This window comes from Rhinoraja longicauda, chromosome 36 (assembly GCF_053455715.1).
Source record: "Rhinoraja longicauda isolate Sanriku21f chromosome 36, sRhiLon1.1, whole genome shotgun sequence".
Taxonomy (NCBI): domain Eukaryota; kingdom Metazoa; phylum Chordata; class Chondrichthyes; order Rajiformes; family Arhynchobatidae; genus Rhinoraja; species Rhinoraja longicauda.
The window spans coordinates 828,864-950,759 of NC_135988.1; the positions used below are offsets into that span (position 1 = coordinate 828,864).

General features: G+C 44.1%; 4 protein-coding genes and 1 pseudogene across 6 annotated transcripts; 2 read left to right on the forward strand and 3 right to left on the reverse strand.

The window, feature by feature from the left end:
* Positions 1–20,488: 20,488 nt before the first annotated feature.
* LOC144610246 (inositol 1,4,5-trisphosphate receptor-interacting protein-like) lies at positions 20,489–22,105 on the reverse strand. The gene has a single exon (XM_078428839.1). It carries the CDS (start codon positions 22,103–22,105, stop codon positions 20,489–20,491), a length of 1,617 nt encoding a protein of 538 aa, XP_078284965.1.
* A 12,757-nt stretch (positions 22,106–34,862) lies between these two features.
* LOC144610247 (inositol 1,4,5-trisphosphate receptor-interacting protein-like) lies at positions 34,863–48,765 on the reverse strand (annotated as a pseudogene).
* An 8,387-nt stretch (positions 48,766–57,152) lies between these two features.
* On the forward strand, positions 57,153–99,054 carry ncaph (non-SMC condensin I complex, subunit H). Of its 2 annotated transcripts, none has more exons than XM_078428763.1 (18): positions 57,153–57,240; positions 64,328–64,551; positions 65,066–65,153; positions 68,126–68,218; positions 73,357–73,477; positions 75,905–76,038; positions 76,489–76,675; positions 80,160–80,245; positions 80,992–81,209; positions 81,456–81,604; positions 82,024–82,127; positions 91,938–92,060; positions 93,139–93,243; positions 93,332–93,496; positions 95,009–95,122; positions 95,704–95,792; positions 97,094–97,169; positions 98,481–99,054. In XM_078428763.1, exons 2-18 carry the CDS (start codon positions 64,334–64,336, stop codon positions 98,538–98,540), a joined length of 2,130 nt encoding a protein of 709 aa, XP_078284889.1. In that variant the 5' UTR covers positions 57,153–57,240; positions 64,328–64,333; the 3' UTR covers positions 98,541–99,054. The 2 variants fall into 2 exon arrangements, with proteins under 2 accessions (XP_078284889.1, XP_078284888.1); XM_078428762.1 differs by lacking the exon at positions 57,153–57,240 and adding an exon at positions 57,245–57,495.
* A 4,999-nt stretch (positions 99,055–104,053) lies between these two features.
* Positions 104,054–109,462, reverse strand: tmem127 (transmembrane protein 127). The gene is made up of 3 exons (XM_078428979.1): positions 109,118–109,462; positions 105,230–105,394; positions 104,054–104,724 (listed from the first exon to the last, which is right to left on the reverse strand). The coding sequence occupies exons 1-3, from the start codon at positions 109,350–109,352 to the stop codon at positions 104,417–104,419; spliced, it is 708 nt and encodes a 235-aa protein (XP_078285105.1). The 5' UTR covers positions 109,353–109,462; the 3' UTR covers positions 104,054–104,416.
* A 184-nt stretch (positions 109,463–109,646) lies between these two features.
* ciao1 (cytosolic iron-sulfur assembly component 1) lies at positions 109,647–121,556 on the forward strand. Of its 2 annotated transcripts, none has more exons than XM_078428948.1 (7): positions 109,647–109,813; positions 110,019–110,167; positions 110,817–110,928; positions 117,057–117,145; positions 117,405–117,606; positions 118,156–118,243; positions 119,458–121,556. In XM_078428948.1, exons 1-7 carry the CDS (start codon positions 109,675–109,677, stop codon positions 119,690–119,692), a joined length of 1,014 nt encoding a protein of 337 aa, XP_078285074.1. In that variant the 5' UTR covers positions 109,647–109,674; the 3' UTR covers positions 119,693–121,556. The 2 variants fall into 2 exon arrangements, with proteins under 2 accessions (XP_078285074.1, XP_078285075.1); XM_078428949.1 differs by having other exon boundaries at positions 109,662–109,813; positions 118,147–118,243.
* The last annotated feature ends 340 nt before the right edge of the window (positions 121,557–121,896 follow it).

The window sequence follows — 121,896 nt, forward strand, 5'->3', positions numbered from 1 at the left end:
ATCACACATGTGGTGAACTCTGCCTCAGCTTGAAAGACGCCCAGCTACCTCTTAAAGTACCATTATTCCCCAAGGCAAAATATATCTATCTATCTATTCCTTCCACAGATGCTGTTTGACGTGCTGAGTTAGAATCATAGAAACATAGAAACATAGAAAATAGATGCAGGAGGAAGCCATTTGGCCCTTCGAGCCAGCACCGCCATTCATTGTGATCATGGCAGATCGTCCCCAATCAATAACCCGTGCCTGCCTTCTCCCCATATCCCTTGATTCCACTAGCCCCTAGAGCTCTATCTAACTCTCTCTTAAATCCATCCAGTGATTTGGCTTCTACTGCCCTCTGCGGCAGAGAATTCCACAAATTCACAACTCTCTGGGTGAAAAAGTACCTTCTCACCACAGTTTTAAATGGTATCCCCTTTATTCTAAGACTGTGGCCCCTGGTTCTGGACTCCCCCAACATTGGGAATAATCTTCCTGCATCTAGCTTGTCCAGTCCTTTTATAATTTTATATGTCTCTATAAGATCCCCTCTCATCCTTCTAAACTCCAGTGAATCCAAGCCTAGTCTTTTCAATCTTTCCTCATATGTCAGTCCCGCCATCCCAGGCATCAATCTCGTGAACCCTACGCTGCACTGCCTCAATTACAATGATGTCCTTCCTCAAATTAGGAGGCCAAAACTGAACACAATACTCCAGATGTGGTCTTACCAGGGCCCTATACAACAGCAGAAGAACCTCTTTACTCCTATCTGAAATCCTCTCGTTATGAAGGCCAACATGCCATTAGCTATCTTCACTGCATGCTGTACCTGCACGGTAACTTTCAGTGACTGGTGTATAAGGACACCCAGGTCTCGCTGCACCTCCCCCTTACCTAACCTAACTCCATTGAGATCATAATCTGCCTTCTTGTTTTTGCCGCCAAAGTGGATAACCTCACATTTATCTATATTATACTGCATCTGCCATGCATCTGCCCACTCGCTCAACCTGTCTAGGTTACCCTGCAAACTCCTAACATCCTCTTCACAGTTTACACTGCCACCCAGCTTTGTGTCATCTGCAAACTTGCTAGTGTTGCTTCTAATTCCCTCTTCCAAATCATTAATATATATGGTAAACAGTTGCAGCCCCAACACCGAGCCTTGCGGCACTCCACTCGCCATTGCGTGCCATTCTGAAAAGGACCCGTTTACACCTACTCTTTGCTTCCTGTCTGCCAACCAATTCTCTATCCATGTCAACATACTACCCCCAATACCATGTGCTCTAATTTTGTTCACCAATCTCCTGTGTGGGACCTTATCAAAGGCTTTCTGGAAGTCTAGAGACACTACATCCATTGGCTCCCCTTCATCCATTTTACTTGTCACATCCTCAAAAACTTCCAGAAGATTAGTCAAGCATGATTTCCCTTTCATAAATCCATGCTGACTTGGACTTATCCTTTTACTGCTATCCAAATGCACCGTTATTACCTCTTTAATAATTGACTCCAGCAGCTTCCCCACCACCAATATCAGGCTAACTGGTCTATAATTCCCCATTTTCCCTCTCGCTCCTTTCTTAAAAAGTGGGATAACATTGGCTACCCTCCAATCCACAGGAACTGATCCTAAATCTATTGAACATTGGGAAATGATCACCAATGTATGCACTATTTCTAGAGTCACCTCCCTGAGTACCCTAGGATGCAGACCATCAGGCCCTGGGGATTTATCAACTTTCAGTCCCCTATCAGTCTACCATTTCTTGCCTAATGTAAATTTCTTTTAGTTCCTCTATCCTCCAGTACATCTGGGAGATTGTTTGTGTCTTCCTTAGTGAAGACAGTTCCGAAATACTGTTCAACTCTTCTGTCATTTCCTTGTTACCCATAATAATTTCACCCGTGTCTGCCTTCAAGGGTTATTCCAGCATCTTGTGTTTTACTCAACTTTCCTGCATCTTCAGTTCCTTGTGTGTCCATTCTACTACACCAGTACATAACATGGTTCTGACCTTATAAAGTTAAAACTGTGACCCCTTTCTCTCCAACTTACCTAGTTGAAACTAATAAGGGCAGAAACATCATTTATTATCTCTAATAAGTAATCAGATCTCGCCTTAACTGAGATTTTAATAGGAAAAATTAGGAAAGACACAAATTAAATGACATATTAAATGTGTAGGAATGACTTCCGGTGGCGCTATGGAGGGCTAGAGGGTAACGCCAGCCAGCTCCTCGTAAAAAACGGAGAAAAACCGGGGTTAAATCGACCTACCTGCTGCCTGCTGTCGCTGCAGTGATTGCACCGATTGTTATAAGTGACGCTATCAGGCGCGCGACTTAAAATGTATACACAGCACAGCCCACCCACGGATAAAACGAAAAGTCGGGCTACCAGGCAGAATCCGCGAGAAGGCCTGACTGAAGCCTCGGCCTCAGGTAGGACGTTATCCCAAGAAGATGTGACGGGGAAAAAATTGACCAAAAAAGCAGAAGGTGAGGAACTCAAAAACTTTATTGCAAGTGAAATTGCTGGTTTGAGGGAAGAAATAAAGCAGATGAATGTTGCTGGAGAAATAAAAAAAATTAAGGAGGAAATGAAGGACTTAAAGCTTGAGACTAAGAATATTGCAGTGGATTTGAAGAATGATTTGTCGAAAGAAATCTCTGAAATAATATTTGGACTATCAAAGGAGATGAATGAGAAAATTAAAAATGGGAAAGTTGAATTTGATGAAAGGCTGAATCCTGTGGAAAAGGCATTGAATTACCAGACGGGTGTTATAAAAGACCTTGAAGACCTAGCCGAAACAAGCGCTCACACTACAGCAAAACTTGTTACAGAAAATCAACGTCTAACTGATATGATGGTCAAAATAAATGAGAAATGTATTGAATTGGAAGGTCGCCAGAGAAGACAGAATTTAAGAATTGCAGGTATCCCAGAAGGGGAAGAGAAAGATCAAGATATCCGAGAATTCACTGCAAATTTACTGCAAAAAGTTTTATCTCTGGACCAAAAGCCTCAATTAGCCCGAGCACATAGAGTGATGAGACGCCAGACAAGAGTAGGCGCACCCCCAAGACAAATGATAATAAAATTACAAAACGACTATGTTGTGGAGGAGATAATACAAAAAGCATCAAGAAACAGAAAGCTTGATTTTAAGGGTCACAGTATCAGCATTTACCGAGATTATCCAGCAGAGGTTGCAAGGAAACGAAAAGCATTCAACGAGACCAAAAGTATTCTGAGGGAAGTGGAGGATTTGAAATATGGTGTGAGTTATCCTGCTACCTTAAGAGTTACTTATGACAAGAAGGAATACTTTTTCTCCGACCCTGTGAAAGCATTGGACTTTGCCAAGAAGTTTATGTCATGAGAAGATGCCTGATCCCTCATCATGAATAAATGACTTTGCAGGACTGCATGGAATTGAATTGATGACTAAAGAAGCTGAGAAAGAAGTGGATCGGAAATTCTGCCATGGATACTAATAACTGCGCTACTAATATAATTAACTAATGAATACTAAAATGATACCGCGGTATTTTTAACAATTAGAATCAATAATTATTACTAATGACTAATACTTACTTATAAAGTTACTTATAATGGAATGATTAGAGGTAAATACAGAGCTGGATCTTATATGTTATGTTTGGAAATCTGCTCTCTTTCCTTTCCTGCTAGTAATTTTCATTATCATTTTTACTTTTATTGTTCCTTTAACTCTGGGTTTTATTATTTGTATCATAACTCTTCCGACTATTGGAACTTGATATACCCCCGGTAAAATATTGCTATGGAACACAAGTTCCAAGAAACAAAGGGGCTGGATAAGTTCGAAACATCAACTACGGAAGTCGGTAGATGGGTAGCCATGCTAGTATGGCTAGCACTAACTGCACTAATATTAGATGTAGTTTTTTCCTTCTTTGTGCACAATACTAATTTCTTAATCTACTCTCTTTTTTTTTCTATTACAAACTATCATTATTATTTTCAGTTTGAACGGAGTTATAAATTGGAGCAAAGGAGATATATATGTGAGAGGCATTTAGGAGTCTTAAAATTCATCTATTCAGTGTTCGGGTGCGGGGTCGGGTCTGTTGAACTGAACCATTGGCTCTATTATAGACCCCCATAGACAAAAAAATGCAAGATTTAAAAATGAATACGGGGAATGAAGGAATAACGTTTTGCAGTTGGAATGTTAAAGGTATTAATGAACCAATTAAGAGAGGTAAAGTATTAGCACATTTAAAAGCAATTAAAGCTGACGTGATTTTCATCCAAGAAACACATTTAAAAAAAGATGCTGAGCATAGGCTGAAAGCTAAATGGATAGATAAAACATATCATTCTTCTTTTACACATAAATCAAGAGGCGTAGCAATATTATTTCGGAAAGGTACTTTATTCAAACATACATCAACTATAACCGATAAGGATGGCAGATACATTATTGTAATAGGAGAATTAAATGCACAAAAAATGATTTTTGTTAATGTATATGGACCAAACTTTGATAGTCCACTGTTCTTTAAGAAAATATTTAACTGCATTCCGGAAATGGCACAACATAATTTAGTAATTGGAGGAGATTTAAATTGTACTTTAGATTCCTATTTAGACAGATCAACAAGACAAAGGAAAACCAAATCACATTCCAGTGACTTATTAAATGCATATATGGACACTAGTAATATTAAAGATGTTTGGAGAGTGGAAAACCCAACTGGACGAGAATACTCATTCTATTCACCTGTACATAAAACCTATTCAAGAATAGATTATTTTTTGGTCGACGCTAAACTTATCTCACTTACTTATAATTCAAAATACCATAATATTACAATCTCAGATCATGCACCTTTAACATTCATGATTAAATTAAATGGAATGTCCGAGAAACAAGCATATTGGAGATTTAACCCACAAATTGTGAACGAAAAGTCATGCCAGGAATATATTATTAAACAGATTCAAATATTTTTTGAGGTAAATGACAACCCTGACACACCTATTTCTCTTATGTGGGAAACGTTTAAAGCGTATGTTCGAGGTACATTAATTTCTGCTCAAGCTTTTTACAATAAAGAGAACAGGATTAAGCAACAAACATTGGAAAGTGAAATCAAACAACTAGATATAGAAAATGCGAGAATGCCATCTACTCTAAAATATAATAAAATTGCGGTATTGAAATATAAATTAAATAAAATGTATTCAGAACAAGTAATAAAACTCTATCAAAAAACAAAACAATTACATTTTGAATTTGGAGACAAACCACAAAAACTATTAGCACGTCAGTTACGAAAAATGGAAGGGGAAAAAATAATTCATAAAATTAGAACAGAGACAGGAGAATTATTAAAAATGCCCAAGGACATAAATGATAGATTTCTCCAATATTATCAGAGCCTTTATTCAACTAAAACCGTAGCACAATCAGAAGGAATAGCAGACTTTTTAAAAAAATGTAATTTAAAAGGTTTAGATTCAAACGATAGAGAAGTATTAGAAAGGGAGATTACGACAAAGGATATTGAGGAGTCTATTGGTTCTTTAAAAAATGGTAAAGCAGTAGGACCAGATGGTTTAGGTTCCGAATTTTATAAAAAATTTTATGATTTGCTTAGCCCACGTTTACATAGACTGTATGAGTATATATATACTCAACAGAAACTTCCAGACACTCTAAATGAATCTATAATAACACTCATTCCTAAAGCTGATAAAGATCCGGAAGATCCGGGATCATACAGAGCAATTGCACTTTTAAATACAGATCAAAAAATTTTAACTAAAATACTAGCGTATAGATTAAGTACAGTGATGAATAAATTAATACACCCTGACCAAACAGGCTTCATTCAGAAACGATACTCATACTATAATCTAAGAAGATTATTTAATATTATATATTCCAAGAGAATTATTAATGAAGATCTAGCAATAATCTCACTTGATGCTGAAAAAGCATTTGATCAGGTTGAATGGTCTTATTTATTTTCGGTGATGGAAAATATGCAGCTAGGGGAGAAATTCTGTACATGGATAAAACTGTTATATACAAATCCCACGGCCAGAATATTTACAAACCAAAGGTTGTCATCGAAATTTACCCTATCTAGAGGTTGTAGACAAGGATGCCCGTTATCCCCATTATTATTTGCGCTTGCTATTGAGCCACTGGCAGAAAGAGTTAGGGGGCATCCGGAAATACATGGATATAACACAAAGGACACAGTGAATAAAATTTCTCTATACGCAGATGACGTATTAATTTACATTACAAAACCAGAAATTAGTATTCCAAATTTATTAAAGCTAATAACCCAATTTGGTTCACTATCAGGATACAGAATAAATTGGAATAAAAGCGAAATTATGCCAATAAGGGAACATAATAAACAGATAATACAACAATTTCCATTTAAAATAGTAAATGAAAAATTTAAATATTTAGGTATCTATATAACTAAGATATATACATCATTATTTAAAGCAAATTTCCCCCCATTACTGAACAAACTACATAAGAATATTCAATATTGGAAAACACTCCCTATCTCAATGGTTGGTAAAATTAATGCCATAAAAATGATTTTTTTACCGCAAATATTATACCTTTTTCAGACAATTCCGATATATCTGACAAAAAACTTTTTTTAAAAATTGGACTCTATTGTTAATGATTTTATCTGGGATTATAAGAATCATAGGATAAACAAAAGACACTTGTGTAAATCAAAAATAAATGGAGGCCTGGCTTTACCCAATTTTTTGTTTTATTTCTGGGCAGTTAATATTAAAAATATGAATTTCTGGTTGGAAGAAATAGATCATCAACCAGACTGGTTAAAAATGGAAAAGGAAGATTGTTTACCTTTTGATATTGGTTCGATATTATTTGCTACGTCTAAATTAAACAAAAAAATTTATAGGGAAAACCCTATAATATTTAGTACTATACGAATTTGGAAACAATTAAAAAAGACATTAAAATTAGATAATTTATCACTTTCTCTTCCAATTGTGAATAATCCTTTGTTTAAGCCTTCATGGGTAGACGGGGGTTTTACACAATGGAAGGATTATGGAATTAAAAATATGGGACAACTTTATAAGGAAGGCACCTTTCTGACATTTCAGGAGTTGCAACAGACTTATGGTCTTCGTGGAAATGATTATTTCAGATATCTTCAACTTAGAGATTATGTAAAATCGAACACCCAAAATTTTCGAATTAGAAATTCAGAAATTCTTGATGAATGTTGGAACAAACATCCTAATACAGAAAAATTAATATCTTATATATATAATATCTTATTAGACAGTGACATTCCCTCCACGGACTTATACAGACAAAAATGGGAAAAAGAATTAAACCAAGTAATTACGAAAGATACTTGGGAAGAAAGTTTGAAACATATACATCAGTGTTCACTAAACGCCAGACATTCTCTAATACAATTTAAAGTAATACATAGGTTACACTATTCAAAAACAAAACTACATAAAATTTTCCAACATATCTCACCTAAATGTGATAAATGTCAACATTTAGAAGCTACATTATTTCATATGTTTGCAAACTGTATAAAAATTAAAAAATTCTGGGTAAATATTTTTAGCATAATATCTAAAGTAACCAGCACACAATTGGACCCAGATCCAAAATTAATTATACTCGGAATATTAGAATTAAATCAAACATTTAGAACAACACAAAGAAACTTTATGGATTATAGTTTAATAACAGGAAAAAAATTAATTCTAAAATTTTGGAAAGGACCTACGGCCCCCACAATCAAAATGTGGATTATAGAAATGACGGAGACCTTAAACGTGGAAAGAATCAGATTCTCCCTGTTGGACAAACAGGAATTATTCATAGGAACATGGTCTCCTTTTATTGATTACTTAAAGGGTCAGAACGGTTCAGCACAGGAACCTGACCAGCACTCGGACTAAAGAATGGATGAAATGCTATACTTTGAAATGTACAAATATATCTCGAATGAAGTTTTTGTTATTTTAATAAATTTCTCCATTCTTCTTTAACTAACTTTTTCTTTATCTTTATAATTTGTTTTTATTTTTGTTTTTATTTTTCTTCTCTCTCTTTTCTTTCTTTACTTCATCTATTTCTTTAGTTCTATCTAGTTTAAAAAAATTTTTTAAAAAGGAGCAAAAGGTATTGGAGACAATATAATAATAATTGACAATATTATCAATTTAAAAATGTATGACTGTAAAGAAGGTTATGTACCTATCTCCAATAAAAATTTATCAAAAAAAAAAAAAAATAAATAAATGTGTAGGAATATAGAGCCATGTGTTTATGTTGTTTTATAAAAGCTTAAGGAAATCGTGTTTTTATTAATGTAGGAGCTAAGAGGGTTGTCTTTAATTGGAATATAGCTCTCAGCATTGAACTTTCAGAGTTGTCAATGCTTTGGAAAATGATGCCTATGTTTTCAATGTACATTTCAGATTTTCCAAAATCCATTTATTTGCCCTGATACCCATTAAATTATCAACTTAAAGCGATAGAACATGGAAAAGTACAGCATTGCAGAGCAAAAGTACAGCACAGAAACAGGCCCTTCAGCCCACTGTGTCAGTGCTGGACATGAGGGATCTGTGTGTGATGCACACCTCTCCAACTTTGCATATCTAAAAGCCCCTGAAGTGCCTACGTCTGCGAAACATCTGCCTTCACCTCTACCCCGGGCGGAGCCCAGCACATCTCATTTAAACATTGCCCCTCTGATGTTAAATCTAAGCCCTCTTGCATTCCATAATTGTATATACTTCCAATCTATACACCTGTCATCGCCATGATTTTAACCCTAATCCTATAATTTCCAATTATGTCTTGCATTTTGTTTTCAATCTTCTTTCCTCTATGCTTGTAAAATGTTATGTGTAATTCGAGTACAATATTTTGTGTTTCTGTGCATTTATGAGCCTGTGACGCTGTCACAACCAAGATTTTCATTTCATTCCACCTGGGCATCACCATAGTTGTGACAAAAAACTCCACTTGACGTGTAATTAAAGGAGACCCTTCACAAATTGACCACCCTCGGCGAAGAAACAATACTAGAATGCTCAATGTAAAACAATTACGATTGTTTTTTCAATTGAAATCAGTAAACATTTGAGTGGAGTACAAAGTGCGAAAATATTTCGGGAAAGAAATTGATAAGAGATCGTTTTTTTGTACTGGAAGAGATGCAGCAAACGTTGAGTAGCGGAGAGACAACTAGCAATATATTTAATAAAACATTTTGGAGGGATGCTGACTGAGGAGGCAACAGAGTTTGAAACTGATGTGGAAGAGGCGCTAAACGAGGGAAGGAAGGTGACGGGCCATCTGTAACCTGGCCTCAATGCAGCGGCTTGATGCCGCGTCCAGGGGCGCTCTGAGCCCGTCGCCCACCGTGGCAGGAAGGCATCATCCGCCCACCGTCTCTTACCTGGTCGCTTGTGGCCCCAAAACTCCACTTGACACAGAGCTGGGGCGTCGTTACACAGGCGCGGTTCACACTGCTGTGTGTGGGAAGCGCCGCCTGCCTGCACTCATACCGCTGACCCGCGACAATGCCGCCCCCTGTGATGCCACTGGCCGTCAAACAGCTGGGGGATCCCGGGCAACTGCCTGCAGGAGCGCCTGTGTCCTCACCTCGACGCGTCAGCAACCCGGCTGTCATCGGCGGCTCCCCCACAGGCTGAAAGTCAATGAATCCGCGCCGCCGGTGCATCAGCTGCCCCCACATCTCGTCCAGCTTTCTGCCCCCCCGCACAATCTGTATGAAAGATCCTGACCTGAAACATCCCTCATCCATGTTCTGCAAAGATGCTGCCTGACCCGTTCACCTACTTCACTAATTTGTGTAATAGCAGCGCATTTGGAAAGCAGTGACAGGATTCGTCAAAGTCACCATGGATTTATGAAGCGGAAATCATGCTGGACTAATCTTCTAGAATTTTTTAAGGATGTATCAAGAGGAATGGATAAGGGCGGCCAGTGAATGTGGTGTATCTGGACTTTGAAAAAGCTTTTGATAAGGTCCCACACAAGCGATTCCTGTGCAAAATTAGAACACATGGTATTGGGGGGAGGGTATTGACATGGATAGTGAACTGGTGACAGACAGGAAGCAAGGGGTAGGAATTAACGGGATCTTTTCAGAATGGCAGGCAGTGACTAGTGGGGTGCCACAAGGCTCAGTGCTGGGACCCCAGTTATTTACAATATATATTAACGATTTAGACGAGGGAATTAAATGTAACATCTCCAAATCTCCAGGGTCTGATCATATATATCTGAGGACATTGTGGGAAACTAGAGAGGAAATTGCGGGAGCCCTGGTTGAAATTTACGAGTCGTCCTTATCCACAGGAGAGTGGTAAATCCTTAAATACAGGAGACTGGATTTTGTGCCTCTTTTCAAGAAGGGCTGCAGATAAAATGCTGGGAACTTTTGGCTGGTGAATTTAACATCTGTAGTTGGTAAGTTACTAGAGAGTATTCTGAGGGGTAGGTTGTACAGGCATTTGGATGGGCAATGGCTGATTAGGGATAGTCAGCATGGTTTTGTACGTGTCCTGTCTCACAAAGCTGATTAATTTTTTTGAAGATGTGACCAAAAAGGTTGATGAGGGCAGAGCAGTAGAGCCATGTTGCAGTTGTATAAGACGTTGGTGAGACCGCATTTAGAATATTGTGTTCAGTTCGAGGCACCATGTTACAGGAAAGATATTGTCAAGCTTGAAAGGGTTCAGAAAAGATTTACGAGGATGTTGCCAGGGCTAGACAGTGTGAGCTATGGGGAGAGGTTGAGTAGGCTGGTTCTCTATTCCATGGAGCGCAGGAGGATGAGGTGAGATCTTATAGAGGTATATAAAATCATGAGAGGAATAGATTGGGTAGGTGCACAGAGTCTTTTGCCCAGAGTAGGGGAATCAAGGACCAGAGGACATAGGTTCAAGGTGAAGGGCAAAAGATGTATTAGGAATCTGAGGGGTAACTTTTTCATAGAAAGGGTGGTGGGTGTATGAAACAAGCTGCCAGAGGAGGTAGTTGAGGCTGGGACTATCCCATCATTCAAGAAACAATTAGACAGGTACATGGATAGGACAGGTTTGGAGGGATATGGACCAAGTGCAAAATGGCGGCGCTGCCCTTGCAGCTGTGGCTTACCTGCGGTCCGTTTGTCTTTTGTGTTTTTTGTTGTTTTTTGTCTTAATTGTAGTGTTTAGATGTGATGTAGTGTTTTTTTGTGGTTGTGTACTATGTGTGGGAGGGGCGACTGTAAAATTGTCTCTTCCGAACGGAGACCCGACCTTTTTTCTGGATGGTGTCTCCGTTCCCGCTGTGGCCTACTTTCGGCCAAACACCTGGAGCTGGGACCACCTGGGCTCTGGTTCACAGAGCCCGCCGACCGGACTTACCATCTGCGGAGCTGGCTGCCTTCGGAAGCTGTGGTGGCGCTGCGGGAGCGGCTGTGACTCGCCTTCGGAGGCTCCGAAGGCTTCTTCGTTGCGGCCCATGGGCCGCGTGGACGTCGGAAGCTCGCAGCCCCCTGGGTGGGGGCCGACACCGGGAGCTCCGGCAGCGGCAGTGTCTTCGCCCGCCCCGAATCGCGGGGCTTGGGTTGGCCCGCTGCGGACCTTTCACCATCCGGCGTGGCCTGGAACGTGGCAACTTTAACAGCCTGACCGCGGGAGAAGATGGCAGTGGAAGAGAAAAGACATTCTGGCCTTCCATCATAGTGAGGAGGTGACTGGAGGGGACTCATTGTGATGGATGTTTCTTTTTTTTTGTTCTGAGTTGGTTTGCGATTGTGTGTGTAATTGCTTATTTTTGTTGCTCTTATTGTTGGACTGTGGATGACGAAATCTTGTCCAAAAGACTTGTTTTTTTGGATGACAATAAAGGTTATTCTGGTTATTCTGATTCTGGTTCTGAAGTGCAGGCAAGTGGGACCAGTGAAGCTGGAACATTGTTGGCTGGCGTGGTTGAGTTGGGCCGAGAGGCCTGTTTCCACAATGTATCACTCTATGACTCTATGGCTCTACGACTCTATGACTCTAAGTTTGCAAAGCTGGGTGGCAGTGGGAGCTGCGAGGAGGATGCTATGAGGCTGCCGGATGACTTGGATAGGTTGGGTGAGTGGACAAATGCATAGCACATGCAGTATAATGTGGATAAATGTGAGGTTATCCACTTTGGTGGCAAGAACAGGAAGGCAGATTTTATCTGAATGGTGTCAGATTAGGAAAATGGTAGGTGCAACGCGACCTGGGTGTGCTTGTACATCAGTCACTGAAAGTAAGCAAGCAGGCAGTGAAAAAAACTAATGGCATGTTGGCCTTCATTGCAAGAGGATTTGAGCAAGGAGGTCCTACTGCAGTTGTACGGAGCCCTGGTGAGACTGCACCTGGAGTATTGTTTGCAGTTTTGGTCACTTAATTTGAAGGACATTATTGCTATTGAGGGAGTGCAGCGTAGGTTCACCTGTTTAATTTCCGGGATGGCGGGACTGACATATGATGCAAGAATGGGTCGACTAGGCATGTATTCACTGGAATTTAGAAGGATGAGAGGGGATCTTGTGGAAACATTTAAAATTATTTTGTTCTTTTGTTGCTTTTAGCCTGTTGTTAAATGTATGTTTTAGTGTATCTTTAGTTTTGTATTATGTGGGCGGGGGACTTTTTAAATCTCTTCCCTCGATGGAGATGGGACTGTTTCCGTATCGTATCTCTGTCTGCGCTGCGACCTAACATCGTGGACCTGGCGGCCTCTTGATGGGGAACCACTTCGGTAACTCCAACCGCGGATGCCTGCGAATTTAACATCGTGGAGCTCGGTTAGGGATCGACGTCAGGAGGTCCAAGACGTAGGAGCTTCGACGGCCCTGACGCGGGACTTCGATCGCTGGCTGTTGGAGCTTCGATCGCCCCGACTTCGGATGGTTCAACTGCACCGACCGCGGGAGAAAAAGGAGGAAAGAAGATGAGATTTATTGCGGTTCATCACAGTGAGGAATGTGGGAAGCAGCTGTGGTGGATGTTTATGTTAAATTTTATGTAGTTGTGTGTCTTGTTGCTCTTTGGTATGGAAAATCAAATTCCTTGTATGTTTTTAAATACTTGGCTAAAAATCGAGGATGGTGTGCTGCCTCCCTGGTGCCAGGATCCAGGATGTCACGGACAGAGTGCAGAAAATCCTCAAGGGCGAAGGTGAACAGCCGGAAGTGGTAGTGCATGTTGGCACAAACGATGTCGGAAAGAAGGGGATGAATATTCTGCAGCGTGACTTTAGAGAGCTCGGAAAAATGCTGAAAAGTAGGACCTCCAGCGTGGTTATCTCTGGTTTGCTTCCAGTTCCTCGTGCTGGCGAGAGCAGGAACAGGGAGATACAGGACCTGAATGTGTGGCTGAGGAAATGGTGCAGGGGGCAGGGATCAGTTTTGGGGTAAGGGGGAATTGTACAAAAGGGACAGGTTGCACCTTAACAGGTTTCCAGCATTCTGGCAGGCAGGTTTGCCACTGCTACACGGCTGGTTTTAAACTAAATAAGGGGGGGCGGGGGGGGGGGGGTCAAATGGGATAGTCAAGGATTGAGTTAAAGGGCAAGAGAGTAAAGGGATAGTTAATGACCCCAGAATTAACGGGAAAGAAAGCTCACAAAGGGATAGGAAAGTATGGCCAAGTGTAATAGGGATCGATGTGAAGGGTGAGATGAGTAAGGAACTAAAAGTATTGTATATGAATGCGAGAAGTAAAGTAGATGAGCTTGAGGCTCAGTTAGAGGTTGGTAGATATGACATTGTGGGGATTACAGAGACGTGGCTGCAGGAGGATTGGGCCTGGGAACTTAATATTCAGGGTTATTCATCCTATAGAAAGAACAGGCAGGTGGGCAGAGGCGTGGGGTAGCTCTGCTGGTGAGGGATGAAATTCAGTCCATTACGAAGGAAGACATAGGGACTGACGAGGTAGAGTCACTGTGGATTAAGTTGAGGAATTGTAAAGGTAAGAGACACTAATTGGAGTTGTCTACAGACCCCCAAATAGTAGCCCGGATGTAGGGTATAAGTTGCAGCACGAGTTAAAACTGTCATGTAACAAAGGTAATGCCACTGTGGTGATGGGGGATTTCAATATGCAGGTAGACTGGGAAAATCAGGTTGGTTTGGACCCCAAGAAAGAGAGTTTGTAGAGTGCCTCCGAGATGTATTCTTAGAGCAGCTTGTAATGAAGCCTACCAGAGAAAAGGCAATTCTGGATTTAGTGTTGTCCAATGAACCAGACTTGATAAGAGAACTCGAGATAAAGGAACCGCTTGGATGTAGTGATCATAATATGATTAGTTTTAATCTGCAATTTGAGAAGGAGAAGGTTAAATCGGAAGTGTCAGTGATGCAGTTGAACAAAGGGGACTATAAAGGCCTGAGAGAGGAGCTGGTCAAAGTAGACTGGAAAGGGATCCTAGCAGGATTGATGGTGGAACAGCAATGGCAGGATTTTCTGGGCATAATCTGGAAGACACAGCATCATTTCATTCCAAAAAGGAAGAAAGATTCTTAGGGGAGTAGGAGGCAACCGTGGCTGACAAGGGAAGTTAGGGATGGAATAAAACTAAAAGAAAAGGTGTATAACACAGCAAAGAGTAGCCGGAAGCCAGAGGATTGGGAAACTTTCATAGAACAACAGAAGGTAACAAAACGGGTAATACAAGCTGAAAAGATGAAGTACGAGGGGAAGCTGGCCAAGATAGCGCAGCGGTAGAGTTGCTGCTTTACAGCGAATGCAGCGCCGGAGACTCAGGTTCGATCCTGACTACGGGTGCTGCACTGTAAGGAGTTTGTACGTTCTCCCCGTGACCTGCGTGGGTTTTCTCCGAGATCTTCGGTTTCCTCCCACACTCCAAAGACGTACAGGTATGTAGGTTAATTGGCTGGGTAAATGTAAAAATAATCAAAAATTGTCCCTAGTGGGTATAGGATAGTGTTAATGTACGGGGATCACTGGGCGGCACGGACTTGGAGGGCCGAAAAGGCCTGTTTCCGGCTGTATATATATGATATGATATGATTATAAAGAAGGACAGTAAAAGCTTCTTGAGATATGTTAAGAGAAAAAGAGTAGCAAAGTCAAATGTGGGTCCCTTGAAGGCAGACACGGGTGAAATTATTATGGGTAACAAGGAAATGGCAGAAGAGTTGAACAGATACTTCGGATCTGTCTTCAGTAAGGAAGACACAAACAATCTCCCCGATGTATTGGAGGACAGAGAATCTTGGGGGGTAGAGGAACTGAAAGAAATTTTCATTAGGCGAGAAATAGTATTAGGTAGACTAATGGGACTGAAGGACGATAAATCCCATGGGCATGATGGTCTGCATCCCAGGGTCCTCAGGGAGGTGGCTCTAGAAATAGTGGACGCATTGGTGATCATTTTCCAATATTCAATATATTCAGGATCAGGTACAGCAAGGTACAGCAGGCAGTGAAGAAAGCTAATGGAATGTTGGCCTTCATAACAAGAGGATGTCAGAATATGAGTAAACAGGTTCTACTGCAGGTGTATAGGGCCCTGGTAAGACCACATCTGGAGTATTGTGTACAGTTGTGGTCTCCTAATTTGAGAAAGGACATCCTTGTATTTCAGGCAGTGCAGCGTAGGTTCACGAGATTGATCCCTGGGATGGAGGGACTGATGTATGAGGAAAGATTGAAAAGACTAGGCTTGTATTCAATGGAGTTTAGAAGGATGAGAGGGGATCTTATAGAAACATGTAAAATTATAAAACATCTGGACAAGCTAGATGCAGGAAAGATGTTCCCAATGTTGGGCGAGTCCAGAACCAGGGGCCACAGTCTTAGAATAAAGGGGAGGCCATTTAAAACTGAGGTGAGAAAAAACTTTTTCACCCAGAGCGTTGTGAATTTGTGGAATTCTCTGCTACAGAGGGCAGTGGAAGCCAAATCACTGGATGGATTTAAGAGAGAGTTAAATAGAGCTCTAGGGGCTAGTGGAATCAAGGGATATGGGGAGAAGGCATGCATGGGTTATTTTTTAAAGATTTTTTAGATTTAGAGATACAGCGCAGAAACAGGCCCTCCGGCCCACCGGGTCCGCGCCGCCCAGCGATCCCCGCACACCAACACTATCCTACACCCACTAGGGACAATTTTTACATTTGCCCAGCCAATTAACCTATAAACCTGTACGTCTTTGGAGTGTGGGAGGAAACCGAAGATCTCGGAGAAAACCCACGCAGGTCACGGGGAGATCGTACAAACTCCGTACAGTACAGCACCCGTAGTCAGGATCGAACCTGAGTCTCCGGCGCTGCATTCGCTGTAAGGCAGCAACTCTACCGCTGCGCCACCGTGACCACCCTATTGATTAGGGACAATCAGCCATGATCACAATGAATGGCGGTGCTGGCAGGAAGGGCCGAAGGACCAAATAGCCTCCTCCTGCATCTATTTTCTATGTTTCTATGTTTCTAAATTAAGTACGCTTAAAATTACAATCACAATTTAGGACTGAGATAAGGAAAAACTTTTTCACCCAGAGAGTTGTGAATCTGTGGAATTCTCTGCCACAGAAGGCAGTGAAGGCCAATTCACTGAATGTTTTCAAGATGGAGTTAGATTTAGCTCTTAGGTCTACTGGAATCAAGGGATATGGGGAAAAAGCAGGAATGGGTTACTGATTTTAGATGAGCAGCTATGATCATTTGAATGGCGGTGCAGGCTCGAATGGCCTACTCCTGCACCTATTTTCTATGTTTCTATGGAAACTTAGAAACATAGAAAATAGGGGCAGGAGGAGGCCATTTGGCCCTTCAAGCCAGCACCGTCATTCATTGTGATCGTGGCTGATCATCTACAATCAGTAACCTGTGCCTGCCTTCTCCCCATATCCCTTGATTCCACTAGCCTCAAGAGCTCTATCTAACTCTCTTTTAAATTCATCCAGTGAATTGGCCTCCACTACCTTGTGTGCCAGGGAATTCCACAAATTCACAACTTTCGGGATGAAAAAGTTTCTTCTCACCTCAGTTTTAAATGGTCTCCCCTTTATTCCAAGACTGTGGCCCCTGGTTCTGGACTCCCCCAACATTGGGAACATTTTTCCTGCATCTAACTTGTCTAGTCCTTTTATAATTTTACACTTATCTATAAGATCCCCTCTCATCCTTCCAAACTCCAGTGAATACAAGCCTAGTCTTTCCAATCTTTCCTCATATGACAGTCCCTCTATCCCAGGGATTAACGTTGTGAACATTCCTCAAAATAGGAGACTAAAACTGTGCACAATACTCCAGATGTAGTCTCACCAGGGCCCTATACAACTGCAGAAGCCCTATACAACTGTAGAAGGACTTCTTTGCTCCTGCACTCAAATCCTCTTGTTATGAAGGCCAATATCCCATTAGCTTTCGTCACTGCCTGCTGTACCTGCACGCTTACTTTCAGTGACTGGTGTACAAGGACACCAAGGTCTCGTTGCTCTTCCCCTTTACCTAATCTGACACCAATAATATGCTTCCTTATTTTTGCCACCAAAGTGGATAACCTCACATTTACCTACATTATACTGCATCTGTCATGCATCTGCACACTCATTCAACCTGTCCAAGTCACCCTGTAACCTCCTAATATCCTCTGCACCCCAGCTTTGTGTCATCCGCAAACTTGCTAGTGTTACTTCTAACTCCATCATCCAAATCATTAATATATATTGTAAATAGTTGTGGCCCCAATACCGAACCTTGTGGCACACCACTCTCCAATGCCTGCTATGCTGAAAAGGACCCGTTTATTCCTACTCTTTGCTTCCTGTCTGCTAACCAATTCTCTATGTCAATACCCTACCTCCAATACCATGTGCTCTAATTTTGCTCACCAAACAAAGGCTTTCTGAAAGCCGAGATACACTACATCCATTGGCTCTCCTACATCCACTGGCAATCCTTCATCCATTTTATTTGTCACATCCTCAAAAAATTCCAGAAGATTAGTCAAGCATGATTTCCCCTTCATAAATCCATGCTGACTTGGACCAATCGTTTTACCACTCTCCAAATGTGCCATTATTACCTCTTTATTAATTGACTCCAGCATCTTCCCCACCACTGATGTCAGGCTAACTGGTCTATAATTCCATTTTCTATCTCGCTCCTTTCTTGGAAAGTGGGATAACATTAGCTACCCTCCAATCCACAGGAACTGATCCTGAATCTATCGAACATTGGAAAATGATCACCAATACGTCCACGATTTCTTGAGCCACGTCATTGTGTACCCTGGGATGCAAACTATCAGGCCCTGGGGATTTATAAGCCTACAGTCCCATCAGTCTACCCAATATAATTTCTCGCTTATTGCAAATTTCTTTCAGTTCCTGTTTCCCTTGATCCTCTGTCCACTAGTACATCTGGGAGATTGTTTGTGTCTTCTTTAGTCAAGACAGACCCGAAGTACCTGTTCAACTCTTCCGCCATTTCCTTGTTACCCATATTAATTTCACCCGTTTCTGCCTTCAAGGGACCCACATTTGTCTTTACTAATTTTTTCTCTTAACATACCTAAAGAAGCTTTTACTGTCCTTCTTTATATTATTGGCCAGCTTCGCTTCGTACCTCATCTTTTCATACCCGTATTGCGCTTTTTGCTATCTTCTGTTGTCCTTTGTAAGTTGCCCACTCCTCTAGTTTCCCGCTACTCTTTGCTATCTTATACATTGTTTCATTTAGTTTTATTCCATCTTTAACTTCCCTTGTCAGCCACAGTTGCCTCTTACTCCCCTTAGAATCTTTCTTCCTCTTTGGAATAAAATGATCCTGCATCTTCTGGATTATGCCCAGAAATTCCTGCCATTGCTGTTCCACCGTCATTCCTGCTAGCATCCTTTTCCATTCAACCTTGGCTAGCTCCTCCCCCATGCCTTCATAGTCCCATTTGTTCAACTGCAACACTGACATTCCTGGTTTAACCTTCTCCCTCTCAAATTGCATAGTAAAACTAATCATATTATGGTCGCTATCTCCTTTACCTTGAGTTCCCTTTATTAAATCTGGTTCATTGGACAACACTAAATCCAGAGTTGCCTTCTCTTTGGTAGGCTCTAGTACAAGAAGAATCCATCTCGGTGGCACTCTACAAACTCCCTTTCTTGGGGTCCAGAACTAACCTGATTTTCTCAGTCCACCTGTATATTGAAATCCCCCAGAACTACAGTGGCATTACCTTTGTTACATGACAATTCTAATTCTAGCTGCAACTTACACCCTATATCCAGGCTACTGTTTGGGGGATCTGTAGATAACTCCCATTAGTGTCTTTTTACCTTTACAATTCCTCAACTCTATGTACATCATCAGTCCCAATGTCACCCCTCGCAAGGGACTGAATTCCATCCCTCACCAACAGAGCTACCCCACCTCCTCTTCCCACCTTGCCTGTCCTATCTATAGCATGTATATCCATGAATATTCAGTTCCCAGTCCTGATCCTTCTGTAGCCACGTCTCTGTAATCCCCACAATGTCATACCTACCAATCTCTAACTGAGCCTCAACTCATCCACTTTACGTCTTATAATTTGCGCATTCATATTTAGTATTTTTAATCCTTTGCTCATCTCAGCTTCCACTTCGATTCCTATTACACTTGGCCATTCTCTCCTATTGCTTTGTGAGCTTTCTGTCCCGTTATTTCTGGGGTGTTTCTTAATTATTCCTATACTCTCTTTCCTTTTAACTCCATCCTTGTCTATCCCATTTGAAACACCACCCACACCCACAAATTATATGAGAACATATTATGACGATTGAAAAATCTATGTTGACTCAGGACATGAATTCTATTCACACTCTGGAGAACGGAAGAGAAAAATTAAGCTGACACATCCCTGCATCACTCAGAGGTGCTCAGTTGTGAATTTTTAAAAATGCAGCCACCATTGTGAGGAAAGTTGCAGAGCAGGTTCACCAGGATGTTTTCTGAATTGGAGAATTTCAGTTATAAGGAAGTCCTCTAGCTGCTGGACATTCTGCGGCAGAGTACGGTGGGGCCACCACACAAATAATGGGAAGGAATATCACCCTATGGGGCGACATGAGTGGCAAGGGTGTTCTATTTGAAAATAGTGTGAATACTCCTGACTATAGCAGCATTGAATGTAAAGGCACTGAGATTATATGAAGATTTTCGGAGCTTTTGTTTTGCATCCATTTTTATTAGGAATAATATTTACTTTAAGAAATATCTATGCATATTATTGTTTAGTTTAGAAATAAAATAACAATTAATATTTTGAACGGTAATGTAAATATTCGATAGCTTTAAGAGCTTTAATAGTTCTGCTCCCAACTTGGGAGCAGAGGCCCAAGATGCAAACATCTGCAGTCCCTTGTGTCTACTGGGAGCAGAGACAATGTTTTCACTCAGCTGCTGTATTATTTTTAATACACTCCATCATCAGCGGTCCCATGTCCCTTAATATTTTCTGATACTCCATGAGTGCCTGACAGTAAGAGTCATGTTCTGTTACAAATGATTGGAAGAGGTTTACAGGCGCTGTTTTGAGAAGCAATTCTGGAATTCCAATTTGCTTAGGTAAATTTTGATTTCCAATTATAAATTTGTGGATGCGTTTCTCATCCAAGCATTTCCCAAGATATTTTAACACATCTCTGAGCCGATGTTCCAGGTGACGTTCATGCCAGTTTGAATATGGCTGACTTAAAAGCAGATGCATCAGGACAGTCTTAAAGAGATAGGAACCAAGAACACATCGCTGGTCTGGAGAACTGCACATTTTTTCAGTGAGAACGACCAGTATTTGAAGACACTTGAGGTGACAGGAGCTTTTGGGGATATTTTTCATCATGATTTTGAGAAACCTGTACTCACAGACAGCACAGGATATGTGCCAGTAGGTAGTGGGCACTGGACTATTCTTGGGGTGATCCGAAAAATGAGATACCAGATGGACATCGGAACCCTTCAGCCTCACAGCAGGAAACACTTTGATGTGAATAGTTCGTCCTGACTGATATTGTACTTTTAAACCACAGCAGCCAGTAATATTGCGGAAGGTAATTTCAAAATCATGTTGATGACAAATTATGTTCCACGATTTGCATAATAAAATCCTGAACCATTTCACTATCTTCTTATAATCCAAATACCACTCGGAATACATGATGGAAGCAAGACCATTGGAATGAACATCAGGTTCAATTTTTTTGCTGTGAATAAGACACGGAATATCCCCTTCAGGTCCTGCGGCTTTACATTGGCAGGTCAGGTCAGCGGTGTGGGGTGTAACCATGAGAATCCTGCCATAGATCTGTTTTTCAGGTGGGTTGTCACAGGAACATATCTCTGGCTTAAAACAATATCCATCCTTGAGCAAAATTGGAACCAGGATATCATATACAGATGGGGTCTTGCAGCCCCAGTTTTCAAACTGACTCCCAATGCCCACACAGTCTTCAAGGGTCACCGCAGAGCTCCACGGACAAATATTGCGACCGGCTTCTAAAAGACTGTCCACAAAACATTCTGCAAATTCACAGGTCTCAACTGGCTCTTGGCTTCCATTTTGAATGCAGACGTTGTAGAACTGATCCAGCACACTTTGATCAGGGGTATTCAAAATGTTGTCGTAAGTTCTTTGAGGAACTTCATTTTGCTTTTCTTCCTCCTCTTCCTCAGTATTATTATTCTGGAGATTGAGTGACAAATTGTCACGTATCCAGAGTGCCAAGAAATGAATTGTGACCAGTAAGGGAACAATGCGGGTATTCCATTTCATTTTTGGTGATTCCTCTTTATGTGCAGGTAAATGGATCTTTATATTCCGCTGATTGTTCTGTTTTTCCTCCATTTCCCTCTGGAGCCGTTCCACCTGCTGTAGGTACTGGTACTCATGCTCCTTAATTCTGTTCTGGACCTCCTCTGTCTCCACCTCATCACTCAGGAGACGGGGATGGTACAAGCTCCCTGTGATCATCAGAGCGCACACGTTGAAAAGCTTTAACACAGTTGTCATCCTATAAACAGCAAGCAGATAACAGATATTCAGAATGTGTTTGTGGAATTGAAGTCAAAACTACATTAGTGAATTTTCAGAGACTTTGCTGTTTTGAGACCTTGCAATATTTCATCATATATGTTTCACCGAGTTGGCAGGTGGATAGCAATTAATGAGACCAGGATACAGACAATTATTTTATGAACATTAACTACCCATGCAGAGATCTATTAGAAATGGTTAGAAGTCATGGGAACATTCCCATCTATTAAAAATTAATGATTTAAAAATTAAGGTTGGCAACACAGATTCCTGATGTATTATGATTAGATAATGACGAGCTCTGTCCTTAAAAGTCTATTTTTACATGAGCATGAAAAGACTAAGGACACTAAGACCAGTGGACAGGCATTGGTACTTTGTCAATGATAATTAGTCAGAATAATATATAATAATGATAATAATAATATTCATTTATTGTCATTGCAACGAGTACAACGAAATTAAAAAATAGCCAATCCTGACGGTGCGTACAAACATATATGCAATAAATGCAAAAAACAAATAAATACAATTATATTAAGTACAATCAAGGTACAACAGCAATAAAATTAAAGGAATCCCTGAGACATCCCATTTTGAATGTTTCCACTGTATAGAGGTTTTTCACTTACCCAAGAACAGTGTTAGTCCATAAAATGTCAGGTAATAGAAGCAATTGAAGGTGCTGCAATATTCCTCTCTGGTCCCACCATAGGCTATCAAAGCACGTCATGGAAGCCACTCTGACTCTGATATATATTGCACATTCAACACACATGTGGTGAACTCTGCCTCAGCTTGAAATACGGCCAGCTACCTCAAGGAAAAAAATATATCTATCTATTCCTTCTACAGATGCTGTCTGACCTGTTGAGTTACTCCAGCATCTTGTGTTTTACTCAAGATTCCAGCATCTGCAGTTCCTTGTATCTCCATTCTACCACGCCAGTACACAACATGGTTCTGACCTTATAAAGTAAAAATTGTGACCACCAATGCAGGAGAGGTTTGGGCCCAACTTGGTCTATATTTAATAAAACATGTTGGAGGGATGCTGACTGAGGAGGCAACAGAGTTTGAAACTGATGTGGAAGAGGCGCTAAACGATGGAAGGAAGTTGACGGGCCACCTGTAACCTAGCCTTAATGCAGCGGCTTGATGCCGCGTCCAGGGGCGCTCTGAGCTCGTCGCCCACCGTGGCAGGAAGGCATCGTCCGCCCACCGTCTCTTACCTGGTCGCTTGTGGCCCCAAAACTCCACTTGACACAGAGCTGGGGCGTCGCTACACAGGCGCGGTTCACACAGCTGTGTGTGGGAAGCGCCGCCTGCCTGCACTCACACCGCTGCCCCGCGACAATGCCGCCCCCTGTGATGCCACTGGCCGTCAAACAGCTGGGGGATCCCGGGCAACTGCCTGCAGGAGCGCCTGTGCCCTCACCTCGACGCGTGAACAGCCCGGCTGTCATCGGCGGCTCCCCCACAGGCTGAAAGTCAATTAATCCAGCGCCGTCAATGAATGAAGCCAGCGCATCTTTTCCAGCTTTCTCACCACCACGTACAATTTGTATGACGGGTCCCGACCTGAAACATGCCCTTATCATTGATCTCAAAAGATGGAGTCTGACCCGCTAAACTCACTCCAGCAATTTGTGCCTTTTTCTATATAAACCACCCTTTGCAGTTCCTTATATCTCCCCTTGGATTTCCCTGGCAGCCCATTCCGAAACATTGGACGATCTGTACCATAACGACATATTAAAAATATATATCAAATGGTTTTCAGCAAATGCAGTAAGATTATTTAAAGGAAACCTTTAAATGACCAATGGCGTCATTTAATTTATGTGGGCAAATTAATCAAGTCTGCTGATTTGGAACGGAAACTGTAAAGAGGACAACAAAGACACATGACCCTCCAAGAGAAACATTTCTCCTTATCTCTGTTAGCAACCGTGTTTAATCAGTGACCCCCCCCCCCCCACTTCTCCATTCTCCAACGAGAATCACCCTCTCCTCAGCACCGCAATGGCCCTTCAAGATCAAGTCCATTCTGCATCTGCTGACCCAATGGGCCAAACCTGTACTCTACCCGAGCGAGATGGGATTGGACCAGAGAAGGTAATGGACAAAATACTGAATGCATGCATGATGGATATGCCCCCCCCCCCCCCACCCCCCAGATTGTGCTTCGTGAAAGGTTGAGAAATTGGAAACAATTGTTCCTCATAGACTTCTACATCATAGTCCAATAAGTGGGTGGGAAATAGAAGGCTTACCCATCATATCTGGAGTAAGGCAAGCTCTTCCGCGTGTGTATGTTGTATATTTGCTCAACCCATCAAGAAGGATACAGGTATAGAGAGACGGCGATGACAAGTTGCAGGGGCTCTCTGGTCGAAGCTTCCCTGTACATGAAAGACATCGCTAACTTCTGCTCAGACTCAACGTCACTGTATATTTATCAGCTTCTGTCCAGCTTTAACAAGCCTTGGGGGGCAGAGTCAACCACAGCAAGAATGAGGGCATATTCTTTGACACCTGGTCCAACCAATCCGTGGATTCCATCACCATTAATGGGGGTTCTGAATCTGCTTGGGAGGGCTGGCATGTGGCAAGAATTGACTGGAGCAGATACCCAAACTGCAACAAAGATTGGGAATTTGGGAGCAGCACTCCCTCTCGACGATGGATGATAACCAGGTGGTCAGGTGCAAGGTACTCTTAGTGTTGCTGTACATGGGACAAGAAGAATGAATGGGGTATAAGTAATACATAAATAAAGTAAATGTCAATCTGTTAACCCCAGAGAACATCAAGGAACTAAAGAGGGACTATGCAGGTTAGAGAAGCGCAACGTTCCACTTTGATTCCCTGATACATGATGCGAAGCATATTAGAAATCCATGAAGGTTTTTCATCTCCATGAGTGTTCAGAACGCAGGACAGTGTCACAGGGTGGCTACCTCCAGGTGGCGCCTGCAATGGCTGCCTCGCCAACAGTCCGTCTCGTCCTCTCCTTTGTTGTTTTATAGTATGTGTTAAATGTATGTTTTAGTGTTCTTTAGCTTATTTAAAGTGGGGAAGGGGGAGGGGGGCTTTGGGGAAACGTTTTTTAATCTCTTACCCCAACGAAGATGCAATTTTGTTCCACATCGTATCTCTGTCCACACTGCGGCCAAACATCGTAGAGTTGGTGGCCTCTTGCTGGAGATCGACTTCGGGAGCTCCAACTGCGGGACTTAACACCATGGAGCTGGCAGTCCCTGTCGGGATCGACCTTGGAGCCCCAACTGTGGGACCCTGCGGACTTTAACATCGTGGAGCTCACGGTCCCTGGTTAGAGACCGACTTCGGGAGCTTCAAGCTGCAGGAGCTTTGACCGCCTCGACGCGGGGGCTTCGATCGCCCCGACTGTGGATGGTTCGACTGCCCCGACCGCGGGAGAATAAAGATGAAGAAATTTATACATTATTGCCTTCCATCGCTAAGGATAGCGGAGTCAGGGGGTATGGGGAGAAGGCAGGAATGGGGTACTGATTGAGGAGGATCAGCCATGATCACATCGAATAGCGGTGCTGGCTCGAAGGGCCGAATGGCCTCCTCCTGCACCTATTGTCTATTGTCTATCACAGCGAGGAATGTGGGAAATCCGCTGTGGTAGATGTTTATGTTAACTTTTATGTAGTTGTGTGTCTTGTTGCTTTTTTTTTAGTACGGCTGTATGGAACAACGAATATCATTGTACCTTAATTGGTACACGTGACAACAAACAGACCTTTGAACCTTTGAGGTGCCTCAAAATCCTCCAAGATCTTCCCCATCAAGCAGGATGAGACGTGCTCGTGATCCTTCTTCCAAAAGAGCTCCGTGATCCACAGTCTTAAAGAGCTCGGTAACATCCTTGCAGACTGACATACTCAGGATCTGCGGATCCTTCCACGCCGGTCCGTATGACAGAAATACAGTATGACAGTGCAGCCTCTTCAATTTTCTATCCGCTATAATGAGGTCTTGGAGGACCGCAATCGGGAGTGTCCGTGTCCACTACTGACAGTGGAGGAGCTGACTGGCTCCATCCAATCATTTGCCTTGAATAAAACTCACAGAAGCAATGGCTTACTAGTGAGGTTGTACTTGGCTCTGTGGGATTGGGTGGACCTGGACCTGCTGGAACTGTAAAATGCGGTGCTGGCTCGAAGGGCCGAATGGCCTCCTGCACCTATTTTCCATGTTTCTATTCTGGCTGGCTCCATGTTTCTATTCTGGTCAGACTCCATGAGGAAGGGCATCATGACCCTTATCGACAAACAAAAGGGGAAGAAGGATGACCTCAGGAATTGGAGACCCATCTCACTGCTAAATATGAATAATGTTAGTAAGATCCTCTGAAAGGCCATTACCAACTGTGTCAATTCTGCTTTGGCACAGGTGATCCAAACCTGTGCTCTACCGAGCAGAAAAACCTCAGATGGCCTTATAGTGCTCAGGGATCCCATTGCTTCCGTGCGTGAGAGAGAGGGTGGACACCTGTCTGAACATATTGAATTAGGAGAAGGCCTTTGATAGTATATCGCACACGCACATCACGGACATGCTCTCCAAAATGGGTCTTGGCGGTGAATTTAGCATTGGATCCAATGTTTCAGGCAGAGTTGCCCACTCTCCCCCTTCTTCTTTGTGTGCTATGGAGAACTCTTTGCTGAATCAATCAGGGAAGGCAAGAGCATGACATTGCCAGGCAGCGGTGGGACTCACATTACAGCCTCCCCGTATTTGAGCAATATCACCAGTTGTGAGGTGCTGTCAGAGCTGGTGCAGTTGGCGCAGGTGTGTCCTGTCCCCAGCTTCTCTGCTTAATACCAGTGCCGTCTTCCCGATTATCTGTGGATTAAAGATGGGCTGGGACCGACCGGTCACATGTCCGCAGATAAAAGTTTACCAAGCATCACCGTCATCCTCTGTGTGTGACTGCACCAGGTTATATATAGCGCCAAAGCACATGGGCACCAAGCGTCATTACTTGTTGACATTCTCCCTATCCCCATCGTTGCATAGGCTGAGCCTGGCATTGCTGCCGTGTAATGTGCCATTCAGCTCAACATTGTTGTACAACTTGTCTTTTGTGATAAATTTCTTCCAGCATCTGTGACCACAGGTGCGTTGGGCACTGGTCAGCATGGAACATCCTCTGCTGGCACTGCAGGACATGACTAATTCAATCCTGTAATGTTGTTCCCTGAGCAGGCTGCCTAGTTTGTCTGGTGACATGTATCTTTGTCAAACTCACTAACAAGCACCAAGACATCACTTTGCTGGTGGCGAGAAGAGCCCGCCCAGCCAGATCCTATCTGCACCATCTGCGTCTTTCTAACAGTGCAGGTTGCTGTCGGACAGCTGCCAAGGGTGTGAGACGGTTGTCCACCTCTTCACCGAGTGTGGATTTGCCTGGAGATCAATGAAAGTGATGGTTCATCCCAGACAGCAGCAGAAGAGTGGACACTATTTGAGCGGCTGTTCTCCAGGAAACATTGATGTTTCCAGATGGACATCAAGTGTTGTTGGAAGACCATTGACTAGTTTAAAAAGCCTCTTTTGTCTGTCCAAAACTTGTTGGTCTCTCAGCACAGCGAGATGTTGCCATCTGGCCCTTTCCAGACTGCAGGAGTGAGAACTGAGGGACGCACTGAAGCTCAGTGCGGCTGATGCCAAGTGTCCGTGGGAGGGGGTCCACAGTCAAGACTCCTTCCACTGCCGGACATCGAGGGCAGTGTCCGGTGGAGACACACCTCAAACAAGAGAAGGGATATAATCCTAGCCAACCATATGAGTTGCCCGTGTGATTTGTTTAAGGATAGGTGCAAACACTACTGGATAGGTGCAAACACAAGTGCATGAATATACGCAAAGATTATATCTAGAATTTTGAGGTTTTTTGCATATACTTTATTAAGAACAAAGATTACTTATTAACTTAAATAATTCTGCTACCAACCTGCACCAAACATCCCTGAGCCAACATCTGCAGTTCCTTGTGTCCACTGGGACCAAAGGCAATGTTTTCACTCAGCTGCTGTATTATTTATTAATACACTCCATCATCAGCGGTCCCATGTCCGTTAAGATTTTCTGATAATGAGTGCCTGACAATAAGAGTCAAGTACTGTTACAAAAGACCAGAAGAGGTTTTTTAGGCTCTGCCTTTGGAAGCAATTCTGGAATTCCAATTTGTTGAGGAAAAGTTTGATTTCCAATCATAAATCTGTGAAGTCGTTTCTCATCCAAGCATTTCCCAAGATACTTTAACACATCTCTGAGCCGATGTTCCAGATGACGTTCATGCCAGTTTGAATATGGCTGACTTAAAAGCAGATGCATCAGGACAGTCTTAAAGAGATAGGAGCCAAGAACACATCGCTGGTCTGGAGAACTGCACATTTTTTCAGTCAGAGTGATCAGTAGTTGAAGACACTTGAGGTGACAGGAGCTTTTGGGGATATTTTTCATCATGGTTTTGAGAAATTGGTGTTATATTTTTTAAGTTATTTACATTTTAAAGTTTAAATCTATCTCCTAGGGAGGGAGGGAGGTGGGGTGGATGGGGAGAGGGAGAGAGGGACGGAGGGGCGAGAAGGGATGAGGGGGCCGGAATGTGGGGGAGGGGAGAGGGGAAGATGGGAGGGGAAAGGGGAGTGAGGGGGTGGTGGGAGGGAGGGGTTAGGGAGGGGGAAGGAGAGGGGCATAAGGGAGGTTGGGGGGATGGAGTGGGAGGGAGGTGGAGGAGGGAAGGGTAGAGGGGACGGGGTGGGAAGGGAGGCAGGGGGGAGAGGGGAGGGTGGGAGAGGGGGAGTGGGGTGGGGAGGGAGGGGGGAGTGGAGTGAGGGGGCGAGTGGAGGGAGGGGGAGATGGGTGTGGGGGGGGGAGATGGGTGTGGGGGGGGAGATGGGAGTGGAGGGGGGAGTGGGGTAGGAGAGGGTGCTGCACCAATGCAGGACAGGTTTAGGCTCAACGGGTCCACTTGGTCTATATTTAATAAAACATGTTGGAGGGATGCTGACTGAGGAGGCAACAGAGTTTGAAACTGATGTGGAAGAGTCGCTAAACGAGGGAAGGAAGGTGACGGGCCATCTGTAACCTGGCCTCAATGCAGCGGCTTGATGCCGCGTCCAGGGGCGCTCTGAGCCCAACGCCCACCGTGGCAGGAAGGCATCATCCGCCCACCGTCTCTTACCTGGTCGCTTGTGGCTCGAAAACGCCACTTGACACAGAGCTGGGGCGTCGCTACACAGGCGCGGTTCACACTGCTGTGTGTGGGAAGCGCCGCCTGCCTGCACTCACACCGCTGACCCGCGACAATGCCGCCCCCTGTGATGCCACTGGCCGTCAAACAGCTGGGGGATCCCGGGCAACTGCCTGCAGGAGCGCCTGTGCCCTCACCTCGACGCGTCAGCAGCCCGGCTGGCCCCCGTCTCTCTTTCAGCTCCCTTGTAGTGGCCTGGATGCGACCGGACTAAGGCAGGACACCAGGCTGATATTAAAGGCCGTTTAGATTTTTTAGATTTAGAGATACAGCGCAGAAACAGGCCCTTCGGCCCACCGGGTCCGCGCCGCCCAGCGATCCCCGCACACTAACACCATCCTAACACACCCCAGCCAATTAACCTACAAACCTGTACGTCTTTGGAGTGTGGGAGGAATCCGAAGATCTCGGAGAAAACCCACGCAGGTCACGGGGAGAAGGTACAAACTCCTTGGGCGTGGTGCAGACTCCCAGCAAAACCAACAGCAACGCGTCCACCCAGTCCGGGTCAGTGAGCCGAGCCTTGTGCTGGCGGTGGAACCGCTCCACCAGGCCGTTCGCCTGCGGATGATACGCCGTGGTGCGGTGCAGGTAAACCCCCAGGAGGCGAGCCATGGTCGACCACAGTTCAGATGTGAACTGAGGCCCCCGGTCGGATGTAATGTCCAGCGGCACCCCGAACCTGGCAATCCAGTGTGCTGCCAAGGCACGGGTACAGGTGACCGCAGAGGTGTCTGTCAGTGGAACTGCTTCCGGCCACCGCGTGAAGCGGTCCACCATGGTGAGGAGGTGAGTAATGCCCTGAGAAAGCGGCAGCGGTCCCACGATGTCCACGTGGATGTGGCCAAACCGCCGGCGAGGGACGCAGTACCGCTGTACTTCGGCAGCTTGGCACGGGATGCAGGTGCGCGCCCAATGTCCAACCTACTTGCGCAACCCGTGCCACATGAAATGGGAAGCTACGAGGGCTGCCGTCACCCGAATGGAAGGGTGGGCCAGCCCGTGGAGCACCTCGAACACCCTGCGCCGCTAGGCGACGGGGACGATGGGCCGCGGCTGCCCGGTGGATACGTCGCAGAGCAGCGTGGCACCCCTGGGGCCACACGGGACGTCCTCCAACCGCAGGCCGGAAACGGCATGACGATAGGCGGACATCTCATCATCCGCCAGCTGAGCAGCCGCCAGGGCTGAGTAGTCAATGCCATCGACCAGCTGGAGAATGGCGTGGACAGCGGGTCGAGACAAGGCATCGGCTACCCTGTTGTCTTTACCCTCGATGAAACAGATGGAGGTAGTGTACTCCGAGACAAAAGCCAACTGCCACTTCTGGCGAGCTCACCACGGGTCGGACACCCTGGCGAACGCAAAGGTGAGGGGCTTTTAGTCTGTGTAAGCGGTGAAAGTCCGTCCCACGAGGAAGTTGTGAAAATGGCGTACGGCGAGGTAAAGAGCAAGAAGCTCTCGGTCGAAGGCACTGTAGTGCCGCTGTGCGCCGCTGAGATGCCGGTTGAAGAAAGTGAGAGGCCGCCAACACCCGTCAATCAGCTGTTCCACCACCGCCCCGACTGCCACATCAGAAGCCTCCATCTTCAGGGCGGTTGGGGCACCCTCCCGTGGGTGGATGAGCAGCGTGGCCCTAGCCAGGGGCTCCAAGGCGTGCTCGAACCCCGCCACCGCTTTGTCAGACCATTCGACCTCCTTGAACTTGCCCATCATGAGTTAAAATAGCGGCACAGGATCCCGGCCGCGGACGGTACAAAACGGTGGTCGAAGGTGACCATGCCAAGGAACTCTTGCAGGCCCTTCACGGTGGTCGGGCGTGGAAACTGCCGGACAGCGTCATCCTTGGCCGGGAGGGGTACGGTACCCTGCGGAGTCACGTGGTGGGCCAGGAAATCGATGGACGTCACCTCAAAATGGCATTTAGACACTGATGGCCAGCCCATGGTTGCTGAGACGTTGGCATAGCTGGCGGAGAGGAGTAGAGTGTTCCTGCCGCGAGCGGCTTGCCACCAGGATGTTGTCTAGGTAAATGAAATCAAAGTCCAGGCCACTGCACACGCAGTGCACAAGCCGCTGAAAGGCCTGTGCGGCGTTCTTAAGTCCGAATGGCATCCGCATGGACTCGAAAAGGCCAAATGGTGTTATGATGGCCGTCTTGGGCACGTCGTCGGGATGGACGGAATCTGGTTGTAGCCCCGCACCAGGTCTACTTTGGAGAACACCGCAGCCCCAGCCAGGTGGGCATTGAAGTCCTGAATGTGGGGGACTGGGTATCTGTCAGCGATGGTGGCATCATTAAGCCGACGGTAGTCACCGTAAGGGCTCCAGCCACCGTCCGCCTTGGGGACCACATGGAGCTGGGACGCCCACGGGCTGTTAGAGCGACGCACAATGCCCAGCGACTCCGTAAGGCGGAACTCCTACCGAGCGAGACGGAGCTGGTCTGGTGGAAGACCCCGTGCACGGGCATGCAGGGGCGGGCCAGAAGTGGGAATGTGATGCTCCACCCTGTGCTTCGGGGTGAACGAGCGGAACTATGGGTCGAGGAAGATGGGGAAGTCGGCCAGTACGCAGGAGAACGTTGCGTCGACGGACGACAGGGGGCCATCAGGCATCGCGACCGGGTCGCCAGCGTGGAGGGAGATCGGCTCCAAAGTGACGGAGTGCACCAAACGCTGACACTTGACATTCAAGAGGAAGTCCGCGCCCAGCAACGGCTGAACCGTCTGCGATCACGAATGCCCAGGAAAAGCAGCCATCTCCAAAGTTGAGGGAGAGCGTGTCCCCATATGTCCAAATAGGGCTCCCGTTTGCCGCGGTGAGGAGGGGGCCATGTTTACCAGTGCGGATTTCGGCGTTGGAAGGGGGCAGAACGCTCACCTCTGCCCCGGTGCCCACGAGGGAACGACCCCCTAGTCCAGCGATCCCACGCAAACACACGATGAATATGGCCGGCCGTACCCGGTCCCCCACATTCTAAGACTGTGGCCCCTGGTTCTGGACTCCCCCAACATTGGGAACATTTTTCCTGCATCTAGCTTGTCCAGTCCTTTTATAATTTTATTTGTCTCTATAAGATCCCCTCTCATCCTTCTAAACTCCAGTGTATACTAACCTAGTCTTTTCAGTCTTTCCTCACATGACAGTCCCGCCATCCCAGGGATCAATCTCGTGAACCTACGCTGCACTGCCTCAATTACAAGGATGTCCTTCCTCAAATTAGGAGACTAAAACTGTACACAATACTCAAGATGTGGTCTTACTAGGGTCCTATACAACTGCAGAAGAACCTCTTTACTCCTATACTGAAAGCCTCTTGTTATGAAGGCCAAACATGTCATTAGCTTTCTTCACTGCCTGCAGTACCTGCACACCAACTTTCAGTGACTGGTGTTCTGGTGTCCACTGGCTATCCTTTGTCTATCCTGCTATTTACTTCCTCAAATAATTCCAACTGGTTCGTCAAAGAGGATCTAACAAAACCATGCCGTCTTTGGCCTATTTTATCATGAACATTTAAATACTCTTAAACCTCATCCTTTATAATGGACTCTTAAATCTTTCCAACCACTGAAGTCAGGTTAACCGGCATATGGTTTCCACTCTTCTCGTTCAATCCCTTCTTGAACAGCAGAGTAATATTTGCAATTTCCCATTCTTCTGGAACCACTCCTGACTCTAAAAGATCACTACTAATGCTTCCACAATGTATAAAGCCACCTCTTTCAGAACCTTGAGGTGATGTCCATCTGGCCGAGGTGACCTATCCACACTCAGACCTTTCATTGTCCCAAGCACTTTCTCCTTCGTAAAAGCCACTTCACTAACGTCCACTACATTTTTTTCTTGAATTTTAGGCATGTTGCTGGTGTCTTCCACTGTGCAGAATGTTGCAAAAAAAAAAAATCAATTCCGCTGCCATTTCTTGATTCCCCATTATCACTTCTACAGCATCATTTTTCAGCAGTCGAATGTCCACTCTTGCCTCTTTCTTACTTTTTATATATCTGAAGAAACCTTTGCTACCCTCTTTTACATTATTGGCTTGCTTCCTTTCATATATTTCATATTTTCTCCCAGTATCGCCTTTTCAGTTTCCTTCTGTTGTTTTTAAGTTTCCCTATACGCTAACTTCTCACTAATCTTTGCAATATTATGTGCCTTCTCTTTTAGTTTTATGCATCCTTTGAGTTGCCATGTCAGCCAGAGTCACCTCATTCTCCCCTAGAGATGACTTTTTGGAATGAAAAGATCCCAAGTCTTCCGAATTATTCCCAGATGTTCCTGCCATTGCCGTTCCATCATTCCTACTGAGGTCTATTTCAAATGAACTTTAGCAGCTCCTCCCTCATGCTTCTGTCGTTCCCTTTGCTTAGCTGTAATATCGACACATCCGATTTCATCTTCTACTTCTAAAATTGCAGGTTGAATTTTACCATATTATGGTCACTACCTCCTAGTGGTTTATTTAGCTTAACCTCCCAAATCAAACCCAGATCATTCGAATCCCGCATTGCCTTTTCCCTGGTAGGCTCAACTACAAGCTGCTCCAAGAAACCATCTCCTGGGCACTCAACAAATTCCCTCTTGGAGACTTTCTAATAATCTAGGTTGCCATCGGACCATTGTCTGAAGAAGGGTCTCAACCCGAAACGTCACCCATTCCTTCTCTCCCGAGATGCTGCCTGACCTGCTGAGTTACTCCAGCATTTTGTGAATAAATCGATTTGTACCAGCATCTGCAGTTATTTTCTTATAATATTTGGACCATTGTTATATACAGGAGACAGTGGCCCACTATTTTCCAAAGTGTAGATTTGCAAAGAAGGTTTGGAGAAGGATAAAGAGGTCATTGTAACGATTCATCCCAAACAGCTCCGTAACCGAGGACTCTCTGATTTACAGGCTGTTCCAAGGACGCATTGATGTTCCTGGATGGACGTTGTATTGTTGGAAGACCATCAACTTGATGAAAGATGCTCTTTGGTTTGCCCAAACTGGTTGACCCTCTGAAGCTTGACGCAGCTGATGCCAAGTCTCCGTGGGAGGGGGACCACAATCTAGGGTCCTTCGGCTGCCGAGCATTGATAGTGGGACCCCCATCAAACAAGGGAAGGGATATAATCCCAGGCAGCCACATGAGAAGCAACGGTGTTTTAATTAAGAATACAGTAGGTGCAAACACTATTGAAAATGACACAAGTGAATATGCAGACACTAAAAATATATGAAGAGTTTTGGGAGTTTTTTAATGGACATTTTTACTATGAACAAAGATTATTTTTGGAAAAATCTATTGATATTATTCTCAAAGATCAGTTAAAATTAAAAACCTATTCATTTTATTCTATTCATTCATTTTACATTAATGATAATGTAAATATTAGATAGGTTAAATAATTCTGCTCCAAATCTGGCATCATAAGCCAACAATTTCAGTTCCTCGAGTCTACTGGGAGCAGAGGCAATGTTTTCACTCAGCTGCTGTATTATTTTTAATACACTCCATCATCAGCGGTCCCATGTCCCTTAATATTTTCTGATATTCCATGAGTGCCTGACAGTGAGAGTCATTTTCTGTTACAAATGTATGGAAGAGATTTATAGGCTCTACTTTTAGAAGCAATTCTGGAATTCCAATTTGCTGAGGAAATGTTTGATTTCCAATCATAAATCTGTGGAGGCGTTTCTCATCCAAACATTTCCCAAGATACTTTAACACATCTCTGAGCTGATGTCCCAGGTGATATTCGTGCCAGTTTGAATATGGCTGACTGAAGAGCAAATGCATCAGGACAGTCGTAAAGAGAGAGGAGCCACGAACACATCGCTGGTCTGGTGAATGGCACAGTTTTTCAGTCAGAACGATCAGTATTTGAAGGCATTTCAGGTGACAGGAGCTTTTGGGGATATTCTTGGTCATGTTTTTGAGAAACCTGTACTCACAGACAGCACAGGAAACGTGCCAGTAGGTAGTGGGCACTGTACTATTCTTGGGGAAATTGGAAAAACGAGGTACAAGGTGGACATTGGAACCCTTCAGCCTCACAGCAGGAAAGACTTTGATGTGAATATTTCATCCTGACTGATATTGTACTTTTAAACCACAGCAACCAGTAATATTATGGAAGGTCAGTTCAAAATCATATTGATGATAAATTTTGTTCCATGATTTGGCTAATAAAACCCTGAACCATTTCACTACCTTCCAACAATCCAAATACCACTTGGAATCCCATTGGAATGAACATTTGCTGTGAATAAGACAAAGAATGTCCCCTTCAGGTTCTGTGGTTTCACATTTGCAGGCCAGGTCAGCGTTGTTTGCTGTAACCATGAGAATCCTACCCAAACTTTGTTTTGTCAGGTGGGATGTCATAGGAACACATCTCTGGTTTAAAACAATAACCATCCTGGAGAAAAATTGGAACCAAAATATCCTATCTTGCAGCCCCATTTTTCAAATTGACTCCCAATGCCCACAGTCTTCAAGGATCAGCTCTGAGCTCCACGGACAAAGATTCCGACTGGCTTCTAAAAGACTATCCACAAAACATTCTGCAAATTCACAGGTCTCAATTGGTTCTTGGCTCCCATTTTAATGCAGATGTTGTAGAACTGATCCAGCACATTTTGATCAGGGGTATTCAAAATGTTGTTGTCAGGTCTTTGAGGAACTTCATCTCGCATTACTTCCTGCTCTTCCTCATCATCATAGTCCTGGGGATTATGTGGCAAAATGTCACTTATCCAGAGTCCCAAGACCTGAATTATGCCCAGTATGAGCGTAATATAAGTGATCCAAATCATTTTTGGTGAATCTTCGCTATGTGCATATAAATGGATCTTTATATTCTGCTGATAGTTACATTTTCCATCCATTTCCCTCTGGACCCGTTCTATCTGCTGTTGGTACTGGTGTTCCTTAATTCTATTCTGGACCTCCTGTCTCCACTTCATCACTCAGGAGGCGGGGATGTACAAGCTCCCAGTGATCATCAGAACACACATGTTGAAAAGCTAGCCATCCTTTAAACAACAAGAAGATAACAGATATTCAGAAGGTGTGTGTGTAATTCAAATGGAAACTACATTCGGACATCTTCAGACACTGCTGTTTTGAAACATTGCAATATTTCATCATCCAATATTATCTCATAATTTTTGTGCAGGTGTCTTCCTGCTCTTCAATTGGCCTCAGATATGTTTAACTAAGTGGGCAGGCGGATGGCAATTAGTGAGGTCAGGACTCGCACAATCATATGAACATGAATTATCAGTGAGGAGACTCATTAGAAATACAGTTTGAAATCATGGAAACATTCTCATCCATTAAGGGTGGCATGGCGGTAGAGTAACTGCCTTACAGTGCCAGAGACCCGCGTTTGATCCTGACTACGTCTGGGCATAATCCGGAAGATGCAGGATCATTTCATTCCAAAGCGGAAGAAATATTCTAAGGGGAGTAGGAGGCAACCATGGCTGACAAGAGAAGTTAGGGATGGAATAAAACTAAAAGAAAAGATGTATAACACAGCAAAGAGTAGCCGGAAGCCAGAGGATTGGGAAAATTTCATAGGACAACAGAAGGTAACAAAACAGGCAATACGGGCTGAAAAGATGAGGTACGAGGGGAAGCTGGCCAAGAATATAAAGGACAATAAAAGCTTCTTTAGATATGTTAAGAGAAAAAGAGTAGCATGTGGGTCAAATGTGGGTCCCTTGAAGGCAGGCACGGGTGAAAATATTATGGGTAACAAGGAAATGGCAGAAGAGTTGAACAGGTATTTCGGAACTGTCTTCACTAAGGAAGACAATAGACAATAGACAATAGACAATAGGTGCAGGAGTAGGCCATTCAGCCCTTCGAGCCAGCACCGCCATTCAATGCGATCATGGCTGATCACTCTCAATCCGTACCCCGTTCCTGCCTTCTCCCCATACCCCCTCACTCCGCTATCCTTAAGAGCTCTATCCAGCTCTCTCTTGAAAGCATCCAACGAACTGGCCTCCACTGCCTTCTGAGGCAGAGAATTCCACACCTTCACCACTCTCTGACTGAAAAAGTTCTTCCTCATCTCCGTTCTAAATGGCCTACCCCTTATTCTTAAACTGTGGCCCCTTGTTCTGGACTCCCCCAACATTGGGAACATGTTTCCTGCCTCTAATGTGTCCAATCCCCTAATTATCTTATATGTTTCAATAAGATCCCCCCTCATCCTTCTAAATTCCAGTGTATACAAGCCCAATCGCTCCAGCCTTTCAACATACGACAGTCCCGCCATTCCGGGAATTAACCTAGTGAACCTACGCTGCACGCCCTCCATAGCAAGAATATCCTTCCTCAAATTTGGAGACCAAAACTGCACACAGTACTCCAGGTGCGGTCTCACCAGGGCCCGGTACAACTGTAGAAGGACCTCTTTGCTCCTATACTCAACTCCTCTTGTTACGAAGGCCAACATTCCATTGGCTTTCTTCACTGCCTGCTGTACCTGCATGCTTCCTTTCATTGACTGATGCACTAGGACACCCAGATCTCGTTGAACTCCCCCTCCTCCTAACTTGACACCATTCAGATAATAATCTGCCTTTCTATTCTTACTTCCAAAGTGAATAACCTCACACTTATCTACATTAAACTGCATCTGCCATGTATCCGCCCACTCACACAACCTGTCCAAGTCACCCTGCAGCCTTATTGCATCTTCCTCACAATTCACACTACCCCCCAGCTTAGTATCATCTGCAAATTTGCTAATGGTACTTTTAATCCCTTCGTCTAAGTCATTAATGTATATCGTAAATAGCTGGGGTCCCAGCACCGAACCTTGCGGTACCCCACTGGTCACTGCCTGCCATTCCGAAAGGGACCCATTTATCCCCACTCTTTGCTTTCTGTCTGTCAACCAATTTTCTATCCATGTCAGTACCCTACCCCCAATACCATGTGCTCTAATTTTGCCCACTAATCTCCTATGTGGGACCTTGTCGAAGGCTTTCTGAAAGTCGAAGTACACTACATCCACTGACTCTCCCCTGTCAATTTTCCTAGTTACATCCTCAAAAAATTCCCGAAGATTTGTCAAGCATGATTTCCCCTTCGTAAATCCATGCTGACTCGGAATGATCCCGTTACTGCTATCCAAATGCTCAGCAATTTCGTCTTTTATAATTGACTCCAGCATCTTCCCCACCACTGATGTCAGACTAACTGGTCTATAGTTACCCGTTTTCTCTCTCCCTCCTTTCTTAAAAAGTGGGATAACATTTGCTATCCTCCAATCCACAGGAACTGATCCTGAATCTATAGAACATTGAAAAATGATCTCCAATGCTTCCACTATTTCTAGAGCCACCTCCTTAAGTACCCTGGGATGCAGACCATCAGGCCCTGGGGATTTATCAGCCTTCAGTCCCATCAGTCTACCCAAAACCATTTCCTGCCTAATGTGGATTTCCTTCAGTTCGTCCATCACCCTAGGTTCTCCGGCCCCTAGAACATTTGGGAGATTGTGTGTATCTTCCTCAGTGAAGACAGATCCAAAGTAACGGTTTAACTCGACACAAAATAATCTCCCAGATGTACTGGAGGATAGAAGATCTAGGGGGGTAGAGGAACTAAAAGAAATTTTCATTAGGCGAGAAATAGTATTGGGTAGACTAATGGGACTGAAGGATGATAAATCCCCTGGGCCTGATGGTCTGCATCCCAGGGTCCTCAGGGAGGTGGCTCTAGAAATAGTGGACGCATTGGTGAATATTTTCCAATGTTCAATAGATTCAGGATCAGTTCCTATGGATTGGAGGATAGCTGATGTATCCCACTTTTCAAGAAAGGAGCGAGAGAGAAAACGGGGAACTACAGACCAGTTAGCCTGACTTCGATGGTGGGAAAGATGCTGGAGTCAATTATTAAAGAGGTAATAATGATTCATTTGGATTGCAGTAAAAGGATAAGTCCAAGTCAGCATGGATTTATGAAAGGGAAATCATGCTTGACTAATCTTCTGGAATTTTTTGAGGCTGTGACAAGTAAAATGGATGAAGGGGAGCCAGTGGATGTAGTGTATCTAGACTTTCAGAAAGCCTTTGATAAGGTCCCGCATGGGAGATTGGTGACTAAAATTAGAGCACATGGTATTGGGAGTAGGGTGTTGACATGGATAGAAAATTGGTTGGCAGACAGGAAGCAAAGAGTCGGAGTAAACGGGTCCTTTTCAGAATGGCAGGCAGTGGCGAGTGGAGTGCCGCAAGGCTCGGTGTTGGGGCCGCAACTGTTTACCATACATATTAATGATTTGGAAGAGGGAATTAGAAGCAACACTAGCAAGTTTGCGGATGACACAAAGTTGGGTGGCAGTGTAAACTGTGAAGAGGGTGTTAGGAGGTTGCAGGGTGACCTGGACAGGTTGAATGAGTGGGCAGATGCATGGCAGATGCAGTATAATATAGATAAATGTGAGATTATCCACTTTGGCGGCAAAAACAAGGAGGCAGATTATTATCTCAATGGTGTTAGGTTAGGTAAGGTCCTTGTACACCAGTCACTGAAAGTTGGCGTGCAGGTGCAGCAGGCAGTGAAGAAAGCTAATGGAATGTTGGCCTTCATAACAAGAGGATTTCAGTATAGGAGTAAAGAGGTTCTTCTGCAGTTGTATAGGGCCCTGGTAAGACCACATCCGGCGTATTGTGTACAGTTTGGGTCTTCTAATTTGAGGAAGGACATCATTGTAATTGAGGCAGTGCAGCGTAGGTTCACGAGATTGATGCCTGGGATGGCGGGACTGACATATGAGGAAAGATTGGAAAGACTAGGCTTGTATTCACTGGAGTTTAGAAGGATGAGAGGGGATCTTATAGAAACATATAAAATTATAAAAGGACTGGACAAGCTAGATGCAGGAAAAATGTTCCCAATGTTGGGCGAGTCCAGAACCAGGGGCCACAGTCTTAGAATAAAGGGGAGGCCATTTAAACCTGAGGTGAAAAGGAACTTTTTCACCCAGAGAGTTGTGAATTTGTGGAATTCTCTGCCACAGAGGGCAGTGGAAGCTAAATCACTGGATGGATTTGAGAGAGTTAGATAGAGCTCTAGGGGCTAGTGGAATCAAGGGATATGGGGAGAAGGCAGGCACGGGTTATTGATTGGGAACGATCAGCCATGATCACAATGAATGGCGGTGCTGGCTCCGAATGGCTTCCTCCTGCACCTATTTTCTATGTTTACTGGTGCTGTCTGTACGGAGTTTGTACATTCTCTCCGTGACCTTCGTGGGTTTTCTCCGAGATCTTCGGTTTCTTCCCATACTCCAAAGACCTACAGATTTGTAGGTTAATTGACTTGGTTTAGTTTCAAGATATAAATATGGTATAAATGAGAAATTGTCCCCAGTGTGCGTAAGGTTGTGTTAATGTGCGGGGTGCCGAATCGGTGGACGAAGGGCATGTTTCCGCGCTGTATCTCTCAACTAAAACTAAAATTAAAAGTAATTAGAAAATTCTCGATGATCATGGAAGTTTCTAATGCATTATGATTAGATAATGGTGAGCTCAGACTATTAAAATTTATATTTACATGAGCAAAAAATATTAGACACGAAGGCCAATGTGAAAGTATTGGTAGTTTGCAAATGATCATGTTAGAATAAAGTCATAGGAGCATTAAATGAAATGAGCTCCTGAGACATCCAATTTTGCATTTTTCCACAGCGTATAGATCTTTCAATCATCCAAGTGTTACGTAAATTGAAGAAGGGGAAAGGTCAGATAAAGAGAACAATTGGAGGTGAAGAAATGTGGAACATTCCTCTCTGATCTAACTACAGGCCATCAAAACAAGTCTAGGAAGCCACTCTGCCTGATAAACATGGTGAATTATAGACAATAGGTGCAGGAGTAGGCCATTCGGCCCTTCGAGCCCGCACCACCTTTCAATGTAATCATGGCTGATCATTCTCAATCAGTACCCGTTCCTACCTTCTCCCCATACCCCCTGACTCCACTATCCTTAAGAGCTCTATCTAGCTTTCTCTTAAAAGCTTTCAGAGAACTGGCCTCCACTGCCTTCTGAGGCAGAGAAAGTTTCTTTGACTGAAAATGTTTTTCCTCATCTCTGTTTTAAATGGCCTACCCCTTATTCTTAAACTGTGGCCCCCGGTTCTGGACTCCCCCAACATTGGGAACATGTTTCCTGCCTCTAACGTGTCCAACCCCTTAATAATCTTATATGTTTCAATAAGATCTCCTCTCATCCTTCTAAATTCCAGTGTATACAAGCCTAGTCGCTCCAGTCTTTCAACATACGACAGTCCCGCCATTCCGGGAATTAACCTAGTAAACCTACGCTGCACGCCCTCAATTCTATCCCAGCTCAGGAATAGCCACGACTAATTCTCGAAGAAGATTTATTTCCCTGGGAAAAAGATACCTCACCGTTACTTCCACAGATGCTGCCTGACCCACTGAGGTACTCCTGTACTTTGTGTTTTACTCAAAGTACCAGCATCTGCGGTGCTTTGTGTCTCCATTCTACTATCTCACCATCTAACATGGTTCTGATCTTATCAAGTTAAAAATGCGATGTTCTTCTCTCCAATTTATCTGGTTGAAACAAATAGTGGCAGAAACATTATCTCTAAATTCATAATAATCTCTCCTTAATACATAGACTTTGGAAGGAAGAATAAAGAGAGCACAAATAAATGACATTTGTGTAGTGATATAAACCCATGAATCTGTGTATAAATATTTGTTTCAAAAAAGCTTTGTTGAATCTGGGTTTTATTAACAGGGGATCAAAGTACAAAAAAAAAGTCATGCTAAGAGGTTGGCCCCAATTGCAATATCGTTCTCAGCATTGAACTTTGTGAAAAGTGTAAATTCTATGGAAAATGGTGCCAACAAGTTCCTTGTTTATTTCTGATTTTCCAGAATCCATTTTTTTTTTGCTCTGATACTCATTGGTTTACTTAAATTGTTAACTTAAATCTATCAAACATAGAAAGGTATGGCAGAGAAACAGGTCTTTCAGCCCACAATGTCCGTGCGGAACATGGCAGATCTATATGTGATCCACATCTCTCCATTCTTTGCATATCCATGTCCCTGTCTAAAAACCTATCGTATCCACCTCCAGCCCCACCCACAGCGCACGTATCAGGCACATTTTGCCCTGCACATCTCCTCTCAAATAGAAGGTAATCTTTCATAGAAAAAATGAATAATGGAGGGAATGGTTTTGAAGGTGAAAGGGGAAAAGCTTAAACAAGATGTGCACACAAATTTTCCAGGGGGTGGTGAGTGCCTGGAGCGTGCTGCCAGGGTTGGTTGTTGAGGTAGATACGACAGTGGCATGTAAGAGGTATTTGGATAGGTACAGGGATATGCAGGGAATGGTGCGATTTGGATTATGTGCTGGTCTTGGCATCATGTTTGCCACAAACATTGTGGGCCGAAGGATGTGTGCTTATGGGTTCTAGGTTTTTATCTATACTCTTTATTGTCACCATGATTTTTTTTCTTCAATATACTTTGCAGGCACGGTCTTCCATACTTTGAAAAACTTGCTACTCTCACATTCAATACCAGCTTCATTGCCACACTGATATTTTTAAAGATCTTGGCCAAGTGAGCAAGCAAGATCTCACAGATTAGGTATCCACAATGATTTAACAAACATTTAACACTATGGTACTAATAACATCTTTGATCAGCAGTACTCTCCCTTCTCATTTGAACGCAAAGCATTTTTTATAAAGAATTTAAATTATTTATCACATTAACTCAATAATTGAGTACGCTGATAAAAGTCAGATATCATGAAACAATCTGCATTTTTCATCCAACATATTCAACATTAAGGTCAAAGGCCTGTCATTGATTCTAATATTCCTTTATTTGTTTAATTCATCATATTTTTCATCAATTACCCTCAGCAACATTCTAATAAAGTTGCACACCTTCTCTTTTGCTCCTTCCCACCCACTACCCCACCATCTCACTTTCTCTGCACCGTAGAACCGGTTCTCTAACTTTTACACAACTCATATATTTCTTTACTCATACATGGGGCCAAATGTGCTAGTTTTGGCAGCAATTTTTCAATTTTAGATTTTTAGAGTATGTTTGAATTTGGTGCTTACATGCTTAGAAACATACATGCTTAGAAACATAGAAAATAATTGTAGGAGTAGGCCATTCAGCCGTTCGAGCTATCCCGCCATTCAATATGATCATGGCTGATCATCCAAAATCAGTACTCCGTTCCTACTTTTTCCTCATATCCCTTGATTCTGTTAGCCCTAAGAGCTAAATCTAACTCTCTCTTGAAAACATCCAGCGAATTGGCCTCCACTACCTTCTGTGGCAGAGAATTCCACAGATTCCCAACTCTCTGGGTGAAAAGGTTTTTCCTCATCTCAGTCCTAAATGGCCTACCTATTATTCTTAAACTGTGACCCCTGGTTCTGGACTCCCCCAACATCGGGACCATTTTTCCTGCATCGAGCGTGTCCAATCCCTTAAGAATGTACTTCCTCAAATTAGGAGACCAAAACTGCACACAATGCTCCAGGTGCGGTCTCACCAGGGCCCTGTACAACTGCAGTATAGGACGTCCTTGCTCCTAAACTCATATCCTCTCGCAATTAAAGTCAACATGCCATTAGCTTTCTTCACTGCCTGCTGTACCTGCAAGCTTACTTTCAGTGACTGATGCACAAGGTCTCGTTGCACCTCCCCTTTTCCTAATCTGACACTATTCAGATGTCTCCCATTCCCAATCTGACCTTTCTGTCATGGGCCTCCTCCAGTGCCATAGTGAGGCCCACCGGAACAGCACCTCATATTTCGCCTGGGCAGTTTGCAGCCCAGCGGTATGAACATCGACTTCTCCAACTTTAGATAGTTCCTCTGTCCCTCTCTTCCCCTCCTCCTTCCCAGATCTCCCTCTATCTTCCTGTCTCCACCTACATCCTTCCTTTGTCCCGCCCCCCCTGACATCAGTCTGAAGAAGGGTCTCGACTCGAAACGTCACCCATTCCTTCTTTCCCGAGATGCTGCCCGACCTGCTGAGTTACTCCAGCACTTTGTGAATAAATACCTTCGATTTGTACCAGCATCTGCAGTTATTTTCTTATACTATTCAGATAATAATCTGCCTTTCTGTTCTTGCCACCAAAGTGGATAACCTCACATTTATCTGCCATGCATCTGCCCACTCACCCAACCTATCCAAGTCACCCTCATAACATCCTCCTTGCAGCTCACACTGACACCCAGCTTTGTGTCATCCACAAACTTGGAGTTACCTAAAAAGTACATAGATGAAAAGATGGGTTTCAAAACATTTGGGACGAATAAGCTAAGGAATGGTACACTTAATTTATTTTGAAAAAAAGAACGTAGTAGAGACGCATGACACGAGTGGGAAGAGACTGAGGAAAAGTAATTATTTAAAAGGGAAAAATTTGTGTGTCTGTAAGTATGTAGATCACATTGCCAAGGATTGTGTGTTTTACCTTCGTTAAATAATAAATGTGGTTGGGTACATCCTGTAGTTTAGGTTTGCTGAGGCACTCTCACCTCCAAATCAGAAGAAAGTAGGTTCAGCTTCGACACCATTAATACATAAAGTACAGGCTGCTGATCCAGTGCATTACTGAAGGAATGCTGCACTGTCAGAGGTGCTGTGTTTCACATGAGCTATTAGACTGAGGCCTCACCTGCTCTCCCAGGTGGATGAAAAGGATCCCAAAGCACTATTTTGAAGAAGAGCAGAGAGTTGACCCCGATGTCCTCACCAATATTTATTCCTCAATCAACAATGTTAAAATTCTCGAGGTGGGTAAAAAGTGCACTATTGAGTCTGAGCTCCCGAACGAGTTCCTGGGAACACCTTGGTCCCTCGTTTGAGGTCGATCTGGTTCCTGCCAAGATCTTTTAGACAGACAACATAGGTAAGACAATTCTTCGTTATATAAGGTGAGATATCACATGTGTTAATGCGAGAGAGTGAAAATTTCTTGAAAATATTGGTTAGGTCGGATGTTATCCGTGAAAATATCTTAAAACGATTGGTCAGGTTGGATGTTATCCGTGAAAATTTCTTTTAAAAGATTGGTCAGGTCGGATGTTATCCGTGAAAATTTCTTAAAAAGATTGGTCAGGTCGGAAGTTATCTGAAAATTTCTCAAAAAGATTGGTCAGGTCGGATGTTATCCGTGGACAATTTCTTAAAAATGGAGCAGAGTTGGATTAAACTCTGTTGAGATGAGAGTTTCTCCACACAGTATTACTAAACTAACACCTGCCGAGATCATATATGGACGACCACTACGTACTCTTCGGGGTGCGTTTACAAGTACAGAAGTGAGTTTTGATCTACATGCCCATCGTGAGGAGTTAATTATGTACGCACAGCAATTGACCCGAATCTTGTCAGTCTTGCATTCACAGGTTTTGGAAACGCAGAGACCATAATGGCAAATTCATACAACCAGGAGACTACATACTAATAAGAAATTGGGATCAGAAGAAACTAGGAGAACGGTGGAATGGGCCCTGCTAAGTACTACTGACTACACCTACAGCAGTGAAAGTCGAAGATCACCCTCATTGGACACACCTAACTGATTACAAAAGAATTGGTAACTGGGAAAAAGGACAATGACATTAATAACCCTGAGAGTCAAGAGGAGTATCTCAGAAGCACAGAGGTTTTGGTTGATCGCTTTCCCCAGCTATGGGAGTTAAGGCAGCTAGGGAGTTGATCAATATGGCCACCAAGGAAACATTGACAAATACAACTGCCAGTGCTCTAGTAGATACAAACATGGCCATAACGTCTCTTTCAGCTGAAATGGTTGCCATCGCACTGTGGCTTTACAAAATCGTATCGCACTGTGGCTTTAGAGAATCGTATGGCCGAGGAAGGAGGGACCTGTGCCATAATAGGACGGGAATGTTGTACTTATGTTCCTGATGAGTCCTCTAATATTACATTGATCACATTGAATGGTGGTGCTGGCTCGAAGGGCCGAATGGCCTACTCCTGCACCTATTGTTTATTACCAACTTAGCTGCCCACATATTTCAGGAGGTCGGTGTGGATAGGAAAGAATGTGTGAACCATGGAATTGTGAAGGGAGCGGTTTCTGCGAAAAGAAGTGGGAATAGGAAGATAGTATGACTTTGAGAGAAATATCAGAGAATTATGTAATAAAAAACTGCAGATGCTGGTTTCTACCATATTCTGGAGTAGAATTCTGACACAAAATTCTGGAGTAACTCAGCGGGTCAGTCAGCATCTCTGGAGGCAGCGGCGTAGCAGTAGAGTTGCTGCCTACCGGCATTTGCAGCGCCGGTGACCCGTGCTCGATCCTGACTACGGGGTGTACAGAGTTTGTACACTCTCCCTTTGACTACGTGGGTTTTCTCCGAGTTCTTTGGTTTCCTCCCACACTCCAAAAACACGTACAGGTTTGTAGGTTAATTGGCTTGGTATAAGTATAAATTGTTCCTAGTGTGTGTTGGACGGTGTTAATGTGTGGGGATCACTGGTCGGTGCAGACTCGGTGGGCTGAAGGGCCAGTTTCCGCGCTGTATCTCTAAACTAAACTAAAATTATGATGTTTCAGGTCGGGACCCTTCTTCAGATTGATTACAGTGGGGAGAACAGCAAAAAACTGGAAACAAAAAAATTGACAAATTAGTAATAATGACCTCAGACAAGGAGGTTCCCTGATAGGCAGATTGTTGGACAGAGATGGGTGCTAGCCCAAGAGGAATATATATTTGCGAACTGTGAAGCAAGTTAGTGTGCTTTTAGTAGAGGAAGCGGGTGAAGGGGGGAAACGGGGGCTGAAAGATCAGCTAACTTTCAGGGGAAGGAAGTGGGGAATCAAAAGTAAGGAGGGGGAAGAAGTAGTGTTACATCTCCTGAGGTTGCAGGGGAAAGTATTTGGGGAGGGGGTGGATTGGGTGGGAAAGGATGAGTGAACCGAGGAGTTGCGGAGGGTGCGGTCTCTGCGGAAGGCAGAAAGGGGTGGAGATGGGTAGATGTGATTAGTGGTGGGATCACGTTATAGGTGACAGAAATGTCGGATGATGATGTGTTGGATGCGGAAGCTGGTGGGGTGAAAGGTGAGGACCAGGGGAAATCTAACCTTCTTGTATCTACTGGAGAGGGAGCAAGAGAAGAACTCCAGGATATAGAAGAGACGCAGGTAAGGGATCCATCAAAAACTGGGAAGAGATCCGTTCACCAAAGAATGAGGACATCTCAGATGTTGTTGTGAGAAAACCCTCATCTTGGGAGCAGATGCGGCAGGGAATTGAATAACATTTTTGCAAGAGGCAGGGTGGGAGGAAGAGTGGGCCAGATAACTGTGCGAGTCGGTACGCTTGTAGTACACATCAGCCAATAGTCTGTCTCCTGTGATGGAGACAGAAAGATCAAGGAAGGGAAAAAGGTTGTCAAAGAACCAAGTGAATTTGAGTGTGGTGACTTTTGCACGGAGGCAGAGAAGAAAACATCTACGTTATGGCTACCCCCTTGGAGGAGGGAATGTAGAGATACAAAGGGAAGGCCCCCATTAAGGACTGGCCGTTCTGTATCAGAGTCAGTTCAGGGGATGATGAAAAAATGACTGCAAGAGGATGATGGCTCAAAGAGGAGGGGGTGTAGGAGTGGAGAACAGGTGGGGGGTAGTGTGAATAGCATGGTTTAAAGAGGGAAAAGGGCAGCAGGGCCAAGAGCTACTATCATAGAGGTTCCCTGTTAGAAGTGGGAAATAGTAGGACTCATGAGAGTCAGGCCATGTGGTGTTGGAGTCAACAATGTGGAGTTTGGGCTGGAGCTGAGTCTGGAACTTAGGTGAGTCAAAGGCTCCGGCTTACTTGTGGGCAGGTGAGAGATGAGGATCAATGGAGAATGTCAGTGGTCGGTGAGGAGTTGGAGTGTAGACAAGGGTCGGTGTGAAGATGGTGTTGGTGGCTCCAACCTGGGAGGCGATGAAGATCGATGGTGGACATTGGTGTTGCTGATGGTGATGGCGCCCTGTGTTTCGGCTTTGTGATGGTCAGGCGGGCAGTCCGATCCAGAGTTGAAGCTCCGGGCCTGCAAGAGGTCGGATCGAGAGATGTTGGCACAAGGGCAGGTCTGGAGGCGGGAAAGCTTGTGATCCTCAGTGGAGTCTAGGTCGGTGAGGAAGCATTTATTGAAGGTGTGGACCCCGACTAGAATGAAGTAAAGTTTGGGCTCATTGAAGGTCTGGGTGAGGAAGGCCAGGAGTTGTGGGAGAGTCAGAATGAGGGCCTGCTGGTGCTGGCACATGGTGGCCTGTGTGGAACGTTTGGCACGGAAGGAGAAATGTTGTGACTGCCAGTACCTGAAATCCGGACTCAGTCTGAAATGCGAGGTCTGGAACTGGAGTGGAAAGCCAAGAGGTACAAGATGGAGGTGCAGGTAAGCGCCGAGGAAACACAGTTGGCTGTGGTAGCGAGTCCAGGTTAAAATATGGTCATAGAGCTGGAGTGCAGGCAGAATCATAGAGGGGGAGCAGCGAAAGAGGGTCTAGATGAACTTGTGTTGGAGAGAGGAGAACTTCTTCAAAGCACGAATACCTTGAGGAGATATTGCAGTGGAGCAAACAAAATGTAATAAAATGGAACCAAGGGCAGAAAACGCTTGTTGGAGTTTTGTATAGACCACCGAACAGCAGTACTGAGGTTGGGGATAGCAACAAGCAGGAAATTAGGGATGCGTGTAGCAAAGGTACAGCAGTTATCATGGGTGACTTTAATCCACATATAGATTGGACAAACCAAATTGGTAACAACACTGAAGATGAGGATTTCCTGGAGTGTAAACGGGATGGTTTTCTAAGCCAATATGTAGAGCAACCAACTAGAGGGCAGACCATCCTAGAAAGGGTATTGTGTAATGAGGAAGGATTAGTTAGCAATCTTGTTGTACAAAGCCCCTTGGGCAACAGTGACCATAATATGGTAGAATTTTGCATGAAGATGGAGAGTGACACTGTTAATTCAGAGACAAGGGTTTTGAACTTAAAGAAAGGTAACTTTGATGGTATGAGATGGGAATTGGCTAGGATAGACTGGCAATTGATACTTGAAGTGTTGATGGTGGAAATGCAATGGGAAAGATTTAAAGATCGCATGGATGAATTACAACAATGCCCTGTCTGGCATAAAAAGAAAACAGGGAAGGCGGCTCAACCGTGACTACGAGGGAAATTAGGGATAGTGTTAAATGCAAGGAAGAGGATAAATTGGTCAGAGGAAGCAGCAAACCGGAGGACTGGGAGAAATTTAGAATTCAACAGAGGAGGACAAAAGGGTTAATTAAGAGGGGGAAAATAGAGCATGAAAGAAAGCGTGCGGGGAATATAAAAACTGACTGTAAAAGCTTCTATAGATATGTGAAGAGGAAAAGATTAGTGAAGACAAATGTAGGTCCGTAGTCAGAAACAGGTGAATTTATAATGGAAAACAAGGAAATGGCAGATCAGTTAAACAAGTACTTTGGCTCTGTCTTCACTAAGGAAGACACAAACAATCTCCCAGAAATACTAGGGGACCGAGGATCTAGTGGGAGGGAGGAACTAAAGGGAATCCACATATGTCAGGAAATGGTGGGACTGTTGGGACTGAAGGCAAATAAATCCCCAGGGCCTGATGGTCTGCATCCAGGAGTACTCAAGGAGGTGGTCCTAGAAATTGTGGCTCCATTGGTGATAATTTTCCAATGTTCTCTAGACTCTGGATCAGTCCCCGAGGACTGGAGGGTAGCTGGTGTAACCACACTTTTTAAGAAAGGAGGGAGAGAGAAAACAGGGAATAAAAGACCAGTTAGCCTGACATTGGTAGTGAGGAAGGTGCTTGAGGCAATTATTAAAGATGTAATAGCAGCGCATTTGGAAAGCAGTGATAGGACGGGTCAAAGTCAGTATGGATTTATGAAGGGGAAATCATGCTTGACTAACCTTCTGGAATTTTTTAAGGTTGTAACAAGTAGAATGGATAAGGGAGAGTCAGTGGATGTGGTGTATCTGGACTTTCAAAAAGCGATGACAAGGTCCCACACAAGAGATTAGTGTGCAAAATTAGATCACAGTATGGGGGTAGGCTATTGACAAGGATAGAGAACTGGTTGGCAGACAGGAAGCAAAGAGTAGAAATTAACAAGTCCTTTTTGGAATGTCAGGCAATAACTAGTGGGGTGCTACAAGGCTCGGTGCTGGGACCCCAGTTGTTTACAATATACATTAACGATTTAGACGAGGGAATTAAATGTAACATCTCTAAGTTTGTGGATGACTCAAAGCTGGGTGGCAGTGTGAGCTGCGAGGAGGATGCTATGAGGCTGTAGGGTGACTTGGATAGGTTGGGTGAATGGGCAGATGAATGCCAGATGCAGTATAATGTGGACAAATGTGAGGTTATCCACTTGATTGGTAAGAACAAGAAGGCAGATTATTATCTGAATGGTGTCAGATTAGGAAAAGGGGAGGTGCAACAAGACCTGAGTGTGCTTGTCATAAAGTAAGCATGCAGGTACAGCAGGCAGTGAAGAAAGCTAATGGCATGTTGGCCTTCACAGCAAGAGGATTTGAGTATGGGAGTAAGGAGGTCCTGCAGTTGGTCAGGGCCCTGGTGAGACCACACCTGGAATATTGTGTGCAGTTTTGGTCTCCTATTTTGAGGAAGGACATTCTTGCTATTGAGGGAGTGCAGCGTAGGTTCACCAGGTTAATTCCCGGGATGACGGGTCTGACATATGATAAAAGAATGGATCGACTGGGCTTATATTCACTGGAATTTAGAAGGATGAGAGGGGATCTTATTGTAACATATAAAATTCTTAAGGGATTGGACTGGCTAGATGCTGGAAAAATGTTCCCGATGTTGGAGGAGTCCAGAACCAGGAGTCACAGTTTAATAAGGGGTAGGTCATTTAGGACTGTTGAGGAAAAACCTTTCACCCAGAAAGTTGTGAATCTGCGGAATTCTCTGCCGCTGAAAGCAGTGGAGGCCAATTCACTGGGTATTTTCAAGAGAGAGTTAGATATAGCTCTTTGGGCTAATGGAATCGAGGGATATGGGGAGAAAGCAGGAACGGGGTACTGATTCTGGATGATCAGCCATGATCATATTGAATGGGGGTGCTGGTTCAAAGGGCTAAATGGCCTACTGCTGCAGCTATTTTCTATGTCTCTATGTTGCCAAACTTGAGGGGCTGAGCTGTAGGGAGAGGTTGGGCATGCTAGAACTTTATTCGTTGGAGTGCGGGAGGAAGAGGGGTGATCATTTAGAGGTGTATTGGATCATGAGGGGAATAAGTCATGTGCATGCAGTCTTTTACCCAAAGTATGGGAATCCAGAACCAGAGGACATAGGTTTAAGGTGAAATGGGAAAGATTTAAATAGAACCCCAGGGGCATCATTTTCACACGGAGGGTGGTTGGTATATTGAACGAACTGCCAGAGGAGGTAGTCAAGGGGAGTTATGATAATAACATTGTAGATAGCACATCTTGGTCGGCATGGGCAATTTTGGCCGAGGGCTTGTTTCTGCACTGTATGACTCTGACTCAGATGCTAACATGTGCTTAAGGCATGTGTTGAAACAAACAGGCTGTTACCTGTCTTTTTTTTATGGTAAAGTACTGGAAAGATTAATGGTTTTGCTGAAGAACAAAAGTCAGTGAGGATTCTCAAAGGTCTGTTATTTGCAAAACATAACCAGCAAAATGTCAGCACGTCACTGTGCTATCATGTACAAGAACTAGAGTGACGTAACAGGCTGCAACATGGAAAAACACATTCTTTTAAAATAATTTTGCACCTGCTGGTTTAGAAAAGGTCATTTTAAAAAACCATGCTGTGACTGGAAAAATAAACAAGTGAAAATGAGCACAAAGATAGTCCCTCTACTTACATTTGCTGAACACAGTTTGATGCAGGTAATGATCAGATATCTGGTTATTTGACAACCTGGCTTCAAGGGATTGAGGAGTTCATCTGAAATAATCAATGTATGTCAGAATAAGTTTGTTTATTCTACAAAACTTGTTCATGCAGTACTCAGCATCTTGCGAAACGTGGGAACAAAAAGAAATGTAGCTAGCTGGTCAAAAACACTGCGACTTGCATAATAAGAAGGCAAAGGAGCTCTGCTCTTGAATGGAAAGAGCACGTGTGTACATTGTGACGACATGTCCTCCCTTCGAGCCACTCTGATCCCCATCACCAATACACAGGCCAGGGGAAGCCTAATAATTTTGTAAACGTTGTGATAGTCCCTGCCTCAACTACCTCCTCTGACAGCTCGATCCATACACCCACCACCCTTTGTGTGAAAAATATACCCTCAGATTCCTATTAAATCTTTCCCCCTTCACCTTAAATCTATATCCTCTGGTTCTCGATTCCCCCATTCTGGGCAAAAGGCTCTGTTTGTCTACACGATCAACCCCTCTCATGATTTTATACACCTTTTAAACGGCAAGGAAACAGGCCCTTTGGCACACAGAGTCCGCACTAACCAGTGTTGATCCCGTACAGCAACACTATCTTACGCAATAGGCACAACGTACAAGAACAGAACGCAATTAATCTACAAACCTGTACATCCTAGGAGTGTGGGTGGAAACCAGATCATCCGGAAAAAATGCAGTCAGATCCTCGCCTTGATCTGAATGTAATAAACACACGTCAAGGACACTGAACATAAACGCTTTGTTTTATTCGTTTGCCCCTTGACTCTGGGTCTAATTCCAACTGATGATAACCCCACTTTAGATCTAGCTTTGAAAATACTTTACTTGTAGATAGCTCTTGTAGGACCTCGTCGACAGTAGGCATGGGATGTCTCTCTCGTATTATTGCCTCGTTTACTTGTCTCATGTCCATGCAGTACCATTTGGCTTTGCAACTACCACAACTAAATTGACCCATAGCATCGATTCTTCAACAGGTTCAATTGTATACTGTTCAATGAGGTCTTGGATTTTCGCCTCAACCTATTGTATTCATGGTACCACACATCGGAACATGATGATTCAGGCAGACACTAATTCGGTTGAAGGCTGTTGGATTGACAGTGAACGTAGACAAATGTTTGCTTATTGTTTCAGAATTGGTGTTTATGGGCCACAAGCTGACCAGTAATGGCATCAATCCAGCTGAGGGCAAGATTTATTCCAAACCTAGCTAATGTAGCAGAGCCACTGAGAAGGTTGACAAGGAAAAATGTGCACTTAGTGTTTGATCCAGAACAAAGAACTGCATTTCAGATGTTAAAACAGAGTTTGATAAGTGCCCATATGTTGGGATACTATGATCCAAAGGCACCAACCCAAGTTATTGCAGATGCAAGTCCAGTGGAGCTGGGAGCAGTACTTGAACAGAAGCATGCGGGACAACAGAGAGTCATTGCGTATGCAAGCCGGTCATTGACAGAAGTAGAAAGAAGATATTCTCAGACAGAAAAACTAGGCTTTGGCTTTGGTGTGGGCATGTGAACAGTTTCATGATTACCCGAATGGCATCAAGTTTGAGTTGTGGACAGACCACAAACCGCTGGAGACAATTTACTCCCCTCAATCCAAACTGTGTGACTGGATTGAAAGATGGATGCTTAGACTCCAACAGTACAAATACAGATTGATCCACATTGCTGGAAAGAACAATATAGCTGATTCATTATCCAGACTGCTGAAGGTAGACAAGCCGTAGACAGAAGCAGAATCATTTGTGAGAATTGTCACAGTAAACTCCACACACAGAGCAATGAGAACAAGAGAAATAGAAGTGTCGGTCAAGGATCCAGAACTACAAGATGTTCAAGAGCGGATCCAAAGAGGTGACTGGGAGGAATATCCACACAGGACACATGCAGCTATCAGAGATGAACTATCCACAATTGGAAGGTGTGTGCTGAGAGGAAACAGGATCGTAGTGCCAAAAAAACTGAGATCAAGGATGATTGAGTTGGCTCACAAAGGACATTTAAGAATTGCGGCCCGAGAACCACTCACTACACACTGTGGGCAATTTTTTAAATTTTGATATACAGCGCGGAAACAGGCCCTTCGGCCCACCGAGTCCGCACCGCCCAGCGATTTACGTTGGCCATTTAATATACCAGCCATTGCTTCAAAATACCATTGGGATATGGAAGCAAACCGCATATTTCAGGAAACAACATCGTCATGGGGAGAATGTGCAAACACTAAGATTGCACTTCTGGTTGGGATTGACAACATCTACAGCACTTTAACCACCAACGCACCTGCTCCCCCTCAAACCACCTGCCCCCCCTTATCCTGTCAGCCCCTGCCTCAGTTCTCCCCAATCTCCACCACCGACCTCTCTGACCTCTTCACAGGAATAAAAACTGCCACCTGCTCTCTGGACCCCATCCCCTCCAGCTTTGTCAAGGCCTGCCTTCCTGCTCTCTCTCCACTTATCACTCCTCCCTGTCCACTGGCATCGTCCCGCCATCCCTCAAAATCGCTGCTGTCACCCCCATTCTGAAAAAACCTGGTCTAAACCCTGACACCCCAAACAACTTCAGACCAATCTCCAACCTACCCTTTCTGTCCAAAGTTTTGGAACGTGCTGTAGCTTCCCAACTCAAATACCACCTCTCTACCAATAACCTGTATGAAACTTTCCAATCCGGATTCCGCTCAAACCACTGTACTGAAACTGCGCTCCTCAAAATCACAAACGACATTCTCCTCTCCTCCGACGCTGGCAACCTCAACATCCTCATTCTACTTGACCTCAGCGCCGCCTTTGACACCATAAATCACTCCATTCTCCTCACCTGACTTGAAACCTCCCTTAACATCACCGGAAAAGCCCTATCCTGGTTCAAATCTTACCTCTCTGACAGACACCAGTTCATCTCCATTAACAACTGTAAATCCCCCACCGCTCCCCTCCCCCAAGGTGTCCCCCAAGGCTCAGTCCTTGGCCCCCTCCTCTTCATCCTCTACCTGTTCCCCCTTGGTCAATTAATCCGCCGTCATGGTCTCAACTTCCACTGCTTCGCCGATGATATCCAGCTCCTCATCTCCACCAAGTCAATCTCCCCCACCACACACTCTACACTGACAAACTGCATCACTGAAATAAAATCTTGGCTTCAATCAAACTTCCTCAAACTCAATTGCAACAAATCTGAAATCATCATCATTGGTCCAAAAACGCTCACCAAATCCACCCAAAACTTCATCCTCAACATTGATGGTCTCCCAGTATCCACCTCACCTCACATCCGGAATCTTGGAATCATCCTTGATCAAACCCTCTCCTTCGACAAACACATGAAACACATCACAAAGACAGCCTTCTTCCACCTCAAAAACATTGCCCGTCTCCGTCCATCCCTCTCCTCCACAGCTGCAGAAACCCTCATCCACGCCTTCATCACCTCCCGTCTGGACTACTGCAACAGCCTCCTTTATGGCGCACCCTCAAAAATCATCAATAAACTTCAATACATTCAAAACTCCGCTGCCCGTCTACTCACACACACCTCGATCCGTGACCATATCACCCCAGTACTTTATAAACTCCACTGGCTCCCCATCCCCCAGAGAATCCAGTACAAAATCCTCCTCATAACCTACAAAGCCCTCCATAACCTGGCCCCATCCTACCTGACCGACCTCCTCCACAGGCACACTCCCACCTGCACCCTCCGCTCTGCCGCTGCCAATCTCCTATCCCCCCACATCCGGACCAAACTCAGATCCTGGGGGACAGGGCTTTCTCCATCGCTGCTCCCACCCTATGGAACTCACTACCCCAAACCGTTAGAGACTCCTCCACACTCACCACATTCAAAACATCGCTGAAGTCTCACCTGTTCAGTACTGCCTTCAACCACTGAAGGTCACCTCACCTTCTGTCTCCTTTCTCTGTTCATTTATTTATTTACTTATTTATCTATTTATTCATTTCCCTATGTTCTCAAAATCTCTGTAAAGCGTCTTTGAGTATATGAAAAGCGCTATATAAATAAAATGCATTATTATTATTATTATTATTGAAACTGGGTCTCTGGTGCTGTGCCTCTGTTTTCGTCTGACAATTCTGTGTTGCTCCAAGTTCTGAGTCACCTGTGATTTTGGAACCCCAGTAGCCCTCATTAATGCATCTTGAGAAAAGCTTAATACCAATTTCTGGTGAAATCCATGAGACACATTCTTCTATTCTGTTAAAAAAAACCTTGTAATTCAGTTAATTCTCCACCCGTCTTATTGCAAGGTCTTCAATACTGAGGGGGAATGTCCACCAAGTGGCATTTTGTCAGATGACTTTTGGAAGTCCACATTTACCACATCTACTAGATCATAAATACATTTAAGATCGAAGTCTGGAAATGTTTCATCACAAAATAAGAAGTAGGGAATAAAATTCTGGATTTCTTGAAAATAAAACTGGAAGATGGGATGTCATCTTTCTCAAATCTCAATAGATTAATGAAGATCGGCCGCATATTTCTATCTTCTTCATCCACCGTTTCCTTGAATGAACAGCCCTGATTTTGAAGGACAAATGAATCTTTCAGTTGAATACATTTCTCGGATCTTCCAACGTCCGACGCTGAAGGCAGCCAACCCCACGTGACCCTACGCTGTGCACGTCACGCACGCGCAGTCCTGCGGCCACCAGCGCGTGCGCAGACAGCCGGCGGGAGATTTTGAATTCCGATTGACCAACGGCCGCCGGCGCGCGGCAGCACCGGAAGTGCGGCGATCTCCGGCCCCAGGTGAGCGGTGTTCCAGTACGCCCATCAGTCCGGGCCCGCGTTGTTGGCGACCCGGCCCGTTTACTTTGTCGTTGGAGCGGCTGCGGAGAGACGGGCCTTCTCCTGGGGAGTCGTCTGTGAAGGCGGCGGGAGCGGGAAGTCAGAGCGGCGGGCTGTCACCACCCCTCCGTCCTCTCACCTTTACACATCCTCCGCCCCGTCGTGCAACTGAACGGCGCTGTTTCACTGAGATAAGATCTATCAAAGTGTTTTAAGGTGGGGAAAAATAATAGATTGCTGTTATCATAATGTTTCACGGTGGCTCGAGCATTGCGCATCTACTGAAGCTCCTGTCACTATTGTAAAATGGGTCTGGGTTTATTATTGTCGCGTGTACCGAGAGTCAGTGAAAATCTTTGTTTTGCCTGTTATCCAATGGTGAGATAATACTAAAATACAAGTCAAAATCAAGTACAGTAGAGCAAAAGGGGAGATCTTAATTTCTTTGTTTTTATTTCAGATTTTCAGTAAATGCAGTTTGTTTTGATTTTCATTCACTGAATTTGGTTGATCATGTTGAATGATGGAGCATGCTTGTTTTGTAATCAATCCATTACAAAGTATTAGGTGAACCACAAGGCATTTATTGAAACCCATGCAGAGTGAACAATACATAATGTTGCACTCCTGGTATAAGCTTACAGACAGACTACCAAAATTTACCACATCTACTAGATCATAAATTCCCTTTGAGAGTGGGGAAGATTCCAACAAGGGGACATAGCTTCAGAATTGAGGGACAAAGGTTTAGGGGTAACATGAGGGGGAACTTCTTTACTCAGAGGGTTGTGGCTGTATGGAATGGGCTTCCGGTGGAAGTGGTGGAGGCTGGCTCGATTTTATTATTTAAGAGTAAATTGGATAGGTATATGGATAGGAGGGGATTGGAGGGTTATGGTCTGAGTGCAGGTAGATGAGACTAGGTCAGGGAGAATGGTCGGCGTGGACTGGTAGGGCCGGACAGGCCTGTTTCCATGCTGTAGTTGTTATATGTTATAAAATAAAGGGACGAGCAGGCTGTTATCAGTGACTACAGTCCTATTCAAATCCCGGACGGGGGTACCTAGTGGAATGTGTATCATGCATAAGATATACAATACAATTACAATACATCTTTATTGTCATTGTACAAGTACAATGAGATTAAGAATGCCACTTCCATATCGATGCTATCGAATAAATAAATCATGGCGAAAACAAAAACAACAAAGGGAGGGGGGAAAAAAGGAAACTGGGTAAAGTGCAAAAAAGATTCATGCAGGGTCAGTTGTGAAGGTTATATTGACAGATGTAAATGTGGTAGATCTACAATGTTGGAGGGGCTGAATGGCCTATTGCTGCTTCTAAATTCTGTGTTCATTGTAAACTAAAACTTTACTAAATAGACTGTTTACTTCAACAGATGTGCAGTGTTAATGAGATATTATTATTGGTGATAACGTTTATAGTGTCATTTTTTTAATAGCAAAGGGACTGAAAGTAGTGGTTGAAATCCACTTCTACGCAAGGTAAAACTTAGTAAAATACATTAGTCAGTGGGCAGCACATCTCCTGAGTCAGTAAATTGTAAGTGCAAGTGTCAAACACAAGCATGTTATCTATCCATGGAGCACTTTCGTGCAGTACTGAGGCTGTTTTGCTGTCTTTTGCCTGTGCCACCAATCTGTATGTAACAAAAAAAAATGATAGTTATTAGAATGGTAGCGCAGCGGTAGAGTTGCTGCTTTACAGCGAATGCAGCGCCGGAGACTCAGGTTCGATCCTGACTACGGGTTTTCTCCGAGATCTTCGGTTTCCTCCCACACTCCAAAGATGTACAGGTATGTAGGTTAATTGGCTGGGTAAATGTAAAAATTGTCCCTAGTGGGTGTAGGATAGTGTTAATGTATGGGGATCACTGGGCGGCACGGACTTGGAGGGCCGAAAAGGCCTGTTTCCGGCTGTAGATATATGATATGATATATGATATATGATAATGGCTCTTTTGAAAATCATACTGGTGGCCACGGGCAATCAATCAGCAATTAACACAAAATCCATTGATGGTTTGTCTCATGGATCAATAGAGCCCTTGCACGGCAGGCCCCTGACCCATACTGTTGCCGCAACGCCTTCTGGAGCAAGTGGTGAACTTCAGGTCAGCACTTACTATGGTTGCCAGTGGCCCGTCTTCTGTCCCAGCATCAACGTAATTGAAGAGTTGGGATGTTTGCTTATTCAAAACTCCGCTGCCCGTCTACTCACCCACACCCCGATCCGTGACCATATCACCCCCGTCCTTTATAAACTCCACTGGCTCCCCATCCCCCAGAGAATCCAGTACAAAATCCTCCTCATAACCTACAAAGCCCTCCATAACCTGGCCCCATCCTACCTGACCGACCTCCTCCACAGGCACACTCCCACCTGCACCCTCCGCTCTGCTGCTGCCAATCTCCTATCCCCCCACATCCGGACCAAACTCAGATCCTGGGGGGACAGGGCTTTCTCCATCGCTGCTCCCACCCTATGGAACTCACTACCCCAAACCGTTAGAGACTCCTCCACACTCACCACATTCAAAACATCGCTGAAGTCTCACCTGTTCAGTACTGCCTTCAACCACTGAAGGTCACCTCACCTTCTGTCTCCTTTCTCTGTTCGTTTATTTATTTACTTATTTATCTATTTATTCATTTCCCTATGTTCTCTAAATCTCTGTAAAGCGTCTTTGAGTATATGAAAAGTGCTATATAAATAAAATACATTATTATTATTATTATTAGTCTTTTTCTTCTATTTTATGTTTGGAACGACTTCTGTTGTGGAACAATTCGTCAGTCCTAATTTGAGAGGATGGTGCATTTGAATGTTGCGGCTGCACTTTGCTGCAGCTTGGCTTCCCCCAGACCCTCCGTTTGGTCTTCTCCCATCAGCGCGTCTCCCGCTCCCTCCATGTGCTCCGAGTATCCCTCCACCTCTCCCCCTTCCTGCACTCCTCGCTCCTCCAGACTGCGCCTCGCTTCCAGCTGCTCTTCGGCCCCTTGCCGTTCCTGCTGGCCCTCGAGCCCTTCTCCCCGCTCACCCTCTCCATCAGCCAGGCTGCCGGGCTCCGTTTCCACTTGGCCGGTGCGCAACACTTCGAGGCTGGGGCTGCCAAGCAGAGCCGTGCCTTGGTCCTCCGCCTCAGCTCCCAGCGCACGGCTCAGCTCTCGCTGTTGATCGGCCTCCGCTGCTGATCGGCCTCTCCCCGGCTCCTCTTCCTCCTCCTCTTCCACCACTTCCTCCTCCAGAGAGCACGGCTCTCTGGGCCCTTCACCCTCAGGCCCCGGCGGGTCGCCGACCTCCAGCACTCGCTGCTTCTACCCGTCCAGGCCCCTCGGCTTGGGTTCTTCCCACTGCTCCTCTCCCAGCTCGCTCAACCCCATCCTTTCCTTCTCCTCCTCTCTTTTTCTCCCCCTGCTGGCCGGTCGGCAGCCCTCTGCTTCTCGGCCTTGCTCTCCTGCCTCCCATCCCGGCCGCGTTTCCCCTTCTCCCGCTGGCTGGCCAGACGTTTCTCCTCACGTTTGGAATTCTGAAGTATGATAAAAAAAATTAGCCCTATTTCCACAATTTTTTACAGCACAAAAATTGACCATTTTGGCCTTTTTTTCGAGGTAAGAACATACTTGTTGCATGTGTTACTAGTGTATGCTGGAAGCTGCCATGTACTCCAGATGGCTTGAGGGATTCCGTGCATCACAACCTTTGACCTTCTGACCTTACGTGCAAGGGCTCTATTCAGTGTAGAACAGCATTGTTGCTGCTTGTCATTTTGATCACCCAGCAGTATGGCAGATTATATGAAATATAACTGGAGATATTATTTCCATGTGTGTACAACTGGTTTATCTTGAATTCATAATTATTTTGCAGCAAAGCGACAAGGCACAGAAGTAAAATACTCTAGTGGTGTGGTAACTCTGATTATAAAGAGTGGGATAAAACCAGTATGGCAGAAGTATTCATTTCAGAAAATCAAGGTGGAATCACTTTGCATGGAGCTAAGAAACATTAAGGTCAAATATCATTGTTCAGGAATTGTACCTTTAATGGTTGTACAGGACATAGTATCAGGATGTGTAGGGAAAAACTGCAGATGCTGGTTTAAATCAAAGGTAGATATAAAATGCTGGAGTAACTCAGTGGGACAGACAGCATATCTGTTCCTTCTCTCCAGAGATGCTGCCTGTCCCGCTGAGTTACTCCAGCATTTTGTGGTTACATAGTATCAGGAAATTAGCTGTGCATGTAAAAGGAGTAATACAATAATTGTGGAGGACGTGAATTGACATATAGACTGGGTAAAGAAAATGAGGGGTAATAGATATCAATCTTTCACCATTTATATGTGCCCTGGGTAAAGGGAGGACGTAGTCAATTTTCTGATAATACAAAGTTTGGTAATGGTAAATAAAGAAAGCTACAAATGGATATAGATAGATCAAGGGAGTTGTGAGGCTTGAGAAAGAGAAAGGACCGGGGGTATTACTTGAAAGTGGAGAATTCAATGTTAGTAGCTTTGAGTTCTATAATTGGATTAATCGGTCATCGTCATTCAAGACTGAAACAGGCCTTTCGCTCCAACTTGTCCATTCTGACCAAGGTGCCCTATTTACCTGCATTTGGCCCATATTTCTAAATCTTTCCTATCCATGTACCTGTCCAATATCTTTTAAATATTATTATTGTTCTTGCCTCAATTACTTTCTCTGACTACACGTTTGCTACTGATAAAATTCCAGATGACAGTGTGGCTTGTAAGAAGGATGCAGAGAGGATTTGGGGGGTAAATTAATGGCATGGGCAAGCAGTTGGGAAAATGTACGATTTAACACTTTTGTATGAAATGCCTGTTACAGTAAGATCATGGTGTTTGGGGGATCTGGATGACCTTGTAAACAAATTTCTGAGTGTAAAAACACAAGTTTAGCAAGCAATTACAGCATATGGTTCATATGTAGGAAGGAACTGCAAATGCTGGTTTAAACCAAAGATAGACACAAAAAGGGACTGGGATTGACGCTCCGACCACGGCCTGCGGACTTTAACATCAAAGAGCTTGTAGTCTCGGGTTGAGACAAAGTCGGGAGCTCCAAGCTGCACGAGGTTCGACAAGCCCCGACCCCAGGGTAGATTGCTGGAGTGGGGGAGCTTGATCGCCTCGATGAGGAAGGCCTGCCATCGGCCACGGAAGTCAAGATCTGTCAACGGAAGGTTAGAGGCTCCCGACCGCTGGAGGACAAAGAAGGGAGAGATTGAAACTTTTTTCGCCTCCCATCACAATGAGGAATGCGGAGGAGTCACTGGTGGATGTTCATGTTAAAATGTGTGTCCCGTTGCTTTTTATTGTTATGGCTGTATGGCAAATGAAATTCCTCGTACGTTGCAAAACATACTTGGCTAATAAAGTATGATTGTGATTGATTGTGAGCGAAGTGGATAGATATTTACATAAGGGAATTGAGGGATATACAGTGAGCATAGGAATGCAGCACCAGAGCATAGGAATGCGGCACCAAGGTAAAAGATTAGCTGTGATCTTGGGTAATGGCACTGGAGCAATTTACAAGAGGTGGTACCAATGCAGTCATTGATGTAGCGGAGGTAGCGTTCGGGGATGTTTTACAAGAGGTAGCACCAATTTCCATCCTGGACTTCATACACTTCACTACCAATTTCCGTCCTGTGACTTCATACACTTCACTACCAATTTCCATCCTGCGACTTCATACACTTCACTACCAATTTCCATCCTGCTCTTAAATATACTTGGACTATCTCCGACATCTCCCTAGCGTTTCTGGATCTCACCATCTCCATCACAGGAGACAGACTAGTGACTGACATCTACTATAAACCCACTGACTCGCACAGCTATCTGGACTGCACTTCTTCCCACCCTGTCCCCTGCAAAAGGTCTATCCCCTACTCCCAATTCCTCCGTCTACGCCGCATCTGCGACCGCGATGAGGTGTTTCACACTAGGGCATCAGAGATATCCTCATTCTTCAGGAAACGGGGCTTCCCCTCTTCCAATATAGATGAGGCTCTCACTAGAGCCTCTTCAATCCCGCAGCTCCGCTCTTGCTCCCCCTCCCCCCATTCGTAACAAGGACAGAATCCCCCTCGTTCTCACCTTCCACCCCATCAGCCAGCATATCCAACAAATCATCCTTCAACATTTCCATCACCTCCAACGGGACCCCACTACTGGCCACATCTTCCCATCCCCTCCCCTTTCTGCATTCCGCAGAGACCGTTCCCATCGTAACTCCCTGGTCCACTCGTCTCTTCCTACCCAAACCACCCCATCCCCGGGCACTTTCCCCTGCAACCGCAGGAGATGCAACACCTGTCCCTTTACCTCCCCCTCAACTCCATCCAAGGATCCAAACAGGCTTTCCAGGTGAGACAGAGATTCACCTGCACCTCCTCCAACATCTATTGTTTCCGCTGCTCTAGATGTCAACTTCTTTATATCGGCGAAACTAAACGCAGGCTCGGCGATCGTTTCGCTCAACACCTTCGCTCAGTGCGCCTTAACCAACCTGATCTCCTGGTGGCTGAGCACTTCAACCCCCCCTCCCACTCCCAGTCTGACCTTTCTGTCATGGGCCTCCTCCAGTGCCATAGTGAGGCCCACCTGAAATTGGAGGAACAGCACCTCATATTTCGCTTGGGCAGCTTGCAGCCCAGCAGTATGAACATTGACTTCTCCAACTTTAGATAGTTTCTCTGTCCCACTCTTCCCCTCCCCTTCTCAGTTCTCGCTCTATCTTCCTGTCTCCACTTATATCCTTCCTTTGTCCTGCCCCCCCTGACATCAGTCTGAGGAGGGGTCTTGACCCGAAACGTCACCCATTCCTTCTCTCCTGAGATGCTGCCTGACCTGCTGAGTTACTCCAACATTTTGTGATACCTTGGGTAATGGCAGAGTAGGTCCCGGGGCAGTATGACTGACACCTGTTATTTCTTATGTTCTAAGGACAATATGTTTGTGATCTTATGCAGTGTTTGTTTCTCACAGGCTAAAATGAATACTTCCACACCAGTCACCCGCATGAGCCTTGCTGGCCCCAGTTTTGTTTCTCCTTCCACAAAGCGGCAGGGTATTCCAAGCCTGAAGACCACAGTAAATATTGAAGTTGCAGCAAATGATGACGAACGTGAAAGGAGGGAGAGAAGGCGCTCAAAGGTGACCGACTTGCAGCTGAGTGACTTAGACACTCCACTGGCATCCCCAGGGCAAAGGTAGGGGCTCACCTTCATTTTGTTTTGCTTTGTCTCAATATGCATACAAGTACTCTTTCCATTCAAGAGCAGAACTCCTTTATCTACTTGCCATGCAAGTCCTAATGCTTTTGATTAGCTAGCTTGGATTCTTGTTCTGGCACTCTCTGGTAATTTGCCCTGGCACACTCTAGTGATTTGCTGTTGTTATTTATTATTGCTATTAATATGTATTGTTGTCATGCCTACTGTGAAAAACTTTTCAGTGCTATCCAGGCAAATCATGCCATTCATGAATGCATTCATTAATACAAAAGAAAATGAACAGAATGCACTATAGCGTTACAGCTGCAGTGAAACTACAGATAAAAAAAGTATGAGTGATTTCAAATTATGTTTACCTGTTGAGGTGTATTGTGGGTATGCTGGTATTATGATCTTGTGTGTCTTAAGTCTGTTCGGCTAGATATTGAGAACTGCAATAGCAGCTTTCGTATACCAAATAACTAATTCTGACTTCCATTTATTATTATAGGGGGACTCCTCAATCCTTTGAAGCCAGGTTATCAAATAATCAAATATCTGAACATTACTCTACCTGCATCAAACTGTGTTCAGAAAATGTAAGTTGGGGCTTATCTTTGAGCTAAATTGGATTTTGTTTATTTTTCCAGATTTTAAAAAATGGGTTATTTGTAAGGGCAAAATTATTTTGAAAGAAGACACAAAATGCTGGAGTAACTCAGCGGGTCAGCCAGCATCTCGGGAGAGAAGGAATGGGTGACGTTTCAGGTCGAGGCCCTTCTTCAGACTGATGTCACGGGAGGGGCAGGTCAAAGATAGAATGTAGTAGGAGACAGCAAGACTAGTGGGAGAACTGGGAAGGGGGAATGGATAGAGAGGGAAAGCAGGGACTATCTGAAGTTAGAGAAGTCAATGTTGATACTGCTGGGGTGTAAACTACCCAAGCAAAATACAAGGTGCTGTTCCTTTAATTTGCGCTGGGGCTCACTCTGACAATGGAGGAGGCCCAGGACAGAAATTGGGAATGGGAGGGGGAGTTGAAGTGCTGAGCCACCGGTAGATCAGGAAGGTTAAGACGGACTGAGCGGAGGTGATCAGCGAAACGATCGCCGAGCCTGTGCTTGGTCTTGTCGATGTAGAGAAGTTGACACCTGGAATAGCGAATACAGTAGATGAGGTTGGAGAAGGTGCAGGTGAACCTCTGCGTCACCCGGAAAGACTGGATCCTTGGATGGAGTCGAAGGGGGAGGTAAAGGGACAGGTGTTGCATCTCCTGCGGTTGCAGAGGAAAGTACCTGGGGAGGGGGTGGTTTGGGTGCGAAGGGACGAGTGGACCAGGGAGTTTCATAGGGAACAGCCTCTGCAGAAAGGGGTGGAGGTGGGAAGATGTGGCTGGTAGTGGGATCCTGTTGGAGGTGGCGAAAATGTTGGAGGATAGTATCTTGTATGCGTCGGCTGATGGGGTGGAAGGTGAGGACAAGGGGGAGGGGGAGCAAGAGCGGAGCTGCGGGATATTGAGGAGACCCTAGTGAGAGCCTCATCTATAATGGAAGAGTGGAAGCCGCATTTCCTAAAGAATGAGGACATCTCCGATGCCCTTGTATGGAACACCTTATACTGGGCGCAGCTGCGGCGTAAACGGAGGAATTATGAGTAGGGGGATAGCCTTTACAGGAAACACTGGGAAGAAGTGTAGTCAAGATAGCTATGGGAGTCTGTAGGTTTGTAGTAGATGTCGGTAAATAAATAAATGTACTCCACAATTTGAGATTTGTAATAGAAAAAAATCACATGTGGTTAAAGTGCACATTGTGGAATACAGAGGCAAATAAATAAATGATGAGTCTTTATCCCAAACATTATGGAGGGCACCTGTACTAGCTGAAAAAAGATGTGCCGTGGGTTCTTATTAAATCTTTCCCCTCTTACCTCATAACAATGTCCTCTGGTTCTTGATTCCCTTACTTTGGGTAAAAGACTGTACATTCGACCTACTTATTCCGATCATAATCTTATACACCCCTATAAGATCACCCGTCATCCTCCTGCACTCCAAGGAATAAAGTCGTAGCATGTCCAACCTATCTCTACATTCAGCCCCTCATGTCCGGCCATCATCCTTATAAATCATCACTACGCTGTTCCTAGCTTAACAACATCATTCTGACAGCAGGGTGGCCACTAACTGAACACTATTACAAATATGACCTCACCAAAGTCTTGTACAAATGTTGCATACCATCCCAACCTCTATACTCAATACCCTGACCAATGAAGGCCAATATTAAACCACCTTGTCCATCCTATCTACCAGTGATACTACTTTCAAAGAACTATGTACCTGCACTCCGACAACGCTTTACAACACTCACCAGTGTCGTGCCAGTCACTGTGAAGGTCCCGCCCTGGTTCGACTTCCCAAAGTGCAATACCTCGAACTTATCTGAATTAAACTCCGTCAACCATTCCTCTGCCCGCTTGCCCAACTGATCAAGATCCTCCTGCAATTCTTGATTACCACCCACATTCATATCATCTGCAAGCTTACTAATCATGCCTTCTACATTTTCAAACAAATCATTGTTATAAACCACAAAGTGCAATGGCCCCAGCACCAATCCAGAGGTACACAGGCTTCCAGTCCAAAAAACAACCTTGCACCATCCTACGCTCTGCTTCCTTCCATTAAGCCAATTCTCTATCTAGTTTGCTAGTTCCCCCTAGATTCCACGCAGTCTAACCTTTCAGAACAGTCTACCATGCTGAACCTTGCCAAATCTTTGTTGAACATCTACGGCTTTGTCTCTTCGACCTATTTGGTTACTAGTTTAAAAACTCAAATCAGATTTGTAAGACATGATATCCCACGAACAAAACCATGCTGACTTTCCGTATCGGCCCCATGCCATCCAAATGAAATCTTATCCCTCAGTGAAAATAAAAACAAATATAGGTGAGGTTTTTATGTCCAGATGTTCTTCTGCATTTTTATATTTTTGTTTGTGATAATGTCAGTGCACCATGATGTAGAGGTCAAGTTGGATATAAAATTGGGGCTGCAGACAACCTGATGTGAATTGAATTCAAATACTTGTGGGTCTGACCTGATCCTTGGTGTTGTAGCCTTAGGCATACTGTTCACATGCCCAGTAACAGCACTTGGTGTAATTCTGAGATTCTGTTGCGACAAAGTGCACCTCACAATTTAGAATCGTTTTGCTTTTTTCACTTTACTTGGACATAAATTACATTAAAATCTGTTTAGTGAAACTTCTCTAGATAATCTAAGGTGCTGCAAGTGTAGACACAAAATATTGGAGTAACTCAGCGGGACAGGCAGATCTCTGCCGAGTGACGTTTTGAGTTGAGACCCTTCTTCAGACGTCACCCATTACTTTTCTCCAGAGATGCTGCCTGTCCTGCTGAGTTACTCCAGCATTTTGTGTCTATCTTCGGTTTAAACCAGCATCTGCAGTTCCTTCCTACACGCCAGGCTGGTGGTGACTGACATAGCTATTGTTATGATATTTGTAGTCATTCTTAATCTAATTTTATTCTTTGGCAAATTTAGAAAATTACCACCAAGAATGCCTTTGGTCTACACCTGATTGATTACATGGCTGACCTCCTCAAAGAAAAGGAATCTGAACTTACTAGTTTCAAGGTTAGAAAAACATACAATACATAAATCTTATACAATTGATTCTTACAAAATCTTGTGAACTTCCTAAAGGACATCTGAAACTCCATAGTGTTTTTGTGATGGATATGATGTCTGTTAACTGTCTCTCGAGTTTTGATTGTACCTCATTAAATATCGTTGCTATGTGGGAATCTTTCAGAAGTTAAATATTCAAGGCCGACATGTTCCCATAAAGATGAAGGATAGGACAATTCCAGGAATTCCTGGATGTCAGCAAACGTTGAAAGTTGAATTACAAGGCAAAGGAAGCATGTGGCAGCTATAGAACAGTGACAGTGAAGGCTGGAATATAAAAACTGTAGGGGGGGGGGGGGGTGGTTGGGACTTAAGAAAACAATTACGAGGGCAAAGAGGGGACATAAAATATAGCGAGTGCAGAACTCCGAGCTTACAGTTTAGATATGGGCCCTTCAGCTCAACCTGTCCATACCCACTGTGATGTCTATCCTGTTTTTTTGCCGTGGACTTTAGAGATACAGCTTATAAACAGGCCCTTCAGCCCACCGAGTGCACGCTGACAATCCCGCACTTTAGCACTATCCTACACACGAGAGACAATTTACAGAAGCCAATTAACCTACAAACCTTTAGAGTGTGGGAGGAAACCAAAACACTCAGAGAAAACTCACGCGGTCACAGGAAGAACGCACAAACTCCATACAGTCAGCATCTGTAGTCAGGATGAACCCGGGTCTCTGGTGCTGCAAGGCAGCAATTCTGCCGGTGTGCTGCCCGTGTAGGACAGAAAGCCTCTACTACTTGAATGTAGGTATGATAATTCCAATCTTCCAGTCAACTGACGCCTTGCCTGTGGCCAGCAAAGATTTTAAAATCTCAGTCAGAACTTCAATAGCAGCCTGGGAAACCTCAGGCCCTCGGAAGTTATCCATCTTTAATTCCATAAACTAGTTCAAGAAGTTAAAATACTAAATTGGGGCAAGGCTAAATTTGAGCGTATCAGACAGGAACTAGCTCTACTTGATTGGAGTAGGTTGTTTGGAGGAAAAGGAATGTCAGAAAATGCACGCTGACAAGAATCCGGGACATGCACGATCCTGTTAGTGAAAGGCAAGGCAGGTGAGCATAAGGAAGCTTGCATGCCTGGAGAAATTGGTCAAGAGTAAGCAGGAGGCATGGGGCAGGTATAAGCAGCTGTGATCAAGTGTATCCTTGGAGGAGTTTCGGGAACTAAGGAGCAAGCTAAAAAAGGAAATTGGGAGGGCAAAAAGGGGACAGGAGATAGCTCCGGCAGATGGCATTAAGGATAATCCCAAGAGATTTTATAAGTACATAAAGGGAAAAAGGGTAACCAGACAAGAATGGGATTCCTCAGGAATCAAAGCGGTCAGGTCTGCATGGAGCCACAGGTCCTCAGTGTATTTCTCCAATTTATTTCTGTAGACAAAAACAGGAGGACGGAGTAAGTTGGGGTAGTCACTGGAAGTAGCTTCAGTGCAGTCAGTATTACGGTTAAAGAAGTGCTGAAGGTGCGATTATTTGAAGGTAGACAAATCCCCCGGGAATGATCAGATATATCCAAAGACATTGTGGGAAGCTAGAGAGGAAATTACAGGAGCCCTGGCTGAGATTTATGAGTCGTCATTAAGTACAAGCGAGGTGCCGGAAGACTGGAGGGTGGCAAATGTGCCTCTATTCTGAGGGATAGGATATACTTGCATTTGGGTGGAAAGGGCTGATTAGTCAGCCTGGTTTTGTACGTGGGAGGTTATGTCTCATGAATCAGAATTTTTTTAGGATGTGACCAAAAAGGTCTGAAGGCAGAGCTGTAGACATTGTCTACATTTGTACAAATGGTATATATTTTAGAAAGGCATTCGACAAGGATCTACATGGTAGGCTGCTATGGAATGATAGATCTCAATGGATTCAAGGAGAGATAGCTGAACGGATAGAAAATTGGCTTCATGGAAGGAAGAAGGTGATAGCAAAAAGGTTGCTTTTTGGACTGGAGGCCTGTGACGAGTGGTGTGCCTCAGGTTTAGGTACTGAGACCATTGGTGTTTGTCATCTATATCAATGATTTGGATGAGAGAGTACATGGCATGATTAACAAGTTTGCAGATGACACAAAAGTGGGTGGTATTGCAGATAGTGAAGGTGGTCGTCAAAAATTGCATCAGGTGGGCTGAGGACTGGTTGATGGAATTTAATACCGAGAAATGTGAGGTGTTGCATTCTATAGTTCTGGGCACCATATTATACGAAAGATGTTGTCAAGCTGGAAAGAGTGCAGAGAAAATTTACGACGATATTGCCAGGACTTGAGGGTCTGAGCTATAGGGAGAGGTTGAGTAGGCTAGGACTCTATTCATTGGAGGGCAGGAGGATGAGGGGTGATCTTAGAGGTGTACGATGAATAGATCGGGTAGCACGCAGGGTCTCTTGCCCAGAGCAGGGAAATAGAGAACCAGAGGACATAGATTTAAGGTGAGTGGGGGGAAAGCTTCAATAGGAACCTAGAGGGTAAATTACATACAAAGAGTGGCGGAATGAGCTACTGGAGGAGGTATAAGAAAATAACTGCAGATGCTGGTACAAATCGAAGGTATTGATTCACAAAGTGCTGGAGTAACTCAGCAGGTCAGGCAGCATCTCGGGAGAGAAGGAATGGGTGACGTTTCGGGTCGAGACCCTTCTTCAGACTGGAGGAGGTAGTTGAGAAAGGTATTATTGCAATGTTTAAGAAACATTTAGACAGGTACTGGTTTAAGACTGGTACTAAGACTGGCTAAGTAGCATGTGGGCCAAGCACAGCCAGGTGGGACTAGTGTAGATTAGATATGTTGGTCGGTGTGGGCAAGTTGGGCTGAAGTATGTATGTCTCCTGTGATGGAGACAGTGAGATCCAGAAACGGAAGGGAGATGTCGGAGATGGTCCAAGTGAATTTGAGTGCAGGATGGAAATTAGTCGTGAAGTTGATGAAGTCAGTGAGGTCTGCATGAGTGCAGGAGGCAGCACCGATGCAGTTGCCAATGTAGCGGAGGTGGAGTTTGGGGATAGGGCCAGTGTATGCCTGGAACCGTGATTGTTCGACGTACCCTACAAAGAGGCAGGCATAGCTGGGGCCCATGCGAGTGCCCATAGCTACGCCTTGGATTTGGAGGAAGTGGGAGGAGTCGAAGGAGAAGTTGTTGAGGATGAGGACCAGCTCTGCTAGGCGGAGGAGAATATTGGCAGATGGAAATTGGCTGGTTCTGTGGTCCAGGATGAAACCGAGGGCTTTAAGACCTTCCTGGTGGGGGGTTGGAGGTGTAGAGTGACTGGAAATCCATGGTAAAGATGAGGGAGGCCTGGAAAGCAGAAGTCGTTGAAGAGACGAAGAGCATTTGAGGTGTCTTGGCCATAAGTAGGGAGGGATTGGACCAGGGGGGATAGGATGGAGTCGAGGTCTGTGGGAATTATTTCAGTGGGATATGAACAAGCAGAAACAATGGGTCTGCCAGGACAGTTGGACAGTTCTGTTTGTGGATTTTGGGGAGAAGATAAAATCGGGGCATTTGGCGCTGGGACGATATGGTTGGAGGGCAGAGAGCCGGAAGTAATAAAATCAAAAATTGTGTGTGATATTAAGGTCTGGTGTTCATCGGTGGAGTCATGGTCCAAGGATAAGTAGGAGAACGTGTGTGAGAGTTGTCGCCTGGCCTTAGAGGTCAGCGCGCCAGACTACCACAGCGCCTCCCTTGTCAGCGGGTTTGATTATAAAGTCGCTTTTTAGGGTTCATCGAACAGTCACTGTTCCAGACGTACACTGGCCCTATCCCCGAACTCTACCACCGCTACATTGACGACTGCATCAGTGTACACCTGGAACAGGGATTGTTCTACACCTCTATCAGGCAGCCAGTGCTGGTGGCGCCACCCGGTGGTGAATCATTTTGATGATCCTATGAAAATCAAATGATCCTGTTTCTCTTCTACATCCTGCAGCTCCGCTCTTGCTCCCCCTCCCCCCACTCGCAACAAGGACAGGATCCCCCTCGTTCTCACCTTCCACCCCACCAGCCAGCGGATCCAACATATCATCCACCAACTTTTCCGTCACCTACAACGGGACCCCACCACTGGCCATATCTTCCCATCCCCTCCCCTCTCTGCGTTCCGCAGAGACCGTTCCCTCCGTAACTCCCTGGTCCACTCGTCCCTTCCTACCCAAACCACCCCAACCCCGGGCACTTCCCCTTGCAACCGCACGAGATGCAACACCTGTCCCTTTACCTCCCCCCTCAACTCCATCAAAGGACCCAAACAGTCTTTCCAGGTGAGACAGAGGTTCACCTGCACCTCCTCCAACCTCATCTATTGCATCCGCTGCTCCAGATGTCAACTTATTTATATCGGCGAAACCAACCGCAGGCTCGGCGATCGCTTCGCTGAACACCTGCGCTCGGTCCGCATTAACGCAACTGATCTCCCGGTGGCCCAGCACTTTAACTCCCCCTCCCATTCCCAGTCTGACCTCTCTGTCATGGGCCTCCTCCAGTGCCATAGTGAGGCCCGCCGGAAATTGGAGGAGCAGCACCTCATATTTCGCCTGGGCAGTTTGCAGCCCGGTGGTATGAATGTCGACTTCTCCAACTTCAGATAGCTCCTCTGTCCCTCCCTTCCCCTCCTCCTTCCCAGATCTCCCTCTATCTTCCTGTCTCCACCTATATCCTTCCTTTGTCCCACCCCCGACATCAGTCTGAAGAAGGGTCTCGACCCGAAACGTCACCCATTCCTTCTCTCCCGAGATGCTGCCTGACCTGCTGAGTTACTCCAGCATTTTGTGAATAAATTGATCCTGTTTCTATATTCTATTCACAAAGACTCGCCAGATGATCCTCCAAGAATACCTTCTCTGAGCAGTGCAGTTATGTCCTTCCTGATCAAAAAGGCAACTCTGCCTCATCTGCGACCCGTGACGTGCCTCATTCACGTCTGTAGATCTCTTTCACGTCAGAACAATGTTCTGATTTTTTCAAATTTGCAGATAACTATTTGAATATAAATGGACAATTTAAACATTTTGCTAATAGTTTTCTGCAGTTACTTGCAAGTAATGTGATGATTTATTAATATTATTTGTATTTGATTACAGATGGCAGCTGGCACATTGGATGCTAGTACTAAGATCTATGCGGTGCGCGTGGATGCTGTTCATACAGATGTATTCAAGATCCTAGGTGGTCTAGGGAAGAATCCTGAAGAGTTAGACGCAGGTAAATAATGACAATTTCAAGCCTTTTCCGTTGAAAAGAACATTGGATTTAAATCTTTAATAGTTAATGCATTGGTCATTTGCCAATTTTATGCAGCACATGCCAGATTTTGCCTCATAAATATAATTAATCACGATTGGTTCAAACTACGCCAAGATTCTTTATGGAGTTCAAACAAGATTTATTAACTCTTTAGTTACTTACACTTTTAGTTGGGCAATTCTTTAGTTAGTTTCACAACTTCCACAACTCTTACTTGGATATCTAACGAGGGTAGTACTTTTATAGTGAACTAGACCAAGTGGACCCGTGCATAAAATGCAACAATATTAGGCCCACCTTACTCACCGCCGTCCCTTTGGTGCTAATGGAAGTTTCATTGAAATCGGTGTTATATTTTTTAAGTTATTTACATTTTAAGGTTTAAATCTATCTCCTAGGTAGGGGGGGGGGAGGATAATTAGGTTGATTGAGTATAGAGTTAGGATATTGAGAAGTTGAGAAGTTAGGATATTATGTTACAGTTGCACAAGATGTTGGTGAGGCTGCATTTGGAGTATAGTGTTCAGTTTTAGTCACTCTGCTGCAGGAGAGATGCAGTTATCGGAAAGTTTACAGAAAAGATTTATGAGCATGTTGCCAGGACTTGGAGTGAGTTATAAGGAGAGGTTGGGGAAGCAGGGACTTTATTCCTGGGAGCACACAATACTGAGGGGTGATCTTATGAGGGACTATGAGGCATAAAATCACGAGGGGCATAGATAGGTTAAATGTGCACATTCTTTTTTCAAGAGCCGATGAATCAAAAACTAGAAGGGCATCATAGGTTTAAGGTGAGAGGGGAAAGATTTATTAGGATCTTGAGGGGCAACTTCTTCACGCAGGTTGGTACATATATGGAATAATCTGCTAGAGGAAGTGGTTGAGGCTTGTAGAATAACAATATTTAAAAGATATTTGGACGGGTAAATGAATGGGAAGGGTTTGGACGATATGGGTCAAACTCTGGAACTAGCGTAGATGGATCAGTTGGGCTGAAGGGCCTGTTTATGTGCTATTTGACTGACTTTTTCAAATTCCATCGAGCTTCAAGGGATATGGGGAAAAGGCAGGAACTGGTACTGATTTTGGATGATCAGCCATGATCATATTGAGTGGCGGTGCTGGCTTGTTTTACTTTTGTGCTGCTCTTATTTTACTTTTAAAAGCTGGATTTTTTCCTTTGCTTAAATAAAATATCACATGTTGAATGGCCTACTCCTGCACCTATTTTCTATGTTTCTAATCCCCTTATCCACCTGGTCTGAAATTCTAAGAGTTGGGTTTTAGATAATTTACCAGACTTTCCCTGGAGCACTGTATCCCAAAATGTTTTGAACGTCACAACACCCTTAAATATTTTTCAGTGTGTTTAGAGAGCGTGGAATGTTCTTAAGGCTGTAAAGCCAGCTCAGCTGAAAGGTTGCCTCAGCTATGCTTCCCAATGACACTAACCAAATGTCCAAGTATCAGAGTAACTCTACTTCACACAGTTCTGCTTCATGCTAACCAGGTGTCCGTTTCCAGTTCTTCTACTTAACTGTACAAAGTCATGAGAGGAATAGATCAGGTAGATGCACAGAGTCTCTTGCCCAGAGTAGAGGAATTGAGGACTAGAGGACATAAGTGCAAGGTGAAGGGGAAAAGATTGAATAGGAATCCGAGGGGTAACCTTTTCACCCAAAGGGTGGTGGGTGTATGGAACAAGGCACCAGAGGAGGGAGTTGAGGCTGGGACTATCCCATCGTTTAAGAAACAGTTAGACAGGTACATGGATAGGACAGGTTTGGAGGCATATGGACTAAGCACAGGCAGGTGGGACTAGTGTAGCTGGGACATGTTGGCCGGTGTGGGTAAGTTGGGCCGAAGGGCCTGTTTCCATACTGTATCACTCTATGACTTAACTCTTTCTTTCTCGACTCTTCAGTACTTTCCGTAGAGTACAAGATGCAATTCCAGGAGCAAGAAAGCTCGCACTAAATTGGGGTAATCTATTAATGACACTGCGATGTTTTGAACCTAGCATGAACCCCTATCTTCTTGCTGCTGCCTCGGGAACTCTGTTTGAGGCCCCAGCACTGTGCTGACGATACCACAGTAATGAAACAGTTGATGCGATGTCATCGCACCCAGTTCACCACTGCAATGGTTGCCTAGGGCAGCTGGTGTTGGGTGGGCTGTAACAGGTCATGTGACAACTCCTGTGTCCAACAAATTGAAGGTTGAGAGAAAAGCCTTATTTTATTTTTAAAAGCTGGATTTTTTCCTTTGCTTAAATAAAATATCACACATGTTGTAATATTACAAATTATAGTGTGGATAGGTCCTTATTTCCTCTTATTAATCCTGTCATAGCCCTCAAAGTAATTGTGCTTTGTCTGCATGTAGAGAGAAATCCTGGATCTAATGAAGCTGATAATGCAAAAGGCTCTCAGAAACAACATAAAAAAAAGCATTCGTACAAAACTATTGAACAGAATTTGAACAACATCACATACAGCATGAGTGACATGAAGTGTGAGGTGAGCTTATTCTTCCTGTTTACTGTGTCTGAGAGATTCGGGTGTCTTTGAGCATTGTACAAGCCTTGACAATGAGGGCTGACAGTTTCTTCAATCCTGAGATGAGTTATGCTGAACTATGTCCATGACTCCACACCTGTACATTTCCAGTTGAAATTATTAAATATAAATTAGGAATGGGAAATCTGATTTGCTTATACATTAATTTAGAATTGCCATTCTGTAAATCGGGAAAGCTTTTAAGGCTTATTGTGGAGTTTGATATGTGAATTTTTGCATGCTTGACCCATTCAATTATGTAGTTACAATCCATGGAAAATAAATTTATTAAAGTTTTGCCAAAAAATAAATGTGAAAGGCAAGTCGGATTTACAAAGATAACCAAAAATATTTACATGGAAATCATTGCAGATAAGATTTATTTCTTGTATACTTCTTGTATCTTTTTAGACTGACCCAATGTTCCAGAAAGCTGCCTCGTTTAATGAATGCAGCACAGTAGCGGGTTTCATGGTCAATCTCCAGACGTATGGACACTCTGCTCAGTTGCTGTTTGATTCAGATGTCAAGCTCATTGAAACTGGTTCTGCACCAGAATTGCCACCCATCAGTCATGTGGAAATAACTGACCTGCAAGGTAAGTTTAAACAAAATTATCGCTGATCGAATAGTTTATATGATTGCTGATTAGCTCCACAGTTATTTCTTTTCATATTAAGTGTCAGCTTCCTTTGGGGTGGGCAGCTTCTGGGGTGGGTCTGTCTCCAGTATGGTGTGGGAATGTCGCTGATGACCAATTGTTATATTAGTGTCAGCTGGCCCTAGAATCCATTGGTTTATTTCACCAGATGCTGAGTACACTCCTGGTGTGACTAGGCTTTCTAGCAGTGTGCATAAATGTATTTACCTGTGAGTTTTTTTCCCGAAAATAATAATTTTGTTGTGTTGTCTTTATGCTGGTCCTGTTCTAGCATATGTTCCATAAGTGGCCTAGATCACAGAGTGCTGGAGTAACTCAGGGGTCGGGCAGCATCTCTGGAGGATGTGGCAAGGTGACTTCGGACTCCATGTCATCCACTGATGCTACTTGACCTACTGAGTTACTCTTGTACTCTGTGCTCTGCACCAGATTCCAGCATCTGCAGTTCTGTTTCTATAAATATAATAGATATACCGAATGTTCACTCTCCATAGCTAATCCTTGACAGGAAATAATATTCATATAGATACGAGACTGCAAGTGCTGGAATCTGGAACAAAAGAAAACAAAGGGCTGGAGGAACTCTGGGTCTGACATAGAAACATAGAAAATAGGTGCAGGAGTAGGCCATTTGGCCCTTCGAGCCTGCACCGCCATTCAATATGATCATGGCTGATCATCCAACTCAGTATCCCGTACCTGCCTTCTCTCCATACTCCCTGATCCCTTTAGCCACAAGGGCCACATCTAACTCCCTCTTAAATATAGCCAATGAACTGGCCTCAACTACCTTCTGTAGCAGAGAATTCCACAGATTCACCACTCTCTGTGTGAAAAAAAACTTTCTCATCTCGGTCCTAAAAGACTTCCCCCTTATCCTTAAACTGTGACCCCTTGTTCTGGACTGCATCTGTGGAGGGAAAAGGACAGATGTTTTGGGTCAAGAGGCTTCTTCAGTCTGAATATTTTAAGTATATTAAGCGAAAGAGGGCAACCATTCAAAAACCGAAGTGATCATCTATGTGTGGAGCCGCAGAGGTTGGACAAGGTCCTCAATGAGTGTTTCTCCCCTACTTTTATCATGGAAATAAAAGGACTAAGGAACTTGGGACAGATAATTGAGATGTATTGAGGGCAGTCTGTATTATAGCCAAGGAAGTACTAAATGACCTAGCAATATGAAAGTAGATACATTTCCTGGGCTTGATCAGATATATCTGAGGATGCTATACAAACCCAGAGAAGAAATAGCCAAATTCTGGCTGAGGCATGAATTGTTGTTAGCTATGGCTGACGTGCAGGAGGGTGGCTACTGTTGTTCCTGTATTTCAGAAGGATTGCAAGGAGAAAGCTGGGAATTATAGACCAGTGAGCCTAACATCTGTGGTAGGTATGTTATTGGACAAGCTTCTGAGGAATAGAAGCCCAATTTGAGGAAGGACATCCTTGCCATTGAGGCAGTGCAGTGTAGGTTCACAAGGTTAATCCCCGGGATGGCGGGACTGTCATATGAGGAAAGATTGGAAAGACTGGGCTTGTATTCACTGCAATTTAGAAGGATGAGAGGGGATCTTATAGAAACGTATAAAAGGACTGGACAAGCTAGATGCAGGAAAAATGTTCCCAATGTTGGGGGAGTCCAGAACCAGGGGCCACAGCCTAAGACTAAAGGGGAGGCCATTTAAAACTGAGGTGAGAAAAAACATTTTCACCCAGAGATTTGTGAATTTGTGGAATTCTCTGCCACAGAAGGCAGTGGAGGCCAATTCACGATGAATTTAAAAGAGAGTTAGATAGAGCTCTAGGGGCTAGTGGAATCAAAGGATAAGGGGAGAAGGCAGGCATGGGTTACTGATTGTGGATGATCAGCCATGATCACATTGAATGGTGGTGCTGGTTTGAAGGGCCAAATGGCCTCCTCCTTTATTATTTTCCATGTAATCTATGATTAGGATATATATGCATTGGATAGATTTGGGCTGATTAGGGATATTCGGCATGACATTGCATATGTGAGAGCATATCTTACGAATTTGAATTTTTTGTAGTAACCAAAAACAGTTGATGGCAAGGCCACAGACATTGTCCATATGTACCTCAGCAAGGCGTTTGATAAGATTCTGCATGGTAGATTGCTCTGGAAGGTTAAATCACATGAGATCGAGAAAGAGCTAGCTGACTGGGAAGAGATTGACCTCAGAGAAGGAAGCAGAGGGTGGTGGCAGAAGGGTGTTTATCGGATTAGAGACCTGTGACCAGTGGTGTGTCTGGGGGTCGGTGCTGGGCTCATTGCTGTTTGTGGTTAATATCAACAAGGCACAATTAGTAAGTTTGCAGATGGCACTGAAGAAAGTAGTATCAAAGATAATGAGGATCATTATCAAAATTACAGCAGGCTCTTGATCAGCTAGGCAAGTGGGCTGAGCAATGGCGAGTGGAGTTTAATGCAGATAACTGAGGTGTTGCAGTTTGGGAAATCAAACCAGACAGGACCTTCACAGTGAATGGTAGGTTACTTGGGAGTGTTGTAGAGCAGACGGATCTATGAGTATAGGTACATATTTCTCTGAAATTGGTGTCACGGGTAGTTTGGGTGGTAAAGAAGGCTTTTGGTACATTGGTCTTCATCAGTCAGAGTATTGAGTATAGAAGTTGGAACAATAATTTTCAATTGTAGAAGAGATTGATGAGGCCATATTTGACGTACTGTGTTCAGTTTTGGTCATCTGCAACAGAAAGGATGTCATTAAGCTGGAAAGAGTGCAGAGAAGATTTATGAGCATGTTGCCAGGACTTGAGGGTTTGTTGTAGGGAGAGGTTGGGCAGGCTAAGACTTTATTTCTTGGAGTGCAGGAGGCTGAGGGGATGATTTTATAGAGGTGCATAAAATCATACGGATGAGGACATGGGTTTAAGGTGAGAGGGGCAACCTTTTTACCCAGACGGTGGTGGGTACATGGAACGAGCTGACAGGAGTAGTTGAGGCAGGTACTATAACAGTATTTAAAAGACACTTGAACATGGATAGGGGAGGTTTTATAGGGAAATGTGCGAAACATGGACAAATGAGACTAGCCTAGATGATGCATTTTCGTCGGCATGGCCAAGTTGGACTGAAGGGCCTACTTCCATCCTGTTTGACTTCCATGCTTAATCCCATTCCGACCTTTCTGTTGTGGGCTTCCTCCATCGCCAGAGTGAAACCACACATAAACTGAGGAACAGAACTTGTTTTCAGATTTTCTCTCCCTTGCTACAATTAGTCTGAAGAAGGCTCATGGACCGAAATGCCGCCTGTTCATTTTCTCCAGAAATATTGCCTGACTCGCTGATTTACTCCAGCACATTGTTTTACATTGAGTTTTATTGGTGTGTTACCTGTAATCTGTCCTATATTTAACTGGTTTCCATTTTCTGACAGCCCTTCACTCTCTGGAAAACAAGAAAATTTGTCCTTCATTTGAAGATTTTCAGTTCACAAATTGGGACAGTGAAGCACACAATCAGGTAATGTAGTATTTTCACAAATCTCATCCGTGCTGTATTCAATCTTGTTATACTGCTTCAGTTTCTGCTTGTAAGCAGGGAGTAGAAGATGATCAGATTTACCAAAGGACAGGCTGGGAATGGAGCAGTGTGTGTTTTTGATAGTTGTGTGGCAGTGGTCGAGGGTGTTTGGGTCTCTTTTTGGGCAGGAGAGGTGCTGATTGAATCCAGAGCTGATATGTACAGAGGATTCTTGGGGTCCAAGTCCATAGCTCCCTGATAATTAAAGATGATATTCAATCTAAGACAGTATTTTTTCTAAAGAAAAGACAGTAAAGTAATAAGTCTGGGAATTAATCTTGCACAATTTAGCAAAGGTGATCAGGAAATTGATAGTGAAAATGGGAAAATGGGAAGCATGAAACAGACTGATAGCATGATGGGTAGATAAAAAGAAAATGATGAGCGGGGTGATTATGGGTTATTAATATGCAGTGATGGGAAATTATTTAACAGAAATTAAAGGAATTGTGGAATCATTAAATATTTTGTGTGTATTTATGGAAAGCACAAGAGAACCTAGAAATAATGGAGATTCAAATGAATAAATTGGTTAAGAAAAACCAGTAGAAAAGTTAATGGGCTAGAAAATTTGTATTCCACTTTTATCCTCAATTTAATTGGTTTGTATACCATCTGTTAATATTTTTATTTGTCAAAATGTGCACACATTGATTATTTTACATTGTTGAATGTCTGCGATCTAGGCTGTTACTTCCATATTGGAGAAATTCAAGAAGAGTAACCACTTATTTGACGTGAATGCAGAGCCAGAATTTGCAGATGATCAGCAAAATTTGCAGAGTGTCTGTGACACTCTGATGGATGACTTTGACGGGGATGTTTGTGAAGATGGTGAAGATTTTATAGGGCAAGGTTTCCATGAACAGAAAGAAGCATGTACGGTGAATCGTGATCAAGGGAAGTAAGTGTTTCGCCAGCTCCAGAAACATTTATGTGTCATAAAAATTGTCATTGTTCCACACAACTATAAGTGGAAAGCTTTTTCATGTATGTTGTTACAATTGGGATTAAAAACAAAAAGGGTGTGAAATGGTCCATCAGTATGTTAAGGACACAGGAAGCGCAGTATCAAGAAGGATTGAAAATCTGTTGATCTGAATATATTTCAATTAGAAAACACTTTATTTACATACTTTTTGTTTCATAGTAAAGAAGGTTTTCCGCTCACAGATGTGGATTTCAACAGCCTATGTGTCCAGCTTTCAAACCAGCCTGGGGAATATTCCTATTTTAGTCCCAGAATAATGAGAATGTGGGCAGGGCCTAATCACTGGCACTTTAAAGCCCGACATAAAGGTGAGAATGACAACTGGTTCACATGAGTCAAGTCCAGTACCGGAGGTGCTGCCAAATCAACATGTTAAATGTACTCTGATTAAACAATCCAAGAAATCAATTCTATTTGAAGGCAGAGTACCTTATTCACAATGTTTACATTAGTATTTATTTTTAAAAATGCATGATTTTAAAACATAGAAACATAGAAAATAGGTGCAGGAGGAGACCATTCGGCCCTTCGAGCCAGCACCGCCATTCATTGTGATCATGGCTGATCGTCCCCAAAGTTTCTTGATAGTTTAATTTCTGGCAATTTTGCACATTGGGTTGAAGAGCAATGGGAAATTGTAATTGGTTCTAATATTGCATGAAAAAGATCTTTTCAGTGGAAGTTATTGATTCTGAACACCTTCAATGTTTTTTATTTTTCTCTTCAGGAGACACAATCCCAGATAAAAACAGGAAAAGGCTGCCAAAGAAAGTATTTGAACTTGACTTTGAAGACAACATTAATTTTGAGACTCATTTCAGAGAGACCAGGGTTAGTATATAATATTGGCTATTTGTGCCTCATGGGAGCAGTTAAACTACGTGACGTGTGGGTGAGAAGCAAATAGAGTGAGCGAGGAGAGATTAGAGATTCAGTTAAGTACATCCAATAGCACTAACGGGCAGAGCCAGGTTAATGAACACGGCAGAACTGACGGTCTGAAGTGTATTTTAATGCAAGGAGCAGAATGGGCAAAGCAGATGAACCTAGATCATAACACGGATGTACAATGTTATAGCTATTATAGAAACTTAGTTGTGAAAAGGGCAATATTGGCAGCTCAATATTCAATGGAACAGATGTTAGCTAATATGTTTCCATATCACCCATCAACTATTCAAACACCACTGAGTAGAGACTAAACTTACTCAATGTTCCATGGTTTAATATTGATGACATGATAGTGCGGGATGTAAAGGAGTGGGGGGGGGGGGGGTTGCATAAAACAAAGCTCTGGAGGAACTCAGAGGGTCAGGCAGTCAGCGCATCAATGAAGGACAGCTTAATAGTAGAGGGAAAGAAGCTCCAAGTCTGTTCTTGTGGTTGGCATAAAGTAACAACCTTAAAGGGCCTCAGAATACATCAGGGAAAGAAGAAGTGCTTGTTAGAGGGAGTTCAGGGAAATCGCATTGAGCAGTACTTCTTGTCAAGTCAGTCGAGTGAAGTCCAGCGACGGGTAGAAAACCATAGCTCGCAGGATATTATCCCTGTTACTGATGAGGAGGGAACAAGTGCTGTGGAGGGGGAGATGTAGGTGGTGGTGAGGTTAATCTGCCAGTCAAGGAGAAGAGCGGTGGGCTAAAACCTAGAGTTGAATGGTCTAGGGCAAGTGAAAGGAAGGAATGGGAAACTGTTTATATAGATTTGATAAAGGTGTTAGAGAGTCTGAAAGGGAGAGTGGAAAACAAGTTAGATAAGATGGGAGAGATTATTTATCAATATGGTGTGGACAGGTTTGGTGTTATTGAGAAAAAGATGCAGGCTCTACAGATGGTTAGATCTAGACGAGGGAGAGAAATCAAGAGATTAGTGAAGGAGAGGAGGCAGTTGAGAGGCTACAGTTGAGAGAGAGGGAATTAATGTTTTGCAAGAATGTTAAGAAATGGGTTAGCAATATTAAGAAGGGCAGAACACATGAGGAAGAGAAAGAAGAAGGAGCGAGTCAGGTCAGCATTTTGTAGGGATCCGTTTAAATTTGTTAAAAGAATGTTTAGGCTGAAAAATAGTGAAAAGCTCAAAGTTTCAAAGGAAGAGTTGGAGGAATATTTAAAAAAAGGACATACTCAGATCCAGAAAAGAAATGGGGAAGGGGTTTCCCTCCAGATATACCACCTTTGATGTTTTGCCAGTAAAGTGCAAGCAGTAATAAGGCGTGCAAAGGTTTCTTCAGTCCCAGGGCCAAATGGAGTCTATTACCGGGTATATAAAAGTGCACGTGATGTGCTTAGATTCTTTGGAGGCTCTTGCGAATAGATTTTGGAGAAGCAGGTCATACAAGGAGTTTGGCGTAGAGCAGGGGGAATTTTCATTTTCATGGCGTAGAGCAGGGAGAAAGAGTCTTCAGAGTTAAGTCAGTTTAGGCCTATATGTCTTCTCAATGTAGAAGGCAAGATTTTCTTTAGCATAGCTTGCCAGCATCTGTGCCACTATTTATAAAGGAACAGGTTAATAGATACCACAATGCAGAAAGCAGGAATCCCAGGTTTTGCAGGATGCGAAAAACACATTAGCGTAATATGGCACCAGATGCAGACAGCCAAGCTCGAAAGACTGAGATTTGCATGTCGTGTTTTTGGACCTGGCAAATGCGCTTGGATATGTGCCACCTAGTCTTATTTGGGGTGCTTTTGATTTCTTTAGAGTTCCAGGATCGATAGTAAATTTAGTGAAAGCATATTTCCAAGATGTCCGAATGTGTTTTAGTACAGCAGACTTTATGACAGCATGGCAGAGACTAGATATGTGAGAAGGATGGGTATTAGGGCAGGGTGTACTGTTTCCCCGTTAGCTTTTACAATGGCGATGGAGCTTGTGATTAGAGCATCATGATGGGTTGTCGGCAGGGAGAGACTGCAGGATGGGCTGTGCTTCCCTTCAATCAGGGCCTATATGGATGATATGACCTCGGTGACCACAACAGCAGCTTGTACAAGAAAGTGATGAGAAAAGTTAAATGATAAACTTAAATGGGCTAGATTAAATATTAAGCCTAGTAAATCATGGAGTATTTCTTTGGTAAGAGGAAAGGTAGTAGAGAAAAGGTTTTATGTAGATGAAGAAACCTTGTCTACAATGGAGAAACCAGTTAAAAGTTTGGGCAGGTGGTATAACAGGAAGTTGGATGACACTGAACAGGTTAGGCAATTTAGAAAATATGTTAATGATGGGTTAGAAAGGATAGAGAAGTCAGGGCTTCCAGGCAAGTTGAGGTTGTGGTGTTTACAGTTTGGGTTATTCCCTAGGTTGATGTGGCCACTGACAGTATATGAGGTGCCAATTTCTAAGGTGGAAAGATTGGTTAGTTCATATATTAGGAAATGGTTAGGAGTTCCACAGTGTTTTAGTAATGTGGCTTTATAAGGGAAAGGTATTCACCATTTACCATTGTCTAGCCTTTCAGGAGTTTAAGTGTACTCGGGTGAGGTTAGAATTACAATTATCAGGGAGCAAGGATACCTTGGTTAGTAATTTGGTGCCAAGTGGAACTAGAGGGAGGAAGTGGAACTCAAAGCAGGCAGTAGAAAAAGCACAAGCAGCTCTCAGCCATACAGACACTTTGGTAGGGTGCAGCATGGGAAAGGAGGTTTAGGGCTCAGCATAAGGAAACCAGTGTGGAGTAAGGCAGGTCCAACAGAGAGGAGGAAATTGGTTGTAGAGCAGGTGCGTCGTCAGGAGGAAGCAGTGAGATGTGTAAGGGCAGTAGCTCAGGTTAAGCAGGGACAGTGAATGAACTGGGAAAGTGTAGAAAAGAGGAGGTCCAGCTGGAGGGGCCTGTGGTGTATGGAGGTGGCTCGTGTAAGTTTCCTTAAGGGCTATTTATGATGTGCTGCCATTGTCGCAGATCCTCAAACAATGGGTAAGTGGGGACGCGGCATGTCCCTTGTATTCACAGGTGGCAATGTTGAGACATATTTTGTCAGGATGTAGGACTAGTCTTTCTCAGGGTCTGTATACTTGGCAGCATAACCAGATCTTGAAGTGCATAGCTGCAGCAATTGAGAGAAGGAGAGCACAAGTGAATTCAGTCGGCATCAGGACTGAGAGGGTACCGAATCATTTTGTCCGTGAGGGAGAGAATAGTAGAGGAGGGAAGTTTGCAGACAGGCATGAGTCAGGCCAGTCACAGGGAGCCAATGATTGGGAGATTAAGGTAGATTTGAGAGGAGAGCTTGTTCTGCAGGAAATAATTAGTACTAGTTTGAGGCCTGATAGTGTCATGGTCACTTAGTCAGCGGATGGTTTTTGAGAGAACTGGGGAGAACTTAGTGGATGAGGCTTATGAAACGAAAAAGATATGGAGAGTTGGCAGCAGAAGTTGAGCAGCGAGGATGGAGAGCAAGAGTATGTCCGGTAGAGATGGGTTGTAGAAGTTTCATAGCGAGATCGACTACATCGCTATTTGGACAGCTAGAAATTTGTGGACAGAGTTTGCATCAGGCCATAAATCAGTTGTCAGAGGCAGCAGAGCAAGGCAGTAGGTGGATTTGGTGGAGAAGAAATAATATTAATTGGGGGCAGAAAGGAAACGTATGACATGCAGTATGTGCATTTCTTTGTAATTGTAGTCTGTGTAAGTGTATGCAAGGATGATATTTATGTGTTGCAAGCTAAATGATGGGCTAGGATAAGTTGGAAATACGGTGCAGGTGTTTAGCATTTGTTAGTTGGCTGCAGCTTCCTTTATTTAGTGGATACTTGTGGTGAGAGCAGGTATTGAGGAGGGTTGTTATGGGATGCCAGAACCAACTGTTGAGCCTTCCCGATATGTCGTGGGCCGAACTCAATGAAACACCAGTGAAGGGAGGTGCCCATTTGATAAGCCCAGTAATATACTTGCATCCACAGGATTTCTTTTATTAAAGACCAAGTTAATATGTAGGTAGTTGTTTTTTGCACAGAGTTATTTATTGTAAGTTGGTATATTTAGTTAGATAGTTAAATAATACTTTGGCTTTGGGGTTGGCTTTCTTAGTTGAGCGCTTATCCTAGAGTTATAGCACAAGTACTTTGTGTTTTACTTGTAATTTATCATGGGAAATAGACAGACAGTGTTTCAGCTTGTGACTCTTCTTCAGACTGGGAAGTTGCATTAAAGGTGCATTTAGAGAAGAGATCATGGAGGCTTCATCCAGTGAGGCAATTTGCATGGAACTCAGGAATGTAAAAGGCGCCATCATTATGAGTGGATTACACTACTAGGAGCTCCCAATCCTCAGCTGGAACTGAGGGAACTGAATACAGGCACCTCATTGAAGCAATGCAAAACAACCTTATTGTTGTAGTGATTGATAATATGTTAATTGAGACTCTCTTAGTGCCAGAAGCTTAAATGAGGAAGAATGTATTAGTTGCATCCAGGAAGGTTTATTGAGAGGGATGAGGCCATACCAGATCTTTATTGGGGAATAAACCTGGCCAGGTGATTGAAGTTTCAGTGGAGAAGTATTTTGGGAATAGTAATGATAATTCCATAAGTTATAAGATGGGTACGGATATAGATAAAAGTGCAAAATTGGGAGAAGGCTAATCACAACAGTATTGGGCAGGAACCTTGGGAGGTAGGTTGGGAGAGGCCATTTGAGTGAAAAGAGAGGTTCTAAATTTTAAAGGCCAGGTAGTTAGAGTTCAGGACCAACATGTTTCTGTGAGGATGAAAGATATGGATGGCAAGCCTTGGGAATCTCGGATGACCAGATATTGTAAATATTGTAAGATACAGTGTTTGTAAGGAGTCTGAAGAAGGTTCCCGATCCCAGACCTCCTAACCCGAATTTGGCGGAAAGATTCAGCTTTCTTATTTCATTTGCGCCATTCTGATTTTGCCTCACATTTTTCCACAAAACACATGCCTCGCCGCGTAGCGTGAGGCCTGTTGATGTTGAGAGGGGATGAGGTGGGTGAATGGGGGGGTTGGGGGAGGGGGAGGGCAGTGGGGGACAAGGGGAAGGGGAGTGGGGGTGGGCTGGTGGAGGAAGGGAGGGGGGGTGGAGGGTCAGGGGGAGGGGAGTGAGGGTGGGGGGAAGGGAGGGGGAATGGAGGTGGGGAGGGGGGGGATTGTGGGGGGGCGGGGACATGGACCGATGTGATTTGCTGTTGAAGGCCACTGGAGCAAGTATGTCTTCAATGAAATTAAGGACGTGCAGTTTTAAATGAAACTCTTTCTTCATAACTTAGTCATACATTTTATGACCTTTATTCCATACCAAGTGAATTGGGATGTGTAAGGAAAAAGCAAAATAGAAAATACAAAAAATGTTTTCTTTGCTTTGTAAAAAGTATTTCTGTTCAATAACCTCTCTATAATAGTAGAATATACTCATGATAGGCCTGACATTGTACATGTAGTCCAAGAACTACAGACTTTTGGAAATAATAGTAGTTTTTCACACATGAATAGCGCAACGTATATGCGCATCTGGTGTGCATACTTTTGTTTTGCTGAAAAGTTGCATTACGCACCATGTTATGAATTTTGATGTAAAATTCTGAATTTTGGACATCAAAATTATGAATTTGTAAAATCAAATGTTGGGAGGTCTGTGACCCGAAACGTCACATATCCATTTTCTCTAGAGATATTGCCCGACCCGCTGAGTGACTCCAGCATTTTGTGTCTATAAAGGGAAGTGCATGGAAGGTTTTGGGCAGCTGAAATCAGCGAGGGCCTTTGAATGTAAAGGAAGCAGCAACAAAACCCCACAAAATTAAGAGGACTCAAGAAATCCTTAGCAAATAGGCTTAATATCCTAAAATAATTTGTCTGTTAAAGCAAGAGGGTAGCTGGGTAAAAGATAGATCCACTCATGGATAAAGGAGGCAATTTATGCCAGGAAGTGGGCAAGGAGGTGTGGGGACAGGTGTAGTGTCTCCTGCAATTGCAGGGAATAGTGCCTGGGGAGGGGTAGGCTGGATGGGAAGGGTCAAGCAAAGAAAGGAGCTGCAGAGAATGGTCTCAATAGAAAGATGTGGGGTTGTATAGATGTAACCGGTGGTGGGATCACGTGGAGTGTTGCAGAAATATCAGAGAATGATATATTGGATGCAGAGGCTAGAGGGATGAAGGGTGAGGACTAGAGAACTCTTGTTCCCTTTGGGGGGAGAGGGGTGAAGGCTGAACTGTGGAACACAGGAGACGGGAGTGAAGGATCATCCACAACAGCAGGGGTAAAACCACATTTACTGAAGAAAGAGGACGTAAGGATGTTAGGGTACAAAGCCTCGTTTTGGAGGCAGATGCAGAGGAGGATAATTTAAGAGTAAGGAGAGGTGTCTGCAAAAGGCCATGTGGGAGGTCAATGTAGCTTTGGGAGTTGATGGGTTTGTAGTGGATCTCAGTAGATAGTCTGTCTCTAGCACAGGGTTGGGTTATTTTTAATAAAATCGCCCGGGTGCGGGCGAGGGGAGAGAGGCGAGGGGAGAGGGAGCCACTGACCCCGGGTGGGCGGCTCCGCTGCCGGCGGCCATCTTGTTAGGGCGAGTGAGGAGAGAAGCGCAATTGAAGTCGTACGTGGCCAATTGTGACATCATACGCTGAGCACTTTCAAGAAATCGGTTAGAAAGGAAATTTTTTAACTTTAAAATCTCTCTAGCTTTATAAATGTAGCTTCAATTTGAATGAGAGTTGTTTCAAATGGTGCACAGGATAATGGTGAGTAAGGTGGGCCAAACATTGTGGCGCTATGGTGTACCATTTTGGCTGTGCGAAACCACAAAGTTATGGTGCACACATACGCACAAACAAACCGAGAGTTTTAGTAATATAATATATATAAAGAGCGGGCGTGCGCTGGACCCAAAGCCTCTCCTGTATTGGTGTACCACCCTCAATTGCCCCCCCCACTCAATCCCCCTTGTCCCCCCCGCCTCCCCCCACTGACCCACTCCATCCCCTACCCCACCCCCACTTGCCCCTCCCCTGCCCCACCCCCATTCTCCCCTCCCCACCCCTATTCCCCCACCTCCCTCCCCTCCGGACCGGACTCACCATCAGCGGAGCCGACCGGACTCACCATCAGCGGAGCCGGCCGTCCTTGGAGGCTGCGGGAGCGGCTGTGACTCGCCTTAGTCTCGGGCCGCGTGGATGCCGACATCGGGAGCCCCGGCAGCGGCAGCGTGTTCGCCCGCCCCGGATTGCGGGGCGTGGGTCGGCCCGCCGCAGACATTTCACCGTCCGGCGCGGCATGAAATAGGCCGCGGGGTTTTTTTCTGCTCGGCGGGGGCTTCAATATCGGGAGCCACGACCGCCCCGACGTGCAGCAACAGCGGCAGCGACAGCGTGTTCGCCCGCCCCGGATCGGGAGGCTTGGGTCGGCCCGCCGCGGACCTTTCACCGTCCGGCGCGGCCTGGAACGTGACAACGACACCAGCCTGACCGCGGGAGAGGACAGCAGGGGAAGGGAAAAGACATTCTGGCCTTCCATCACAGTGAGGAGGGGACTGGAGGAGACTCACTGTGATGGATGTTTCTTTTTTTTTTGTGTGTTGGTTGGGGTTGTGTAATTTGCTTATTTTATTGCTTTTATTGTTGGACTAAATGTCGTCCAAAAAACTTGTTTTTTGGATGACAAATAAAGATATCTTGAATCTTGAAGAAAGGGTATGGAGAAAAAATGCCAGCAAATTTCAGAGTTCTTGAAGTGAATGGAATGTTGACAATTTCCATACACCCCAAACTATGCAGTATAAGTTAGATATCGTGGTGATGCATTATCTACATAACTGTTTACTTGCCTTTCCTGGATTGAATCTCAAAATTACAGGTTGATTTTGGTAAATTTTATCATCTCTTGGGCCAGTTCCCCATGTATGATACAATTGTATGATGCAATACCATTTTATTAATCACTGAGAGAGATTGGTCAAAAGATAGTTACAAGGCATTGAAAATGTTATGTGCATTACAATAATAATGACATTTCAGTGACCAGTTATGATCTTATGATCAGTGATCTTATTGCACAGTTATGGCACAGCACATACGTAATATTGCACAAACATGAAATTCAATTATCGAGTGGAAAAATCCAGAAGTGATGTGCAAAGATTGGGGGGGGGGGGGGGGGTCAGTCTACCCCACAACATAAGTGGGAGTTGTACAGTTTGAAAGCCACAGGGGGAAAAAGATCTCCTGTGGTGTTCTGTGTTGCACCTTGGTGGAACCAGCTTGTTGCTGAAGGTGCTCCTCAGGTTGACCAGTGTTGCATGGAGAGGGTGAGATGTATTGTCCAAAATGCTCCACAGTTTGAGGAGCATCCTCCCAGGACGGAGCCAGCCTTCCTGATGAGGTTGTTGATTCTGTTGGCGTCCATGACCTTCGACCTGCTACCCCAGCAAACAACAGCATAGAACATGGCACTGGCCACCACCAATTGATAAAACATCTGCAGCACTGGCGTTGAAAGAGGGGAGCCTCCTCAGAAAGTACAGCCGGTTCTGTCCCTTCTTGTACAGTGCCTCAGCGTTCCTGTACCAGTCCACTTTACTGTCCAGGCAAACTCCATGGTACTTGTACTCTTGGGTAACCTGCACATCCACACCCTTGATGGAGACAGGGGGCAGGGATGTTCCTCTCCTAAAGTCCACCACTAACTCCTTAGTCTTGTTCGTTTTGAGCTCCAATGATTCAGCCCACACCACTCAACAAATTTGTTTACTACATCTCTGTATTCCAACTTCTCTCCCCTCACTGATGCAGTTCACAAACCTCTGCAGGTGGCAGGAGTCTGAGTTATATCTAATGTCCGAGGTGCAGATTGTGAACAGGAAGGGAGAGAGGACCGTCTCTTGTGGGTGCCCCGTGTTGCTCACTACCATGTGCAAGACACAGTTCTCTAGCCTGACATACAGCGGTCATCCAGTCAAGTAATTGGTGATGCAGGCCACCAATGGAGCATCCACCAGTATCTTTGTCAGTTTGCTCCCTAGCAGTGCAGGCCGGATGGTGTTAAAAACACTGGGGATATAAAAAAAACATGAAGCAGTGCTTCTCGGCTTATCCAGGTGAGCATAGGAACGATGGAGCAGGTGGATGATGGCGTCCACCTCCACCACCTAGGGGAACCATAGTGCTTGGTTCCCTGATCTTTCAAACCAAGAAAGTTATGGAATCCCGCAACATGGTAACCTTCGGCTCAACTTGCCCTTGTCGACCAAGATGCACCATCCATGCTAGTCCTTTTTGCCCATATCTTGTATATCTCTGAACCTTTTCTATCCATGTAGCTGTCTAAGTGGTGTTTTCTTTTTAAATTCCGCCAATGAACGATCCGCCATAACCCTCCAGGATAGAGAATTCCAAATATTCTTTGAGGTTGCTGCGCAGATCAGTTTTAAAAGGCATTCTTCCTCTCGCGAACCTCTTTCGCATCAATCTTGCAATTGTATTTCCCTCCCCACCCCCTTGTTCAAGCCTCTCATACTAGTGTAAACATCTTGCCACCTACCCTGCAGTGCCCTGTTATATTGTTTTTTGCAATAAGATCACCCCTCTTCTAAACTCCAGAGTAGAGATCTTTAGGATGTAACTTGATTTAACAAGAGATTTAAAGTTTGAATCATTATCATTGTGTTCTGTTTCTCTAGGCTGCCACAACAATCTCAAAAGCAACGTTAGACCGGCGGAACGGAAAGCTGACAACGCTGCCAACAGATTTCCATTATGATCCAGACAACCTAACCTGTTTGTTCCTTAAACCCTCTATCAAGGTAAATGGAGACATTTCCAATAAATTACTGTAATGAGCATGAGGGAATGATGTATTTAGGTTCCTCTGAGGTGTGTTCTAGACACAAGGCATCGTGAAGGCGCCCTAAAACACATTAGTCTTGTCTAACATGGTGGGCCCAATACCCATTATTTGCTGCTCTTCCAATATCTTCCATCTAGAGATGTAACTGAGCAGGATAACTGCCCCATTCCCGCATGCAGCAGGAAAGAGAATGAGAACAAATTGCTGTCCTTATGAGTAGAGAAAATAAAAAGAACATAACAAAAATAGAAAGGAAGACCATGATAAGTGACAGACTCCCTCAGAAGGACCCACATAATTCCCACAAAGTTTGTTTCCACTGAACTCTAACATTTAACAGATAACCTCTCCAATGTCAGTTTGAGGGAGTCAATGTAAAAATTGTCCCTAGTGGGTGTAGGATAGTGTTAATGTGCGGGGATCACTGGGCGGCACGGACTTGGAGGGCCGAAAAGGCCTGTTTCCGGCTGTATATATATGATATGATATGATATGATGATGATTTATCATGGTCTTCCATTCTGTTTTTTGTCACGTTACATTTCTTGCCCCTTAGAAAACAAATTGCTATCTTTGGATTTACAATCTTCCTACTACAGTTTGGCAGATGGTTCTGTTTTATTAAAAGTAAAAAGAACAGTGACAAGTGTTTCTTGAATGGATGTTCATTAGTGCATTGCGAATGGGTTTGAACAATAGATCATGAACTGTTTTCATTGTATATAATAAAAGCATGCTGGTTGCCGTTAAATGGTTATTACAAATTGCCCCCAAGGTAGGTAAGTGGCAAGACAATCTGGGCTTGGGAATAGTTGATGGGGGTGCTGAAAAAACAGGATTCGTGTGAATGGGCTGAAGGCCTGTTTCTAGACTGACTGCGTGGTGGTAGGAGCTTTGTATTCATGTGAATTGTGAGCACCTGACCCAGATTTGATTCACGATGGCTACATTTAGAGTAAGGGTTTTATTTTCCACTGTTGACTTGGCTCATTTTGTTCAGTCTGAAACCTTTCTCCAAAATTGTCTGTTTACAGATAAAGCGAATTGTGAAAGAAAACATCTCGGACCAAGATGAAAAAATTGAGGAATATGATTATAACAACCCCAATGATACTTCAAATTTCTGTCCCAGAGCTCAGGTCTATATCTTTCTTATGAAATCATTTCATGAATGGACAACATCATCTACCTATGAAATAACCTTGGTTCCCTTTATTTTCCTGACAGATGGATAGCGATGATGAGCATGAAGGATTTGTTGGCTCAAATGATTCCTTTGAGTTTACAGATAATGTTGCAATGCAGCAGAAAGGGAATATGATGGAGCAAGATAGAAAATGGTCAAATATCACAACATATGGAGGTGAAAACCTAGTAGCAGAACCACATAGAGTAAGTGTGATATTGGTTACAGAAAATACATTGAAGGAACTTTGCAGTATAATTGAGCAGTGCAGAGATCAAATTATACGTGGTCATACTGATGGAAACAGCCCCGTTGGCCCAACTTGCCCCAACCAACCAAGATACCCCATCAACACTAATTCCACCTGCCTGTATTTGTCCCATGTCCTTCCAAACATTTCCTATCCATGTACCTATTCAAATGTTTCTTAAATATTATAGCACCTGCCTCAACAACCTCCTCTGGCAACTCATTCCATATATCCACCACTCTCTAGAAAAAGTTGTCCCTGGGTTTCCTGTTAAATCGATACCCTCTCATCTTAAACCTTTGTCTTGTGGCTCGTGATTCCCCTTCTCTGGGTAAAAGACTGCAATCACCTTATTGATTCCCCTCATGATCTTGTTCATTTCTATAAGATCACTCCTCATCCTCCAGCGCACCAATAAATAAACTATCCTGCCCAACCTCTCCCTAGTCCAAACAACATCCTTGTAAATCTTTTCTGTACTCCTATTAACTTAACCACATCCCTCCTATAATAGGGCGACCAAAACTGAACACAATGCACAAAATCTAGCCTCACCATGGTCAGAGTAAATTGAAAATAGATTTATTCTGGTAAAATGCTCTTCTGGGCAAGTATTACTTTGCCACAGAAGGCTGTGGAGGCCAAGTCAATGGATATTTTTAAGGTGAAGATTGACAGGTTCTTGATTGGTAAGGGTGTCAAGGTTTATGGGGAGAAGGCAGGAGAATCGGGTTGAGAGAGAAAGATAGATTAGCCATGATTGAATGGCGGAGTACACTTGATGGACAGAATGGACTAATTCTGCTCCTACAACTTATGAACTTATTGCAATGTGTTGGCTTAGATCTATCAAAACAGGGAAGGAGTACAGCAGAAAAGCTGAGCTTGGTTGCTATCATAAGCTTAGTTTAGTTTAGATACAGCATGGAAACAGACCCTTCGGCTGAGTCCATGCCAACTATCGATCACTTGTACACCAGTTCTATGTTTTACACAAAAGGGGGTGATTTACAGAAGCTAATTAACGTACAAACCTGCCTGTCTTTGGAAAGTGGGAGGAAATGTACCGGTACAAACTCCCTAACAGACAACACCTGTAGCCAAGATCATACCAAGGACTCTGGTGGTGAGGCAGCAGTGTGACTATGCTGCCCCTAAAATAAACACAAATTGCTGGAGTAACTCAGTCAGGCAGCATCTGTGGATGCATGGATAGGTGATGTTTTGGGTTGGCACCCTTCTTCAGAATGAATAAGTTCCTTGTTTACACGCATATTTTGCTATCATCTCTGATTTAAGCATTTCCCTGTGATCTACTGTGCAGTCACTGTATTTGTTTAACCATTGATAAAGCTGGAAACCTCTTCTCATCCCAGTTCAGGCTTTGTGTTAAATGAAAAAATAAATTTGATCGGCACTGTGTTGTAAAAGTTTACGATTCTAACTCTGAAATTCTGAATCTTTACAGGTCAACAAAATTCTGTTGAATTATTCAAAAACAGCAAAAAGGATGGATGTGAAAAGATTGAAGCAAAACATGTGGGAACTCCTGACTGGAAATTCGGCTGTCGCAGATGGAAAGGTAAGGCATGTGCTGAATGGGATCATCAGTCACTGGAGAGTAATCCATCCTTTGGAGCTGTAATTATTCAGGAAGGGTAGTGCTCTGAAATGCTTCCTCCTGTTAGCAGTAGGTTTCCCAAAAAGCTGCATGTTTACTATTGGATTTTAAAGGCGCTCCTCTTGTGCTTAGCATGTGTATTTAAGTCTCCAATGGTTTGAAGAAGTACTGTCTGAGGATTGTGTAGGAAGGAAGTGCAGATGCTGATTTAAACGTGGACACAAAAAGCTGGAGTATCTCTTCAGACCTGAAACCTCACCCATTCCTTCACTCCAGAGATGCTGCCTGTCCCGCTGAGTTACTCCAGCTTTTTGTGTCTATCTACTGTCTGAGGATTGTCTGAGAAGACATCTTTCAGACGTACTGTCTTCTCTGAATGGAGTATTTTGAAGCAGAGTTCATCAAGGTGTTCTTATGAATATTCACACTCATCCATCATCAATTAGTTAGCTATGATGCATTTGGTGCTGAGGTTTTATAGGCTGTGAAGTTAGGCTATATCCATGTACTGTATGCATTAATATTTGTGTTTGAATAATTAGGATAAGGCAATTGAAGAGCCACAAGACAATGTAATGACAGTGAAAGGACGACAAAGCTTAGCAGCTATTACCAAGGATCTGTTTGGAAGGTTTGTTTCTCTTGATTAAATTAAATCACTCTCACTAAATATGTTTATTATGAATCAATCTTTAATAATTTTAGAAATAATTGTTCAATTAAATGAACCTGTTCACACAGTGGGTGGTTAGAATCTAGAACGCAAAGTCTGAGAGGATTGTACCCTCACTCACAACATTTAGGAGGTATTTTAAATAGCCTGGGCAGAGGTTATGGACCAAAGCACTCATTAATGAAATGTCAGACCTCCCAACCCGTCCGAATTTGGCGGAAAGTTTCCGCTTTCTTATTTAATTTCCGCCATTCTGAGTTCGCTTCACAATTTTTCGCAAAACACATGGCTCGCCTCACCCCGCCGCTGGCCCGGCCTCGCTGCTGGCCCAGCCTCGCCTCGCCGCTGGTGTCGTCTCGCCGCTAGCCTGGCCTCACTTCGCCGGTAGCCTGGCCTCATCTCGCCACTGGCCTGGCCTCGCTGCTAGCCTCGCCTCACCTTGTCGCTGGCTCGGCCTGGTGTCACTTCGCCTCTCGCTGCTGGCCCGGACTCGCCCCTTGCCTAGCCTCGCTGCGGAGCGTGATTCCCGTTGATGTTGAGAGGGGATGGGGAGGTTTTTGTGCGGGGGAGGGGGGCAGTGGAGTGGGGGTCGGGGGGTGGAGGAAGGGAGGGGGAGAGTGGGGGTGGGAGGGGAGTGGAAGGGGAGGGATGGGGGGAGTAGGGGGAGACATGGACCGTTGTGATTTGCTGTTGAAGACCACTGGAGCAAGTATGTCTTCAATTAAATTCGGTATGTGCAGTTTTTTAAATGAAACTCTTTCTTCATAACTTAGTCATACATTTTATGACCATTGTTCTTTTATTCAATACCAAGAGAATTGGGATGTGCAAGGAAAAAGCAAAATAGAAAAAACAAAACAAAACAATTTTTTCTTTGTTGTAAAAAATATTTCTGTTCAATAACCTTTCTATAATAGTAGAATATACTCATGATAGGCCTGACATTGTACATGTAGTCCAAGAACTACAGACTGTTGGAAATAATAGTCGTTTTTCACACGTGAATGTAGCGCAACGCCTACGCGCATTTGGCGTGCATACTTTTTTTTGCTGAAAAGTTGCATTATGCGCCATATTATGAACTTTGATGTAAAATTCTGAATTTTGGAAATTCTGAAATGTATAGATTGGACATTGAATGATCAGCGCAGACATTGTGGGCCAATGGGCCCGTTTCTGTGCTAAAGGCTCTGACTTTATTGTACGTGTGTATGTAATCATTTTTATGCTTGTACTCAGATTCTTTTTTGTGTGTGCAGGTTGCCAAGTACACTAGCAAAGAACTTGTCTGTTCCCATGGCATTTGCCTGTTTGCTGCACTTGGCCAATGAAAAGGTATGTATATAACATTATATTATTGCTTGTTACATTAGCAACTGAATGTCCATCCAATAGTTGATTGATTGAAGGAAACTGCATGGAAACAAGCACTTCGACCCATCGTCCATACCAACCATCGATCACCCGTTCACATGAGCTCTGTTATCCCACTTTCCCCATCCACACTTGCCACTATCATTGGGTAATTTATAGAACCCAATTAACCTACAAACCCTGTACGTCTTTGGGACGTGGAAGAAAACTGGAGCACCCAGTCGAAACCCACGGTCACAGGGAGAACCAGGCATGTGAATTTTCCGCGGATTTCCGCGTTTTAAAATCCAGTTTCTGTGCTTTTTGCGTGATTTCCACTTTTTTACTTTGGCAAAATCGCATTTACCAATGGAGAAATCGGATCGGAAAAAGAAAATAAATGATGTATACACTTATAATGAACACTAGGGTTCCGCTAGAGGTCTCTAGGGGTTCCGTGAGAAATCCCCTGCGCCCTGGAAGTCTCCCCGAAAATGTGGCACCTAGGCTGGCCAAGGCAGCCAATCTCGACCTCATCGGGACTTCCACGGCCGATCGGTGGGTTGAATTTGCAACCTGCGGCTGGGGCTCTGGAACTCCAGCCCAGCTGCAGCCAGCAAATCTATCCCCATAGCCGTCTTCCTTGGCCGGCTGGATAAACCAGCAAAGCTCTGTAACCAAGAGTGCCAGAAAATCAGTGGTGGAACTGTAATGAGTAAATATTAAATTTAAGTACAAGATTATATAACTAAATTAATTAAGACGCGGTTAAAATATAAAACAGCAGGAAAGCCAATTACCACCTTTTTGGGCTGATTATCAATTAATGTGCGAATTTACTTAAATGTTATTTGTATACAATGACATTCACATTATTTTGTAATGTCCGTTTTTACTTTGAAATGCACTAAAAGAGGCTTGAACCTGGTAATTTTGTGTAAATATTTCTAGTTTTTTGACCCCCGCTGCAAGCGCTCAGCTCTTTTTTTAAGCTCACATGCCTGGAGAACCTGCAAACTCCACACAAGCAGCACCCGTGGTCACGGTCGAACCCGGGTCTCTGGTGCTGTGAGGCAGCAGCTTCTACAAGCTGTGCCACCTTGCTGTCCTTGAGTAACTTAGCTGAGTGACATAGCCCTTGTAAGCAATCGGGGACTGGTTGGAGAACCAATAATCTTGTGATTCTGAGGCCCAAATTATAGTTGGGTCAGGCAAAAAGACCTGGTTGAAACTGGACAGGACAAAGTGGCCTGAAAGACTGACAATTGTGCATTTAAATGTTTTATCTTTCAGAATCTTGAAATCGAAGGGAAAGAGGATTTGTCAGATGTTTTTATCAAACAAGGAAACTGAAGTAATATTGCTTGTACATATCTGAACTTTTGAGGAAATTGTACATATTGTAATGTTTTATAGTGATACAGAGCCTTGTCATGCTATAACTTTACCTCATTTTCATATGGTAAATCTTGTGTCGTGAGTCCTTTTTTAAACATTCTTAATGGCGTTCACTTCTTTAGAAGTGAGGTGTTTAGAAAAGCAATTTCTAATAATTTTCTAGAAATTAATTATTTGTACTTGTTAGCTATCTTTTGTCGTCTCAAGACATTTTAATCCTTGCTCATCATCCAGTGTGGTATATAAAAAATATACAAAAATTATGTTCCTTACCTACCATTAATTTAAAAGGAAAAAATTAGGTTGAGGTTACTAAATTACAGCTGTATTCTTTTAAGAGATTAGGACGAACTCCCAGGTACACTGACCAATGTTTATCCTCCAACCAAGACCACCAAAACATAACTTAATCATTTTCTACTGTTAATGCAGCCATTGTGTGTGCAGATTGTTTCATTTTATATATAATGGTGACCATGCTACAAATAAAATATTTAATCAAATGTAATTTACTTGGGAACTTCCTGGTGTTAAAGACAACATAATTAATTGCTTATTCATGCACATTCTGCCGGCACTTCACAGGAAACCCATGCAATCTTTACTGGCTGTGCTAGAGTTAGCCAGATAATACTTTCTGCTGGAGATATAATATTAGGTTACTCAAAGATAGGCAAAGTGATGACACTCATGAGCTGTATCTCATCTGAACATGGTCACTTTGTCTAAGAGATTTCACATGGAAAGATTAAGAGAGGCCTCCGATTACTACTTTAAAAAGTTTATTTCTAAAATAAAGTTAGTAATCAACAGTAATAGTTAAGAGATTTATAGAACTGGTAATGACAAATGCCACTCATCGTGACGCAACATTAAACATTTATTACAAGTTATCGGCTGTACAAATGCAGGCTTCAGCCAATCTTCCCACAGTAGAATTCATCAAAAGCTTTTTGGTCTCTGGTGCATTTATTTAATGTACAATGTGTAAAAGGTTTGGCACAGTTCTAGAATTTCAATAGTTTTTTCTTGAATGCCGTTGCCTTTGTCAGAATGTTATGTGCAAGTTTGAGTTTGGGTAGTTCTACTACTTGATAATTGTGTTCCTAAGTAACCTTGTTACAGAAAATCCAATTATGAAGAGAACTGTGTTAATGGAGATGGGGGGTTAAGGACAAAAGTTTCAGACTTGCAATAAGTTATTTTTCCCATAGGACTTTCAGTGAACAGAAATAACTGTATTTTTGTTACTGCAAGCTAAAATACAAAAGGCTGTATACAGCACAAATATCAGGAGTGACTGCCTGTCAATTTAAATGGCGAATGGCCACCCACGGTTAAAGCACCAGCTGTGTTCTTAAGAGACAATGGGAATGTTACGTGGCAATAGGTCCAGTTCTTTTTCTCCCACCACCACCCCCCTCATACTATTTTAATCCAGGATACCTCTTTTCTGCTTATTAATTTCACTAGTTCCGAATCAAAATAACATTTATAATCAATTTGTGTTTTGGAAATGCATGATAGCAGAACATGCACTTGTACCATATTATTAATGTGACAAATGTTATTACACAGGCTCCTTGCCTGGGAAATCCATACTATTGACAGTACGATGTGGCCATCAAAAGTTGACTTCACAGCTCTGTTAGACTGCAGTTTCATGCACTAATTGTGCTTTTGTTGGTTGGTTTGTAATCCCAGCCAGAGATTAGGCATTAAGAACGGTTAATTGGCTGGGTAAATGTAAAAATTGACCCTAGTGGGTGTAGGATAGTGTTAATGTGCGGGGATCACTGGGCGGCACGGAGCCAGCACTGTGATCATGGCTGATCATCCACAATCAGTAACCTGTGCCTGTCTTCTCCCCATATCCCTTGATTCCACTAGCCCCTAGAGCTCTTAAATTCATCCAGTGATTTGGCCTCCACTGCCCTCTGTGGCAGAGAACTCCACAAATTCACAACTCTCTGGGTGAAAAGTATTTTTCTCACCTCAGTTTTAAATGGCCTTCCCTTTATTCAAAGACTCTGGCCCTTGGTTCTGCATCAAGCTTGTCCAGTCCTTTTATAATTTTATATGTTTCTATAAGATCCCCTCTCATCCTTCTAAACTCCGGTGAATACAAGCCTAGTCTTTTCAATCTTTCCTCATATGATAAAGGTATTTATTCACAAAATGCTGGAGCAACTCAGCAGGTCAGGCAGCATCTCAGGAGAGGGCGGCACGGTAGCGCAGCGGTAGAGTTGCTGCTTTACAGCGAATGCAGCGCCGGAGACTCAGGTTCGATCCTGACTACGGGTGCTGCACTGTAAGGAGTTTGTACGTTCTATACAACTGCCGAAGAACCTCTTTACTCCTATACGGAAATCCTCTCATTATGAAGGCCAACATGCCATTAGCTTTCTTCACTGCCTTCTGTACCTGCACGCCAACTTTCAGTGACTGGTGTACTAGGACACCCAGGTCTCACTGTACTTCCCCCTTACCTAACCTGACACCATTGGGATAATAATCTGCCTCCTTGTTTTTGCCGCCAAAGTGAATAACCTCACATTTGTGCACTGTTCCGGTGCATTCTCCAAAGCCATTCTCCTTTTATCCCTTTAGCCACTTTAAGCATTGAAAGTTGGAGTGTGATTATTTAAGCGAGAAACTTTCAGTAAGGATAGTTCGATGACACAAATGATATCATATCATATATATACAGCCGGAAACAGGCCTTTTCGGCCCTCCAAGTCCGTGCCGCCCAGTGATCCCCGCACACTAACACTATCCTACACCCACTAGGGACAATTTTTACATTTACCCAGCCAATTAACCTACATACCTGTACGTCTTTGGAGTGTGGGAGGAAACCGAAGATCTCGGAGAAAACCCACGCAGGTCACGGGGAGAACGTACAAACTCCTTACAGTGCAGCACCCGTAGTCAGGATCGAACCTGAGTCTCCGGCGCTGCATTCGCTGTAAAGCAGCAACTCTACCGCTGCGCTACCGTGCCGCCCTCTCCTGAGATGCTGCCTGACCTGCTGAGTTGCTCCAGCATTTTGTGAATAAATACCTTTATCATATGAGGAAAGATTGAAAAGACTAGGCTTGTATTCACCGGAGTTTAGAAGGATGAGAGGGGATCTTATAGAAACATATAAAATTATAAAAGGACTGGACAAGCTTGATGCAGAACCAGGGGCCAGAGTCTTTGAATAAAGGGAAGGCCATTTAAAACTGAGGTGAGAAAAATACTTTTCACCCAGAGAGTTGTGAATTTGTGGAGTTCTCTGCCACAGAGGGCAGTGGAGGCCAAATCACTGGATGAATTTAAGAGCTCTAGGGGCTAGTGGAATCAAGGGATATGGGGAGAAGACAGGCACAGGTTACTGATTGTGGATGATCAGCCATGATCACAATGAATGGGGGTGCTGGCTCGAAGGGCCTCCTCCACCTATTTTCTATGTTTCTCTGTTTCTAACTAGGCTTGATCAGTTGCTCTGCCAGCATCCATCAATGCAGAGTTGGAAGAATCAGCATTGGCCTGCAGATGATACTAAAAAACCCCAGGGACTGGTTTAATTCACTATGCAGAAAGAAAATGCATGTGAGATGACAGTACATTGCTATTAATAACTAGTACATCAGGTACCAAAGTCACATGGAAATAACCACATAAGGAGCAGAATTAAGCCAATTGGCCCATTACGTCGACTCCACCATTCAATCATGGCCCTTTAAAACCAAGAGGAAAAACTTTTTCAGTCAGAGTTGTGAATCTGGAATTCTCTGCCTCAGAAGGCAGTGGAGGCCAATTCTCTGAATGCATTCAAGAGAGAGCTAGATAGAGCTCTTAAGGATAGCGGAGTCAGGGGGTATGGGGAGAAGGCAGGAACGGGGTACTGATTGAGAATGATCAGCCATGATCACATTGAATGGCGGTGCTGGCCCAAAGGGCCGAATGGCCTCCTCCTGCTCCTATTGTCTATTAACCCCATTTTCCTGTCTTCGCTCTGTAACCTGTGACATCCTTACTAATCAAGAACCTATCAATCTGTTTTAAAGAAACCCAAAAACTTGGCCTCCATTGCCATTGGCCTATGGGACCAGCCATCTTAATTCAAATGTAAAATTTTCATTTCATCTTTAACTGGTAAATTGATTTAAATAGCTGCATGAGAAAATTCCTATTTCACGCCAGCTTCATTAATTGTTTTGTAGCAGATGGGTCTCACTGAATATCTTCACATTGTATTCATTAATCCACTAAGTTTTTGCTATCAGAACCAAATCCCAGAAGTTGGTGCTGATATTTCTTCACATTGGTTGATTGACAGTGTGGAAATGGGCACTGTCCAAGATTACCTGTTCACACTAGTTCTATGTTATCCCACTTTCTCATCCATCCCTGCACACACCAGGGGCAATTTACGGAGGCTAATTAACCGCACGCCTTTGGAATGTATGAAAAAAACAGAGCATCCAGAGGAGACCCATCTGATCACGGGGAGAAAGTATAAACTTCACAGGAGCACGCATTGTCAGGATCAAAGATGGACACAAAAAGCTGGAGTAACTCAGTGGGACAGGCAGCATCTCTAGAGAGAAGGAATGGGTTACATTTTGGGTCGAGACCCTTCTTCAGACCCCAGGTATCTGGTGCTGAGGCAGCAGCTCCAACAGCTGTCACTACTGCCACTTGATACGTTAAAAATTAGTTGCTCTGGAGCTGTGTGAGCTGAAAGAACTGAAATTCTGCTTAATTTTTCTGTTTCTATAATTCCATCTTTTAAGATATAATATTGGTCACTTAATCTTTTGAAGTGAGGCATAATGAATGTTTTGCCCTGTTAAAAGACGCCATATAAATGTACGTTATTTTTCTTTTCTAAAATTAATCTGATAAGGTGCTTTCTTCTATCTTGAAGTCGCACGAGGGGAAGGGTAATAGATTTCTAGCAAAGGCAATAGCCAAACATGAAATATTATAACAGTTACACCATCTGACAATCACTTAGCTGTTCACAATATATATTTGTCTCATAACCCACTCTAACAACTGCTGATGTTCCCTTAAGCTGAGATAGACAAGGAACTGCAGATGCTGGAATCTTGCATAGAACACAAAAATTGCTGGAGTAAGTCAGGCAGCATCTCTGGAGGATGTAGATAAGCGATATTTTGGCACCCAGCACTTTGTATTCCATAAGCTCAAGACTGGCACTTTTTAATGGAATGACAGAAAAATATATCTTGGCATTGAGACATAGCCACTGTACAACAGTGGGTGAGTGAATGAGAAAATAAGCCAACACTATAAGAACAACAGTTCAGAGACAGTGTCCTTGTAGTATTCCAAAATATTTGCCAGTTAAAATCAAATCCTACTTTTAATTCTTTAAAGTAATTTGAACTTTTTAATCACTTAAATGTTTGTGAAATAAAGCATAATTGAGTGATAGAAGCCCACGATTCTAATTTATTTAAAAGCACAAAAAAGTTTAATATTTACAAGCTTGAAATTTAAATTGTACAGTTTAAGATGCTGCCTCTTTAAATGGTTATGAACAAGTATTTTGCTTACATGGAAGGTACTCCATCTCCCCCCAACGAGTTGCAAAAGGTTCCTATTGTCCCTTGGGGTACAGCAAGAGCAATCGACAAACTTTGGGCTTTAAGATGATCGCAGCTTCCAGCCCCCCAACCAGCAATCATTGAGCTAAGCTGCGTGAATGATGGGAGGTTGAAGGCAACCATTCTAGATTAAATCTATAGAACAAGGTACAAGTTCAAAAAATCGAAGACAAATTTAAGGTGTAAAATGGTAATATGTCCTGTTGATCAAGGTGTGTATGCAGGGGGAGGTTGGAACTGATTAACAATCTCGTATTCGACTGGGTATGGATCATTCTCTTCCATCTCTGATAGTAGTTCCAGTGCTTGTTCCTCTTCCTCTGTTGGGTAGTGTCGCAAGAGGTTAGCAGCTGTTGCTAAGATGGATGCTCCTCCAGCTCCTGCCACCAAGTAAAAACTGACTGCAAAGGTCACGTAGACACGAGAACCATGATATTTCTTATGTTGCTGTTGAAGTGCCAGGATCAGCTCTGATGCCCAGTAACAAAACCCTATCACTGTGGCGCATTGGAGAACTGGAATAAAAAGAAAGCCGGTGAGTGGAGCAGAATATATGGCAGGGTCCATCCCCCGGCATTCTCTCATTGAATCAAACAATGGGTTGACTGCATTAAATACAACAGATAGCAGCAAAAACCATTACAATTGAGAGGGAATATCCTCAATATGTCTAAAGATGATTTACTCTAAAGGCCTTCACGTCTCGTACTTCCACCATTAGCATAGGTGATGTAAGAAATAAGTGAGTGGGGAATTTGTACCACATGTTAATACTACATCGAAACTGCATATAAAACTGAATCATCTTGTAATGTGAAGGATGAGTTCACAATGATGGACTATTTGTTATTTAACAATTAATCAACAATTCACTACCTCAGCATAGATACATTTTTGTTTTAAACGTACCCACAGCATTTTGCTGTTGTTTCACTTTCAAAATGATTGTGCAAGACTAAAAATAAAGCCACACCCTTATTTGATAACAATGTAAGAACAAATTGTTTCACTTCAACAGACCTGTAAGAATATGTGCAAATGCATATCTGCGAGTAATCTTCAACGCTGGGTGTTTAGGTCCAAACACATCAAGCAGGAAGGCTGACAAACTGCAAAGAATCCCCAGGAAACAGAAGGCACTGATGACCCGCAGTAGCAGCACAGTCTGAGAATTCATACAATATTCTGCAGAAAACAAAGATAGGGTTAAACTCCCCACACACACACACCAGATTACAGCCAAGTAACAAAAATACATACAAGAATCTTCCATAGAACCAGCAAGGCAAAAAATAACATAAAAACCACATTCTGACATTTTTATAACGAATGCAGTTAATTCCAAAATTAAACAATTTGTGTCATTTTAAATTTGGAAATTACCCCAATTCAGATTAGACCTGCAGAAAAATATTCAACATCACACACACACTGGCAGAGGCGCCATATGTACATAAGCTGGTGAAAGCATAGAACATTTATAACATGGGAGGGCATTCTGCCCAATGTGTCCATGCTGGTTGAAAAACAGCTACACATCCCCACCCACCTATATTCCTTCCTCTGGCTTCACATATCACCCTTCTCTCCTAATCTTACATACTTTTGTCAGTTCATTTTGAGCCTTTGTCCACTTGTCTGTCATTAAAACCCCAGCTCACCTTTTTGCACCGATCACATCTGAAGAAGGGTCTCAAAACAAAATATCACCTATCCATGGTCTCCAGAGATGCAGACTGACCCTCTGAGTTACTCCAGTACTTTGTGCATATATTTGTGTCTCCAGCCATCACCTTTCTCCCCACTACTACAATCAGTGTGAAGATGGGTCCTGACCTGAAATGTCACCTATCAACGTTCTCCAGAGATACTGCCTGACCTACTGAGTTACTCCAGCACTTTGTATTTCTTTTTGTAAATCAGCATCTGCAGTTGCCTGTGTCTGCATCGGCTTCTCTAACTTAAAGTAACCCTCGCTTTCCCTCCCTCTCCATTCGAGTTCTCCAACCATTCTGACTGTCTTCCTGATTAAATTTTATCTTTAATGCTGCATTGTCACATTCCCCTAGCTAACAATGACCTACATTTTCCTTGAACTTCGTCCCCTTTGATGTCTCGTTTTCACAATTACCCTTCCATATTTCTCCCGCTCCCCTGACTCAGTCTGAAGAAGGGTCTCAACCCGAAACATTACCCATTCCTCCTATCCAGAAATGTTGCCTGTCCCGTTTAGTTACTCCAATATTTTGTGTCTATTTTCAGTGTATCTGCAGTTCCTTCCTAGATTAATCACACTTGCAAATACTTGCTCCATGGTCTTATGGATCATAGCTCTTCAAATTTGTAAATAAGATGAGGATTTCAGCCTTTCAGTGGCGAGTTCCAGATCATAACTGCTCTTTGGATGAAAAAAATCTCTTAAGAATTACTACAGTATAAGTTTAAATCCCGTTTTTGCCCCCTCAATTTAGGACTCAAGTAATTTAAGGCCGTCATTTTATACACTTCCAAGCAATAGCGGAGAACAAAGGTTATGAGTGAATGAGGAGCTGAAAGAAATGGACATTGATTAAAAAGAAACTAGTCGTTAACATACAGATGAGGCAAGTAGAAGTTGCTCTTCGTTGCAATTCAGAGCAAGCCCAAAGATATCTTACTGCAATTATACCTGGACCTGGAGAGACCACACATGAAACATTGTCTGTCTATCCAAGAAGGATGCAGTACATAGAACAGTAATTGCAAAAGAGAGCTCACAAAAAAAATTCAAGAGATTATTACTGGAAAAGTGGGTATTTGAGGGGAGGTTAAACAAACACTCATTCTATGGAGATTAGAAGAGTAAGGATTAATATCATTGAAACATACAAAAAAAATCTTACTGGGTCAAACAGGGTAGATGCGATGATGATGTTTTGGCCTGCTTGAGGCATTACAGTCTCAAAGTGAGGTGTTCAGTACAGAGATGAGATGGAACTTCATCAACCAGAGGGTAACTAAACTTTGGATTTCTCCACCCAAGAAGACTCTAGGGCACAGGCATTAATTTTATTTTTAATATTCAGGGAAACAAGCGGGTTGTGTAGAAAATAGCAGCGGTAAAATATCTTAATGGTGGAGCAGGTACAAGGGGCCAAATGGCGGACTCCAGCTTCTAATTTATAAGTCTCACCCAGCCTCTCATTTACACAGAAAACAAGATTTGCTAGTCCATCATATCCTCAGGGTTAAAAATTTCCAGTGCTGACATTTCCTTCTGTGCCTTTGGTGTGATTTGTGCGATACATGACTGTGGGAACCCTGCAGGGCAGAGGGTTAAGGTGAGGGGGAGAGATTTAAGGGGGACCTCTGGGCAACTGTTTCACTCAGAGGGTATATATCTGGAATATCTAACTGCCGGAGGAAGGTACAGAAGCGGGTACAAGTGCAACTTATAAAAGACATTTGGACAGATATATGGATAGCAAGGGTTCAGAGGGCTAAGGGACCAATGTCGGGAAATGAGACAAGCCAAGTTGGTCGACATGGATAACTTGTACAGCTCGATACTCAAGAATTGGAGAGTTAAGGGGAGAGTGCGGGAAAGTGGAGTTCAGAAAATCTGATGAACAGTTGGGTACTGTGATCTGTAAACAAAGCATATCAGGTGAATTTGAGATATCAATCTAGCACACATGGCAGGATAAAACATTGGTTTATTCTCTATTGTAACAATAGATTATTCAAATGATTTAATGTCACCAATGATAGAAACATAGAAAATAGGTGCAGGAGGAGGCCATTCGGCCCTTCGAGCCAGCACCGCCATTCATTGTGATCATAGCTGATCGTCCCGAACCAATAACCCATGCCTGCCTTCTCCCCATATCCCTTGATTCCACTAGCCCCTATCTAACTCTCTCTTAATCCATCCAGTGATTTGGCTTCCACTGCCTTCTGTGGCAGAGAATTCCACAAATTTACAACTCTCTGGGTGAAAATGTTCCTTCTCATCTCAGTTTTAAATGGCCTCCCCTTTATTCTAAGACTGTGGCCCCTGGTTCTGGTCTCCCCCAACATTGGGAACATTTTTCCTGCAACTAGCTTGTCCAGTCCTTTTATAATTTTATATGTTTCTATAAGGTCCCTTCTCATCCTTCTAAACTCCAGTGAATACAAGCCTAGTCTTTTCAATCTTTCCTCATATGACAGTCCCAGGGATCAATCTCGTGAACCTACGCTGCACAGCCTCAATTGCAAGGATGTCCTTCCTCAAATTAGGAGACCAAAACTACACAATGATGTGTTAGGCTCAATGTTTTTTTAGAAGCTGAAAATGATCAAGAATTGAAATTTAACATAGTGCAGACATCGTGACATCACCTTGCATTTCCACTGCGCCTCATGACGCCCATTACATAAAGGTTAATGAAAACTGAGTTGAGGAAGAAGGAAATGAAAGACAAAGAAGGGTCTGACCCAAAACGTCACCTATCCATGTCCTCCACAGATGCACCTCGACCTCTGAACTATTCTAGCACTTTATGTTCTTTTGATTCAAAGGAAATCTTGGTTTTAGTTTCGGTGGTTTGAATGTGGTTAAACAGGAAGACAAGAGTGTTCCAATTGACGGGCTGTCCAGATGTAAGTTTTTAAAGGCGACAGTTGTCACAAGGAGCTTTTGAATTACAATTACAAGTTTAAAAAAAAATTGGATCGATATAAGATAGGAAGGGTTTGAGGATATGGGCCAAATGTACGGCAATGGGACTAGCCCGGTAGCCAGCTTGGTCGCAAGATGGGCCGAAAGTAGCCCCGTCAGGAGTCAGACCCCAGGCGACCAGTCCTGGCACCGAGTACGGCAGTAGGTTCGGACCCAACCCGCTCGCCCCGACCCGGCCGCGGCCCCCCGGTGCGCCCCGCCCTCACCTTCCAGCAGGGCCGAGTCCAGGTGGCCCAGGACATCGGCCACGCCGAGCTCCTGCCGCGGGCACACGCCGCCGTGAGCGCGCAGCCAGGCGGGCTCCGCCAGCGCCGTGCACAAGGCCGTCACCGAGAGTGCGCCCGGTACCGCCGACGCCAGGCTCCGCTCGGTGTGTTTGGGGAGCGCGCCCCCGGCGCCCGGCCGCCGGCGCGCCCCCGATAAACCCGATGGCCCGTACATCCTGGACCGCCTTGGCCGGGCAACAAATCGTCGATGTCGGTGGCGGTGGCGGTGGCGGCTCTTCCCTCATCCGGCGGACACCGGACGTGACGGAACCGGTGGCGGCTCTTCCCTCATCCGGCGGACACCGGACGTGACGTTGCCGGCGGCGCCCCTTTCCTCACCGGGCGGAACCGATCCGGTGACGTCATCCAGGGGGGCGGAACCAGTGGTCCGAGCCTCTGATTGGCAGCCCCCGGCTTGTTTGATGGCGCCGCCACCCAATGGCGTGCGGCTCCGGAGCGGTCCTCCCACCAACCGGCGGCGGCGAGTTGGCGCGGACATGAAGCGGCGGTTGGTGCTGGAGTCGCGCTTCTCTGCGCATCCCGACTCCCGGGCCTGGGCCGCTGCCTGGAGCCCGGCCGGCTCGCTGCTCGCGTCCTGCGGAGGCGACCGCGCCGTCAGGATATGGGCACGAGAAGGTGCGGGGTCCCGGAGAAACGGGAGGGCGCGGTCGGGGGGCGCCGTGGCGCTGGAGGCCCGGGGCCGGGGGAGAGGGTGGCGGGGGAGAGGGCGGCTGGAGGCCCTGGGCCGGGGGAGAGGGCGGCGGGGAGGGAAGGAGGGGAAGGGGACGACGGGAGTTCTTGTTGACCACCTCACCCACCGGCGTCTCTGACTCTGTTACAGGCGCCTCCTGGGTCTGCCGGTGGCTGCTGGAGGACGGGCACCAGCGCACCGTGCGCAAGGCGGCATGGTCGCCCTGCGGCGGCTACCTGGCCTCGGTCAGCTTCGACGCTACCACCTGCATCTGGAGGAAGAACGAGGGCGGATTCGAGGTAGCGCAGCCATCCTGTGATACTGACGTTTTAGGTCGAGATCGGGACTGTAACATGACTGGACTTGACGAAGTTTAGAGAAGAATTACTCTTGAATGTGGAATCTGCGCCAGGGAACATGGGTACAGATGATAACAAAGTTTGGGACGGAGTTGACCATAAAGCATCCTGCTGTCCGTAGCCTTTGTCGCCACTTGTTAACCAAAAATTGGTCTCTCTCAGTCTTTGTTTAGTGAATTTCCCTGTCATCCCAAGTGTTCAGTGCAACCATCAGGGAAGAAATTACTGCATCTGCCTATCAGATGCCAGTCATTTTTTCTCTGAAGGTTGCAAATATTCAGAATTGTGTACTCCAGCCAGTTTAAGGCTGCACACAACAGGTCTGGGATGTTTTTAATTAATAGCTACGAGGAACAGGCGGTGGACTGAATTTGAGGCCAAGATCCGATCATCCACGATCTTCATGAATGATGGAGATCAAAGGCTGTAATTCCCTTTCTTTGTTCTTTAATTGACTTTACCTTGGAATCCCTTGAATTCAGTAAATTGCTCACAGTATCGAAGTGGTACGGTTACTTTAAAAAGGCAGTTTATTGGCCTTTGTGGACTGATTATAAGATACTTAGCCCAAATGTTTTGTTCTTGACAGTGTCTGACAACTCTGGAAGGGCACGAGAATGAAGTGAAGTCTGTTGCCTGGGCTCCATCGGGTAATCTCCTGGCAACGTGCAGCCGAGATAAAAGTGTGTGGGTTTGGGAAGGTGAGAGGATATTTTTAAAAACTGAGCCTGGTTATCAGTTGGTAAAGGTGAGAAAGTTTAAAGATGTTTATCAATGCTGAGTTTGAATAGGAAGAAAGTTGCGAAGATAAATCAACAAACTACATGAATGAGCAGAGTGACATGATAATAGTTATACAGCATGGAAACAGCCCAACTCATCCATGTTGACTGAGGTCCCCATCCAAGATAATACCATTTGCCTACATTTTGCCCACATCCCTCTCAATCTTTTGTATCCTTGCACCTGTTGAAATAATTTAAAAATGTTGTTGTAAGTATCTGTCTCAGCCATTACCTGGGGCAGCTTGTTCCATATATGTACCATCCCTGTGTTAAGAACGTTGCCCCTCAGATTCCCTTTAAATCTGTCCCCTCTCGTCATACAGCATGGAAACTTACCCATGCCCACCAACATGCCCCATCTACACTAGTCCCACCTGCCTGTGCTTGGCCCATAACCCTCTAATCCTTTCCATGTACCTCTCCAAATATCTCTTAAATGTTATGATAATACCTGCCTCAACTACCTCTTCCAGCAGCTCGTTCCATACACCCATCACCCTTTCTGTGAAAAAAAAAGTACCCCCCTCAGGTTCCTACTAAGTCTTTCCCGTCTCACCTTTAACCCATGTCCTCTGGCTCTCCCCTACTCTGTGCAAAAAACTGTGTGTATTTACCCGATCTACTCCTCTCATGATCATGTACACCTCTGGATGATCACCCCCCATCCTCCTGTGCTCCAAGCAATAAAGGCCGTCTGTTCAACCTCTCCCTATAGATCAGGCCCTTGAGTCCTGGCAACATCTTTGTTCAGCGGAGAGTGGATTGCCACCGCCCCATAGCCGGGACAAGACGAGAGATCGCAGCGCCCCCTCGCAAACAACAAACTCAAGGAAACTTCCCTCCTCGCCGCCGCCGCTCATCCCTTTTTGAATAACAACTACAATTCTTGGGTTTGTTCTTATTTCGCTGCATTAGAAGGAGACGGGGCCGGGGAAGAGAGTTGAGGAGCGGTGCTGAGAGAGGGAGGGAGCAAGTGACTTAGAACAAAAGCTGCAGTGTCAGCAGTGTCTTGTAAATGCAGTTTTAGGAGAGTGCTTCAGTGTTCACTGCATCAAAAATATGGTTAATGCTTGAACCTACACTGGAAATTGGAGGAACAGCACCTCACTTCTCCTCTGACACCCCCTCCCCGTGCTCCCACTTAATAATAATAATAATATAATAATAATAATATTCATTTATTGTCATTGCAGGCAGTGACCAGTGGGGTACCGCAAGGTTCGGTGCTGGGACCCCAGCTATTTACGATATACATTAATGACTTAGACGAAGGGATTAAAAGTACCATTAGCAAATTTGCAGATGATACTAAGTTGGGGGGTAGTGTGAATTGTGAGGAAGATGCAATAAGGCTGCAGGGTGACCTGGACAGGTTGTGTGAGTGGGCGGATACATGGCAGATGCAGTTTAATGTAGATAAGTGTGAGGTTATTCACTTTGGAAGTAAGAATAGAAAGGCAGATTATTATCTGAATGGTGTCAAGTTAGGAGGAGGGGGAGTTCAACGAGATCTGGGTGTCCTAGTGCATCAGTCAATGAAAGGAAGCATGCAGGTTCAGCAGGCAGTCAAGAAAGCCAATGGAATGTTGGCCTTCGTAACAAGAGGAGTTGAGTATAGGAGCAAAGAGGTCCTTCTACAGTTGTACCGGGCCCTGGTGAGACCGCACCTGGAGTACTGTGTGCAGTTTTGGTCTCCAAATTTGAGGAAGGATATTCTTGCTATGGAGGGCGTGCAGCGTAGGTTCACTAGATTAATTCCCGGAATGGCGGGACTGTCGTATGTTGAAAGGCTGGAGCGATTGGGCTTGTATACACTGGAATTTAGAAGGATGAGGGGGGATCTTATTGAAACATATAAGATAATTAGGGGATTGGACACATTAGAGGCAGATAACATGTTCCCAATGTTGGGGGAGTCCAGAACAAGGGGCTACAGTTTGAGAATAAGGGGTAGGCCATTTAGAACGGAGATGAGGAAGAACTTTTTCAGTCAGAGGGTGGTGAAGGTGTGGAATTCTCTGCCTCAGAAGGCAGTGGAGGCCAGTTCGTTGGATGCTTTCAAGAGAGAGCTGGATAGAGCTCTTAAGGATAGCGGAGTGAGGGGGTATGGGGAGAAGGCAGGAACGGGGTACTGATTGATAGTGATCAGCCATGATCGCATTGAATGGCGGTGCTGGCTCGAAGGGCTGAATGGCCTACTCCTGCACCTATTGTCTATTGTCTACAACGAAATTAAAAAATAGCCAATCCTGACGGTGCGTACAAACATATATGCACATAATCTCTCTCTCCCCCCCACCTCTCTCTCTCTCCCTCCCCCCTCTCTCTCTCCCGGTGGTGGCCACTGTGTTTTTTCTGTTTTATAAATAATTATATACATGAAAACGTAGAAACATAGAAAATAGGTGCAGGAGGAGGTCATTTGGCCCTTGGTCCTGTGATCATGGCTGATCATCTACAATCAGTAACCTGTGCCTGCCTTCTCCCCATCTCGTGGGGGGGAGGGGTTGACAAACTGGGAATATGAAGATGGAGTTAAAGAGGAAGCGAATAGAGGAGAAATTGCAAAGGACTCTCGAATGAATGGGATGGGAAGTTCTAGAAGGTATAAAGAGAGTACGGTCGGGGCCGATTATGACCGGTGTGAGAGGGGAGGTGAATACCGAAATTAAAGTGTTGTATTTAAATGCGCGAAGTATAAAACATAAAGTGGATGAGCTTGAGGTTCAGTTAGACGTTGGCAAGTATGATGTTGTGGAATCACTGAGACATGGCTACAAGAGGACCAGGGCTGGGAACTGAATATTCAGGGGTACACAACATATAGAAAAGACAGACAGGTGGGCAGAGGGGGTGGGGTCACTCTGTTGGTGAGGAATGATATTCACTCCCTTGCAAGGGGTAACATCGAATCAGGAGATGTAGTATCAGTATGGATAGAAATGAGAAATTGTAAGGGTAAAAAGACCCTAATGGGAGTTGCTATGATATACTTCTCTTTTATTTTTATGCTGTCCTTGACTTCCCTTGTCAGCCACGGGTGCCTCTTACTCCCCTTAGAATCTTTCCTCCTCTTTGGGATAAATTGATCGTGCAACTTCTGCATTATTCCCAGGAATACCTGCCATTGCTGTTCCACCGTCTTCCCTGCTGGGGCCTCCTTCCAGTCAATTCTGGCCAGCTCATGCCTCTGTACTCCCCTTTGCTATACTGTAATACTGACACTTCCGATTTTCCCTTCTCCCTATCAATTTGTAGAGTAAAATTCATATTGTGATCAATGCATCCTAATGGCTCTTTTACCTCGAGTCCCCTTATCAGATCAGGTTCATAACACAACACTAAATCCAGAATTGCCTTCTCCCTGGTACAAGCTGTTCTAAGAATCTATCTCGGAGACACTCCACAAACTCCCATTCCTGGGGTCCATTACCAATCTGATTTTCCCAGTCTACCTGCATGTTGAAATCTCCATAACCACCGTAGCATTACATTTGCGACATGCCAATTTTAGCTCTTGATTCAACTTGCACCCTTATGTCGAGGCTACTGTTTGGGGGGCTGTAGATAACTCCCATTAGGGTCTTTTTACCTTTACAATTCCTCATTTCTATCCATACTGATTCTACATCTCCTGATTCTATGTCACCCCATGCAAGGGAGTGAATATCATTCCTTACCAACAGAGCGACCCCAACCCCTCTGCCCACCTGTCTATCTTTTCTATACGTTGTGTACCCCTGAATATTCAGTTCCCAGCCCTGGTCCTCTTGTAGCCATTCCCACATCATACTTGCCAATGTCTGACAGCCTCAAGCTCATTCACTTTATTTTTCATACTTCGTGCATTTAAATACAACACTTTAACTTTGGTATTCACCTCCCCTCTCTCACCGGTCACAATTGGCCCTGGCGTTATTCTCTTATCCCATCTAGAACTTCCCTTCCCATTTATTCGAAAGTCCTTTGCAATTTCTCCTGTATTCGCTTCCCCTTTAACTCCATCTTTATATTCCCAATTTGTCAACCCCTCCCCCCCACGACTTAGTTTAAAGCCATACGTGTAGCACTCGCAAACTTGCCTGCCAGAATGTTGGTCCCCCTGCTGTTAAGGTGCAACCCATCCCTTTTGTACAGGTCACCCCTACCCCAGAAGAGATCCCAGTGGTCTGGGACTCGAAGACTCGCACTTTTCTCACAGGGCACTTCCCTCGACAGGGCCGCAACAAGCCTTGTTTATATCAGTCACTAAATTGCCTAATTGGCCAATTTACCAAACTTCTAATTTAAGAAAATAACTGCAGATGCTGGTACAAATCGAAGGTATTTATTCACAAAATGCTGGAGTAACTCAGCAGATCAGGCAGCATCTCAGGAGAGAAGGAATGGGTCAGAAGAATCGGTCTGAAGAAAGGTCTCGACCCAAAATGTCACCCATTCCTTCTCTCCTGAGATGCTGCCTGACCTGCTGAGTTACTCCAGCATTTTGTGAATAAAACTTCTAATTTAATTGATCAGCCAATCCACGTACTTGCTTCTATCCTGCCTTCCTCTGACAAGCTTGGAGGTACACGCTTCACTGATTGCCTGCTAGCGTCCTTTTGGCGCTCTTTTTAAACGGACTTTAACCTACAATTAACATTTACTTTCTCTCAGCCAACGGTCTTCTTTGCTCCTGCACTCCCGACCTTTACTGACTGACCAATCAGATAACAATCTGCCTCCTTATTTTTGCTGCCAAAGTGGATAACCTCACATTTATCTACATTATACTGCATCTGCAATGCATCTGCCCACTCGCACAACCTGTCCAAGTCCCCTTGCAACCTCCTAATATCCTCTTTGCAGTTCACACTGCCACTCAGCTTTGTGTGATCCACAAACTTGCTAGTGTTACTTCTAATTCCATCATCCAAATCATTAATATATATTGTAAATAGTTGCGGCCACAGCACCGAGCCTTGCGGCACCCCACTCTCCACTGCCTGCCATTCTGAAAAGGACCCGTTTATTCCTACTCTTTGCTTCCTGTCTGCCAACCAATTCTCTATCCATGTCAATATCCCAGCCCCAATACCATGTGCTCTAATTTTTTTCACCATTATCAAATGGTGGGACCTTATCAAAGGCTTTCTGAAAGTCTAGATACACTGCATCCACTGGCTCTCCATCCATTTTACTTGTCACATCCTCAAAAAATTCCAGAAGATTAGTCAAGCAGGATTTCTCTTTCATAAATCCATGCTGACTTGGACCACTCCTTTTACCGCTATCCAAATGTGCCGTTATTACCTCTTTAAAAATTGACTCCAGCATCTTCCCCACCACCGATGTCAGGCTAACTGGTCTATAATTCCCCGTTTTCTCTTTCGCTCCTTTCTTGAAAAGTGGGATAACATTAGCTACCCTCCAATCCAAATGAACTGATCTTGAATCTATTGAACATTGGAAAATGATCACCATTGCGTCCACGATTTCTTGAGCCACCTCCTTGAGTACCCTGGGGTACAGACCATCAGGCCCTGGGGATTTATCAGTCCCATCAGTCTATCCAATACTATTTATCGCCTAATGCAAATATATACCTATGGTATATATATATTCCAATATTTCAAGCTCTTTTTAAAAATGGAATATTATTTATTTGTTGCCATATAAACCTCATGTAAACTAACCTAGTTTAACCTTTCCTAATCTAACCTAACCTTGTTTTGAATTTCTTCCATTTGTTTTACTTAAGTTCTTTTTTGAGCTCATTAAATTTATAAAACTGACATTTCTTTTTTTTTCCCCTATGGCCCGCAAAATTGTGCCAAATATATAATGTGGCCCTCATGCTGAAGTTTGGAGGCCCCTGATTTAGAGCATTAAAAAGGAAAAATGTCTTCAGCAGAAACAATATAGTTGGATCAATAATAATCGAGAATACCACATTTTGTAAAGTGCTTGGCTGCCGTGGTTTTGACATTAATCAGTGAGAAACCTGCTCTGTGAAATGAGTTGTGGGGATGATGTTCACTACTGCTGACTTAATTTTGTTGCAGTGGACGAGGATGATGATTATGAATGTGTGAGTGTGTTGAATGCTCACACCCAAGATGTCAAACATGTGATCTGGCACCCAAATGGAGAGGTGAGTTTGTAATCAGCATGTTCCAGTGTCTGACACTCCTATTTCCAGAAGGACTGTGCTTGATGATCCCAAATGTATTGCAATATAGTGAGTGTGCCGCAGTCGGGTAGTGTATGATGTGAAGAACAACGTAAGCAAAAATATATAACAATGGATCTAAGATGGTTAGTGTATATTTCTGAACTTTCCGAACTTCTGGAAATTATAATAACAGCATTAAATATATATATTTAATGTATATCTCTGCACTTTATACAAGCTCCTGGCTTCTGGAAGTTATGATAACAGCATTAAGCTTTACAAGGAGGAGGATGACGACTGGGTCTGTACCAACACCCTGGAAGGTCATGAGTCAACTGTCTGGAGCATTGCTTTTGATAAAACGGGGGACCATCTAGTATCTTGCAGTGATGACAAAACTGTGAAAATTTGGAAAGCATACAGACCTGGTAATGAACAAGGTAAAGAAATTACACTGGGTGCCACAAAGTTCTTGCTCTTTGGTGGAACCAACAGAAGAAATATATGGTGTGGAAATGGGTCAGACAGTTACCTTTGCATCTGTCTGTTGATGTAAGCGGCGATGTAGGTACTGAGTAGTGGATTTACTTCAATCTTAGGAACAGCCACCAAGGATATTTGAGCAGGATGTTATATCTAAATCTTTCAAATTTTGATTTTCATTCCTTAAAGCAAAAATATAAACTGCTTGCTGCACAGCTTGTTGTCAGTTGGTTATTTTTACGTCAAGTTGGAAGCCAAATCTGATAGCACGAGGGGCAGGTTCCTGATGAAATGTTTAATTATCTAGATTATCATAGATGATTATTTACTGCCTGGATTAATCTGAGGCTGAGATTACTGATGCTAAAATGCGTAATAAATATCATGTTTAATATCGTTCAGATCAGTCAGAATCAAGAACATATTTTTGATTTAAGAATATGGTTCCACAAAGGTTTGGTACGTGCACTGCAAATGTATTGTGTTTTTTATTATATATGGTACAGGTGTGGTGTGCAGTGGGTCAGATCTGTCTTGGAAATGCGTCTGCACCCTGTCTGGGTTCCATACACGCACTATCTACGACATCTCCTGGTAAGTTAAAGCCGTCATTTTATCGGGGAAAGAGCTTTCTCATTTAGAATTCCTCCATGATCATTATAAGCATTGCTGTGCTTTAAATTTGCCCCCTCTGTTCCCTGTGCACCACCTTGGTGTGTGTGTACATTTCTGCATTATCCCCCCCCCCCCCCCCCCCCAGTTCTTCTGCCTATATGCATCCCGCTGGCGTCACATTTTAATCTTCTCCCCTTATACCGTTTTATTTTTTTCATCTCTGGGTTTTGTCCACCCTCATCTACCTAGAAAGGCTGCACTCTTCTGTAACAACCTGTCCCTTGCCTGAATTTGTTCCACCCCCAACTTATTTCTAGCTTTCGACCCCCTAGTAAAACCAGTCTGAAGAAGAATCCTTACCTGAAGTGCTCAAGCAATGCTGCCCAACCTGTTTAGTTCAGCAATAGAGCACGGACAGAGGTCCTTCAGTCCACCGAGTCACACTATCCATCATCCTTTCACACTAATTCAATGTTATTCCACTTTTGTCTCCACTCCTTACACACTTCGGGCAATTGAGAGGCCAATTAACCAATACATCCGCTCGTCTTTGGCATGTGGTCGGAAACCGTAGCACCTATGAGCGTTATCACAGGAAACTCGTGGTCACAAAAAGTTGACCTGTGAACTACAGAGACAGCACCCGTGGTCAGGATCGAACCTGGTTCTCTTGTGCTGTGAGGCAGCGGCTCTACCAGCTGCTCCACTATGCACCGATGCTCCGGGACTTTGCTGTTTTACTGTGCTGTAATTGGTGTACAAGTAGAAGACGTGGCAAAGTTATGATTTATTCAGCAGTTAATGATCATCCTTGTCCGTTTATAGTTAAATTTAGAACATAGAAAAGTGCAGCATATGCACATGCCCTTCAACCTACCATTTATGTGCCAAACATGATGTCAAGGCCATCACATATCTACTGCACATGACCCTCATCCGTCCATTCCCTGCGCATGTCCATCTGCCTATCCAAAAGACTTTTAAATGTCAATAACATATCTGCTTCAAACAGCACCCTGGGCAGTCACCACCTCTAAAAAAACTTATCCTTTATATCCTTTGATGTAATCTAGTTTCCAATGTGGATTTCAGGAAAATTTACAAGTTATCTGGATAATTTCCTCAATTTAAGTAACCTTATTAAAAACTAAGATCCATCGTGTAACAAATCAACATTGTATCTTTTCTTTCAGGTGTCACCTAACAGGTGCCATAGCAACGGCGTGTGGGGACGATGCGATCAGGATATTTGAGGAGGATTCTGGCTCAGATCCACACCAGCCAACATTCTCACTCACAGCAAATGTCCCAAAAGCACACACTCAGGATGTCAACTGTGTGGTGTGGAACCCAAAAGAAGCTGGACTCCTGGCATCATGTAGCGATGATGGGGACATCAGCATCTGGAGATATGAGTTTGAAGATTAGTTCTACATGAACAATTAATGCAGGTGCCCCCTGCTATTGCCGCAGTTTTTAAATTAATCACTGACTACTTCATGTAACCATTTTCAAATTTGCACTAAAAATTTTTACTACTTGAGGTTGTACCTGCCAGTAAATGTTGTACAGAGCATTAGTTACCATTAAATATAATTTGCCAAAAAATACAATCACCATTTGTTTTAGGTCTACATTTAGTATAAAATCATCTTGAAATATTAGATTGCACATTTCTCTTGTTCCTATTGTGTTTAGATGTGGCTAATTCTTGACGTTTCACCAGTTATATCACACTGGAATTCTCCCTAGCCTGTGTTCTGATATTTATCATGAGTGAATTCCAAAACAACTGTTTTAATAAAGTCATTCTTGCTCATGTTAACAACTAAGATGTTTACCGGTAGTTTTATCACTTTTCCTACTTAAACTGCTTTTCCTCCTGTGTGAAATATACCATGCATTTTAGTGTCAGGTTCAAGTATTTATTTCTCACCTAAAGACAATCAGCCACGATCTTATTGAATGTCAAATTAGAGGCCTATTATTTCAATTCTTAAAACCATCTAATTCAGAGAAATGAACCAATGACAACAACGTGGAAATAGGCCTTTTGGCTCACTGTGTATATGGAGTCATAGAGTGATACAGTGTGGAAACATGCCCTTCGGCCCAACTTGCCCACACGGCCATTGTGACCATTCACACTAGTTTTATGATGTCCCACTTCTGCATCCACTCATGAGGGGCAATTTACAGCAGCCAATCAACATATAAACCTGTGCATCCATAGGATGAAGCCCATACCGTCACAGGGAAAATACTGAAACTCCATACTGGCACCTGAGGTTAGGATTGAACCTGGGTCTCTTGTGCTGAGAGGCAGCAACTCTACCAGCTGCCCCTCTGTGCCACCCCGAAGTAGCTGCAGAACAGATTCTCAATCTTGCAGCATAGCTGGTCTATGTTTAGCTCCAATGTCTGGTTTTCAACAAGATGCCTACTGAATTACAAATAGACCACAAACTCCTTTGTTTACTCATCCCAAACCACCCCCTCTCCAAGAACTTACCCTTGCAACTGCAGGAGATGCAACACATGTCCCCACATCACCAACCTCACCCCCTTCAAGGGACCCTCAACAGTCCTTTCACGTGAGATAGATTCACAGGAACCTCCAACCTAATCTGCACCTGGTATTCCTGATGTGGTCTCCAGTATATAAACGAGATGAAGCACAGACCTGGCAACCATTTTGCCAAACATTTGCACTCGGTCCACCAAGGCAGGATCCACCTGTTGCTAACCATTTTAACTCCCCTTCCCATACTTGCCTTTCTGTACTGGGCCTCCTCCATTGCCAGAGCGAGGCCACATGTAAACTGGAGGAACAGCACCTCATATTCCACTTGGGTAGCTTACAGCACTGGATTCTCCAACTGTCTACAAAACATCGCCTCCCCTGCGGCCTGGCGGAGCTTGCCACAATCTCTCCTCCACCACCTCTATTCCTAAACAATTAGTACTGTCAATCCTCTAGGTCAGGGGCCTCCAAACTTTTCAGCATGAGGGCCACATTATATATTTGGCACATTTTTGAGGGCCTTAGGACAAAATAAAGAAGTGTGAGTTTTATAAATTTAATGAACTCAAAAAAGTTTAGACTAGGTTATGTTAGATTAGATTAGGAAAAGTTAAACTAGATTAGGTTAGTTTACATTAGTTATATATGGCAACAAATAAATAATACTCAATTTTAAAAAGAGCTTAAGTATTGCTATTATTGCTTGAAATAGGTATACAATTATTTATAAAACAGAAAAAATACAGTGACCACCACTGGAGGTGGGGGGGCGGTCGGGGTAGAGGGAGCAGCGGGTGGGAGCGTGAGGAGGCAGAGGGTGTCAGAGGGGGCTGCTTGCGGGGGCTGCTCCCTCCCTCTCTCTCCCAGAGCCAGTGATATCTGTGCCGCTGCTCCACTCTCTTCCCCGGCCCCATCTCCCTCTAACGCAGCAAAATAATGTACGGGCTAACATTACGAATGCAGCAATGTAGGTTTTATTGCAGGGGTGTAAAAGCTCCAGCTCGGATTATTCCTGGGGCATCCTGTTGTCAGCATGGAAGTGCGGTTTATGGCTGATCGTATCCTCTGATATCAGCAACTGGCCTCAAAGCTTTGAAGTGTTAAGAAG

What these genes read in the sequence shown, in the direction of transcription:
- LOC144610246 (XM_078428839.1), bottom strand. Translation starts at nt 22,105, where the DNA reads ATGACAACTGTGTTAAAGCTTTTCAACGTGTGCGCTCTGATGATCACA.
- ncaph (XM_078428763.1), top strand. Translation starts at nt 64,334, where the DNA reads ATGAATACTTCCACACCAGTCACCCGCATGAGCCTTGCTGGCCCCAGT. An exon ending in CTCATTTCAGAGAGACCAGG is followed by an intron (nt 82,128 to 91,937) that starts GTTAGTATATAA and finishes CTGTTTCTCTAG; the next exon opens with GCTGCCACAACAATCTCAAA. An exon ending in TGCACTTGGCCAATGAAAAG is followed by an intron (nt 97,170 to 98,480) that starts GTATGTATATAA and finishes TTTATCTTTCAG; the next exon opens with AATCTTGAAATCGAAGGGAA.
- tmem127 (XM_078428979.1), bottom strand. Translation starts at nt 109,352, where the DNA reads ATGTACGGGCCATCGGGTTTATCGGGGGCGCGCCGGCGGCCGGGCGCC. An exon ending in GGACTCGGCCCTGCTGGAAG is followed by an intron (nt 105,395 to 109,117) that starts GTGAGGGCGGGG and finishes TGTTTTCTGCAG; the next exon opens with AATATTGTATGAATTCTCAG. An exon ending in ATTTGCACATATTCTTACAG is followed by an intron (nt 104,725 to 105,229) that starts GTCTGTTGAAGT and finishes TTTTTATTCCAG; the next exon opens with TTCTCCAATGCGCCACAGTG.
- ciao1 (XM_078428949.1), top strand. Translation starts at nt 109,675, where the DNA reads ATGAAGCGGCGGTTGGTGCTGGAGTCGCGCTTCTCTGCGCATCCCGAC. An exon ending in AAGTGTGTGGGTTTGGGAAG is followed by an intron (nt 110,929 to 117,056) that starts GTGAGAGGATAT and finishes ATTTTGTTGCAG; the next exon opens with TGGACGAGGATGATGATTAT. An exon ending in ACTATCTACGACATCTCCTG is followed by an intron (nt 118,244 to 119,457) that starts GTAAGTTAAAGC and finishes CTTTTCTTTCAG; the next exon opens with GTGTCACCTAACAGGTGCCA.